The sequence below is a fragment of the Tripterygium wilfordii genome, chromosome 9, assembly GCF_013401445.1.
Source record: "Tripterygium wilfordii isolate XIE 37 chromosome 9, ASM1340144v1, whole genome shotgun sequence".
Classification (NCBI taxonomy): Eukaryota; Viridiplantae; Streptophyta; class Magnoliopsida; order Celastrales; family Celastraceae; genus Tripterygium; species Tripterygium wilfordii.
Genome location: NC_052240.1, coordinates 10,890,335 through 11,029,559, shown reverse-complemented (window position 1 = coordinate 11,029,559; position 139,225 = coordinate 10,890,335). Strand labels below are relative to the sequence as shown.

The window sequence follows — 139,225 nt, the reverse complement described above, 5'->3', positions numbered from 1 at the left end:
AATGACGGCCATAATGGCCTACACATGTGGACATTTCAACGTCATGACAAACATATCTTAGTCAACTTTGTGTGTCCCGATTATTCTCCTTGACATCCTGAATATCTGCTCTAACATCCTTGACATCTGTTTTAACAGTAACAAAGGATGATTTAACACTAAAAATCTCTTTATTGTTTCCATTGGAACTTGAGTAAGATTCCTATAATCTTGCGATTGAATTTTTGGTTAGGATTAGTGAAGATTGAATCTAAGGTTCATGACCTAATTTGGGGTTTTGTTAAATTGAAGCTAGACTTGATAAATTAAGTCATGATATGTTATTTTATCATTAGGTGGGCTTATTGGATAGTACTTGACGTTTATTGTTTAAGCTTGTGAAGTTTGTGTCTACAAGAGGTAGGGAAACTACCACCCTCTTTAATAATTCCTTGTATATCCTATATTTAATCCTTTTAGGAAAAATTCTATTCTCTTTGATAATTCTTTTATGCCTTGTATTGAATCATTGTAGGAACTTCCTAAATTCTTAAATTCCTTGTTCCTACAATTGTTTGATTGTTGTCCATGGATAATTGTTAACCTCATTATTCTTTGTCTTCCTCCATGGACATGTTGTTATGGCCTAAGCCATTGTTGTGGGCTTAGACGGTCTTGCATCCGTCATGTTTGATTATAATTTTTTGTAACAAAGATATTCCATAAATATTTTTATTCTTATCAAATACTTTTAATGCATTAAAGAGGAAAATTGTCAATTTATTTAGACCCGATATTTTACCTATTTTACACCCTTGTGAAGTTCAATGAATGAGGAGTTCGGGAGTGAAGCCGGGGCTTCGGCCTGGACATTGTGCGATTCCTAGGAGGATCCCGAGTTTATTGGACCGCAAGATGAGATTTTAGAAAATTGCATTGTAAACTGTTTTGGGTAAAACCTAGTTGTATTGTTAATGTTAAAGTAAATTCTTGTAATGATATAAAAATTATATCATTGATAAATGTTTTGAACTATATTGTAATGTGGCATATATTGAGCTAAGTTTTGTGGACAATTGTTGGTTGTGTTGTTCTTGTATCACATTGTTTGGTGTGGGGTGTACAACCCACTACCGGTTTAGGTGTCCGGATATCCTTGTTGTTTGGGAGTACACTTTCCTTAAATGGATCCTCCCTTGTGTGTGATATGTGACCTTACGTGTACTTGTATACACTTGGTCAACGAGTGCTTCGGCATTCGGTGTGCCTCAATTGTTCCACTTGTTATTTTAAATATATATAATATTTTAAAAGTATATATATGTTGTAAATTGCATTCATTGATGCATATTGAATATTGTACCTTGTAACCATTTATCCATATTCTTGTTGTTATGTGCCATGTTTATTTTCTATGGCACTTTGAGCGTTGTGAATCTTTATAGGGGCCCGAATCTAGTATGGTTCCTTCTGGTCCTCGTTGTTTATTGTTCGATTTTTATTTCCCTACTGGGCCTTTCGCTCATGCCTTCTTTTCTTTCTTTTCCTTTCCCCTCTCAAGTCAGGAAAATGTTCAGGATTGGCTGACGGAGGCGTGACAGTGTGGTGTAGCCCTTGTTTACTAGATGTCTGTTTCTTTACCTTTAGTTAGGATTGTTAAACGTTTCAAATTGTTGAACTTTATGTATGACTCAATCACCTTTGACTTGAGCTATTGTTTTGTTTCCGCTGTGATATTGACCACTGAGGTCTAACATTCTGATTAAGTGAGTTGTTTTATTGCATCTGCTTGATGTGGACCATTGAGGTCTCAATTACTATAGTAGTATTGGATTATGCTTCTGGAGGCTTAATACCATTGGAGTCTTCTTTAGGACAATTGTCGATTTCTATGCAGGATGACGATCATTGTATTACAATGTTGCTTCATGTTTGTCAAATGTTGTATGTGTGTTTTTCCTCTCACGACCCAACCAGAAACTGGGCGTCACAATTCCAATCTCCCAATCTCAAAAAACGCAAGAAATCATTTTCACATAAAATTAAAACCAACAGACCAAGACAAAGGTCAAGACTAAAATGACCAAAACCAAAACCCACTTGCCATTTTATCTTCTCAGTCTCCATTTACAACTGCATCACTCTCCTTGTCTCTACCCTCCACAATCCTGCCTGGTCAATTTTTCATTCAATCCAAAATTTCTGCTTTATTTCCTTCTTATCCAGACAAGGTCACCCAATAGGTCACCTGTCTTACTCACCTCTCTTTTGAGTACCTCCTCTCCCTCTCCCATCAAACTTTTCTTCAAAGTCCACAGTCTCTATCATTCTCTCCCAAACCCTCTCTCTCTCGGAACAATGAATGTCTTGTTGGAATAATTTCAACCATAAAGTGGATTTATTTTATCTGTGATTTTGATTTTGTAAAATAGACCAACGGGTATGGCTATTGAGACAGAGTGGTTTACCCAATTTTGTGTGATTCCTAAAGTTATGGGCTATAAACACATCTCATTGGTCTTATGCACTTAAGTATGAGTTTGGACAAAATTAAGTGCCCCTTTTTTTTTTGGTAAGTCATAATATTTTCCACAAAAACCAAAAGAGAAACAAGATGGCATCTAAGGAGATAGCCAAAAGCAGTATCAATACAAAAACAATACTAGGACATACCCTAGGAAAAAAGAAAAACAAATAAACCATCCACTTGTCATATGGACCTCTGATGTAGTTGTGCCCCTTGATGGGGATCCATATAAAATTTATTAAAGGATTAGTTCCCCTCACCACTCAAGTACTTCCATCGAACCCATTATACCCAAGGTCTAAAGAAGGTGAGGAAGACCACAAAAGTAGTAATAAAATTTTAAAAAAACTAATATTTTAATGATGTAAAGATTTAAAATGAAAATATTAATACAGTTATTGTTGAATAGAGATACTAATGCACTTGTTCTCACTTAATTTTTTAAACTTAAAATACAGATTCTAATACAGTTTTTTTTTTGAAACTTCGAATCATTTTTACATTATTTATCCAATACTCTATACACACTTGATAGCATTTCTCATAGATATATATAACATAATCTCCAAACACCTTCACCAACACATTCAAACACACACAAATTCAGAAGAAATTTACAATTAAACCACGACCCATTAATTCCACTCTCTTTAGGTACACAGGTAACGTCTCATACATCTCATGCTGGTCACCTCTCACATCTTTCTCACCTGCAAGATTAAAACAAGAAGAAGAGAAGTAACGTAATCTGTCATGTTTGGCAACGTAACGTATCTAACAAGAAAAATTAAAGCCAATCTTCTTCCAACCCCATGCAGTCATGTCGAGTTAGGTTTCGATCATATTCATACAATTTATTTTCTCGTACTATCAATCAATCTTAACAATATCCTTAACCCCGCAATAGTATTTTCTGTATTATTGACAAATAACAAAAGAAGAAGGAGGAGGAGGAGGAGGTTGTACGTACATGTTACATGATTGAGCAGGCATAGGGGTTTTCTTCACAGATACAATTATCACGTCTGTTGACGTAATAACGTGATGTTGCACAATTGCCGCCACAAAAACACGGCGGTGGATATCCATGTGGACCATAACACTCCCTACAACACACCCCAGTTGGGAAAGCCGCTACCGGTATTGGGAAAGCCACTATTAGTGGTGGGCAACACGGAGCTGGTGGTTTGGGATCCGGTGGTGGTGGTGGTTTGGGCTTTTGAATTTGAATGTCTATGACACATTCACCTCCTTTGCAGCATATCTTCTGCTTGATCTTCTCAGGATTGCAACCTGCCACCTTGATTGTCACAGTGTTCTTCTTCTCATCGTATACCTGGTCTCGAATTTCTCTTGTTCGCAAAAATCAATCCACACACACACATAGATAACTCAGACATTTTCAATACAGAAAATTAGTTGAAGTCTTATATATATATTAGTTAGAATTTAGAACAGAGAGACTCACGAGGGAATTTGCAGAGCACTTTCTTGATTTTCTTGTAGCATTTTTCACATTGAAGATCCACCTTTATCACCATCGTTGTAACCTGAAAAAAAAAGTGACGGTCATTTGCAGGCAAGAAAAAGAAAAAAAAGGCCATATAATTGTGACATTTAGAGCAATAAGAATCACAATTAGAATTGAAGTGATAGCTAGATAGATAGTAAGCTAGCACAGACGTTTGGCTCAGCCATGGCTGCTGTGGACCTGAAGCACCAACTAGATCGGAAGAAGAGCACTGATTGTAGCCGCCAGGTATAAAATTGAGTAAAAATTAAAAAGAGTCTCATATATATATATATAAAAATGGAGAGCACAAATTTTTTGTGATATCCATCGTATTTATGGTTGAAAAGTAAGTTCATAAAATTAGTTTATACTAGTTAACCGAATTTGACATAAGAGAGCCACCTGATGATGACACGTGTGGATGTAAGTTGAAATTCATGTCATCACCACATTTTGTGTAAATGTAGCAAATGGATGACGGATGCATGGAGGTGATTGCTGACTTCATCGATAATCTTGGACTTTTTATATGCATGTGCTGCTTTTAATTGATTCATCTCACCTACCCCTAGAAAGACTTGTTCAAATTAATCATAATAGAGTTGATTAAATAACATAGATGTCTCCTTTCTTTTGATAAAATTATTTAATTATATACATGACTCATCAATAATCTTTGGACTTTTTATATGCATGTAACATGAGCACCTCTCTTTCCCACATTTTCTTCACACGTATGACATTATTAGTTTAAACTTTTTTTTAAAAAAATGAAATTTCAAAACGATTTATCACTCAAAATACATGACGGAATTTTAAAAAAATTACATATTCTCAATCAGCGTGAAAAACTCTTTCTAACAATATCGCTTATCGATATAATTTGAAAAAAATATCGCATGTAAATTTCATTTATCTACACATTGCATATAAATTTATTTGCACTGCATGTTTATTTATCTGCATTACATATTATTTATCTGCGCTGCATATTATTTATTTGCATTGTATGTTTAAAATTTCACAAATCATAAACCATAAAAATCGTCTCAATCAGAGCTCAATCGAGTGAGTTATGACTGTCCGAATACATTGACGTCAAACACACTGATGTTAGAAATACAACTCTCATTTGTAAACTTTGAACCTATATTTTGACCCCTAAAATGTTCACATATCCAAATGAATATTAGACACAAATATATGAATCTTTGAGTCTCCTTTAGAATGTCACAAAAGTCTTCTCAATCAATATTCAAACGAGTGTGTTATGACTATCTGACCTCATTGATGTCGAATACACTAATGTCGAAAACACAATTTCGATGCACAAACTTTGAGTCTCGATTTGACCTTTAAAATATTCGAATCTAGAAAAATATACTAGACACAATTATGTGGATATTCAAATCTTCTTTCCATAGCCAAAAAAATATGATCAATCAGAGTTCAAACGAGTGAGTTATGACTTTTCAAACATCTAAACATCAGAGAAATATTTGATTGTTGAAATTTAGAAGTAAAATAATAGTTGAGGGTTGTATGATCAATAAAAAAGAAGTTTGAAATATTTTGTCTTTAATGGAATAAATCTTATTCACACATACTAATATGTATAGGCAAATTCTTTGAACCTTATTTTTATATGATGGTGTACACTTTTACTTTTATCAATATGAGTGATTATTGATAAACGTTTTGTACTCATAACATTTATTTTAGATTGCATAGTTTAATTGCATTGCTTAAGAGACAGTGTAATTAAACAATGCTTCATATTCATTAAATTAAGTTGTTGTTTAATATATTTCCTGATAATTGTCACTGTTCTTATAATTAGATGTAGTGAAAATATGGAGGGCATCTATGAAGTTGATAGCAAAATCATCGTAGATCAAATGGACAACATAGATGACAATATCGAGATTTTTGCATCAAATGTGTAGGTTGATGGGACGCTATTTGATTAAGTTGATGACACGTTCAATTTTTACAAGGATTATGGACAAGTTAATGGGTTTTCTGTTAAGAGGAGATCAATAACAAAGAAGAGTAATGGGATGCACAAATATATTTTTTTATATGTGGAAGGTTTAATAAATTTATTACACAGGCGAAGACTCTCGTCAGTCATCGTGGTTATAGTAAGAATGAATGCAAGGCTAAGCTTGTAGGTTGTCTTTCTATGGATCGAAAGTGCGAGATATATAACTTTGTTTGACGATGTGCACAACCATGATTTGTGTTTAAGTCAATCTAGATTCTTCATATGTAATAGGTAAATAAACCCCAACATCAAAAGGTAACTAGAGATTAATAATATTGTTAGAATTATACCTAACTAGAGTCTCAACGCGTTTGTGATTGGAATCGAAGATCATGACAACCTTACTTTTTTTGGTAAAGAGACACTAGTAACTTTATTGCGAGAACAATGCGTATGCGACCTAGTGGAAAGTGATGATGATGCGGTTCATAATTATTTTCTTAAAATGTATGCTATAATTACATGTGTGAGATTGGAGATTAGACAACATAATAATTTTAGAGAATTTGGGGCATGGGATGGGATGTGTAGAAATAAAAAAATAAAAATAAAAATAAGAGCTTTAAAGTTTAAAACAATAAAAAGGAGAAAAGAGAAGTGTGACGTAGTACAATGACAGCAACAAATCTACATCTTCCGTACAAATTTAGACCAATTAGGAGCCGAGAACGCCATGTGACCATGTCCCTCTCTCTCTCCTCTGCTTCACATCAACCCTTAAATTCAAAATAGACAAATAATTAGATAAATGTGAACCAGGTCCACGAGAAGGAAAACTATTATATGAATACATACCGCACATGCAAAAGCAATTTCTCTTTCAATATGGACATATATATATATATATATGCATATTTATGTATATATAGCATGGGTCCCGGCACTGAAGGATAGTCTTAGTCTTGGTCTTGGGTGCAATATTTTGAACTATGCAAGGACAACTGCACCGGCAACAGTACTGCTGTAATTTCAACGAAATTTTTGCTCCCAATTATGGTGTAGAGCTACCCACTTTCGGCATGGGTTGTCAATCCAAGTATCTCGAGCCATCACTAGCTTTCTCTCTAGCTCGCTCTTGTTAAAGATAATTCAACTTTATCTCTTCTGAGAATTAAATAGATCTCATACGTACAGGGGTTGGTGTAGGCATTATTGGGTTTCACAAAGGTCCCTTCTTCTGGAGTGTTTTGTTTAGTGATGACAAGAAGAACTCTTCATTTGTTCTGGACATAGGATTTCTGCATCTCTTACCAACATGATTTTCATTTGTTTTCTTGATATTTATCTGTTCAATCAACTGTTCCACCGTACCATTGATCCTAGCTCTACCTTGTTTAGTTATGCTTCCGGCGCGGTGGTGCAAGATTTTGTTACAAGTGTTCCTTTTCACTGTCACACTCTCATCTTGTTAGAATTCAAACTTGATTTTTAAGAGAACTAATATTATTTACCTAATATTAGTTCTCTCTATTACTAGCATGAAGAATTGCGGGTCAAATCTGGTTTTGTCCATTACAAAGAAAAGAGGTATAGTACACAACTATAGTAACAAAAGGAACAAAAACGCTATCAATTTGACATTTTTAGGCTCTTTCTTATCGTGTAGATGAGGAAGTGTGATTTATCCACCGTTGGAAAACAGGTGTAAGGTCATCCATAGCATGCATGATGAAGACAAAGAAAGACGCTGATTCCAGAACATGCAGTACCAAATTGAATGAACCTTCTAGCCTATTTCTTTCTTGATCAAGAGAAGGACATCTTACCAAAGCAAAAGAGACCAGACCACAAACATATCATCACCCAAACAAATTGCTTTGTCAAGTATCCTGTGGTGGGACCCATGCTATATCTACATAAATATGTAGTATATGTGTAGTTGCAAAACAATTACAAACAAAGTCGGCATTTAAAGCCGCTGCTCGGTAACTGCTTCGTTAAAAAACATAGAAAGCAGCTACTGTGGTAGGACCCATGCTATATCTACATAAATATATATATAAAAATACTGTCGGGCTCGGGCTCGGGCTCTGACCGGACCAAAATTGATTCGAAGTGTCGGGTTTCGAGCCCGACCCGGCTCCAAAAATGGAGCTCAGACCTGCCTAAGGGGTCGGGCCGGGCTGGACTGCCCAGGCCCGATCTACTTTCGAGCAGGCCGGGCCTAGACCCGTTGACCAAATGGTGAGCCCTATAAAAGGTTTCATCCCCAACCAACTCATCACCCTTCATGAATGATTCCTTGCATAAATTATTGTAGTCAGCCAAGTAAATTGGTGCATGGAGTTTGGTCAATAGCAAATAATAGGCCACGCAAGTATGCAACCCCATATGATATCGTGCACGTGGATCAAGAACTAATGCCCCACCATTTTCAATTACCTTTTATTTAAGCATATATATATGTACGTGGCAAACCAACTAAGTATTTCATATATATATTTTTAAAAAAGAAAAAAGAAAACATGAGTGGTACGCAATCTAGGGTTCTGGGTCTGATACTGGTTACAATTGTTCCTTTTTTTTTTTCTTTTAGATAAATCTAAGATTTTATTACTGAAATACGAAAGAAGAGAAAAAAGAACCGAAGGATAAGACCCAACCTACCAGAAGGTCCAATCTCTTGACCAACATTAAACTAAAGAGAATGAAGCAGAGAGCCCTTGAAAATTAGCTTGAAAATCAATCAAAGACAACCCGCCATAAGAACCAAAGAGAGTAATCTAAATTGAAGCTATGCCAAGAACTTCCACAAAGGCCTTTAAGATCGAAGAACATCAACTTATCACCCCTTGAAAAGATAAAGTACAATAGAGGAAATTTTGTGGGAAGGAAAGAAGAGAACAAAGTAGTCCACCTAGCTTAAACCCCAAGGTGATGAATATTAAGGTGATTTGAGAATGGAATGCAGCTACAGAGATAAAGGAAAACCTATTGCCCTTCCTTCAAACAGACACATGAAGCCCAAAAGAGCTCTCCAGAAGAAAAACCACACGAGAAGGGCCCAAGAACAATAGGAAGGCCCCAAAAACAGCTTGAAAAGTACTCCAAAACAGCAGCAAGGACCACCATAATCCTAATTAGGAGGAAATTGAACTGAATATCATCTGAAAATACTACCTGCAAGAGCAAAAAATAAAGTTAGGAGAGCTAGTGTGTGGCACGAGGCCAAGCACCAGCACCAAGAAGAAACCCAGTCAATAGACCCCCATCGCTCCACCAACCTCCCACAAAGAAACACAAGACTCCAAAAGACCCGCAAAGCACACACCACCAAAGCCTCCAAAATCTCCAAAACAAAGTAGACGGAGCAACAAAACCAACCCGTACAACAAAGCAATCAAACCAAGCTCCAAACTACACCAAACAAGTAGCCACAAGAGCAACCAACACAACAAAGATTGAAAACTGCAAAGCCTCCAAAACCTCCAAACACAGAAACACCAAGCAGGGAGAACAACTCACACCCTAACCTCCCACAAATTCCAAGAAACCAAACCAAACAAGTGCACAACCCCGTAACTCCAGAGAAGCATCTACTAAGGGACAACAATGAGAACATGCCACAACAGAGGAACCTTAAAACCCAAGCAGCACCAACACCACAAACCCTGAAGAATACACCAACATGCACAAGGCAGAATATACATCAATCAGAATTAGGGAACTAAGCCACCATCATCTCTATTCTGTCAACTCCTTGCTTTGCCAGAGAGTCAGCCACACTATTAGCTTCCCTCCATGTGTGATTAAACGTAACTGAGGGGAGAACTTGTAGATAATTGTTAATCGCATTGAAATCCTGGTCTAATTTCAAAGGATTACAAGACGCCTTTCTAAGCCAAGTGATAGAATTTAAAGAGTCTGATTCAATAATCAAATTACCCATTTCAGAAACTTCATACTCCACAGATAATTCCAAGGCTCTCCTAATGGCTTTCACTTTAGCTGCAGTGGCATCAACAGAATCTGCAAGGCCCGAAAAAATGCAAATAAATCTTCCATGACTATCTCTTAACACACCACCTACACCGGCTTTATTCTTTTGAAAAGACCCATCAGTATTCCATTTAAGGAATCCCTGAGAAGGTGGAATCCAGAAGACATTAGACCTAACTGTCTTACTGAGGTTTGATTTGAATTTTAGCCCATCACTAGATGTCATGTAATCTGGACCGCTATAAGGAAGGGGTAATTTAAGCGCTTTGAGCCATAAGCCAAATCTGATGAAAATCAAATACAGAACATTCCCCCATTCTAACTAACTATCCTCGAAAACCACCTTATTTCTTTCTGTCCATAGAGTCCAAGTGACCGCTGCGAATAAGATAGACCAAACCTTCTTCTGATCTTTCCCAGAGGCAAAGAAAAGCCACTCTTCAAAAAGATTGGTGACCAATTTTGGGGCACACCAGGCCATACCCCACCAATTCATTATTCTATACCAAATGAGATTTGCTCCATTGCAATGTAGAAGGAGATGGTCAATTGTTTCTGGATGAGAGCAACAAATTGGACACAAGTTGGAATCCACAATATATATTCTGTGAAGCCTTGCTCTTGTATTAATCCTGCCACTAAGAACTAACCAATTGAAGAACTCTACCTTTGGAGGAGCCCATCCCTTCCACACCTTAGACAGAGAAGACTCCAAGACAGAAGGAGAGTAGGAGTCAGCCGTATTGGTCAAAGATTTCACAGTGAAGTACCCATCTGCTGCAAACCTCCATATAATTCTGTCCTTTTTGAAAGGAAAAATTACTATATGCCCAATGGCATTCACAAGATCTCTAACTTGCTCCTCTTCCCATTGAAACAGATTTCTTCTCCAAATTAAATTCCAATTCCAACACTGTCCATCCCAAATACCAAAGTGCTCCACCGATTGATCATGAGCTCCTGATAATCTATGAAGCCTGTGAAAACAATCCTTGAGAGGAGAATTGCCCACCCAAAGGTCTTCCCAAAATTTAACCACTTCCCCATTGCCCACACTAAAAGCAAGACATTCTTTAATTGCTCTTTCAATACCCCCATCAGCAGCCTTCAATAAATTCTGGATGTTCTTCCAGTTGAGTGACAATAATTGAGAATTTGATGGCTCCAAAATCAAATCAGGCAGATCATATTTATCTTTCAGCAAACTCCTCCACCCCAGATTTTCACTTTCAGAAGAAACATTATATCTCCAGATCTATTTCAAAAGAAAAGCTTTGTTTTTTTCTAAAATAGCTCCTATACCAGCACCTCCCTTATGCGCTGGCCTTGTGACATGATCCCAGCTTATATTATGTAACTTCTTTCTTGAGTCAGAGTCTCCCCAAAGGAATCTTCTTTGTAACCTTTCAATCTTCTTAGCTACTCTTTTAGGTATCTTGAAGATGAACATGAAATAAGTTGGTAAGCTACATAGCACAGATTTAATTAGAGTCAACCTTCCTCCTGTTGAAAGCTGCCTTGACTTCCACATTGCAAGCCTGGATTCCACTTTTTTGACAACAGGTTCCCACATACTGGATTTCCTCATATTACCATCCAAAGGCATTCCAAGATAGTTCGTGGGAAGAGTTTCAGCTTTGCACTTTAACATCATAGCCATATTTTTAACTGAGACCTCATCAATCCCAACCCCAACCAGAGAAGACTTATGAAAGTTCACCTTCAACCCAGATACAAGCTCAAAGCAACGCAACAGCCTTTTTAGATTCATCAAAGAATTTTCGTTATTGGGATTGAAAAAGACCGTGTCATCAGCATACTAAAGATGGGAATAAACTGCCCTTCCAGCCTTCACAGGAATCCCCTCTATCAAATCCAAGCTGATAGCCTTTCTAAGCATTTGATGGAGGCCCTCAGCTGCAAGAATAAACAGGAAAGGGGATAAAGGATCTCCTTGCCTAACTCCTCTTTTTAACTTCACTTCATTTGTAGGTGAGCCATTCACCAAAACTGCCCTTTTTGCAGTTTGAACACATTCCGTAATCCATCCCACCCACCTATCACCAAAGCCCATCTTGAGAAGGACACTTTCCAGAAACTCCCACTGAATAGAGTCAAAAGCCTTTTCAAAATCTATCGTCAGGATGTAGCCTTGCTTACCTCTCTTCTTTAAGTAATCCACAACTTCATTCGCCATTAAAACTGAGTCCATGATTTGCCTACCTTTAATAAACCCTGTTTGTACTTCACTGATCACTGACCGTAGGGTCTTCTTTAGCCTATTAGCAAGAGTTTTGGAGATGATCTTATATAGACTACTGATCAGGCTAATTGGTCTAAATTCCTTTAGACTGTCAGCACCTGGAATCTTAGGAACAAGGGCTATAAAAGAAGAGTTGACACCCAAGGAAAGGTGACCAAATTGATAAAATCTATCCATCATGCTCATGATATCCCCTGAGACCACTTCCCACATGTTTTTGTAGAATCCCATATTAAAGCCATCAGGCCCTGGAGCTTTATCACTACCACAACTCCAAACAGCTTCTCTAACTTCTTCAAGCGTAAAAGGGAGCTCAAGAGATATTTTCAAATCACCGCTGATGGATTTAAACACCAGACTAGGCATGGATATCATTCTCCTGAAATTAGCTGAATAAAGGCTTTGAAAATGGAGAAACACCTCTTCTCTAATTCTAATAGGATCTGAGATTATTCCTGAGGCAATGGCTAGATTAATAATCATTTTATTTTTCCCTCTAATATTGGCAACTATATGAAAGTATTTAGTGTTTCTATCTCCCTCCTTGATCCACTTAGCTCGAGATTTTTGTCTCCACAGAGATTCCTGATGTCTATTTAAAGACCATAAAGATGATTGTAATCTTTTATATGAAGCCTCCTCACTGCTGTTAAGGACCCTACATTCTTTTAATTTCTCCAGCTTATCAATTTCTTCCTCCACTGTCTTGAGATTGTCATTGATGTTTCCAAAAACGCTTATATTCCATTCCTTCGGTGACTATTTCAGCAATTTCAACTTTAAAACAATGCTAAACTGGCCTGTAACGAGATCAGACAACCCTTTCCAAGTAGAGCAGAGAAACTGACTAAATTGTGGGTGCTCCCACCAGCAATTTAAGAATCTGAAAGGCCTGGGACCCCAGTTAATTTCAATCAAAGAGAGATGAAGAGGACTATGATCAGATAGCCCCCTACTAAGACCTTGAAGACAAAGGCTGGGAAATTTATTGAACCAATCTGAATCCAAGAAAACCCTGTCAATACGGCTCATACTTCTAGAATTGCACCAAGTGAATCTCTTTCCATTAAGGAGAACCTCAATCAGATTATAACAATTTACAAAATCTCCGAGCCAGTCCATCCCTCTAGTGCCTGAAGAGCCTTCTAATCTTTCTTCAGGAAGAAGCACTTTATTAAAATCTCCCCAAACCATCCACGGAAGAGAACTGACAGATTTAATTTTGATAATGTTTTCCCATTGCTCCAATCTCATAGAATCTGTATTGTGACCATAAACAGAAGCTATAACACATTTGAAGTTATGGCAGGGAAAGATTCCTTCTAAGATGATAAATCTGTCTCCCACTGTAACAGAGTGCATAGAGAAAGTATTAGGGTTCCAAATACATAAGATTCCCCCTGAGAGACCCACATCATCACAAGATATCCAATCAAAGGTATCAGAACCCTAGATGGATCTAACAAGAGAAGAATCCGCAGCAGAAAGCTTAGTCTCTACAAGACAAACAAAATCAACATTTTTGGCCTTAATCCACTTCCTGGCAGCTCTTTTCTTCAAAGAACTACCAACACCTCTAATATTCCAGGAAAGTAAACTGACCATAATGAAGGAATGACCTAACCCAACGAGAAGAAGCTGAACGGACCCTATCAGGTGCCCTTTTGATGAATATTCTCCCATTCCTGATTTTCACTGCTGATTATGATTTGCATCTCACTTTCAATTTCAGAATCCTCTTCCGTTCTGCTCAGACCCACCGCATTCCCTAATCCCCATGTTTTCTTAGCTTCATCCTTCGGCCTGCTTTGCAACATATTGGAGCTTAGACTATCTGTAGTTGTATGTTCCTCTAGAGTCCTTCTCTCCGATATGCAAATGATTCCATTCCTGTTGATTATCCCTTCATCAGAACCAGAATTACCTGTCGCCTCCGTAGATTGCTTGCTACTTAGGGCTCTGTCCTCATACAAACTCCTATCTACCAAATATAAGATCTTATTTCTGTTGATAATTCCTTCATCAGAGACAAAAATATCCGCCACTTTGTCAGACTCAGTAGAGCTGTTCGCCATCTTCACAGACTCATTTTCCGATTGAATTATGCGACTTAGTCTTTTAATCTTTCTCTTCGTGGGTTTCTGGAGCTGAGCCAACATCATACTGTATTTCATAGCGCCTTGAGTACATCCAGATTTCTTTCGAATTAATTTTCGCTTGGAATTTCTCTTCGTATTTCTATCTTCTTCTTCAGGCTTTGAAAATTTTGCCCATTTTGACTGCGTGATATCACCACTATCATTGGAACAGGACGAACTCTTTTCGTCATTAGAAAGATTTCTACCAGCTTTTTTCTTCTTTCTTTTTTTGATCTTATCATTATTAGTCGAACCGACTCTAGCGATTGCCTGACCCTGCCTTCCAATTTCACATTCTTCTTTGCAAACCTCTCCTTTGCTTCTCTTGGCCCTGGGCTCCTGACTCACCCGTTCCTCAGGCCCATGACTACTGCAGCCCAACACCTGATCAGATCCTATGACAACCAAAGCCTCCTTATCAAGACTACTTTGGGCTCTCCCCTTATCCACCGAATCTAGCCCATTCTTCTGATCCACCATAACACTAGGCCCACTTTTTGATGTGGGACAGACTCTCAATATAGAAAGTCATGGCTATTTAATGAAATTCCAGCATTCACGACAACCATTGACAAAGAGGATCAGCTCAATTCCACGATCTAAGGAGATTTAATATGTTTGACATTTTCCATTGATTTTTGTCTCTATTAGTCTTTACTGATTTCACATTCAACTTTCCTTTTAATTGCCTAGCATTGAGGCTTGATAGCCATAGTATTGAACTTTGTAACTCGCCTTTATGTAGGCCAAGTATGAGAAATAAAAAGGCAACTTGAAACGAAGAACTACGCTGAGTTGTCAGTACTGATTTCTCACTAAAATTATCTCATTGTTTCTATTCTCGTGGAGAACGTACAAACTAGAACGTTATCTAGTTAGCCGCTGCGTTAATTGGTATCGGAGCTGTCTCCGGAATCAGGCGGAGCTTTCCTTGGCCACCCTACTCAATACACAATACCATCTACCTTTGATCATGTCTGGAGGAGGATCCAACCAACAGATCCCTGCTGCTGAACAATTTGCAACCAAGGAAGCAGTGGAGGCATTCGATGGCAGGTTGTAAAATTTAGAAGCTATGCTCACAGAATTGACTAGGCTTTTTCGAGTACAGAACAACAACGTGCAGCCACCAAGGTATGCCAGGTTTGATCCTCGTGATGACATCGACAATCATAGGCAACAACTGGTTCCTGATGATGATTCATGTGAGGATGAAGAAGCACCTGCTGTACCACCACAAAATCAAGGGCCTCGACAAAACACTTATCGCATGAAGATTGAGATTCCTCAGTTTGATGGGTTATTCGTTATAGAGGAATTTCTAGATTGGTTGTCTGACGTGGAGAAATTCTTTGACTACTGGAGTACTGAAGAACATATGAAGGTGAAGCTAGTGACCTATCGACTCAAAGGAGGTGCGACAGCGTGGTGGGATCAAACACAAGCAGCAAGGATTCGCCAGGGTAAGGGGCGAGTTCGTACTTGGCGACGGATGAGGCAACTAATGGTTGAGCACTTCCTTCCCCCCGATTATGAACAAACACTCTTCAGTCGTTACCAGCATTGTCGGCAGACGCACCAGACTGTGCAGGAGTATGTTACAGAATTCCACAAACTCGGTGCTCATGTAAATATTCGTGAATCTAGTGCGATTCAACTCGCTCTAAAGATTGAGTCGCAGCTCAATAGGAGGGGAAATCGTAACCCAGGATTTTATCAATCTTCAACAATTCCCCCGAAGGGAGAATGGACTAAGGAGAAAGCTTCACCAAGGCCACGAGATGAGGTGGCAAGACCAAGTCCATCCCAACGGCAACCGATTCCACAACCAACCAAGGAGGCCGTGGGTAGATCCAATTCCAGCAACCCGTATGCAGTTCCAAGAGGAAACAAGTGTTTTCGTTGCGGTCAAGCAGGCCATTATTCCAACCAATGCCGTCAGAATAAGATGGTCCATCTGACTACACATGAGGAAGATTTTGAGGAGGAAGGAGCCCATGTGGAAGATGATAATGACTACGAGGACGAAGGAGTCTTTTTGGTAGTTCAACATCTGATGTATTCCCCAAAGACTACAGACGAGACTCAGCGTCGTACTATTTTCAAGACCAGGTGTACTGTTGATCAGCGTGTCTGTGATCTTATAATCGACAGTGGAAGCAGTGAAAATATCATCTCCAGGGTTATGGTGGAAAAGTTACAGTTATCTACCAAACCACATCCTTCTCCATATCGCATCGGCTGGATTAAAGAAGTGACGGAAACAAAAGTGACCGAGCAGTGCCTAGTTTTTTTTTCCATTGGCAAGTATAAAGACCAGGTGGTGTGTGATGTTGTTGACATGGACGCCAGTCATATGTTATTAGGGCGACCATGGCAGTAAATGTGAAGTTCATCCTTGCCCCAATGAAGCAACCACACGGTAAGGTAAATGTGAATACCAGAACTAATCTTCTATTGATACCCAAGGAAGGAGGTGGGACACTACCAATACCGGATCTTGTTCAACCATTATTAGCAGAGTTCAGTGATATCGGCCCAGATGAGTTACCTACTGGATTACCTCCACTACGTGAAATACAACATCATATTGATCTTATTCCCGGGTCTAGCCTACCCAACTTACCTCATTATCGCATGAGTCCCAAGGAGTACGAGATTTTACAAGGGCAAGTGGAAGATCTTCTCAAGAAAGGGATGGTCCGAGAAAGTATGAGTCCCGTGGCTGTACCTGCTCTCTTAACACCAAAGAATGACGGTAGTTGGCGAATGTGTGTTGATAGCCGGGCTATCAATAAAATTACTATACGATACCGGTTCCCAATTCCCCAGCTAGATGACATGCTTGACAGATTGGCAGGGTCACAAATATTCTCTAAGATCGATTTGAGGAGCGGGCACCATCAAATTCGCATCCGCCCCGGTGACGAATGGAAGACTGCATTCAAGACGCATGAAAGGCTATATGAATGGTTGGTCATGCCTTTTGGCTTATCCAACGCTCCGAGCACTTTTATGAGGGTGATGACCCAGGTATTTCAACCTTTCATTGGAAAATTCGTAGTCATTTACTTTGATGATATTCTAATCTACAACCATGATGAGGAAGAACACCTCCAACACTTGAGGAAGATTTTTGAAGTACTGCGAAGCCACAAATTGTATGTTAATATGAAGAAGTGTAGCTTCTTGGTGAATAGCTTAATTTTTTTGGGCTTTGTGGTGAGTGCGGATGGTATCAAAGTGGATCAAGAGAAGGTGAGGGCCATCCGTGAGTGGCCGACGCTGAAGACGGTTACGTAGGTTCAGAGTTTTCATGGCTTGACCACCTTTTATAGGCAGTTTGTGAAAGACTTCAGTACTATTGTAGCCCCGCTTACTAATTGTTTGAAGATGAAACAACTCACATGGAGTCAAGAAGCGGAGCAAAGCTTTGCTACCTTGAAAGAGAAGATAACAAGTGCACCAGTTCTCGCCCTCCCTGACTTTGATAGAATTTTCAAAGTGGATTGCGATGCCTCTGGAGTGGGAGTTGGGGCAGTCCTAACTCAGGACAGGAGACCAATAGCTTTTTTCGGCGAAAAGCTCAGCGAAGCCAGGCGTAAATGGTCCACTTATGAACAAGAATTGTATGCAATTGTCCGCACCTTGCAACAATGGGAGTCATATCTCATACAAAAAGAATTTGTTCTCAACACAAATCACCAAGCTCTCAAGTACTTAAACAATTCTTCTAAGGTAAATCGAATGCATGCTCGTTGGATTTCATATATACATAAGTTCACTTTTTCTCTTAGGCACAAATCTGGCGAACTCAACAAAGTTGTCGACGCTCTGAGCCGTAGAATAATGCTATTAACTGCTGTTCAAAGCCAAATCATTGGATTTGATTACTTGAAAGACTTGTACGCTAGTGATGAGGATTTTGAGCAAGGTTGGCGGGATTGTTCAACTGGAAATGTTGACAAGTATCAAATACATGATGGGTTTTTATTCTTTGATAACCGTCTCTGTATTCCGAAGGGCTCACTCCGCGAGCATATTTTGCAGGAATTACATAGTGGAGGGCTAAGTGGACATATGGGGAGAGACAAGACTATCTCACTTGTCGAAGCTCGATATTTTTGGCCCCACCTAAAGCGTGATGTTGAGAAGTTCATCAAGAGATGTTATATTTGTCAAACAGCAAAGGGTCAAATGCAAAATACCGGGCTCTATTCTCCACTTCCTGTACCAAGTGGCCCGTGGGTAGACCTATCAATGGATTTTATACTGGGTTTGCCGCGAACACAAAGAGGAGCAGATTCAATCTTTGTGGTGGTTGATAGATTTTCAAAAATGGCCCATTTCATCCCTTGCAAGAAAACATCTGATGCTTCACATATTGCTCAATTATTTTTCAGGGAGGTGGTTCGATTGCATGGGTTGCCAAAAACTATAGTTTCAGATCGTGACAGTAAATATCTTAGTCATTTTTGGCGCACTTTGTGGAAGAGACTTGATACTACTCTGCAATACAGTAGTACTTGTCATCCTCAAACGGATGGACAAACGGAGGTCACCAATCGCACCTTAGGGAATATCCTACGTTGTTTAGTTAAGGAGCACCCGAAACAGTGGGATAACACTCTACCACAAGCTGAGTTTGCATACAATAATGTACCAAATCGGTCCAGCGGAAAATCCCCTTTCGCAGTTGTCTATATTCAGCCTCCATTACATACTCTAGAACTGGTGCCTCTACCAAGACTCCCAGGTATGATCATAATTGCTGATCATATGATTGATAACGTTATTGATGTTCATGGGGAAGTTAAGAAGAAGCTAGAAGAGTCTGCTGCCAGGTACAAGATTGCAGGTGACAAGCACCGGCGGCGCAAAACATTCAATGAAGGAGATCTAGTAATGGTTCATTTGCGAAAGGAACGACTACCAGCCAGAGAATATAACAAGCTCGTACAGAAAAAGATAGGTCCATTCCCAGTTCTCCATAAGATCAGTGATAATGCTTATGTCATTGACCTTCCAGACAGCTATACAATATCAAAGACTTTCAATGTTCAGGACATGTACAAGTATCATGGTGCACCTTCATTACCTTAACCAACCTCGAGGACGAGTTTTCTCTTAGAGGGGGAGAATTGATGTAGGACAGACTCTCAATATAGAAAGTCATGGCTATTTAATGAAATTCCAGCATTCACGGCAACCATTGACAAGAGGATCAGCTCAATTCCACGATCTAAGGAGATTTAATATGTTTGACATTTTCCTTTGATTTTTGTCTCTATTAGTCTTTACTGATTTCACATTCAACTTTCCTTTTAATTGCCTAGCATTGAGGCTTGATAGCCGTAGTTATAGGCCAAGTATGAGAAATAAAAAGGCAGCTTGAAACGAAGAACTACACTGAGTTGTCAGTACTGATTTCATAGCCGGCTCCAAGGGGAGGCCAGACAGGCAGTCGCCTAGGGCCTCTCATGGGGGAGAGGCCTCACTTTTTATTAAATTGTATAGCATTTTAGGTGTATATAGACAATACAGTGTACTTGTCAATTGATATAAGAAAAAAATGGATTAGGGGGCTTCGCAATTAGTTTCAAATTGTAGAGTCTACAATTGGAATCCAAATGGCTTGAGAGATGTGTCACATCACATTATATTTTTGTTTTTTCATTTTTAAAATTTGTATGTCTTTTTCTTCACCATTGAATATAAATTGTAGACTCTAAGGAATTGCGAAACCCCCAAATTCGAAAAAAAATATCCTAATATATTGCTATTTAAGAAAACAAGCCCATTAACCAAAACACAAAATGACACGCCATCACATACATAAAAATTAAAAAGTGCAATTCATTGACCTATAACTTTGATTGTGGTAACAAATCAAATCCGAACCGTACAAGTGAGGCCCCTCCCCCATGAGTTATTTGTTTTAGCGTTATTTAGTTTCATTTGATGTAATAAATTTATGAGTTTGAGTCGCTTAATTTATTGGATATTGGTGATAATTTATTTGTATTCAAGAACTAATTATATTGCATTTTGAATTTATTAGATATGTTGGATTTCATATTTATAAAAAAAAAATTATTTTAGGGAATGAGGGCCTCAGTTTCTTAACTTGTCTATGGCCTCCAAAATACTAGAGACGACCCTGACTGATTTCTCACTAAAATTATCTCATTGTTTCTATTCTCGTGGAGAACGTACAAACTAGAACGTTATCTAGTTAGCCGCTGCGTCACTTTTTCTTCCCACTCTCTTTTCTACTAGCATTGACCTCTTTTGAAACTGACCTCCTTTTACCTTTTCCACCAGCACTCCTTGAAATTTGAAATTGAGTGGCAGAGACTCGTTCTGTATCTTCCTCGAACAGAGTTGCTTTTCCTGCCATGCTCCTATTCTTTTCCAGACTTTCTAACCTATCAACATCAGCCAAAGTGTCACGAGAGTCAAGATTTTTTGAGTTTGAATTAGTAATCTCCATTCTATCCGTAGAGACTGACTGTCTCCTACTTTCACCGGAGTTGAAAGGACATACAAGTTATTAGATCGAATTAAGTATGCGCATATTGTAATTACATTGTCGTCAGTCAATGTAATTAGAGAATGGGAGATAGCCTGGTTGATTAGTTTGTCTGCCCAAGATCTTGAGGTTTAGGGTTCCATTCTCACCAGAGGGTTTGGGATTTGAGTAGTTTTCCATCCGCTGTGGTGGCCTTTATGCTCCTCAGACATGGCTTAGCGTGTGTGTGGTCTGTGAGTCTTTCAAAAAAAAAAAATCAATGTAATTAGTTTGTAATTAGATAAGTGCTTACAAGGCAAAAAAACACTATTGGTTCAATCTTCCATTGACACTGATTTCCTTAATGGCATAGGTTAGTTTAAGTATTGATATACCTTTATTACGTTGTATTTAGCGTGCATATTAACAATGGCTCTGTTTGCCAGAGCGGAAATCTTGATTTTCAATGTTAGCAGAAATGCTGTGAAAAATATGCTGAGCTTTAAGCTGTGAAATATGTTGTGAGGTGTTTGGTGAACTAAAAACTGACGCTAGCGAAAAAACTGTTGAAATAAAGTATTATAATATTAATTTTTATTTTTTTATTAAAATATACTTATATTTAAATCATTAAATAATAATATTTTATATAAAAGTGTGGGACCCACACTTTAAAAAATTAAAAAAAACAAAAAGTTGCAGCAGAGAGGAAATGCAAAAGAAGCTCCGCCAGCAGATCCGCTGGCTCCGCTATGCTGTTTGGCACAACGGAAGGCGGAAGCGGATTCGCTTCCACTTATGCTGTGCCAAACAGGCAGAACGTAATTACACATACTAATGCATATAGGCAAATGCTTTCAACCTTATTTTTATATGATGGTGTACACTTTTACTTTTATCAATATGAGTGATTATTGATAAACGCTTTGTACTCATAACATTTACTTTACATTGCATTGATTAAGAGAGAGTGTAATTAAACATTGTTTCATATTCATTAAATTAAGTTGTTGATTAATATATTTCCTGATAATTGTCGTTGTTCTTATAATTAGATGCAGTGAAAATATGGAGGGCATCTATGAAATTGACAGCAAAATCATTGTAGATCAAATGGACAACATAGATGACAATATCGAGACTGTTGCATCGAATGTGCAGGTTAATGGGATGCTATTTGATTTTGTTGATGACACGTTCAATTTTTACAAGGATTATGGACAAGTTAATGGGTTTTCTGTTGAGACAAAGGATAGTAATGTGATGCACAAATATCTTCTTTTTATATGTGGGAGGTTTGATAAAAAATGTACACAGGCAAAGACTCCCGTCATAACTTTGTTTGACGATGTGCACAACCATGATTTGAGTCCTAGTGAATCTAGATTCTTCAGATGCAATAGGGAAATAAACTCTTACGTCAAAAGCCAACTAAAGATTAATGATATTATTATGATTAGACCTAAAAAGAATCACAACACGTTTTGTGATTGGATCTGGAGATCATGACAATCTCACTTTTTTGGAGAGATTGTCATGACCTCCATTGGAGCTTCATTCACTTTACATTTTAATTTATCATGTTTGGCAACGTAAGGGTATCAAAGACCCACCAAACAAAAAATCCGACATCATCTCCTCATAACTAGGAGGTTTCTCAAAACCTGAGACAATATAAACCAACATTAATAGGGTCTTGTTAACAAGTGTCGCAATGGTTAATAATTCACCACAACATATAATGTCATGTAAAATGAACATTCTCTCACTTAATTTTTTAAACTTAAAATACATATTCCAATACAATTTTTTTTGAGACTTCAAAACACTTTTATGTCATTTACCCACTGTTCTAAGAACACTGGATACCAATTTTCATATTAATATATAACATAATCTTCAAAACACCTCCACCAATAGATTCAAACACACACACATAAATTTCATAAGAAATTTAAAACTAAACCACGACCATTAATTCCACTCTCTTTAGGTAGACAGGTAACTTCTCATACATCCCATGCTGGTCCCCTCTCACATCTTTCTCACCTGCAAGATTAAAAAAAAAAAAAAAAATCTTAATCTGTCATGTTTGGCAACGTAAGATATCTAACAAGAAAAATTAAAGTCAATCTTCTTCCAACCATATGCAGTCATGCATGTCGAGTAAGGTTTCGGTCATATTCATACAACCTTATTTTCTCGTACTATCAATCAATCTTAACAATATCTCCTTATCCCCCGCAATAATATTTTGTGTATTATTGACAAATAACAAAAGAAGAAGAAGAAGAAGAGGGGTTGTACATGTTTACATGATTGAGCAGGCAGAGGGGTTTTCTTCACAGAAACAATTATCACGGCTGTCGAAGCAATAACCACCTCTGTATCCACCTCCACCCGAGCTTTCACAAACTGGTGGTCCACAATAGCCACCATAAAACCGCGGCGGTGGATATCCATGTGGACCATGCCCGTGGTAGCACGGCCCACCCTCTCGTCCTTCATTACACTCCCTACAACACACCCCAATTGGGAAAGCCGCTACCGGTATTGGGAAAGCCGCTACCAGTGGTGGGTAACACGGAGCTCGTTGTGGTATCCTCGGTGGAGTCGCCGGTGGTGGCACCGGCGGCGGTTTGGAATCCGGTGGTGGTGGTGGTTTGGAATCCCGTGAGGATGGTGGTATGGAATCCGCTGGTGGTGGTGGTTTGGAATCCGGTGAGGGTGGTATGGAATCCGGTGGTGGTGGCGGTTTGGTATCCGGTGGTGGTGGTGGTTTGGAATCCGGTGATGGTGGTGGTTTGAGCTTTTGAGGGACTTTAATTTGAATGTCTTTGACAGATTCACCTCCTTTGCAGCGTATCTTCTGCATGACCTTCTCAGGATTACAACCTACCACCTTGATTGTCACAGTGTTCTGCTTCTCATCGAATACCTGGTCTCGAATTTCTCTTGTTCGCAAAAATCAATCCACACACACACATAGATAACTCAGACATTTTCAATACAGAAAATTAGTTGAAGTTATATATATTAGTTAGAATTTAGAACAGAGAGACTGACGACGGAATTTGCAGAGCACTTTCTTGATTTTCTTGTAGCATTTTTCACATTGAAGATCCACCTTTATCACCATCATTGTAACCTGTAAAAAAAAAAGTGATGGTCATTTGCAGACAAGAAAAAGAAAAAGAAAAAACCATATAATTGTGACATTTAGAGCAATAAGAATCACAATTAGAATTGAAGTGATAGCTAGATAGATAGGGAGCACAGACGTTTGGCTCAGCCATGGCTGCTGTGGACCTGCAGCACTAACTAGGTCGGATGGAGAGCACTGATTGTAGCCGCCAGGTATAAAATTATATATATAGACACCGTGAAACCATTCATGAGCAAAGCCTGTATTCGTTGTTAAAAAAAGGTGAGATGGATCAATCAAAGAAAGCACAGGCATATAAAAAGTGAAAGATTGTTGTTGAAGTCAGCAATCACCCCCATGCACCCGTCATCCATATATATGCATATATAGCGACATACATTATCCAAAACATGGTCATGACATGAAATTCAACTTCCATTCACAGTCTCACGCTGTCTAAATATCTGATGAGTTCTAGGATATGGATGTGGGAAAGTTGCCCATTTTATTCCAAATTCCATTATTGATAATGTTCATAATAGAAAATGCTTTCTCCACTTTAAGAGGTGCGATCTACTTTAAGAGGTGCTATCAACGGTAAAATCAATGTCAAAGAACTCAAAAAGTCTGTGTATAGGCCATGTCTTCTAGTGGCAACAAACTTTTGAGGAAGATGACTGATCATTTTCTTCAATTCTAAGAAATCAATTGCAGAACACACATCAATAAGAAAATTATTAAGTTGATCTAAAAGTGTAAAAAACTCTATATCAAAGAAGTCTCTTCTATAAAAATGAAGTGTTGATTATACTTTACAACACCCAAAGCTACGAGTTGTTACACTTTTAGCATCCAAAGACTTTTTGTTATAATATAATCACCAATTGTTTCAAAATGAAACTTTTAAGGGACTCTGTTAGATTTCAGATTATTCCGGTCTGGGTCCCAACAGATGTGTCATTGCCACAACCACCCCAATTAAAGTTATCCCATCTTGCATCCACCACTGCCAACAGCCACCCCAATTAAAGGGAGGTACATAAAACCAATAAGTCATTAATAGAGTCGGGTTCCATGTAATTTTTTCAAGATTTAAATCTGATAACCCGGTTGAAAAACATAATAAAATAAAAGAGTGAGTTGTCAACGTGATTATTCTGTGTGTTTTTAAAAGCATTTTTCCCTGTGTTTTTCTTTTCCCATTTTTACGATGTAGGATATTTTTTTTTTGATACTAGGGAGGGAGAATACCCACAAACAAACCAAAGGATTAAACCTCTACTTGCAATACTCGCCTAGGCCAAGCAACTCCAATAAAATCCTCCCAAAGCAGACCCTGAATGCCAACAATAGGATGCTGAAGAATCGTTAGCCCATTGCCATGGTTGAGAGACTCAGATGCAAGGAAATCAGCAACCCGGTTCCTTTCTCTATACACGTGAATTGCTTTCACCTCCCAAGCTTGATGAACAAACTTCCGGCACACACTAATCAAATTGGAAAGAGAGAGCTTTGGAACACTCTGCTTATTTAGTCAATCCGCAACCATATAGGAATCTGTCTCCAAAATAACTTGGCGAAAACCCTCTTCCCAAGCTAGACAAAGCCCATGAATCGCTGCCCAGAGTTCGGCCTCTATCGATCCACAACTGCCAATATTAGCAAAAAAACATTTTAACCATACACCGCGATAGTCTCTTAGCAAACCTCCAGCACCAGCTGCACCATGCTCACCTTTACTACACCCATCAGTATTGAGGGTCACCCATCCTTGAGGAGGAGGAGACCACCCAATCATTTGCAAACCATACATGCCTTTATGTACAAGAACAGATGCATGAAGACTAAAGGCTTGCTTGATTTCAGCCAAATACCTCTTGATCCACATGAGCTTAGAATCCACCAAGTAGTCCTTATCATTAAAAACCATATCATTAAAAACGATGTAGGATATTGAAACCCACCTCAAATATGTTATGAATTCAATTGTATTCGTCACCTTTTAGGTTCTTACATCAAAGAAGACGGTGGAAAAGTTTTTTTAAAAAAAACAAAAAACGTAAGAGCTTTAAAGTTTCAAGCAATTAAAAAAAAAGAAAGAGTAGTGCGACATACATCTTCCGTACAACTTTATACAAAAGCAAAGGCAGACCAATTAGGAGCCGAAAACGCACCAGCGCAATGACAATACCATTTTCCCTCCTCCCTCCTCTCTCCATGTCATGCTTCACATCAACTTTAACGTTTTGTTTGGTCAGTCGTGAGGATGAAAACGGAAATGAGAATGAGAATGAGAATGAGAAATAGGACCTGGACTTGGAACAGGAATAGGAATAGGAACATGAATGAGAATTCCAATGATTTCGATATTTGGTTGGTGAAGTAATTGTCACAAGAAGACATCAAGCTTTCGGAGCTCTCAAACATGGTCGCTGCCTCTTCCATTACCTTCTCTTCACCTTCTCCAAAAAATATAATTCTTTGACTTAGTAAGGCGTGTTTTAAAATCGTGAGCCCTAAAAGGCTCTGGAAGCCCTGTGATGAGTTGGGCTTGGACTTAGGCTTGGAAATGCGAACAATATCTCTTACAAGGATAGTCAAGTTTGGACAAGGGAATCCATTGTTGTTTCCTAACAAGTAGTATCACGGCGAGGTTATTTAGCTTGAATGTTGGTTGTACATATGTGACTCCAGATTCCACTTTGTGGGCTTGAGCCCGGCCCAAAAGTGGGGAGGAGATTGTTGAGAAAAGTCCCACAATGCTAAAAATATAATGGACAATATATAAATCCATAGTTTCCTTGACTTAGTAAGATGCTTTTAAAGTCGTGAGTCATGGAAGGTCTTGAAAGCCTTCGAAGCCCTATGATGAATTTGGCTTGGAAAAGCAGACGGTATCTTACAAGGATAGATGTGTTTTAAAGTCGTGAGTCATGGAAGGTCTTGAAAGCTCTGGAAGCCCTGTGATGAATTAGGATTGGAAAAGCAGACAATATCTTACAAGGATAGTCAAGTTTGGGCAAAAGAGTGTATTATTGTTTCCTAAACAATTTCCTTCTTGTCCAAACAAGGTCAAGGTACCCACTCAAGCCACCTCTCTTTAACTACCTCCTCTCCTTCTCCCATCAATGACCAAACTTTCCTTCAATCAGTCCACAATCTCTACCATCTCTCTCCCAAACCCTCTCTCTTGGTACAACGAATGTCTCAACATTGACAACAATGACTCCATGTCTGTTTTGCCTGTCTTTTGTTTTGACCCAAGAGATTATGGCAAATCCTCGTATCCTCGTGCTCAATCCTTGGGTAAGTCGGTCACTAAGATATGTGGATGTGGGCGGAGAAAGATGTTAGTCAAGGATATACAATATTATCTGATAAATATGTATAAAAGGATAATTTTACAAAAATTTGATGCGGTGTATTAAGAAAATTGGGTTGTATAAAAGTCGGTGTGTCCAAAATAGCGGACACTCAATTACTAAATAGAATATAGAAGTCGGTATTCTTGAACTGACAACTTTAAAGTCCACTAATCTCTGAACCTGATTCCTCCACTACAGGCATCTTCTCTGACCCATCTTTAACTTTGATTTGTTGCATTATTGTCCATCCACACTTCGTCTTGTAGTTGTAGATGGCGGGAAGGATAATTGGTCTCCATTGCTTCATTATCTAAGATTCTGAATGGCTTGCAGAGTGGCCCCCCTATGCTTGGGCCCGTTAACTGGGCCGAAGGTTGACTGAGGCCATTTTTCTCCAATATTCAATTGCAGGCCATGTCAAGCCCATTTATCTAGCTCTTTTCTGTTTTACCTTGCCTTTAGTTTTCTTTGTTTTTGTTTCTTTCCGCTATGCCTTTTGTACTTTTATTTCAGGCCATCCTTATTGATGCCCTGCTGTGTCTTGTTTTGCTTTGCTATATATGCCTCGTTTCATTGAAAAAACTTTAAAGACCTCTCGAAAGCCTATAGTATAAGATCTAGAAAGATGGAAACAATTTCGAAAGTTCTGGGCTTTATAATGATTATGGGCTTTGCTCATAGATTAGATTTGAACTCATTATTGGGCTTTGTAAAAAAATGGAGACAGGCTTGGAATAACTGGTTCTTAGCCTGACTCTCAAGCTGAAGCCCATTAACCACATAAGCTAATTAGGTAGGGTAAGAGCAATTGCAATAGGGCATTTTAGGGGATGAATTATTTTTATTGTCCTATTTGTTGGCTCATAGAAAAAAAAAAAAAAAAAAAAAAAGGGGTTCCAATTGAGCGAATTTGCTGGCTCCATTTTGCTAGGACCAACATGGGGGAATGATAAAGCTCATGCCCCTGTGTTTGCTCTCTACTTGGGTTCCACCTCTAACACACTCACATTTACACAAAAATTAATATCGGGCATCACTTCTATTATGTAAAAAATAAAGTCAACAAATTTACACAATTGTACCAATATATTTTGTTTGCACAACCACATCAATAAAAACACGTCTTTCAACACATTTTGTTGTTCCCAACAAAAAATTACCATTGCAAATACTATTCGTGTGTATATATATATATATATATATATATATATATATATATATCATATATCATATATGTGTCCATCTACAAAAAAACCAAACCAAATTGGACAATTTTTCTTTTAGTGAAATTTGCTCCAGAAGAGTAATTGGACCACAATTGCATTGACATAATAGAGAGATTGTCTTATGGCTTTGTCATGACTTCTGCATAGCAAGATTCTAACAAGATGACATTTCAGAACAACCCTTTTTATCCTTCTCCTCTCTCTCTCTCGCAGATTCCTACCACACAAATATTTTCATGATAATTTGTTTTGTTTTCCTCCATATACATGTTTCTCTCCGCTCTTAAAATTTCATATAACCCATATCTAAATTGTACAAAATGTGTGCCACTGCTACTACCCATAAAAATCCTACCTTCACGTGTGTGTATATATATATACACACACAAGTTATGTAAATATAAAAGACAATTTTTTTTTTTTTTGTGGTAGGAATTATTATTTGTAGTTTTTGTTTTTGGACTAAATTGCTAAACCATCTTGATATTCTTAATTTGGGGCAAGTCTACTTCAACCTGTTAACGTAAAGACATGAAAATCCAATCAACTTTTCCTCTTTTTCTTGGCTGCCTGTCTTTCTTTCTTTCTCTTTTTTTCTACGATGATGATGATCATCATCATCCACCCACTTTCATTTCAGCTTTCACTCATTGACGACGATATCGCTTATCATCACTACCTCTGCAAACCAATGAGTGGCTCGAATTACTCTAAGGGGTCCGACAAGAGTTTCCGAATTAATTGATGTTGTGCATATATATATATATAAAGTATTTTTGATATATATATATATATATGTCAGATCGCTTGGGGCTTGGAATTTTAATGCGGGGGGCTCCATGCCCTTGTAATGGTCATTCAAGACCATCAAATATCGATCATAATCCTATTCTTATTTTTAGCGAAAATTGAATTCACATTGATGGTTTTTATCCCATTCAGATACTAATTTGGCACATCACAAAGATAGAAGGTTTCGTGGGCGTCACTTGTTTTGATTGGCTACAAATTCTTATCTTACCTCATGGATACATATATATTTAAGAAGACATAGATATAGGTTTATGTATATGCCTTTATGTGAGATCAACTATGCGAACTCAAAATTCAATAATTATAATAAAACACAACAAAAATATGCTCATAGATCAAGGTTGTTTTACCATAATATGTATTCAAATGGGGAAGAATTAATGGATCTGTTTGATAAAGTGGGTCCGCTTCACCAAACCCTAGGGTACCATTCGGCAGTACCCCTTTTAACTTGGGTCTCATGCCTTTTTGAATGGATCCCATGTCAAAATGTATCGTTTTTTCTTTTAAAAAAATTTTTGCTATGGGTCCCATGTCTTTTTGCATGGGACCCATGCCAAAACATGATACATATAATTTTTTTTGTAGGTTTAGGACTATTTATTAAATATATTTAAATATTGTATATTGTATATTTATATTATTAATATTATTATTAAATATATTTATATTTATATTAAATAGATTAATTTAATAAAATGAAATAAATATAATAATTAATATTTATATTGAAATGAAATAAATAAAATTTAAAAAATATCAATTAGTTTTTCTTTCTTTCTCCTTTGGTTTATTTTTCCTTGCTAGTTTTTTATGGAATCTTTGAATATGATGGATTGTATCAAGTTTAGCATGAACTAAACCTTTTTGCTAAGGCTACGATGTAGCCTAACCATGATGATTCGGATTATTGATTTATGTTATTGAATTTATTATCAATCTTGTTGAGTATGTATCATTGTGCTTAATGTTTTTGAATGCTTAATCACCATTCAACTGATTTGTTGTGCATGTTGAATCGAGAGAGGATGCATGTTACGTGCTCTTGTGATATATGCCATGAAGTGAATGAAAGACAGAGATGTGCCAACGTGATTCGTGCGAGTTTTCTACGAAATACCATAGAACTTAATGTGCTCGCATGCTTTTAAATTCACATAGAGATATCGTGGGTTATTATGTTTAGGGTATTTCACCGTCAATAAGGATTGATAATGATTTGATAGCGTGGTCTTGATATTCGAATTGGATTGGTTAGGTGAATCGTATGCCTTAATGTTTCATAATCTGATTGAATACTTGCTGTCGTATTCTTCTTAGTATAGTTTAGTTTAAGTTAATTAAGTTCTCCAAATAATTTAGAATTAGAACAATTTCGATACTCAATAGATAAATAGTCCTCGTAGGATCGACATCTTGTTGAGTATATATCATTGTGCTTAATGTTTTTGAATGCTTGATCACCATTCAACTGATTTGTTGTGCATACTGAATCGAGAGAGGATGCATGTTACATGCTCTTGTGATATATGCCATGAATTGAATGAAAGACAGAGATGTGCCAACGTGATTCGTGCGAGTTTTCTACGAAATACCATAGAACTTAATGTGCTTGCATGATTTTAAATTCACATAGAGATATCGTGGGTTATTATGTTTAGGGTATTTCATTGTCAATAAGGATTGATAATGATTTGATAGTGTGGTCTTGATATTCGAATTGGATTGATTAGGTGAATCGTATGCCTTAATGTTTCATAATCTGATTGAATCTTTGTTGTCGTGTTCTTGTTAGTATAGTTTAGTTTAAGTTAATTAAGTTCACAAAACAATCACTTTTGACTTCTCCAAATAATTTAGAATTAGAACAATTTCGATACTCAATAGATAAATAGTCCTCGTAGAATTGACATCTTATTTTTCACTATATTACTTGAACGATTCGTGCACTTTTGAATTTGCAAAACACCACACAATCGCACTACTTTTAACTCTTTCGATGATGATGCAAAAAAAAAAGGAACTCTATTTTTTTTTCTTTCCTAAGGATTCAAAACTCTAAAGAGAACCTTATCAACATCTTTTTGGACTTCTTGCCAACCCCTGCAAGTTCATGCATGCCAATAATAATAATAATAAAATACTTTAGTTTATTATTATTTACCCAATCTTATCTTTTTAACGATATCTTTGAATAAATCCCAAACAATGAAAAGAAAAAAACAATGATGACCTCACTAGTACATGACAGTGGCAGTGCATGGTGGAGAGGGGCCGGGGATTTAAGTTTTGCATGGAAAAGAAGGCCATAATTACCATTTTGTCCCATGCGTCTTTATTATGGATTTGTAGTGTATACAGTACACAGCTCACATTAGAAGAAATCAAGGGGCAGTTTATGGGAAGGCTGAGTCAGCACAAGTACATATGTCTTTTCCACCTTACATATGTTAGTTAATTTGCATACTCATCATCACCTCCTCACATAGGAATTCAGACTCAGAGAGAGAGAGGACCGAGAGAGAGTTAGAGAGAGAGAGAGAGAGAGAGAGAGAGAACATGGGTGAAGTATAAGTCATGGCTTTATGGGTTTTATTTTCTCATTTTTTGAATTAATATTTGTATATATATGTTGGATTAATACTGAATTTATTTTCATGTATTGTTATGTGATGGTGGAAACAAAAGGAGAAGAAGGAGGAGGAGAAGAAAGAAGAAGCCAAAGAAGAGAAGAAGGAAGGAGATGAACAAGCAAAGAAAGAAGAAGAGGCTCCGGCAGAGATTGTGTTTAAGGTTGACATGCATTGTGAAGCCTGTGCTAGGAAAGTTGCCAGAGCCTTGAAAGGATTCCAAGGTCTTCCCTTCTTCTTCTTCTTTGTTATTGTAAGGATAAAGATTAGAGTGAAATTATTGAATTATATATGTATATGAATGACAGGTGTGGAGGAGGTGACGACAGACAGTAAGGCTAGCAAGGTGGTGGTGAAAGGGAAAACAGCAGACCCTGTAAAAGTTCGTGAAAGGCTCCAAAAGAAGAGTGGAAGGAAAGTGGAGCTCATTTCACCTTTGCCTAAACCACCCGCTGAGTCTGAGGATAAAAAACCAGAAGAAATCAAAGAGCAGGAACCCCCCAAGGCTGACAAGAAGGAAGAGGTATCCATCGTACACCCTTCAATAACTTTTATTAGTAATTCATTTATCACATTATATCTGAATTTCAGACACTCTTCTTAGGTTTTTTTTTTCTTTTGACTAAGCATGTAATAAAGTTGATTTAGGAGATAGATTAAAAAGCCATGAATTGAGGCACAATATCTTGAGCCGGCCCCCTTGGCTACAGTGAATCCTGTGAGTGCCTGTTTTTTTTCCTTTACTGACATGAAAGAAACCATTCAAACCCAACAATGTTATGTATATATATACATATATACATATATATATATATATGGGCACGTTTTACAAGGGAACATGACACTGAGTTTACCCCACCTCCTTCACAATTTCACACACAACTAGCTGCTCATCCACAAGTTGGTGTACTGTGTGTTGTGCAGGTCACGGGTCAATTTTTGACCAGCAAAATCGTTACATATATATATTGTTTTTGGCGAAGAGTTCTCTAACAGTTACTGTGTTGTATTGTGTAAATATTGGCAGCCTCCTACACCAATAACAGTCGTGTTGAATGTTAGGATGCATTGTGAAGCATGTGCTCAAGCATTACGAAAGCGAATTCGGAAAATCAAAGGCATGTCAAGTCAATTAATTTCACTGTTATTTTCGTTTCAGTTTCTAGGCCAGCCCATACATAAATAGAATAGTTGGGCCAAGTGGGCTCGGGCCTTAGATGAAGGCTTGTATTTTATGCATGATATATATGTAGGTGTGGAGTCGGTGGAGACGGACTTGGCTAATGCGAAGGTTACGGTGAAAGGGATTGTGGACCCAACAAAGCTGGTTGATGATGTGTACAAGAAAACAAGGAAACAAGTATCCATAGTACTGCCTGAAGAGAAGAAGGAACAGGACAAGAAAGAAGATGAGGAGAAGAAGAAAGAAGAAGAGAATCAGGAGAAGAAGAAAGAAGAGAAGGAGGATGATGATGATGATGAAAGTAAGAAGAATGGTGATATGATGAAGAGAAATGACTACTGGCCATCCAAGTACTACATGGAGTATGCTAATTCTGGTTATCCCCCTCAATTTTTCAGTGATGAGAACCCAAATGCTTGCTCCATCATGTAAATTGATCATCAAAGCACTCTTTTTTGAATGTAATAATTAAGTTGAGGTTCATGCACGTACGCCATCCTCATTAGTGTTTGTTTGTAATTAACTAGGATGATGATCATCTTGCTTTCTATCAAAATTACATGCGTTGTTGTAATTCTCAGTCTAAACACATTGAAGATATTGTCCATTTCTAAGCCACATGTCCGCACGGATTTATTCTTTATGAGCCGTCGTCATTGATTCTTAAACCCAGAAAATATGTATTAAATATGAGAAGAGTTTGGCTTTGTTTATAAACCATTTGATTGGGTTATGCCAGACCGTTGTAAGATTTTCAGTCTTGAAATACACATCAATTAAAATCAATTGTTAGGTTGCTAGACATATCTCTTTGTGTTTTTAAAGTGATTTTGATTTGATTAATTAAATAATATATACAAACAAATAACAATGAATAAGAAATGTTACATTGTAAGAAGTTTTGCGGATTAAACAAATTAAGCACGCAAAACACAGGCACATATATATAAAAGGAGTTAGGCGAACTTTGAAGACTTGAAATTAAGATTAGTCCCGCGTGTGTGTGTGTGTATATATATGCATTAATAATTACTCTAAATTTAAGTATTTAACCGCAATTGGTTTTGATTAATTACTCGAGAACAAATACCTCATTTTCAAGCTAGAGAGGTGTATCTGAAATACCTAGCTACTTGGGGGAGGTGAAGACTGAAGAAGGGTTCGTTAGGTCGTGTTCATGAGAGCTATTTTAAACTTTGAAGACTTGGAAATAAGACTATATTTATGTATGCATTATCATTACCCTAATTTATCTGCAATTGGTCTGATCACTCGACAACAAATACCTCATTTTCATGGTAGAGATGTGTATCTGAAATACCTAATCTCCACACTATTTGGTGATCTCAACTCAATCCACTCCACTAATCAATATCCACACTATTTACTCTAAAGTTAACGAGAAAAACCTCGTTACCAAGTGTAAGAAAAATTACCTCGGGTCTATGAGCGATCAACATATCTCAAATTCACTATAGAGAATCAAGTACGCAAGGGAACATGTTAGATCACAAACCTACACAAGAAAATCCATCTATAAGCCCAAATCAACTCCTCGATTGAGTTGACTTCACTAGGTTAAGAAAACCACGTCAATCTTGAGCTCATGAAGATTGTTTGGATCTACATGCACCTTGGGCTCACAAAGACTCCACAAGGATTCCATATCTTTTTAGTGTGATTTGTTAAATGAATGTGTGAGACGTCAAGCTATCTTCAAATTCTTAGTTCCAAAGGAGGCCCTCTTAAGAAATTGCAAATGAAAACTCCCAAAATTGGTGCTTGAAATGAAACGGTTATTTATATCATATCAACTGAACACTTTTGTTATTGGTGCGTGATGTAATAATTCTCGCAAATGCATAAGAGTCTACGAATAGTACAGTGTATGCAAGTACGAGGTCGATCCCACGGAGACTAGTTAATCTAATTGATGTACCTAACGTGATGAATGATTGAGATTTAGGGAAAAAGGAAGAATGATTGATGTAAATAAATTAAAATAAAAAAACAAAGAAATAAAATTCAGATTTTGTATCCAATAAGAGAAGAACACTAGGGCAATGATTTCACCTAGTAATCCTATCACAAGCATCCAATTAACAAACACACAATTATGGTTCCGATTCAAGGGTTGATTCTTTCTTAAATATGTTGGTTCGTTCGTTCGCGGTGCCAACAAATATTATTAACAATGGATTAATCCTGTTCAGTTCACAGTTTTTAACCCAAGGCTAACAACTCATTACGATCTAAAGAACTATAACAACCAATCAATCCCCTAAACCTTGTTCATGACAGTCGACAATTGATTTCCTTAATTTCAGTTCCACTAAGACACGTGAATTCAGTTCGTTCCTTAGTCCTAGCTAGATGAATCTAATTGAGCATTCAATTGGTGACCAATCAACCAAACAAGCAATAGATTATAAGCATAGAAATTAAAGACAAGAATCATGAACCAAAATTATGCATTCAATTAATTGAAGTACTTGTAATAATCATACTAGGCTACATCAAGCCCTAGCAAAGAGGTTTAGCTACTCATGTTATAAGAACACAAGGAAACTAAATATGAGAACGTCATGAATCAAGAACAAGAACAAGAACAAAGAGGAAAGCTAGAGAGAAGAACAAGAACAAAAGCTAGAGAATGTGGCTCTCCAAATTCGTGTCCCTTCTACTGCCGTGTCTCCCCCTTATATAATAACAAAAGTTTCCCTCACGTCTGGCGTTCCTCTTTCTAATTGAAGTCGTTGTTTCCTTTATCGGGCGTCACACGAAGCTTAGAAATCCTAGTTAGACTTGAACACCACACGGCAACTTCCTTAATTTGTAAAACAAGTCTCTTCTTTTTATACTGCATAGTTGGTCCCACTTGTTTGACTCGTCTTTCATTCCTTTTCCTTCTCTCATTCTTGTATCTCTTCTCATTTCTTCAATTCTTCTTTCCTTTTGCTTTGACTTTTCTGGTTTCCCTTATTTCCTTCTTTTAGTCTTCTTTTGTTTCCCTTACTTTGTTTTTGCTTCTGTTTTGGATGGCAAGTAGCTTCCTTTGCATTTTCCATCTCAGGTGCAAGCTAAGCCTCGTCTCCAATTTTAACCCAATTGAAAGAGTTCAATTCCAGTAGATTCCAATAATTAAATTAAGCCTTTTATACCATATTTGTACAAAGTAACCTACAAATCAAACCAAAGATAAATTGCATAATATCCATCCTTATTTCAATAAAAGATACAAAAATAAGTTTAAACTGAGATGTAAAAAAAGATAAATTATCATATGATCAGTGCGCGCTCCAATATTGATTGCTCGGATTTAAAAGCAATAATGATCTTGCTCAAGAAAATATTGATACTATAAGGCATATAGCATATACACATTGATTTATAGACTTTTGAGTTTTCATTGATTCTACGAGTCGTAACTACTAAAGTAGAGAGAGGAGGGAGAGAGAGATATTCCAAATGTGATAATCATGAAACGATTTTCAAAATATGAAAATTTGTCGACTATATTGATAAATCGAATTTCAATTATTATTTATTGTCATTTTATAATTTTTTTATTTTTAATATTGTTTTTCATGCTTTTGAAGGTATAACTAATAAATAACTAAAAAAAAAACTTGGGGTGTGCCCTGGTACCCCCACATAGCTCTGCCCTACTTACACATAAAATACTACGTTGTCCCTGAATATATGTATACGTATCTTCAATTATAGACCTATAGACTTATAATTGAAGAGAGAGATAAGAGGAGAGAGATTTGAATTATGATACGTTTTGGCAATAATAATTGAAATTACTTAATCCTGTGATGTTATCCAATCCAATTGATATGTCATGTGTTTAACCAATTATATGTGATCTGTTGCCGTGACAACACTCTTGCCTCCCCACCCTTTCTTTGTCATGTTCTTCCTGCCTTGACAATCTGAGTTTACTTGTCCCCCAGAACAACCTCTCATACATTCTAATTAACTAAGGCCTTGTTTGGTATCACTACCACTACAACAAACCCGTCTTTTTGTGACGGTCGCAATCGTCTCAAAAAGCCATAAAATCGTCCCAAAAGTGTTTTTGGGACGAGATTTTATCGTCCCAAAGTCGTCATCTTTGCCCCATCCTTAAAAGTAAGTTGCGACGAAACAAATTTCGTCCCAAAAAAAAACCTTTTTGAGACATAATGTCATTCGTCCCAACATGTTGTTGGACCAAGACTTAGTGTCTAGTCAACATTGTGTTTTTGATGATTGTGTATGATTGTATACTAAAATGTGTGTGAGCATGCTTGACTTGAACATATCCTAAAATGCTAGAAAACATGCTTAAATGGTTATTTGGTTAATTGTTTAATATCTTAATTGTGCATATACAAATGAAGGCTTATGCATATCTCTATGTGAATTTGGTATCTATATATTTTTGAGAAAGTGCTGGAAATTAAGTTTTGAAAATAAATATACATGGACTAAGTTAGGGTATTAATCTTCTAATGATCATAATTTATCTTACTTAGGTCCAAATTACTTGAAACTTGAACCACATGCACATGAAGGTTTAATATATGTTCTAGGACTATAATCATGAGAAATTAAGTGCATCACATATATATTTGGTCATATGCTTAAATTCCGCCAAAACTAGGTTTTACCTAATTTTGTGCATATGTGTTCTTTGTGAACGTAGTGAACCAAATGAACTCCGATTTAAATGAAATTTCGTGTGCATCTTAGTTTCATCACTATGAACATATTTGACTTAGTAAAGTTCAAGAGAAAATGTCATTTACACTGAGTTTGCAAAATAACATTGAATTTACACTTAGAATTTATCGGTTTCACTATTAGTGACTTATTTGCTTGGTTGAGTGACCAAACGATTTCCGATTGTTATGAAATTTTATGTGGACATTCTAATATATATAAAATGATTTATCATGCAGTAATACGAATTTTCTGGGTTGTTTTTCTAATGTAATTAACCTATGCGCTCTATATGAAGCTCTTTGAGCTTACATGCAATTGGGGAGTTCTACCTCCTATTTCCTTGTAGGTTAATCATCATTGTGGTCTCATATGACTCAGAATTCAGTATGCTCAAGTGAACTGAAGTCCGGTTTTCGAGTATGAGCTTGGATCTCTAGAAAACCAAGAAAAACCTATGTTCATCAACCTTCCACTAAGGCATTTTGATTGATGATTGGAATTAGCCTTAGGGCTGTATAATATGGATATATTGGTGCTGCCAAATTCAGAGTTTGAAGTCAAGATTGGAGGGACATGTTTGGTCATGTGAAGGATCTCTTATCTTCATCAAACAAGATCTTGCACATGCTTCCTTTATTGAGGTCAATGACAAGATTTTTGTGAGAAGAAAATTGATGAAGCTAAAGGACAAATGCAATGGTTGAAATTTGTAAGAGATGAGAAAGTATATTTTACAACTAGACAAGACTTAGATTATGAAGATATTCTTGAAGACTACAAGCTCCAACGGTACACTAATCTATGGCTGAGATTGAATTGTTTTGAATTATGAATGGATCAGATTACAACAAGACTTGAAGGGTTAAGATGACCATTTAAAAGGTGAATCCAATGGTTGTGCATAAGACCATATTCTTGCTTGAAACTTTTGACTTAAAAGAAGATCTTACTTGATTTTTGGAGTCAAAGATGGCTGCAAGTTGCTACACATTTTGTAGGAAATCGTTGGAGATACCAAGGCCAAGATTTGGTGTAAATTTGATCAAATGATCAAAGATGACAAAATTGTTGAAGATACCAAGGTCAAGATTTGGTGCAAGTTTGATCAAATTGTCAAAGATGGCTGCAAGTGCACATGACAACTCAAATCTTGGAAAGCTAGACTTAGAAAATCATGCAAGTGCAACGGCTACATATTGCAAGGTTGAGATTTAATGATCTATTCATTCAATGGCCAAGATTTGCACATGTAATTGAAGGTCGAGATTTGAAGATAGAAAAAGATCCAATGGTGGAAATCACAAGAGCTTGGTAAATTATAAAGAGGGGTTCTTCCTCATTCCAACTTGGAGAAGCCAAAATTACATTGAAGAAATTCTTGCTTTCAAAACTTTCAAGCTAGTTTGTGCCATTGAATCCAAGCTTCTACCCAAGCCACTCTAAAGGCTTCCTCACTATTTTGCTTTTGCAAAGAGGGAGTGCTTCTCATTTGGCTTCTTATTTTCAGATTCGAAAATCCTCATTATTCTTCATTTTCTATCCAACCCGTGAGGTGATATTGTGATTCTTGAGTGTTCCTCAACCCTATTTGCTTAGTGCAAACCTTGAGTGAACCATTTATACCGAACACTTGTAAAAGTCCCTTCATTGGGCAAAAACCTTGTTGAGGTTGAGTTTAAGGGAGTGCTTGAAACCCTTGGTTGTAAAGTTTGAAGATTATCTTGAAATCTTCAGTTTTAAGGGTGACCTAAAAACCCTTGTGAGTTTTGTGGAGCTCTTGAGAAAACCACATCCTTAGTGGAGGTTGAAAAATCCTAGGTTGGTGAACCTAGGTAGTAGATGTAGGAGAAGAGTCTCCGAACTACTATAAATTGCTGTGTGGACTTTCTTGATTGCATTGCTTGCTTGTTGATTGATTAAGTGTTTTGATTGCAGAATTTTCTGAACCATGGTTGTAAAGTTTGAAGATTATCTTGAAATCTTCAGTTTTAAGGGTGACCTAAAAACCCTTGTGAGTTTTGTGGAGCTCTTGAGAAAACCACATCCTTAGTGGAGGTTGAAAAATCCTAGGTTGGTGAACCTAGGTAGTAGATGTAGGAGAAGAGTCTCCGAACTACTATAAATTGCTGTGTGGACTTTCTTGATTGCATTGCTTGCTTGTTGATTGATTAAGTGTTTTGATTGCAGAATTTTCTGAACCACTAGTCTGTCCGTGCACTGTTCACATAGCTAAACTTTGAATTTTAATCTGAATTTTTGATATAGTATTCATTAGGGTGTTGTGATACTGCATACCAAATTTCATTGAATTCTGACTTGATTTGCTAGGTGAAATTTGAGTTGTAAAATCTGTGCACAGTGTGTTGTTTAAAAAATCTGTTTTTACAATTCCTTGATTATTTGATAATTGATCATTCACCATATTGTATCACATCTTGCATTCAAATGAATATTGATTAGGATAATCATTAAAGTTCAAATTTGTGTTCTAATTGTTAATTGACATTGATTTCATCTTAAATTATAAAAAGAGATTCCTATCGGAATTTGGGGACACAATTCACCCCCCCCTCTTGTGTTAAGTACGATCCATCACATGTGTTATTTTTTGGGACAAATTTTTGTTCGTGCCAAATTTTTAATTGTCTCAAATGGTTATTGTGACATCAATTGTCGTACTAAAAACATGGCTTTTGCAACAATTATAATCATCACAAAAGTCTTTTATATTGTCACAAAATTGTATTTGAGACGACAACAAACGTTGTCCTTAATACTACGTCCTTAAAGGTTATTTTTTTGGGATAAAAAAATATATTTGTCACAAAAGCGCAACTATTTGGGACAAAGTTATTTGGGACAATTTGTTTGTGTCACAAGTTTTGGTTTTCAAAAAAAAGAAAATAAAAAAAAATTGTTTGTTTGTATTTTTTATTTTTGTTTTTATGAAAACTTAAAACAGGTTTTCAAAATTTTTAAAAACGTAAAAAAAAAAAAAAAAAGTTTTCAAAAGTTTTCAAGACACCACACACATGACAACCTCCTTTCTCTCTCAAACGACATGCGTATCGGCCCTTCTCTCATTTTCTCATTTTCAGGTTGGGTTTGACCCGAGCTTCAGATGTGGGTCTATCTCGGGCTGAATTTCGGGCATGTGTCGGTCTCGAGTCAGGCTTCATGCCCGGGCTGGGCTACGGGTCGGGTCGGGTTTCGAGCTCAAGTCGATCCCTGACTGAGCTATAGGCCCAGGTCAGGCTTAAGGCCAAGTTGGTCCTTGACCGGGATTCCAAGCCAGGTCGGGCTACTGGCCTGGGAGGGTCTTCGAGGTCGGGACGGTCATCAGGGTCGGGTCCATCTCGGGATGATCGTCATCGTCAGGGTCGGGTCAATCCCGAGACGGTCTTAGGGGTAGGGTCGGGCTATGGGCTTGGGATGATCATCGGGGTTAGTTCGGTCCCGGGGTGGGCTTTGAGGACAAGTCATTCCTGGGACAGTCTTTGGGGCTGGGTCAGTCTCGGGATGTTCTTTGGGGTCGGGACGGTCTATGGGGTTGGGTTTGTCCCTGGACGGTCATGGGGGTCGGGTCGGGCTACGGGCCCAGGACGGTCGTCGTGGTCGATCGATCTTGGTACTAACTTCGGGGTTGGGTCGATCTTGGGACAGCCGTCGGGGTCTAGTCAATCCCGGATAGTCTTGGGGCAGAGTCGGACTACGGGCCAAGGACGGTCATAGGGGTTGGGTCATTCTCGGGGCGGGCTGTGCGGGTAGAGTCGATCCCAGGCTAGGATTCGATGTCTGTTCGGGCGTGGGCCGAAATTCGAACATTGACTTTTTCTTTGAATCAGGAGCAAAGTTTCACGACATCTCACTTGACGATATTATCTTGAATCATGTTTATGTTTTCATTTTCTGTTTTAAATACACAACCAAACCGGTAGTCAAATTTAATGTTTTCATTTTCAGTTTTTTATTTTTTATTTTTGTTTTTATAATTTTTGGAAGTGATACCAAACCGTACCTAAGTATTTGTAAGTTTTTGTTTGTCAAATACACATTACATATCTCTCACACAAATAAATATTATCTCTTTCAAGACAAAAATAATCAGTGTCCATTCCAAGGACCACCACCAGCGGGAATATTTTTGTCCCCTTTCCTTTACATTTTTTTTTTGTCCTCTCCACCTTGTATCGTTTGTAAATATTTTCTTTCCATTCATTATTTATACATAATGTCTCGGTCAAACCTATAATTATTCGTTATTAGAAAAATCTAATAATATAAAAAACAGCAAAGAGATAGATATCGATGATCACCAAAAAATTTGATGGGTATTATATATACATGCACATCTACCAAATTGTATTTAATAGTGGATTATTGTGTGAAACTAAGAACGGTTGATGTAGATTGCATTAATACTAGTTTAAATAAATAGAGAGAGAGAGAAAGTAAAGTCTCACATTCACATTGTAAAGGAATGACGGAATATTATCTTGTTTTGTTGAGTTTTAGAGGGTGGAATCCCAAACTCATTCCACCTCCTATTCTTCACAAGGGAGAATGAGTTTTGATGTGTAAAAGACTATTTTACTCTTATTATAAAATATTGTTTTATTTTCTAAAAAGAAAAAAGGAATAATATGAAAATTGTACTATTAATATTCTTTCACTCTTTATTTTATACCAAACTTGACCATGCTCGCTTCATACTCATCCACAATCAACTCACATTCATCTCCTCCACGTCTCATGCCCACCTCACACAATTATGAACCAAATACTCCGTAAGAATTTAAAGTTCTTTATAAGAAATTGAATCTACCATGTACTTGAATACATATTGGAGGGAGAGAATGGAGGGAAGGTCAAAATATATATTTATATTTAAAACTTGGCACTTTGCACCTGCATATAATTAAGATCAGTTTTTTTTGTTGTAATTTTTAGATTTTATTTTTTATATATATTTTTTGAATAAAACTCCATACAAACCAACAATTATTATTCAAACAAATAATTGCTAGCAGTTTTGGAACAAATAGACATGTTTTCAAAGATTATAATTGTTGCAACATTGATAAGAGGGTTTTTAGGAAAACTGTAAGTATTGTTGAATGCAAGTTTTCAAGCTTTGTTGTATAACTGTATGAGGGTAATTTGCTGATAACCCAACAACAGACTAATATAGTGGGGGCAAATATCACCTAAAAAAGTGATATTTCATGCCTTAAAACTATCTATTTTCTCTTTATTCTCAACAAGTAGGGGTGGTAAAAATTCAGCTCCTAATCGGTTCTAAGTCAGACAACAACACGTATTTACGAAATATTTACATGTCCGAACCCTAATCCGTATTGGATTTCGGACATACTTAATTAACCAAACCCGGATTGGTTTAAATCCGGAAAATAACCTAATTCGGATTAGGGGACGGACAAGTAAATCATACAAGATTTCTGTGCTTGGACTCATACCCAATTTTAAACTGGTCAGTCAAAATTTTTGTGTTTGAACACGAATTTCGGACAAATTCGATCATCCGAAGTGGACAGAGTTTTGCCATCCCTACCAACAAGAACCACACCCTAACACTTGTATCCCATGATCATCATGAATACAGTAACTTGTGAATATTGCGTACAAATTCGTCCAAATTTCTCCACAACATAATCATCAATGCCCTATAGTTGACATAACCGAAAACATTTGCACCGCTTTGTGCGCATATAAATACACACACACACATAAACACGAAGCCATGTACTTGCCTCTCCACATTGCATGGTCTAAGTTGCTCACATCTTGATTCTCCCCTAAATGGAGATGCAATCTGTGCAGCATATGTTCATGATTATGAGTTATGACTACTATTCTACAATGATCTACTTCAGAACCTTTTGAAGCTTTCATGTGTGAAATCATGTTCGATCTTAGTGTCTCTCTCTCTCTCTCTCTGTGTGTATATATATATGTATATATGTACACGTAAACATATTCCCTAGCTCGTTCGTCAATGCTTGACAATGAAGTGCTCACCAATGTAAATCAATATTGACCATAAACATGTATGGATGGATAGGTGGTCCCTTTCTCCACTAAAAAAAAGGGTCGGTTTCTAGTCCGCTGCCTGTTGCATCAACCCTTCACGTCTAGCTATCTTTGTTATGTATACAGTATACACAACCCCACCATTTAGAAAGTTTGTAACTAGCTTGAACTACACATTTTCCTTCATTCCTCAAGAAAATTAGGACCACCCTCTTTGCGTCACGTTTGGTTGGTCTAATATTACTCTATAGTTCAAATGGAATGCTCCACCATTTTCTACGGTCATATTTTGTTTTCGTTTAGAAATTAATGGAATTAATTTTTATCGTAATTTATATGCAATACTTAAAAACCGAAACGTTTATTTGCATTCACAATATTTGATCTCTTTCATATATTTCATTTTCAACTTGAAAAACTGAACTCATATTTGCATTCCACATGAATGGAATACCTTTATTTTTTTTAATTTATTGTAAATTAATTTATAAACATTTGATATATATGTTAAATTAAGGAAAAAAATCGCTTAAATATGAAAACTCACGAACTCAAATAAAATCAATTAAAATAATTTTATATTATTAATTGCAGACGCAATATTTGATTCGGTATATTTTTGCTTACTTTTGAAACTTCATGAAACAAAAATATATATATATATATTCAACTAAAATATTTTTTTGTTAATTTTTATACCGTAGTTATTGGATAAGTCAGTATCGAAGACGAGTAAAGGATGGGGAAGTTTACAGTCCGCATTGGGTGGCAGTTTGTTGGATTGTATGGTCTATCTGAAGGATGTTTTGCTGGATGTTGCTATGAACTTCTTCCTTATGGCTGTTTGGGAAGTCTGGAATTTCCGCAATAGAGTTGTTCATGGTGTAAAAGGTTGAATGAGAGAAGGGCTCTTGGACTGGATCCCAGAATTTCTAGACGAGTTCGCACATTGCCGTCAAGAAAGTACACTTCCCGCCCCCTCAAGAGTTGATGTTCATTGGACACCGCCTAGCCCAGGGAAATTTTTGATGAATGTTGACGCTGCTAGAGAGAAAGATGGTCTCAGATCTGCAGTTGGTTGCGTGGCTAGAAATTCTAATGGCAAGTTGATTATAGCATCTACAGTACCAGTTGGGCTCCTTTCCTTTGTTGAAAGTGCAGAATTATATGCTATTAGGGCGGGTATCAAGCGTGCAATTGAGGCTGGCTTGGAGCATGCTACGATTGCCAGCTACTCTAAGGGAGCTGTGGCCAAGATCAATGCACAGGATTCTGGGTTAAATGAAGATATATGGCAGCATTATTGGTGAAATTCGGATGCTACGGGAGGAGTTGCAATACTGTAAGGTATCTTACTATTGGAGGAATTGCAACAATGTAGCTCATACTATTGCTAAGTTCTCTCTCACTTGTTCAGTTCCACACTTTTGGAACGATTCGAGTTGCTTAATAATATACAGACTTTCCTTTCCAAAAAAAAAACTACATTTTATTATTTTCAGTGTAATATTTGTTTTGTGTAAAAAATATTTGTTCTGTTACAATCAAAATTCAAGTATCTCTAAAAGGTCATATGTCATCGATTAGCATTACGATTTAGTCTAGCAGAGGCATCAATGCACCAAACTAATACAATAACTTTATCACAATCAATACACCAAACTAATACAATAACTGTATTACAATCAGTCATGGTGATTTTTCATTTTTTTGAAACTTAGAATGCCCTATGAGAATGACTATTATATAATATTTCAAGAAATAAAATTGGGGGGCACTTTGCGTTTCGTCCTCTACTTTTTCTTTCTTTATCAGGACTGTAATATATAAATTTTTTTACAAAAAAAGTTGAGGGGGCACATACCCACCCTGGTCCTTCATTAGCTACGCCACTGCCGGTTAGAGTCTCTCGAAGGGGATTGTTAATTAAAATAATAATTTTGTATTTTTTGTTGCCACTTTCCACTTACTACAAAGGCGTCCGACTAGTTAATTAAAAATGGTATTTTTACATATTACAATTAATCAGAAACAATATTAACTATACTCTTGTACTAATTTCATGTCTCTAATAATCATGGGGAGGATTAGATCTTTGTGTAATCAAATTAAAGTGATTATCACCTTAAATTCTACTTTCACACTGAATTGCTATTTAGGACTCTAGTTTGGCTTGGATTTAGTGAAAATATAATAAGAACATTGTCTCCAACGATAGTGCTTCGTGACACCAATCCTACGAAAAAAGGTCGACGAGATCTTGTAAGAGCAACTCCAATGGACCATCTTTCAAGTTCTTGAAAATGTATTTTATGGAGGTTTTGGAGTATTATAGCTCTTCAATGGGTGAAAATATGCTTTTGAAAACACATGATAACTAGGGGTCATGCCCGCGCTTCGCACGGCATGTAATTTTATTTTTTAATTATATTACAGCATAAATGTGTAAGGAAATTAAAAACCTATCAAATATTTGTGGTTGTTTAGCCGTTTGATTATCTCATTTTGATTTTGAAAAAGAAACTTATAGTGCTCAATGGGAGCACCATCATACCTCGATAGCTCTTTGAAGGAATAAATGGGTAAAAAATTAATTGATACGTCTCCCGGTACAAATTTGTATGCATTATCACTACCAACGACCTTAAAATTTTTAATCACGTAGATATGCCACTTTTTGATTTTATTGCGAAACATTTCGACCTGACGCTTACGAATTTTTCCATGGATTTGTGTTCCTTGCATAGCTGAAGTTGTAAATTAATGTATCAAAAAAAATACAAACAACAATATGTTAGACAATACATCCAATAAGTGTTTTAGGTTTAATAAAATAAACAATAGCAATACATTGACTTCAAAAGATGTGGTATGAATTTAGCGAAAAAATAGAATAGTCTAACATGCCAGATACAAGCTACCCTTCAAGTCATCGGGGAGCAAGATACACGAAGTGAAAAGATAGACACCATTAAGAATATAAAAAGCTCAATTCAGACCCATCAGAGTAAGGAAAACCAGGAGCAATCATTTAATAAACAGTTTATGAAAAACTAATTTCATAAAGTGAAACAAGACCTACTGGACCTTTTTGTTGACACAAGTGGAGCAAATGTGTTGGGTTATGTGATATGAAAAAAATACTAATTATATCAATGTTAATTACATAATATTAATTGAAAATATACCTACTACAAAATTAATTGATTTAAACCATGTAAACAATAAGAAACATGAGAACCAAATAGTTAAAAAATAGAATAGTCTAACATCACCTCTGCATCCAAAAGAAGCATATCCACACTCAGGAAGTCATTGTTATTTTGGACATTCTTAGAATCTCATAACTGGCTGATCCGGGCAATCACCTCCCAATTCATCCTTGAACCATCAATTTTTTTCAGTGTATCAGCCATAATGATATGTTGTATGAGAAAGAATAAGTTCAAGTGTTTTGAAAGTTGAAAAGAACACAAAGATTTACTAATTTATATAGGTTAAACAATCATCACAATTAATAAATATTTTGTATTAAACATCATAAATTGAAACAAATAGAAATAATCAACCTCTGAGAATTTAATGGGAGACCTTCTCTTGCATTTCTTCCTAGCTGCACTACTTTTGAGAATTAACAGTTACAAATGGGGTTGGTCTATCAAACATGGAATACATGAATTAAATAGCCGAAGACATCAAATAAAACGTTTTTTATGTTTTGATAAACGTTTATGAAAACATGGAAGACATGAGTGAGAATGTGTATGAAATAATGACCCAATTAATGGATTTAATTATATGGTAGCCATTTAGCAATTAAGTGTGAAAGAAAAATAAAATCAACATTAATGAAATGAGTGAGGTTGTGTATGGAATAATGGCCCAATTAATGGATTAAATTATATGGTAGCCATTTAGCAATTAAGTGTGAAAGGAAAACAAAATCAACTTTAATGACAAAAATCAATTGATAAATTGAAATAGGAAAGAAATTGTTAAATTGGAATCATTCTCTAATGGTTAATTATGCATGATACTTTAATGACACAAATTAATTGATAAATTGAAATAGGAAAGAAATCGTTAAATTGGAATCAATCTGTAATGATTATGCATGATTTAATTTGTTCTAATTAAATCAATAATTAATACATGTTATTTGTGTGTTTGTGTATAACTTGAATAAATAAAAATTAATCTTTTCCATTAATCAACATGGCAATCATAGAGTTTCCTAAAAGTTGATGTTGTTGCACCAAAATCATTCTTCTATTCATTAATCATACTATGTATATGATATGATTTTATAAACAGTTGAGATTTGAAGCGTCTTGGAAATTGTAAATAGTTCATTTGTTGGATCCACATAAACTAATAAAATCTCGTCACGTGTATTTAAGAGAGACAAAAAGGAGGGAAAATAATTGATAATTTGTGTTATGGATTGTTTCAAAATGTATATATACATTTAATATTAGTTTTTGACACTATTATCAATACATATCAAGTATTATATTCTCATCATTAGTTGCTCTAAATGTTCAGGTAGGCTAGAGTGCCACGTGGATCCCACTTTCCATAAGGATTACACGAGCCTTTTGGTCCTACGCGTCCTATAATAAACGGAGCTGTTAGGTAAGATATCTTATCAGTTAGGATGGATCAATGACGGTGTTGACTACTCCGTCAGCGCAAGACCACGTGGGCAGGCCGTTTGTAGGCCCCACAGAGGGAATAACAAGGAAGTGCCACGGTGGCATCTGCTGAGACTGAGACAAAAGTGTGTCAGGCTCGCGTGGCACGTTATGTTCACACGCGTGGAAAAACACACTTGAAAAGGTCGCAGCCCTGCATAACACACACACATTCAGTGATTTATATTGATCCACTACCTGCTTCTGTCTCTTTATTCGGTTAATCTTCTTTAAAAGCACATTAATATGAATTGACCAAATTACACTCCTCTAATGCCTTAAATATTAACTATTAAGAGATAATAAAATTGCCACTAATATCAATGAGAATAAAATATATATATATATATATATATATATAAACATTAAATTATCAATCATATTGATTGTACTATTTCAGTTTTAACTATAAACCAAAACCGTTGGCATCCATACAAAAGCAAAGTTCAAATAAGTACTTCAGTCTAAGCATGTAACTTTGCACTAATCATATGGATTCGAGGGAGGTCTTAAATTCGATCCTCATTAAGAACAATACACTTTTCATGCAGGACTTGGTAGGCATTACCCACCAAACTCGATAGAATTTTGGGTTACCCCTTAACAACGGAGCAATAGCCTGATTGATTACCTCTCTACACTAAGGATTAAAAGTGCCCGAGATCTAAAGTTCGAGACAAATTGGGATAATTCTCAAAGTTTCCTTCGTTTCGTGGGCCTTACAGTCCACTTCTTGAGGGGACTTCAACCCACTTACCCTCACGAGGTTTGATTCGATTTAAACTATCTGTCATCATGATGTAGGTTGTGACAGTCAATTCGGGGTTTAAACCTACAAAATTTTGAAGTATAGGGTGTCCTCTACCTGAATCTTCTTCTCAAACCAAAAAACTTTAATTCATTTACAAAATTTTACCAAACAAGGGCACTAAAAGTCCTCCCAGCAGTCAAGGATGAAGTCAGCCGTCATGATCAGTGTGCATTGTGCAAGAAAGTTAGGCTAACTCTTTTTTTTCACTCAAAGTCCAAGGCATTGCCCATACCGTAATATAATAACAAAGTCGAGAACATTTTTGTCATCGCCAAAAGTGTCCAAACACTGTCTTATATAACCACCGCCTCCTCGTCAAATACCTTTCAAGCCACGTACCGAATTCCAAGACCGATAGACAGAAAAGAACAGAGAGACACAGAGAGAGAGAAAGCTCGCCACAGTAACAATGGCGACCAAAAACCAGACCCATCAAGGTATGGACACAGACAAGCCTAATGTAGATTCATCGACGGAGGACGAGAGGTGCCCTGTGGAGGAGGTGGCTCTGGTGGTGCCGGAGACCGACGACCCAACACTCCCAGTGATGACATTTCGTGCATGGTTTCTTGGGCTGACCTCATGCGTGATCCTCATCTTCCTCAACACCTTCTTCACGTACCGTACTCAGCCGCTCACTATCTCGGCCATTCTTATGCAAATTGCGGTCTTGCCCATTGGGAAATTCATGGCCAAGATCCTGCCTACCAGAGAATACAGTGTGTTTGGGTACGGGTTCAGTCTGAATTCAGGGCCATTTAACATCAAGGAGCATGTAATTATCACTATCTTTGCTAACTGTGGCGTCTCTATTGGTGGGGGTGATGCTTACTCCATTGGTGCGATTACTGTTATGAAGGCCTATTATAAGCAGAGCTTGAGCTTCCTATGTGGACTCCTCATAGTCTTGAGTACTCAGGTAATAATAAAAACTTGTGAAGATAGAGGTACTGAAAGAGTTATGGTGAAAATTTAAGAAATTTTCTATCTGTTCTCCTCTGAATTGTTTTTTTTAAGCAAATATATTTTTTGCTCACATATTATCTTGGTTTGTTTGATTGCTCGCTATGTACTCATGATTTGTTTGGATTTTGATGCTCGTATGCAGATATTGGGGTATGGATGGGCAGGAATTCTAAGGAGGTATCTGGTTGATCCAGTTGAGATGTGGTGGCCTTCAAACCTTGCTCAGGTCTCTCTTTTTAGGTATGTTTCTTTCATTGGTTATGAGAAAATTAGCGAAAAATTGAAAGAGCTTGAACTGTATACATATATGCATGCTCCTCAATTGTTCATTAATTGGTTACTTCAGTTAATTAGCTGAAAAAAGATATAGAGATGATAATGTTTCTTTTCCCCACTGGATAGAATATAGAGATGTACAGCACTATCTCGGAGATGCAGGACACTAGGAATCAGAATTAGAAGTTTGATTGATGTAAAAAAAAGCTCGCAGTTTGGATCGTTGAACATGCGTCTTAATTGTATGCTTAAATGCTTTCTGAATTTGTTTGTGGTTGTTATGAAGAATTTATGGATAAAACTATTCCAAAAGATGATGGATAAAGATAAAAGGTGTTTCATGATAGAAGAATCCTAAAAAAGCATAAAGTGCTGATTAGAAATTGTAGTCTGATTGCTCTCTCCTTGATTCTGTTTTGCTGACCTAATTTTAATGATCATGCGAATAAACTTTGCTCAGAGCACTACACGAGAAGGAGCCTAAGGGTAAAGGTCTCACCAGGATGCAATTCTTCCTTGCTCTTATGGCAGCAAGCTTTGCCTATTATGCACTTCCCGGTTATTTATTCCCAATCTTGACATTCTTCTCATGGGTCTGTTGGGTGTGGCCTCATAACATCACTGCTCAGCAAGTCGGCTCAGGTTACCATGGACTTGGGGTCGGTGCCTTCACCCTTGATTGGGCCGGAATTTCAGCTTACCATGGCAGCCCATTGGTTACGCCGTGGTCTTCCATTCTCAACGTTGGAGTTGGGTTTATCATGTTTATCTACATTATTGTGCCTTTGTGTTACTGGAAGTATAATACTTTCGATGCTCGGAAATTCCCTATTTTTTCTAATCAGCTGTTCGCTAGTAGTGGGCACAAATACGATACAACCAAGATCTTGACACCTCAGTTTGATCTTAACATTGCTGCTTACAACAGTTACGGGAAGCTATACCTTAGTCCTCTGTTTGCCCTGTCCATTGGGTCAGGATTTGCAAGGTTTACTGCAACCCTGACTCATGTGGCACTTTTTCATGGCAGGTAGGCCGCCTTAATTTGAGTTGCTCATAATTTCACAGTGCGATCACTGAGTGTGAATGTTTTGGGTGAGTTCTTATTAATGAAGCTGGGAAAAATTTACGTTAATGTAGGGATATTTGGAATCAGAGTAGATCAGCAATGAAAAATGCGAAATTGGACATACATGCAAAGCTGATGAAAAGTTACAAACAAGTTCCTGAGTGGTGGTTCCTTATCTTATTACTTGGGAGCATTGCCGCATCTTTATTAATGTCGTTTGTCTGGAAAGATGATGTGCAGCTGCCATGGTGGGGGATGCTTTTTGCGTTTGGATTGGCTTGGGTTGTTACTCTTCCTATTGGGGTCATTCAAGCAACTACTAACCAGGTACAAAATCTTACATTCTGTTTCTTTCCTCTTTTCTTTATTTTTACGTGACGAATATGTAGGTTAACATTTTAGTGTTCCTGTGCCTGCTCGACAGCAACCTGGATATGACATAATAGCACAGTTCATAATTGGATATATCCTACCTGGAAAGCCTATTGCAAATTTGCTTTTCAAGATTTATGGGAGAATCAGCACGATTCATGCCCTTTCTTTCCTCTCTGACCTTAAACTTGGGCACTACATGAAAATTCCACCGCGGTGCATGTACACAGCTCAGGTTTCTCTAGCTCTAAATTTTATATTATAAAAGGGTAATAAATTTTGTTTTCCCAATTATCAAAACCTAACGTTTCTGTTTTTCCTCAGTTGGTGGGAACCTTGGTTGCCGGAACAGTCAACCTTGCAGTTGCGTGGTGGATGTTGGAAAGCATCGAAAACATATGTGATGTCGAAGCACTCCATCCCGAGAGCCCATGGACTTGCCCCAAGTATAGAGTCACCTTTGATGCATCTGTTATATGGGGCTTGATTGGACCAAAGAGGCTGTTTGGACCTGGAGGACTGTACCGCAACTTGGTATGGTTGTTCCTCGTGGGAGCATTCTTGCCAGTTCCAATTTGGGTGCTGAGCAAGATGTTCCCTGAAAAGAAATGGATTCCCCTGATAAACATACCGGTTATATCATACGGGTTTGCAGGAATGCCACCTGCAACTCCCACTAATATAGCAAGCTGGCTCATCACCGGAACCATCTTCAACTACTTTGTGTTTCGATACCACAAACGCTGGTGGCAGAAATATAACTATGTTCTATCAGCAGCATTGGATGCTGGAACAGCTTTCATGGGTGTTCTACTGTTCTTTGCTCTGCAAAATGAGGGAAAAAATTTAAAGTGGTGGGGAACAGACATTGATCACTGTCCTTTGGCATCATGCCCAACTGCCCCAGGTATCACGGTAGCAGGATGTCCGGTTTTTAAGTAGCAGAAGTAAGTCTTGTAAGAAAGGCAAGTTCTTACAATTGTTAGATGTGTTTCTGTTGATTTGAGTGTTGAGAATAAGTAGCAAGTTGAGTTGCATATGTACATTTAGATATACATGTTTTTTTACTCCAATGAAAGCTTAGGATCACGTTGTTGCTCTTTATGCTTGATAAGAAATTTGATTTCCACACTCTCCCACACAGCCAAACTGACTTCAACTCACTTTCGATGTGGTACCTACCAATACCATTAAGAAAGCAGACAACTGTTTCAGACATCACTAGAATGAGAAAATTTACTAGTTTGCATCACAACCCTGCTTGAAACTCCAAAACCCCATATCCATCACAAAAACATGCATGGTTATTTGTTCAGGTTAGCAAGGTTCTTCATTCTCATTTTTCGTTTCCTGTCTTAAGATTCTTTTAAATGGATTCACGTTGACACATTACTTTTGGCCAAAAAAAAAAAATCTTCAAATTGGTTGGAGATTGACCCAAGAGAAATTGAGTGTCTTGATGAATGTTCCACCAAGAAATATAGAAATCACTACACAATTTGGCAATCAAATTTCAACGAGGAAAAAATGGGTATTATTAGAAGTTAGAACCCCAAAGATGGAGTTTCTGGCCAAACCCAAGAGAAAAAGACAGTTTAGATCATAAAATCTTTTCTATTTCCTTCTCTTGAAAATTTTCAGAAGAAGACCTTTGGCCTACTCTGATGCAGAATAAGATGATTAGACCAACGCATTAGAGCATGCGAGCTTTGTCATATAAAATGATACCAAAGCATGGAGGAACTCTTCAGCACTAAAACTACACTGCAATTAGCTATCTATGTATGAGCTTCAATCCTGATCTTCTTCCTTCACTTTTCTTATGAATTCTTCTATCTTCCAGAAAATGTAGGTAACCTTAGAATCAATGTCAAGCATTTGCAATAACCGGAACATAATCTCTCTGAGTTTTTTAGGTGCCTTCCTAAAGCATACAAGAGCCATGGGCATAGGCGTGGCATTTACCTCTTTTAACAACTAACTACACGAAAAAAAGAAAAAGAAAAAGAGGATCATCTTCTCCATAAACGGTAAATTATCAACTGTTCAAGGACTTGTAGAGGACCACTGTCACATACTTGGCTCGAAATCGATGTGTTGAACCGAGTGCCACCACAGAGGGGCTATTCTTCCCCTTTTGCATGTACAGATGATTAAGCACTACATGTTGGGGTCGTGGCAATGGAGATGGGATTTCCATGCAGGAAGCTGGCACATTGAGCAGTGTCGTCTGTAAGTGTGGAGGAACCAGTGGTGGCTCCTTTGCGAAATCCTCAGATCCAAGTTGCAGACTGTTATAGCTAGCTTCTGGAGACTGAGGAGGTTCAAAACTAGATATGCTTCCCAGGTCTTCTGGTACATAGTCCTGCACAACAAATCAGTCAACAAAATTGGTTAGCATCACAAACCCCCGTCATGAAGCAGCCATCCCCATTCTCCAGTATACTTCTGCCCACGAAATAACGGGTAAACCCAGGTTTTGGTACCTTTTGTAGCCAAAGAAACAACGAGGGGGGAGAGAGAATCAAGCAGAAGTACATGCATGCATGAGTACATGTACTTGATCATTTGAACTTTGCTACTTTCATAACTAGTTCAGCAGTCTAAAAAGATTTAAGGATCCTGAGCCTGCTTAGATTAAAAAGTTTATCTTGAAATGGGGATGGAGTGGAAACTGTACGCATAGTTAACTTGATATTTGGGGTAAAACAAAACAAAGGAGCACCAAAAATTAAAACTTCGTATCATGCGGAATTTGAACTGATGCAAATGATTTCAAATTCTACTAGAACAATGTCGCCAGCATGTGATGGTTAATATGACAAAGCAGTGAAATGTTGCAGAATCACTCCAAGGGTTAATGGAAGTTTTCCAGAGTCGATTATTGATTTTAGCAGAGGTATAAATCCTTTTTTTAATTATTTTTTCACGGTTGTTTTCATGATGCGATGTCATTAATGTTGCGAGATGTTCAAATGTATATGCTCATGCATGTGCAAGTTCATCAGAAGCATTTTGATCACCATCTATCAAAGATAGTCAGCAGACAAAGGAACGAGACTTCAAGAAGGAAAATGCCCAGAGAATATACACAATAAGTTCTCTATAACTGGCAAAACAAGAGATTTTCTGAGGTGAATAATAAATGGTCTTTGCAATGAAAGTAAATACATATCACAAAGTACTTAAATTTGTGGACAAACAAAAGCACTCTTAACAGGTTAGGCAGGTATAAGCATAACAGCACAGCAACCTTCCAAGTTGATAGACATGTTAAATATAGCCGTATTGTATAAGTTTGGCGCAGGTTCAATGGAAGTTTCTTAAGGACAATAAACGCATGTCAATTGTCAAAGACACAAAGGAGGACTGAATAATGTGCAAAAATCATAATCAGGGAGACTTTTCAGCTAAAACGTACTATAAGTATATAACATTAAGAACAAGTTTGGAAGAGAAAGCAAGGAGTTCCCTGGAAAGGGAATTTAGCGGCCAGAAGGACCACCAGAATTAACCTTTTTATTGTGGAAAGCTACATTGCAAATAATCTTACAGTAAGCAGTCTTCAAAATGGGGGCATATTTTAACCTATGGATCCTCTCGATACAAGAGGAACATTAATGGACTCCTGTCAATCATATTCTGCTTCATTACAAGTGGTCAACGAACATTTGGGGGTGGCCAGAAGCATTGAGGAGGAGCTAAAGGCTTGGAAGTTTAAGCAAAGATCCAAAGACCAAAGAATGATAGAAGACTCAATATTTGCATGTTGGTTAATTTGGAAAGAAAAAAACAAGAAATAATCTGTGAGTGCTACGAATCAACTACAGGAGTTATCCAGGATAGGTGGTTAAGATAAGTGCTCTTTGTTTTTGGATCAATGAAGATTTTGTTGTAAATAATCTTATGATACTAAATGTCGTAGATATTGTGTTCCAAATTTCCAATCTATTGTAAATTAGTGTCGCCCCATGGTCGCCTTTCTAAATGATACTTTACTCCATAATTTTTGAAGAAACAAAAGGTAAAAACAAAAAAGATTTTGATCATGGCTCATTGAATCCAGAGGGAAGTAAAATAGCAGAGGATTCATATTTCAGGCCTCCGTTCTTTACTCCAAACCTTGCTGATTCCAACTTCCTTTTTTTAGAGTAAAATACAACCCATAGAGCAGAGGATTCATATTTCAGGCCTCCGTTCTTTACTCCAAACCTTGCTGATTCCAACTTCCTTCTTTAGAGTAAAATACAACCCATAGAGCTGCGAATCTCAGTCTACTCTAGAGCAACTTCAACAGGACTTTCAAGTAATTAAGCAAATGTTTCATATGCTTGAACAAAAACAAGGCAATCTTCCAGTTTAAAGAAAAACATAAAGAAGCTATAATTTCACAGACACTAAAAAAACATATCCCCGATTCCAAGGTCTCTTGGTCTTTCATTATAATTTGTTCATTTCTTATTCATGTTTCCCTGGTTTGTATCCCCTTCCACCACTGTATCAGTGGAAAAGAATCAAACTAGTACATTTGAATCTCACTCCAACCCTACACACAAATGACTACGTAACAATGACACACAACGCCGTACAGATTCACAAAGATATATTGTACACCATAACAGGAATATCAGAATACTAGTTCAGAAGATCCAGATTTAAGAGATATATTCTAATCAATTTGCAAGAAACATCTCTAAGATTTAAAACGGAATAAGCGACATGTTAATAAATTAAACAATTTTCAAGCAAAAAAGGGAAAAACTAATCTCTAAATATGCAATATTCATCATGTTCAGAAGAATAACATCATCAAACCATCTAATCCAAATTACCGCATCCACTAGTATCTAGAGGCAGTGTAGCACCAACTTAAACAAGATGGACATCATCAGCTAGAATAGTATGGCTAGATGAAAGGGGAGAAGTAGCACCAACTGAAGAGAAATCAAAGTTAAAGTAGCTAAAATGCTGTGGCCATAAGCAAAGAAGACAAGTAATGGCAGATAATATCCAATGCATGATAGAAGAAATAATTCTGGTAAAATTAAAGGGAATAAAGAAGGCGCATCGAGGCAGTTAAATGAGATGGCAGATAATATTCAATGCCCGAGATAGAGTCCAATCAACAAAAAAGCTTCATACCTTGGTCCACACACACATTGCACAAGTGTACCACAAAGAGAGCACAAAAAATCACCTTCAAATCCAATAGATTGTATGCATTGCCAACATCATCCTGCGCCCATGGCAAGTCAGGTGCGTACCTCCACTGTCCATCAACAATAAACCTGTATTGGTAAACACCTGATGGCAGTACCTTCATAATAGTGTAGTCCTTCCCCGACCTCTGCAAGGGCACTCTGATCAACGAGGTAAAAGGTCAAAAGAAATTGCATCCCAAAATAATTTAAATCAAACAACTGAGTTTAAAAAATGTATAAAAGACAAACATGAAGAACTAAATTGTTAGTACCTTATCTTCCAATTGTCCCAAGATCCCTCTACAGCCACTTCTTTGCCACCATAGCTCCAAGTGATCATAGTTGGAATTGCTTGCTCATTGCACATGTCTTCATACCCTCCAGCAGTATGCATCCATGAATTGTTAGGACTGTACATCTCACCAGGCCTTTGTAAAGGTACCACAGGGACCTAAAAAACCAAAAAATAAAATAAGGTGAAAAATAAGATGAAAGATCCCTTTTTTCGCACTTATACATAGTTGGGAGGCATATCACGCATAGATAACATAGCTAAAATAAATCCACCAAGAACTTAACGGCTCAATGTTGTTCAAGAGCATACTTTCATATTAGAGGGTCAAACAATAAACTACAGCAAACCACTAGCAAAACAACTTGGTTGAGCAATGAAAGAGTCATACCCTGATGAAATTCACACTACATAATTAACAAGTTCTTTCAAAACAGAAAAATAAATCAAAATTAAGCACTTGCAGCAATAAAGGCATCATGGAGACGTGGACTGTGTAACACTTAAAATTTGTGAACATGTTTCACGTGTTCACCATTTCGATGATTGAGAACACTAGCTCAGCAAAGTGATTATACAGCCGATCTGACATACGAGCACATTCAAAGATAAGCGACTTAAGTAAATTCCTTTCCAATTGTCCAAAAAAAATAGCACGCATCTAAGAAAACCAAACTACGGGGAAAATAATGTCAATTTAAAGTATTACGGAAGATCCACTAAGCATATAAAGGGATTACAACTTAGGATTCAAACCAATTTGCAGCCCCCGAAACCATCCCAACACCAAATGATAGAAGGATTTACCCTCTACTACAATAGCCAAAAAAATTCAATTCAATTGAGATGAGGGCAAGATAGACAAAAAATAAAGCCCTTTGGGGCTGCTTACATGTCTATGCCCTGATTAGATAAATCACACATGTCAAAAGGCAAAGACTACAAATTGCCACAACCAACAAAAGATAAAAGATAAATTTGACGAGATAAGTACCTGAGGAGTGAACATCAAAGGAGAGTGGGTAGCCCTGGGGCTATGAGGAGGAGACTGACCCATCAATTCAGGAGGCGCATGGATGGCATCCATGCCGCCTTCCTCCTCCTCCTGCACGCCGTTGCTGATGCTTCCTTCTTCTTCATCAACCGCGCCAGGAGATGCATCATCTCTCCCATTCACATTTCCCATTTCTCCACTCAAATTTATACACCAATCGCAATTATTAATTATAATTCCAAAAGGCTAAAAAAAAGCCAACAAAAAAAAACCTCCACTTCCGTAGAATCTCACATACGATCCCCAAATTTTTATTATACCCACCACAATAAATCCAAAAACAACAACGACCCCGCAAAGCAAAGCCCTCCAAGATTCCGAAATCGGACAACTTTTATAAGCAAATACAAAAAAAAAAAAAAAAAAAAGAGAAAATTTATGGCGTAAGAAGGCACTTAGGAAGGAGCAGAATGGCGAGAGCGAGGTGGGTTTTTCTCTTGGGTCCTTTTCTCTTTTCTTTTTATGTTTAATTCCAAAAGAATAAAATTTTAAAAGAGAGAGAAATAAGAAGAATCCCTCCGATGAGGTTGGACGATGAAATCGAATGGTGGCCCGGTGATTCTGCATACGGATGTGATGCTTTTGTTGGGTGATGTTGCGTCGTTTATTCTCTCTCTTTTTAATGAATTATGATTTCATTTTCCAAATAATAATGCTTAACACCCCAAAATATCACCTTCATTTTATCTCTAAGAAAAGAAATGGGGAGTGTTGTGGTTTTTTTTTTAATACCACCAAAAATTACGTTTGCGATTATCAAACCTTGGACACACATATGTCTAATCCAACCAATTATCAACCAAGCCAACTCTAGTTGGTTGAATGTGGAGTGTTGTGAGTTGGATGTTAAATGAGTCATATATGTGTAATGGTTATTTCGTTGTGTGGATAAAATAAGGTGATATTTTGGGGATATATAGCATATGTTGGAGACGAAATTTTTATTAGGTTACAATTGTTTTCTTTACTTTATTTTTTTACATGAATTTAACTAATCAATCAGTTAATTGTCGATACTTATTTCAATTATTTTGATTGGTTATCGATCAATTCTAAAGAAATTTTGTTAAAAAAATAACTCACCCATTGATCGATTTGACGGTGAATTCAATTTCTATGGATTTTTTAACATCCCTCTAATTTTTTCTGTGCTTATGAAGTACAAAATAAATAGAAATCATTACACCCATGAAAATTGCCTCTTTGAGTCATACCTAGCCTTGAAGTAGGAGACTAGGCCCAAGACTTACTTTTTTTTATCATTATTTGATTGTGGAAATGAAATCCATTTCACATACCAAATTTTTTTTTTTTTTATAGAAACCAAAATTTATTTTTAGGATATAAAGGATTTGTGTTAGGAATGATATCTTTTTATAATTCTTTTTTTTACAATACTCATTTATAATAAGTTAATTTTGATTCCAATATAACATAGGGAGATGATAGAACTAATTAGATCATACAACATGACAAGAATAGAAAACAGAAATAAGCCCATAGAGAAAGAAATTCAACTTCTCAACTTGTGATAATAAAAGTACAGAAATTAGAATCAATGATACAAGAGATATCAGTTTAAATACAACAAATCAAATATCACTTTCCAGAGTAAGAGCTTCAAAGGTCACCAAACTTCCTGTTGACGTCCCGTCCCGGCTATTCATATACAAGTAGACAGTAATACTTCTATCTCTAAGAAGCTTGAAGTTGTAGGCACCGGAGAAAACCCAGAGTAACCCTTTTCTTTCATTGCTAAGCATGCATCATATAAGTATTTTAACACAGTCATCTTGTTGCACAAATGGTTGGGCTGCATATTCCTCACATGGCATCCACAGCAGGTAACACAAGCCAAGATGAAGCATCACATGTTAAAAGTCTCCCAAAATATGGAGTTAACGTTTCTTCTCTTCTTCAGTCGAAAGTAAGGAATTGTTTCTATCTCATTGTCCGTTTTGCATCAAAAATTACCTCAGCTGCCTCTATCTAAAATTCCTATGCCTGAATGAGAAAGAGAGGGGTCTCAGATCTGTTCTCTTTGTGCATATTGCGACCCCTCTTGTTTGACATCCAGGCACAGGAATCTGAGATTGACCTGTGGCTTTGTCTGTAAGTCATTTGCAGAAAGAGAAGATATTAATTTCGACACACCAATATGGTATGAAACCATTCAAAAACAAAAAAGAAATTGATATGATAAATGCAGAAAGAATGTTATCTCAGCGTACCCTTAGCATATGTTCATATAGATTCCATATCTACAATAATATGGGGGGCATAAAGCATAAATGTCTCACAAATTTTTTATCAACCAAATCTGTAGCAAAGGAAGGGCAAATCATTTCTCTGGTGCCAAATAAATGGGTAGCACAGATGAGAGTTGCACACATGTAATACCATATGGAAAGCAGACAACCGCTCCACAGGTTGATGCATCTTACTATGGGGGCCCCAAGGAAGTAGCCAAGCATGTCATAGCATGCAGTAATGAAGACAATTGCAACAAACTTTGGTCTTAATTCATGTTGAAGTATTTTACTTTTTTTTCACAAAAATTTGTACCTGAAAGATAGCACTTCTATAAACTCCGTCTCAGTCTGCTAAACCCATACTAATATGCACATCTCATCACAACTCCAGTAGGAAACTTCCAAATGCCTTTTCCACAGAGCAAGCCACTCTTTTCTTGGACCACTAGCACCTAAAGTGTAAGCTGGAAACAAAAGTTTTGAGATATGGCCAAAGAGCCACTTAGAATAAGAGTGATACAGAATCCAGCATCGAACATATGACACAGTACTCGATATCACTTGTTTAAAAGAAAACATTAGATTCTTTCAGATAAAAGGCTATAAGCCTATAAGTACCATCAAGGAAAGGAATAGTGGAGAACGCACATTCAGAATGAGAGAGGGAGGTGGGAGGGGGGATTTGAAGTTCGTGAAATGATTAAAAGAATAGCCTGTCCAAAAAAACTGAGTTTTGGTTTTATACAAAAAGCTTCAATGGATTAAAGAAATAGGATGCCTTCTCTTGTGCAAAGTCATATGTCATTTGAAAGATCTACCCCGAAAATGGAGCAAATGGCCCAATACAAATGGTTTCAGGGAAGGAAAAATGGAATAAACGAACACAAAATGACATCTATCTAACCCTAGATAAATTTAGTCTAGTAAAATGAGAAGGTAAGGTTTACGGCAAGAAAGTGAAGCAAAAGATGCTGGAAGAGGAACCAAGAATGATGATGACATAACAGAAGGCAGACTAGAAGGAAACATTAGAATGGCATGTTTGAAACTTTACACTGAGAGCCATTTGTCGTCTTAATCATACCCACTTGTATTTGCCTGGTAATGAGAAAGTTTTGGTGTTGGCAGCAAAACAATTACAAGAATCCCAGTCACTGCCTTCCTTGAGGTCTTAAGGGCTTGAGCAGTACAATATTAACTGATGAGAACTTTTTGTTTAGTAGTCATACCTCTCTTTTATCATTCATAACAAATGCACCAATGCTTAATGCTCACTTGGTATGAGGCATTCGCAGGAAGAGTACTAATGCCTTCAGGAATCCGACAAACTAGCACCAAGTATTTTGGCTCTGCATGGTGGTACCAGAATCCTTCCTGCACAAGACAATACAGAAATAGAAATGAAACAAAGATATGACAATATGAAATTAGTCATAATCAACATTCTGTACAACATGAGCAACTTTGGAGCCAACATGTCTAATTATTATTAGAGAGCTAATCTTAACATGAGTAACTTTGGAGCCAACACGTCTAATTCTTATTAGAGAGCTAACCTTAACAGCAGGTTCAACCAAATTTACCAGCTCGATATGCGATTGGATACAAACTTCCTTCTTCGCTTACACAACATGTTCAAACATTATTACCATGGAAATATTTAAATTTCGTATTCCATGGCAGCAGATTATAAATCGTTCTAGTCGCAACCTAAAATGTAAAATGCTCGTACAAATCTGTTAAGAAATTGAAGATAACGAGTGCTCATCTGGAAACATTCTAACATTTTCAAGGCCATAATACCAAATGAAACATGAGAAACTAAATAAAGGGATAATAGTTCATCAAGCTGAGTCTGATAATTGATAAAAACTAGCTGAACTGTGTAATCAACAACAGGGCAAGCGAATCAAGAACCTGTAGGTTTCTCAAAGAAGATTCTGAAAATAGATAAATAAACTTTCACTATACGTAGAATTCCAAAATCATGCAAATTACATATCTTTGAGTAAAGTAGTTCCTTGGTCAATTCGAGTCCACAGTTTCCTATCTAGTAACAGCAAAAGATTAAAGTTCACAAAGCTCACTGAAGAAAGTACCTGCTGCCTACAGTGAGCAATCGATGCTCTAAGTACCGAAGCAAATGCCTTAGAATCAATGGGTTAATTCATATCGATGATGACACATTCCTGATCATCAGTGATTGCAGTAAGCAGTTTAACTTCCTGAACCTCATTTTCAGCAGCCAATTGAGAGGACGATTGACAAACTCATCTAAGCTGACATAACTCTGATTCTAAAAGCGACTGCAGACCTGACCAAACTGCCTGAATAAACGGAAAAAAATGAACCCGTCAAACTCTACCCTAAACCCAACAAAATAAATCTTAAAAAAAAAAAAAAAACCTCTGCTTTCACCTGAAAATTCAGAAAAGGGAGGGAACAATGTTGAACAGAAATAAAAGACTTTACCTTTACTGGGTTTTGTAAGCAACTTGGGAGCTAAAGATACGAGGGAACGGCTGCTTATGCTTCCAAGAAGAGACGATTCTGGTTTCCGTTTGGGATTGGGAATATGGAGGATTTGCCCATTTTTATAGGCATCATCAAAAGTCAAAACAAATTGGGATGATGAAAAAATTGGACGAATCTTATTTACACCCCATTTTTATGAAGTACACCTCAAAAATCATAAAAACTCATCATCAATTCACACCCCTCCTGACCTAACCATTTCCCTTTACTCTCTTTTTTTTGGTGCAAATAAGGTTATCAAAAATTGCCTTGTTTGAAACGTTGGATGATCGTGATCGTGATCGTGGTCGTGGGTTTAGGGGTGGGTTGGACTTTGGAGGGCTTTGAATTGAATGTGCAGTCAAACACTCAAACCAAAGGAAAGCCGAAAACAGAGAAGGACCTTGGGCTTGGGTAGAAAAGTTGGGAGCAGGCTAGCTAGCCAGTCGAGTAAATTTATGAACCCCATTTTACCCTTTTACTCTTCTGTTTACTAGCCGAAGTTTCACCTTCTCTCAAAACCCTTCTACAGCCGCTAAATTTTTACCGTCCAAATGAAACTCCTTTCCGGCGACCGGAAGTTTCAAGGCCTAGCCTACTTCCCTCAACACGAAGTCCCCTCTCTTGATTCTGAGAGCGTACGTCACCCATTTGCTTCGCCTCTGATTCAGCCTCCAGAGAATCCCGAGATCATAGCTCACAAGTTGAACATCACGCCGCAAAAGCTCCGTCCGATCCGGTGTGGAGGGAGGTATCCTGCAAGCTCTCTCGGTGACGAGTGTTTCTCGCTGACCCAGCCCCAGGTGGGGTCCATGGAGGAGAAGCTGGGGTTCTTTGAAGGTGACATGCGTTCTGGTGACTGTTTTGTGCCCCCTGTGAAAGTGGAAGAACCGAACGTGGGAGAGACTGGTACTTTTTGTGGTGGTGAGTTTGGCCGCCAATGCTTGGTAGCGGATATTCCGGTCCAAGACGGGTCGGGTATGGGCGTATTGAATTATTCTGCCGCAAACTCTGAGGAAGGTTTATTGGAGGACGAGTCCAGGTAAGGTTGCTACTTTACGAATTGTTATTCTTCATTGCTTCTTTATTTATATGGGTTCTCTGTTTACTTCCTTTTTGCTGCTGCAGTATCTGTTATATATATACATATACTCTCCATGTGTTGCACATTTTAACTGTACTTTGCGTTCCAGGGATAATCTCAGATGTTGAATTGGCCAAAGGGGGATACATATATTTTGAGCTGAAAATGATTTTTTGATTTATGGTTGAGCCCTTAGATTGGAATAGTGGGAGTCCAAATGCGGTTGCATTGAGTTCTTTATATGGAAAATTGGGATTGCTCCATGCCCTTTTGTGACGCATGACTGGTTTTCCTGTTGTCTGAATACACTTGCAGCAAGCTACTGTTGAGCAATGGCATTGGCAGTAATGTCCTTTGCATCATGTGGTTGATTATATTTCTTGTTCATTGCCATGAATATTTCACTGTAGAATGTGGAATAGCATAAATATTTTCAGGTGGCTGCAAAATCTCTGTGTTGTATAGTACAATACTGTCATATAATTTTTGATTAGATGTGTGCTTGCATGCGCGTTTAATTTTTCGTTGTAATAGCATAAAATTTTGAGGTGGCTACGACCTGTGCTTAATGTTGCTTAGGTTTGCTTGCATTCACATGTTGGTACGACCTTAAAAGAGAACAGAGGTGTGTGTATTGTGGTAGCTGGTTTATGATTCAAAGGCTTATGTAATTAAGTCTAGAAAACCCCTCTTTGTCTTCAGCTCATCCACAGACAATGATGATTCTCCTGCAAGCATCGCAGAATCCATGAGCCGTAAGAGGAAGAGAAAAACAAGGGAAAAGATTGAGAATTTCTTGGAAAACCTGGTGATGCAAGTGTTGGAGAAGCAAGAGCAGATGCATAAGGAGTTGATAGAAATGATTGAGAGGAGGGAAAGGGAAAGAATCATGAGAGAAGAAGCTTGGAGGCAGCAGGAGCTGGAAAGGATGAAAAGAGATGAAGAGGCACAATCCCAGGAGACTTCTCGCAACCTCGCTCTCATTTCCTTCATTCAAACCATCATAGGCCAGGAAATTGGAACTCCCCAGCCATCAACAATCCCATGCATGGAAGGAAATGGTGTTAAACCTAGTCAAGAGGATATCAAAATTGATTCGAATAGCAACAGAAGATGGCCGGAAGCTGAAGTCCAAGCACTCATTAAGCTCCGAGCGGATTTGGAGCAGAAGTTCCGGGCTCTTGGTTCGAGAGGGTGTTACATATGGGATGAGATCTCTGTGGGGATGTTTAACGTGGGATATAATAGAACCGCGAAGAAGTGCAAGGAGAAATGGGAGAATATGAACAAGTATTGCAAGAAATCAAGTGGGAAGAAGCGGCTAGAGAATGGCAAGACATGCCCATACTTGAATGAATTGGAAATGCTATATAAAACTGGACTTGTCAATCCAGGAAAAGCAGCACCCAACCACATGGACAATGACGATCAGATGAAGGATTAAACAAGAGAGGATTAGTCGGTAGGTTTATTGGGATAATTTAATAAAATTGAATGTTTATTTGTTCTTGTATTTTCTTTCTACCAAGATCATCAAATCAAATAGTTTATGAATTCTTTTTTGGTCATTGGTTTCGGTGCATGATTTCTTACACATAGGGTTCGTTTGGCACACATTATGGAGTAGCATATATACTACTTAGTACTTAGTAGAATATATGAGCCTATCTAATATTATAGTAGTAGCATTTGGGAACTTCATATTGAAATCACATACAAACAACAATATCTCCTCAGTCGTCTTATAAGAATGGTTGAATGGGTGATAACATGAGAATTGTGAGTAGTTTAGATGTCGCTCATGTGTGTAGTATCTCATAGAGGACTCGCACCTCTCATCCCTTCCTCGGTATTAAAAAAAAAGGGTGATAACATAAGAAATAAAGCATGCTCAGGATATCTTTGAATTCAAAGAAGTAGAAATTAAAATATAATACTTGTAACAACAGATGGGTAGGAATTATAATCGAAATGTGTTTAAATCATTATTCAAATACAAAAATGCATGGTTAAAATCTTAATAAACAAATGTAGGCATGGCAGAAACCAAAGAGAGTCTGCTCCTCGTATTATTATTGTCGGATGATGGTGGAGGTCCAGGAGGATAACTACTTGGAGGCATTGGAGAGGAAGATGAACACGGCGACTAGGACCACAGGAAATAAGAGGAGCAGCCATGCCGGAGGAGGTGTTAAAGTTCCAATCACCAATGGAGCCAATAAGACGATTGCTGCCACCACCAGCATTGTAAAAACTGATCCGGCGCCCCCTCCATTGCCATGTCCGTCCATATTGATCTTCAGAAAATTTTCTTGCAATTGAGAAAGATAGATGATATGATTGATGGATTGATTGATTGATTGATTCATGCTTATATAAAAGGTTGTATAAACAGACACAATGGTTCAGCAAATAATGCAGTGCAGAGGGAGGGAGGGAGGGAGGGACGGAAGGACATGTCTGATCGGATGGATGGATGTATCTTCTCTCTGTTCCATCCAATCCAAACTGCTTATACTAACTGCATTCTAATCGTCGTATCATTTCATCTCTACCAAGTTTTATATGTATATATATATATTGAATATATTTGTGTGTGTTTGAGTTGGTTCAAACAATCACACATGAATCGGTAATTATCTCTAATTAAAAAAAAAAACACACTGTTAACCACAGACTCGATAAAATTAAATTTTTTGTTTTATATTTGGTTGAAAAAGGGCATTTTGAAATAATAATTAATTAATATAATCTAAAGGGGATCATTGTTTACATCGCCTGAATGCCACGTGGATCCAGTCTCTAGCACTATGAATATATAAATGCATGACACTTGCCCGCTACGTATATATGCAATTTCACTTTTTTTCCAAACCAAACCAAGATTCATGTGAGTAGTTGGTTTAACGACAATCACATTGTATGTAAGAGATCACCTATCCATTAAGACATATGTTCGAATCCTATCCCTCCCTAAACCGGGTTTGTTTAAAAAAAAAAAACCAAACCAAGATATCTCTATATATATATAGAACAGTCCACAAAGAGAGTGTGTGTGTGTGTATGCGTGGGAGAGGGACAGAGATGGAACGTGAAGTAGCAGCAGGTGGTTTCCATAGCTACCGCAAACTCCCTACCTCCAACACCAACACAATCTCTGCCTCTGCTGCTGGTAATTAAACATCCTCTTACATTGCCATATCATATCATAATCAACCTAGCTACCCTCTTTATTTCTTCTTTATTCTTCTTCTGAAACATGTCTACAGCCTGAGCAACTTGTATTTGTTCTTGTTTTTCTCGATCTGTTGGATGTTGTTGCATACAAAGTGTTCAACTTCAGTCCTCACCCTTGTATTGCATGCTCATTTTCAGATCTATCAACATTTCCTTCTACAAATTTTTTTTTAAAAAAAAGGTGCCAAAACAGTTCCTCCATAAACATTACAAGCAACATATACATATATATATAGAGAGAGAGAGCACATTTGCATGTCAACTCCCTGCTCTCTTTGAGTGATTTTGGTTTGTTAGAATTTAGAAATGAATTGCTTGACACACTCTGAAAAGGAGATTTGAGGGTTTGGGTGTACAAGTGGCATGCATGCAATCTCACCCTATACAAGTGGCACACTCTTCTTGACCCAGACCCCCCAACTATTTTCATTTTCTAGATCAAACGTCCAACGATCCTCTGCCGTTTTGATCTTATGCTGCCTTCAAGGATCTACTATAAAATAGACTAGGCATGCAATTGAATTAATTACTACATTACTTATTAATGAGCCTATAATTACTGTTTTCTGTTGTTTTATTGGTTTGTCCTTTTCTACTAAATTCTCAGTCACAATTAATTCCAACCTTCACATCCCTTGCTATGTTTATCACGTGATGAACTACCCACAACACACGTCTAATACGAGCATCCCAGTTACCCAAATGTTTAGATAAACGCACATGATCCATATGAAACCGTGCATGTCTATATCAGTATTTGGAATAGTTGAGATAAAAAAATACTGTGGTTCGTAAGATTGCAAGAACTAATGATGCAGGGCACAACACATTTTCTTTCGTAGTATAGAATTTTTGTTTAATGAATTTTGCTCACAGTCCCGGAGATGAACATGGGAGTGGGACTACATCAAATGAGTAACAACAACAACAATCATTCCAGTACTACCTCGGATGACAATGAGTGCACAGTGCGTGAACAAGACCGCTTCATGCCAATTGCCAATGTGATTAGGATCATGAGGAAGATCCTACCCCCACACGCCAAAATCTCAGACGATGCCAAGGAAACTATCCAAGAATGTGTCTCCGAGTACATCAGCTTCATCACTGGGGAGGCCAATGACCGCTGCCAGCGCGAGCAGCGCAAGACAATCACCGCCGAGGATGTGCTTTGGGCAATGAGTAAACTTGGCTTTGATGACTACATTGAGCCACTCACTATCTATCTCCACCGCTACAGGGAATTGGAGGGTGAGCGTGCCTCCATTAGAGGGGAGCCATTTCTCAAGAGGACTGGTAGCACTGCTACTGTTGATTTCAGTGCCTTTGGTATTGCCCCTTTTGCTCCTGCAACTGCAACTGCATTTCATCATCATCATGGTTTCTTTGGAGCTCCAACTGTCACTGGCTACTTGAAGGATGCATCCGACGATAATAATAACAGTCCTGCAGGTTCCTCACACGCTGCCATGGCTAATGGGGATGCATTTCCTCACCATAAATAAGATTTATGCGTGTAACGTTGCCATCTTCAAGATTTATGCGTGAATTGCAATTTTCAGCTGCTTTAATTTTCCCTGTTTAACAAGGGGCCTTTGTCTGGTTGTCTCTCTTTATTTCAAGCACAAAGCAAAGAACGTTACTCAAGCTCAAGGAATCATTTGATTAAACTTGCACCAAATGGAATACATAGTGAGCACTGAAAATATGACGCTCCTTGTAAGAACGAATCCCTGTTATCTACTAAGTTTTCCAGATACACTGAGACAGTAAGAGTCTACCAAGGCCATTAAAAAGCTTGGAAGGTTCAAAATGGGGCAAAAGTTTCAGTTAGTTGGTAAGACTCTTCTAGTCAGACAAAGGTGCTTCAGTGCACTGCTTTTTTATCTCACCTCGATCTTCGTTGATCTCACAACCTCCCTCATTGGCTCCTTGATTTTCTTCTGCGTCAGATTCGCATCTTTTCCGCTGAGGAATCACCTGAAAGAATGAAGCCTTCCAATCTCTTGTTTCCAAAAATGTAAGGAGTATCTCAATCACTTGGTTTACAGTGAGGACCTGTATTGAAATGAATATCAGAGTTTTTAAGATTAAGATTGAATTAACTACTAAATTTCCCAAATATAATGAGTTGGCAAGAAAAATCCCCATACATAAAATGTGTGTAAGTGTGAACTAGATACTAAAACTCTCAGTAACCGAATAAGGAAACCTTTTCCCATCTTTGACCAGAAAAGAAAAAGGGCATTAGGGAGAAACCATAAGAGTATTTTTCAAAAGAATTCAAGTATGCACATAGAAAAGTAATTTTACATGTGCGAGGCATTGAATACTGGATACAGGACGTGCTATGATAAAGTAGAATAATTTTGTTTCAGCACATTTAAGTTAAGGAGATACAAAACCACGTTAATCTAGAGTATAGATACACAAAAACAAGTAATGTCATGCACAAAAACAAGTAATGTCATGCATCTTCACTCTAAGATACAGAAATATTGTTTGATGGCGCTTATGAGACGCTGATACAAGTAATCAAATATAAAAAAGTAAAAGGATGTGCGCCATCCTTGATACAAGTTGTCAATTGAAAAATATTGGCTTACTCCATGTACACTTCAAAACTAGATAAACAAGTTCCTGGCTATTCCTTGACTAGAAAATAAAAATAAGATTTATAACAACACATATTTTTATGTGTAGTGCCATTATGAGGAACACTACTACTTCCATAATTCCTACTTCCATAATTCCTGTACCATAGTCATCCACCATTCAGATGTTGCAGCAGATAAAATGCAATTGTATCCTACCGTCCTTCACAGGATACAATACAACAGTTTTTGCAGTTTAGATGTCCCTAGTTTGGATTATGCATTTTCCATTAGCAATTCATCATACATAAAAAAGCATCAAATAATTCAAGCAATAGCATGTCTTAGTATCATGCATACTCCCACGGGGAAGACAAAAAGAAGGAAACAACAAAAAAGCATAGTAGCATACATCATTTGAAAGAAAAAACCTTGGTACTGAAGACAAAATATACCTGAGAACTCGACATCTTCAAGAAATCTCCTATGGGGAGTTTCGCTGTCTGGATTCCCTGTTCTTCAGCTTTCTTCATGGTTATCCCTTTCCACCGATTCCGATCCACTAAACCACCAATGATATATATCTTTTCTGAAGCAAGTTCATCTAGCACATTTACAGAATCTGCAGTCAGATATACAAGATTTTGCTTCTGATCTTGCAATGCTTCAATATATGATTGACTTTCCTTCTCAATTATCCATTTCTCAAACCCTGGGATCTTTTGAAGTTGCTGCTCCATTTCCCCCCTGCATCCAGTCAACCAAAGATGACCAGGAGAAGTACATCGTCCATTTACTGCATAACAATACATAATCTGCAGTTTACAATAATAAATGGCAAATCAAACATACTAACATCATTACATGTAGAGTGAAGCAACAGAAGATAAAATAGAACAGCATGGCCCCAAATGCACATGAACTTGCAGTAAAGAAAATTATAAAAAGGGCCTACAACAATCAAATGGTATACATTTCAAAAAAACAAAAAGGTGAGAAATGCATCCTTATGGACTTACTTGAAGCACGAGTGAATCAAAACTGACACTAAAGATGCAAAATTATGGCTAGACAAAGCAAGCAAAAAATGGGAACTTCCAACCTTAACAAGCTAAAATCATAATTCATAAATAACCATTAAGATAAACTATATCTCAGAGATTAAGGAAGCAACTAGCAACTCTAAGCAAAATTTGTCATCCAAGCAAGTAAGAGTTTCGTATCATTACGAGTCTAAAACATAATCAACATAAAACAACAGTAATTCTTCCAGCTATACCTGCTGCATTAGGCTGTGGATCTCGGTGGCGCTCATGAGATGCGAGAACTCGAGATCGATCACAATCTTCTGTCCAATTTCTTTGGCTTTCATGAGCCTCTCGATCTTCCGCTCTCGTTCCTCTGACCTCTTCTCCATCCGCTCCTTCTTGACCTCCCTCCGCGACTCGATCAGCCTCTGCCTTTCCTCCTCGCTCGCTGCAACCAGCGTGTCGTCCCACTCCTTTCGCCTCCTCTCCGCATCCTTTCGCTTCTGTTCCTTTATTTGAGCCTTCTTTTCCGCTTTCTTTGCTTCGAACCTCTGTTGCTTCAGGAGCTTCTTCTGGGCGTTCTTCGAGAGAGGTTGGGGAAGGGCTTCGATCTTGTTCTGGTCATTTTGGTCCTTTTCGGCCTCCTCCATTGTTGCTCTAGAGAGCTTCCTTTGGTCGCGTTTCTTTGGATTTGGCGTTCGAGGGTTCAAGGGTTTGGGAGTTGTGGCCTGTGGGAGAGGAAATGCGAACGGTGTCGTTGAGCATGTAACGTACGACATGTAAACTAAATCTTTTGCCAATAAAAGCATTAGATTTTGCTTCCAAATATACTTTAAAATTTTAATTGTATTATTGTTGGATTCAAATATTTATATTTATAATAATAAAAGCTCCATGTGTGTAATTAATGGAAATTTACCAATCAACAAAGGTAAAATATTTATTTATATCCTTCAACTATCACAACTTTCTAAAATATTTATTTTATCCTTCAACTATCACAACTTTCTCGATTCTACCCTCAAATTTTAGAAATTTCATTTTTATCCTTGGAGTTTCTTTAAGTGCTCATTTCTGTCTTGAGCCAACTTCTAACTAGAAATTAGACAGAATTTGCCGATGTGGTATCTCTTCTCCCTGCGACATGTACACATAACATGATGATGTGGCAAAATAAAGTTTATTTTTAATTAATTTTTACACCTGTGAAATAAAATAAAAAAGAAAATTTGAATCAACTATAAAACCGGGATCAAAGAAATTTCCCTCGGATGTACTGATTTTAGTTATAAAATTGTAGGGTTTGCAAAGCAAACGTTACTAACAATAAAATTCTAGGATTTTATCAAAAAAATTTACGTACTCTGATCTGGAAACATTTTTATAATCATGATTATTTACTATAATTTAAAAAATAATTTTTTTCATTAATCTATAATAGACAACAGTCATTCAATTCAGTTGGCGGTGCATGAATGGATGTTAATTTTGTTGGCTAATTGATGCATAAATTATTACTCTTTTTTTAATCACAAAGAGGAAAAACTTTATTCAGTAACCATTATGGGGTAAGAAACCCATACAATGTCAGCCATAATAAGATCATTACACGAGGAAGAAGGAGGTGAAATAAGAAAATGAACACCCATAGGTAAATTATAAGCATAAGACGCAAGATAGTCTACACATTGGTTCGCTTCGCAAAAGACATACTTGACTATTACTTGTCAATTTGATTTGTTCATGAAGGTCTGGACACGGTCCACTAAGTGCATCAAAGTATTCATAGGGATGGTAGAGCTAGTAATAAAATCATTTGCCAGCTTGGAGTCCATCTCTATGATGACCCTCCTATACCCCAACTCCCAAGCATAATTCAACCCAATAAGAACTCCCCATAACTCAGCACAAGGGACAGAACAACTACCTATGTTCATGGCAAATCCTGCCATTCAATTCCCAAGATTATCACGCACTATACCCCCAGCAATAGCTCAGTTCAACGCAGTCTGAATAGCACCATCCGTATTGACCTTAATCCAACCATTCTCTGGAGGAATCCATCTAACCAACTTCTCGATCTTCAAGCTTCTTTTCCCAACCAATCTACCCACAACCTCATTTGAGTAGATGAAACTTTTGACTTTAAGCAAAATAACCTGCATCGAGTTATTTTGCTTAACCAAATGAGGTCGTTTTGTCTCTCCATGAGATCCCCATATAAAACAGTGACAACACTTCTCCAACTCTTCACAAGTAGTCACTGGAAGTTTAACTGTTTGCATAGTATAAATTGGCAAGGCAGAAAGAACACTTTGAGTGAGGGTAATCCTGCCCGCTAGAGATATAATATAAGCTTTCCGATTGCTAAGATGAGAGTTAACTTTATCAAGCAAATATTGGAAGGAGTGAATTCCACTTTTTTCATAAAACAAAGGCACTCCAAGATATCTCTCTAAATTATTACTTTTTTTGACATAATGTAATTTGATCTCAAACTCTAACTAACTGTGCACAACACTCATCTACAACAAAAAAATGTCAATATAAATAGAAAAGGAAATCAAATTTGATTGGCGTATTACTTTCACTGACAAGGAAGGTTGTGTATTAATGCAAAACTAAAAGATGTATCAATAAAATAGAGATCCAAGAAGCTTGGGCACGGTGTTAAATTTATGGGCATGAGAGCAAAAATTGAAGAATATAGGGGCATTTCAGGGAAAAATAGATATAGTCAGAGAGTTCAAGATTTACAAACGTTGTTGTTAAATATCATGAAGTCAGCCTGTTCGCGTGATTTCAATTACATTTAGAGTTCATTTCGGTTCCTTGTTCAAAAGAGACCAAGAGAAATCCCACCCTCTTCTTCTTTTTCGCTTGATTTTCCGTTTCTTTGAAGCCAGTGGATGGGATAGCTCATTCCGGTTTTAGCTCTTCGAAGGGGATAGAAGACAACGGTGCCGTTTTTTCGTTCGACTGACAAGTATGGCGCAGAAGCTCCAGCAGCAGCTGAAGGAGGTGGGATCGAAGCTCGAGACGCCTCCGTCCTCCAAGGACGCTCTCATTAAGCTCTTAAAGGTAAGCATTTATCAATTTCACAACTTAATTATCTAATTCTTCGAGTTAATTTGTAATTTTATAGCAATTGCTTTGGAATTCTTTTGATTGAAGTACATGGTTCTTTCGGGGTAGTTACTTCCTGTTAAGTGTCTGGGGTGCAAAAGAGGAGTGGGGTGAGTAAATTACGAGAGGAATGATAATTTTGGGGCTTTGTCGTTTCTTTTGTGGGTGGGTTACTTAGAGCCTAATTGCGTTGCACTCTCAAGACTGGACTTTTGATTTCTCGGACATTCCAATTGTCTTCGTTTGAGGGATAAACGGTGGCCTTTGGTGATTTTGGCGTTTTTAGGAGGTGGAATTCATTAAATTTCTGCTACTAGATGGAAGTTTCGTTAAATTAGGGCTAATTCATGCAGAGTTTGTTGCAGTTTCAAAGATCCTCTCTTCTTTTTTAGTGAAGCTTTCTGGAAGTTAATAATTTGTTATAGATAATCAGATTATGGTTTGGTAAAATTAGAAATTTCTTTTGGTTTAAATTTTGGGAGAAGTGAAAAGAAAAAGACTCGAAATTCATGGTTGTTTGAATTCAATGGAGTATCTTCTCAGTTTTTTGAAGGTTGGTTTGCTTTCAGAGTTAGGCTGCTTGGCCAATTACTTTTACTGGGATGCAAAATTTTATGTTTAAATGTGCTAGTTCAGATATTTCTTCTATCTCAGCACAGCAATTATTTGCAAGCCTTCATGGCTAAATTGGCAGGGGTGCAACTTAGAGGTCACATGTTCAATTCCTGGAAATAGTCTCTCTACATATTATGTGGAGGTAAGGTAGGCATACATCTTGCCTGTCCCTGACCCCGCCCAATGCGAGAGCCTTGTGCATGGTTGTTGTTTACCTTTTAAAAGGCGAGCCTAGTGGTAGAATTGCATGGGTGCAACCTAGAGGTTATAAGTTCAATTCCTGGAAGCAACCTCTCCACATGTTGTGCGGGGTAAGACCTGCGTACAACTTGCATGTCCCTGACCCGCCCATCGTGAGAGCCTTGTGCATAAGAGTTGTTTACCTACCTTCATGGCTATTTGTGTATCTTAAGTAGTTCCATGCATTTGTGGAAAAAAATCCTTATATAATGAATCATTGAGGAGTTTATTGCTGATGACATTATTGTTACAGATGTTGGTTAGTTAGCAGGATTATTTGAGGATTGTAGCAGGTCCTCAATGGGGGGTTAACGGCCCTTGAATTGGCTCAAAAAACATGATTTCACAGTCCACTTTATGCTAAGAGGGTTTCTGGTTTTCTAATAATATAAATGAAGAATTTTTTTCAGTATGAGATTTTGACTTTTAGATAATGATGCTTCACTTTTGCACTTCCACGTAATTGGGATGTGCTCTTTTCATTCACTCATGATGTTCCTCTAGGAAATGGAAAACTCGGTGTTAACAAAAAGGCAAAATGCTCATGTGCCAATGCCATGAGGCACTGGTGTGTGTGAATTATTCTGCTTTCTGTTTGAAGTTAGGTTTTCTGTTTGATTGGTTGTACTTACATTCAAAACCCCCAGAAAAAGTTGCATTCAAAAGAGTAAGTCTTGAAACGAATTTTTCCCCTTTCTGCAGCAAGCTGCAGCAAGCCTTTTGGAGATAGAACAATCACGATCTGCTTCAGAGTTGGAGCCAATGCAGCTTTTTCTTAATTCAATTGTCAAGCCTGAATTGTTGAAGCATCATGATAAGGATGTAAAGCTTCTTGTTGCAACCTGTATTTGCGAAATAACCCGGATAACTGCACCTAATGCTCCATATAACGATGATGTCCTAAAGGTATATTTCTTCCGTGAAGATCTACTCTTTCCATTAGCTTACATGCTCTTGTTTTGCCTATTATTTTTGAAATTGTAGTTAACGTGATTCATCATCATCATCATCATCATCATCATCTGAGCCTTTATGGGGTTGGCTACATGAGTCTATGTGAAAATCAACGGGAAGCCACTACGTGTAGTTAACGTGACTGATTTGGGATATATTTGCAGGATATTTTTCACTTGATTGTGGGCACTTTTAGTGGGTTAAGCGACGCTGGTGGTCCCTCTTTTGGAAGAAGAGTTGTCATTTTGGAAACTCTTGCGAAATATAGGTCGTGTGTTGTTATGTTGGATCTTGAATGCGATGATCTGGTGAATAAAATGTTCACTACATTTTTTACAGTTGCCAGGTGTGTTTTATTTCATAATGTGCTTCTGTTGATATTGATCCTAGCATGCTTCGATTGTCATTTTCCCCTAATATTTGAAATTCATTTATTTTAGTTTATCATTTCTTCTTTCTCATTGGTAAATAATAAACACTTTTTCATTAATGGGATTTCCTCATACTCTGTGTGTGTCTCTAAGTGCTTATACGTGGACAAATTACATACTTAATGGTTACCTCTTTCATACACTCTTATCTTGATGAAAAGAAGGGTGTAATGATGCTACTTTGCCTGTAGCTTTTTTCTTGTTCTTGTTAGCATTTGGTGGGAATTCATCCTCAAGATATCGTATTAACTTTCCTCCTAAATGTTGGTGGGTATATGTTTATATATAAAAAAGTTGCATTGTGCTTTTCATTGCATTTTCTTTGAACTGTTACTGTGTTATACTGAAGTAAATGATTTCATAATCACCACTCTTGGGTTTTGTATCATGCAGGGATGATCATCAAGAAAGTGTTTTATCATCAATGCAAACAATTATGATTCTTCTCCTGGAGGAGAGTGAGGAAATCCGAGAGGATCTTTTGTTGGTTATATTATCTGTATTAGGCCGTAATAAACATGTACGTTTTTCTTCTCGTCTGTAAATGCAAATGATTTTTTGTAGTCTATGCACTGGTTGTCATCCTGGTTTGTGATGCCTAATATCACAACTTTTTCATTAATTATTTATGAAGTCATTTGATTTTTTTTTTGAAATTGTAATGCTAGGATATGTCCGCGGCAGCAAGGAGGCTTGCGATGAATATCATAGAGAATTGCGCTGGAAAACTTGAAGTTGACATAAAACAGTACCTCATATCATCAATGTCTGGAGATAGGCCGGCGAATAGTCAAATTGACTACCATGAAGTCATCTATGACATTTATCGTTGCGCTCCTCAGATCCTATTTGGAGTTGTACCATACCTCACTGGAGAGCTTTTGGTAATGAGAAATATGTTACTCAAGATTTCTGTATTTCTCAACGCATGTGGCTTTTAATTTCCTTGGTTTCATTCGAATTTTAAATTTTCCTGCCAAAATGTCTTCCTGATCATGCCATTCATGTTCATGGTCCTCACATTCCACATATCAAATTGTAATGCTTTTTGAAGGTCACATCTAGCCCTGCTTTGACTTAATATTTTGTCATGAAAATGAGCCATTTTGCCAGTATTCTTTCATCTATGGTAGTTACAGTAATGCGAATTCATTAGAGGTTCTTTGTAAACTTAGTATTACTCCCATTCCCAAAGTTTCAACCTCTCTTTTAATTGAATAGATTCTAAGCATAAGATTCCTATCACTGCAGACTGATCAGCTAGACACTCGTCTAAAAGGTGTGAGGTTAGTTGGAGATCTCTTTGCGTTACCCGGTTCCAGTGTCTCTGAAGCATTTCGTCCAATCTTTTTAGAATTTTTAAAAAGATTGAGTGATAGAGTTGTTGTAGTACGGATGACTGTCCTTGAACGTGTCAGGAGCTGTCTATTGACGAGTCCTTCGAGAGCTGAGACTCCTGAAATAATCTGTAAGTACATTGAGTTAGTCTATGTATTTTTATGTTCATGCATACAAGCATATATCATATATGCATTTATTTAAGTATGGGCATACTGATTTTAAATGTTTTCAGCTGCCCTTTGCGATCGATTGTTGGACTATGATGAGAATGTGCGAAAGGAAGTAGTTTCTGTGATTAGTGATATGGCATGTCATGCCCTGGATTCCACTCCAGTTGAAACTGTAAAACTAGTTGCAGAGCGACTTCGAGATAAATCTGTATGCATGCCTTTTCTGTGATACTCTTGGTGGTTATGTTTATCAAACTATGCAGCAAACCCTAATTATAGAATGATTTGGTTTTCCTTCCCAAAAATCCAGCTACTTGTTAAAAAATATGCCATGGAGAGATTGGCTGAGATATTTCGAACTTATTGCATGAGGTGCTCTGATTGCTCGACTGATCCTGGTGGATACGATTGGATTCCTGGGAAGATTTTGAGATGTTTTTATGACAAAGATTTCAGGTAAGACTTCCAAGGTTGCATTTTGCGCATGATGGTTTTTTTTTGCTTTGTTATTTGTAACTCAGTTTCTTCTAGCCAAGTTCAATGACAGTTGACACCTCTAAATGATACAAACTGTTTGGGCTAAAGTATTGACCAGTTGATAATTTAAATGCCACATGGGCCTTAGGCTTTGAAGCAGCTTGAGTTGTGAATTTAGTTCTCTAGGTTCTTGGGTGTTTTGTGCTTTACAGGCTTTAAATGGTGAGTCATTATGTTGGCGCAAGAAAGATTTCCCTATGTAAGTGCTAGCAAGATTTAGTTATCTGCTAGGAAGCACTGACTCGGCAAAATGGTTGCCGAGTCCGCGTCCCCTGCGCACTCAGTTCGCCCACGCCTTCGACTCGCCGAAATGCGGCTGAGACACGCGTTGACCGCGTCTCAACAGTTGGACTTGCAGAGACACACCTCCGACGCGGGTAAGATGCGGGACTGACTCGGTATTTCACTTAATTCACACGACAGAAGCTTAAAACTCAAGAATCGACCCTCTCCTTCTTCGTCGTGACTTCTCCGCGTGAGTCGTTACTCACTGCTACGACTGCTTTCGCCTTCTCTGGATCAGCTTCTCTGGGTCGACTACTGTGTAAGAAAGTGGAGAAGAAATCCATCTCTGGATCAGCTTCTCTGGGTCGACTACCGTGTAAGAAAGTGGAGAAGAAATCCATCTCTGCCTCTCTGGATCAGCTTCTCTAGTTCAGACTACCGTGTAAGAAAGTGGAGAAGAAAAAGTGAAGAGGAAACAGTTGTATGACACTATCAATTACATTATAAAATTTAATATATTATATATAACATATAATATATTTGATGGGATGGGACTTGGGAGTATGGGAGAGAAAAGGTTTGATAATATATTTTTTATATATTATATATAATATACTTAATGGACAGAAAGAGTTTGAATGTTTGACTTGTATATAATATACTATAAATAAATATGTGTATATTATATATTTGGATGTAATAAATGTATATATTATTGGATGTGTGTAAATATATATGTATAAAATATACGTAAATATTTTTTATTTGTCGAGTCCTCCCGCACTCAAATACAGGATTCTTTGAGGTTTTGCGAATCCCCGCGTTCCCGCACCCGCATTCCGTGTCCCCGCATCCGAGTCGGTGCTTCCTAGGTTATCTGTCAATGGGAGGACTTCTTAGTTCTCAATAAGGGTAGGTTGCTAGTAATATATTCAGAGATGCGAAGTGTAAGAATTATTCTGGTGATTTGAACTTCATGTATCCATAAAAAGGCTGCGCTGATGTCCATTTTCCTAATGTTTCATACTCTTGACTCTTTCTGGCCATAATTATGAAAAAGTTACAAAATTTCTTGGGTATGGATGCTTGACTTCGTCCCCTTTTCACTTCTTTTCCAAAATTATTTTTTTGGTGGTGAGCTTATTATTTACACTGTTCTAGAAAATAGTATATTATTTACACAAGTGGCCTAGTGGGAACCAGTTCCATTAGATTGTACCTGTGACGGTAACAGTCATCACTCCTAAAGCTAATTATCGTGATTCTAGTTATTATTCAGAAGATCAGGTCGTGGTGCATGGTAAAAGCTTTGCGAAAATTTTCTCCTTTTGCTTAGTTTGTGTTTATACCCTGTGTTTTAAACTCGCTAATGTGTTTTGCAGATCAGATGTGATTGAGTCTGTTCTATGTGGGTGTCTTTTCCCTACGGAGTTCTCAATCAAAGATATAGTAAAATGTTGGGTGAGAGTGTTCTCTAGATTTGACAGAGTTGAGGTGAAGGCGCTTGAGAAAATAATGGAGCAGAAGCAAAGGTATGTTATGGTGCTTGAACTGGCCTTTCCATATGGCCTACTGTATGTATGATAAATTATGTGTTTGATAAATCCTGGGGATCTTGGATTGCAGGTTACAGCAAGAAATGCAGAGGTATCTGTCTCTACGGCAGATGTACCAGGTTTGCAAAATTTAGACATAAGGACTGTTTGGTAAAGCATATATAAGCTAGCGTAAACTTCTTTATCGAACACACATATACACTAGTGTAAACGTTCAAAAATATAAGATTCACCAACGACCTTATTTCAAAAATACGCTAGTGTATGGTAAAATTGTCAAATATGAGCTAGCGTCAACTTTAAAAATATTATGACATCTTATAAGCTAGCTTATTTTTCCCAAATATAAGCTCTACCAAACGGACCCTAAAAGTTGCTAATCTTAAGTATAAAATGCTGGACTGCTGGTACTGATATCGAAACTAAGGAAATTTATTTCATTCACATGCAGGATGGGGATGCCTCTGAGATCCAGAAAAAAGTAATGTTCTGCTTTCGCATCATGTCTCGCTCATTTTCTGAGCCTTCAAAGGCAGAGGAGAATTTTAATATTCTTGATCAATTGAAGGATGCTAATATCTGGAAGATTCTGACGAATCTTCTTGATCCAAATACTAGCTTCCAGCAAGCTTCTACCAGTCGGGTAAGCAACTAGGTGGAGGTGGCTAGCAGCATATTTGGATCCACAATGTGTGCCATTAAAGTGTTTTGATTGGATCTGAGTCACAAACAGGATTGAAAAACTGGATATTCCTTTTAAGACGGGCACTCTGTGTGCTATTAGCTAATTGGACTGCCAAGAACTTGTGAGGATTAGAATGTAGACTTGTACTCTGGTCATTTGTGCAACTTCCAACTTTTTGGTGTTAAGTCCTCCTGACATCACATCCTCAACTAAATCCTTCCCCCTTACCACCGCTTCTCATAGCATCACAATTTCTGTATGGCCTTAGTGATGCTCATCAAGGTCACTTCCTTTCATATTGTAGTATGAGCCCTGTCTCTGTCAACTTACCGTCATTCCTGCTGTCATGACGTATGCCCTAGAAGCTTCCCACTATCAATTTCAGCCATCTGACTCTTTGTTGGAACTAAGTTTGCCCACTTGTAATCTCTTATTGTTGTCATTTCTCTTTCTGTTATAGATGTCAATCCAGTCATCATCTTCAACAATTATGTATTGATGGTTAGAAGTTTGTATTGATAGCTCATATTTTAGCATCACAAGTGGTAGGCATTATCTTCTAGCTTCGGCACCTTACTGACACTCCACACTACTCTTTACAACTGCCTCCATGTTATTTTTTCATTTGTTGACATCCCATCCCACCATACCCAACACCTGTAACTGTTGCAAATACAGTCCAATGGTGGAGGACCAGTTTACTTGTCTCAACTGATTACACTGTGCTTTTTTTTTAATATGTAGCTCAATTTATTTTTTCTGTGGATTGGCTTATTCATATCTTATTTTGAAATTCTCAGGATGATTTGCTGAAAATACTTGGTGAGAAACACCGACTTTATGATTTTCTGAGCAATCTCTCCATGAAGTGTTCATATTTGCTTTTCAACAAGGAGCATGTGAAAGAAATTCTTCTGGAGGCTGCTATGCATAAAACTGGTGGCCATACACAAGATACTCAATCTTGCATGGATCTGCTGGTGGTAAATACCTGTCATTCCTACATCTTGAGTATGGCAAATAGATTCCCCCCCCCCCCCCCTCCCCCAACCATCAAACAGAAGTCTTGCTGCACTCTTTGCAAAAATTCTGTCTTTAGCCATGGTTCTGTGGCTTAAATAGATCAGTTATGTTCCCTTTGTGTTTAACTTTTGTCGGCATGTAAATATGTAATTTACAATTCTTATGTTGTCTTTTATCTTTTGCCCTCTTTAAAATTCATTTTAAAGAATCGAGATGTTTAATTGACCAAATTGTTTGTGAATTTGTATATTAACATATTTGAGTACATTTCCCCTGACGGATTTTCAGATTCTTGCACGCTTCGGCCCATTTTTACTCAGTGGAGTTGAGGAACAGCTGGTAACTCTTTTGAAAGATGACAATGAAATAACGAAAGAAGGCATTTTGCATGTTTTGGCGAGGGCTGGTGGTACCATAAGAGAACAATTAGCGGCTTCATCGAGGTGCAGCTGTGGGAAAGTATCACTTGTTAAACCCAGTTCCTGACATACATGCTTATGATCTTCCTGTTACTTTTATGCAGTTCAATAGATCTTATATTAGAGAGGCTATGTTTAGAAGGTACTCGACGACAGGCCAAGTATGCTGTACATGCCCTAGCTGCAATAACAAAGGATGATGGACTAAAGTCCCTTTCTATTTTATACAAGGTTTTATTTTACTATTCAATGTAGTGGTATTCTAATTATCTTAATATCCATTTTTGTTGCCCCATCAACTACTTGTACCCAGATCATGGGAATGTCCATCTTAATGATAAATGTTGGAATATGCAGAGGTTAGTTGACTTGCTGGAGGAAAAGACCCATTTACCTGCTGTCTTACAATCTCTGGGATGTATAGCGCAGACTGCCATGCCAGTATTTGAAACACGAGAAAGTGAAATTCAAGAATTTATAAGAAGCAAAATTCTCGGATGCCATAGTGTATATATTCATGTCCTTCCATATGTTTCAGTTACCTCCTCCCTATATCTATCATGCAATTTTGTCATGCTTAAGTATGTGTCATTGTTTCAGAAAGAAGAGGATGACATGCAAGCAAGTTGGGATGACAGAAGTGAAAACTGTTTGTTGAAGGTTTGTTATTTTTTTTTATGAATATGGAGACTGAGTTCTTATGAATATCTACTTGATAATGTCTCACATAGATTTACACTGAGATTTTTTTGTCACACAGATATATGGGATTAAGACGTTGGTCAAGAGCTACTTGCCTGTCAAAGATGCGCAACTTCGGCCTAATATCGATGACCTTATTGGAACTCTTAGGAGTATATTATCGTTCGGAGAAATATCAAAAGAGACAGAATCAAGGTATACTTGCTGATGTTTCTTGGATGTCTTGCTTGGTAAGTATTGCTGTTTTGGTAGTCAATTGGGATTTCACTCACAATTGTGTGTTTTGTTAAGCAGTCCTATTGATAAGGCCCATTTGAGGCTAGCCGCTGCAAAGGCGGTTCTACGTCTGTCAAGGCACTGGGATTCTAAGATACCTGTTGATGTCTTCCACTTAACCTTGAGGACCCCTGAGGTGAACAGTCCTATCGATAAGGCCCATTTAACTCTTTATATTTCTTGGACTATTACAGTATAAGTTATTGCTTTCATGTTAACAGTTCTTTCCCCCCCTACTTTTGGTTCCTGTAGATTCCTTTTCCTCAAGCAAGGAAACTATTTCTGAACAAAGTTCATAATTACATAAAGGATAGACTATTGGATGTAAAGTATGCTTGTGCCTTCTTATTCAACAAGACTGGATCCAAGCCCCTTGAATGTGAAGAGGTATATCTACTGGACATGTTTAATTCAATCTTATTCTGAACACCTAAGTCATTGCCTATTATTACCGTCAATATGGCATGCATCATAAAATTTTATCGGTTGGATCTTAATATTTATTTGAATAGCAGGAGAAGCAGAACCTAGTTGACATTATTCAAATGCAGCGACAAGCAAAAGCACGGCATCTCTCTTTGCAAAATGATGCAAATTCATTGACATCTTATCCTGAATACATTCTTCCATTTTTGGTTCATGTTCTTGCGCACCATTCGTGTCCTAATGTCGACGAATGCAAGGATGTCAAAGCATTTGAACTACTTTACCAGTTAAGTTGAATTCCACCTGAAACTAAAGAGACAGTAGTCGTCAATTTATTCTCACATACTTTTTCTTCTCCTCCTCTTTCTTTAACATTTAACGATTACAACCCTAACACTGTCTACTATACTGTTAACATATGTGCAATGACTGAACTACCCTTACATATTCTAACACTCCCCCTCAAGTTGGAGCATAGATGTCAATCATGCCCAACTTGTTACAAATATTAGTTATCCGACTCCCTGGTAGAGGTTTAGTAAATACATCAGCTATTTGATCTCCAGTCCTAACATGTTTAAGACAAACCATTCCTTGTTGGAGTTTCTCTCGAATGAAATGACAGTCAACCTCGATATGTTTTGTACGTTCATGAAACACTGAATTAGAAGCAATGTGAATAGCTGCTTGATTATCACACCACAATTGCATAGGAGCTGAGTCCTTCATACCAATCTCCTCAAGTAAGTGACGAACCCACATAAGTTCACAAATAGACTGAGCCATGGCTCTATACTCAGACTCTGCACTTGATTTTGCAACCACACTTTGCTTCTTACTTTTCCATGATATCAAATTCCCGCCAACAAAGACACAATAACCTGTAGTAGACCGTCTGTCTATAGGACAACCCGCCCAATCAGCATCCGAGAATCCTTCCACTCCAATGTTATTGTGATCTTTATAAACAACCCCACGACCTGTTCCTTCAACTCTAATGTGACCATGATCCTGATAAACAATCCCACGGCCTGGAGCACCCTTAAGGTACCTTAAAATGTGAATTACTGCATCCCAGTGAGATGTCCGAGGAGATGACATAAACTGACTAACCACGCTTACTGGAAAAGCAATGTCTGGCCGTGTCACTGTAAGATAATTAAGTTTTCCAACTAATCGCCTAAACTGTTCTGGATCAGCAAGTAGAACACCATCTTCAGCAGCCAATTTCACATTAGGCACCATAGGTGCCTCACAGGGTTTAGTATCAATCAACCCTGTCTCATTGAGTATATCAAGTACATATTTTCTCTGAGATAGAAAAACACCTTGCTTACTACGTGACACTTCAATACCCAAGAAATACCTGAGAGGTCCAAGATCCTTTGTTTGAAATTTGGTGTGAAGAAAGGACTTGAGAGCAGTAATACCCATACTATCACTCCCAGTAATCACAATATCATCAACATAGACCACCAAAAGTATACAACCTAGCTCAGATTGTCTGTAGAAAACCGAATGATCAAGAGCACTCCGGCACAATCCAAACTCAATAACCACTTCACTAAATCTACCAAACCAAGCGCGAGGAGATTGTTTCAACCCATATAATGATTTCCGAAGAAAACATACCTTCCCAGACTCCCCCTGAGCAACAAACCCGGGTGGTTGCTCCATGTAGACCTCTTCAACCAAATCACCATGTAAAAAGGCATTCTTAACATCTAACTGATGTAAAGGCCAATGGTAGGTAGCAGCCAGAGAAATAAACAATCGAATAGAAGCAATCTTGGCAACAGGAGAAAATGTTTCTAAATAATCAACACCATATGTCTGAGCATAGCCCTTTGCCACTAACCGAGCCTTCAAGCGAGCCACAGAACCATCGGGGTTCACTTTAACAGTGAAGACCCACTTACAACCAATAGCATGTTTTCCATCTGGGAGGGAAACAAGATTCCAAGTACCATTCTCCTTAAGAGCAAACATCTCATCTTCCATTGCCTGCCTCCACCCAGAATGAGAAAGAGCCTCTGAAATAGACTTAGGAACAGTAACAGAATCAAGAGAAGAAATAGTAGACCGAGAAACAAGAGATAGACCTTTATAAGAGACAAATGAAGAGATAGGATAGGTACAAGATCGTTTACCTTTACGGAGAGCAATAGGTAAATCAGGACTAGCATCAGAAGCTAGAGAACTCGGATCTGGGGAGGAAGAGACAGGTAGAGGCTGAGTGTCTTGGTCTGTCCTAGGTGCCACAGAAGAATCCACTCGAGGTGTCGAAGGATGGTGCCAGCTATAACGAGAATATGTTTGAGTGATGGGAGGACGAGAAGACTCAAGAGAAGGATTAGGTTCAGATATACGGTAGACAAGAAACTCATCCTCGGGAACAAAAGAAGATGTAGAAGAACCACTACCATAAGGAGTAGACTCAAAAAATGTAACATCAGCTGAGATTAAATATCGACCTAGATCAGGAGAAAAACAACGATACCCTTTTTTATGACGAGAATATCCCAAGAAGACACATTTCAGAGACCGCGGGTCAAGTTTAGTGATTTTAGGTCGGACATCTTGCACAAAACACACACATCCAAATATACGTGGAGGAAGACAGAAGAGAGGTTGAGAAGGAAACATAAGCGAATAAGGAATACTACCATCAAGAATCGAAGAAGGCATACGATTGATTAAGTAACATGCGGTATGAACAGCATCAGCCCAAAATACCTTAGAAACCTTCATATGAAATAATAGAGCCCTGGCAACTTCCATCAAATGACGATTCTTTCTTTCAGCCACCCCATTTTGTTGTGGGGTGACAACACAAGATGACTGATGAACAATGCCATGTTGAACAAGATAAGAAGAAAGAGAGTTAGAGAAATACTCTTTGGCATTATCACTACGTAAAATCCGAATAGAAGCATTATTCTGAGTTTGAACTTCAGCATGAAAAGCACAAAATATAGAATACAACTCCGAACGATTTTTCATTAAATATAACCAAGTTACCCGAGTAAAATCATCAACGAAAGTGACAAAATAACGAAATCCAGACTGAGATATAACAGGACAAGGACCCCAAATGTCTGAATGAATCAACTCAAAGGGGGACGCAGCCCGTTTATGAACTCGAGGAATGTAAGACGCTCGATGGTGTTTGGCAAATTGACATGCCTCACACTCTAATTGAGACACTGAACCTAAAGACGGACAAAGACGCTTTAAAACTTGTAACGAGGGATGACCAAATTGACAATGCAGCTGATAGAATGAGGTAGTACTAGTGGAAGCAACTGGCCGTGGCACTGGTGAAGCTTCAGCAGCAAGAACGTATAGACCATTAGACAAACGACCTCTACCAATAACCTTCTTCGTCACCAGATCCTGAAACATACAATGATCAGGAAAGAAGTTAACAGAGCAGTGCAATGCTTGGGTGATTCGACTGACAGATAATAGATTAAAAGGGAAATGAGGTAAACACAAAACAGAGGAGAGAGATAAAGTGGAAGTGGGCGAGGCCGTACCACTACCAAGCACAGGAACATTTGAGCCATCGGCTAGAATGACATTTGGTAGAGTGGGGGAGGACTGAAATGAAGAAAGGATACCTGTATTGCTAGTCATGTGGTCGGTGGCTCCGGAGTCAATGACCCAATCACCGAAGGACGAAGAAAGACAAGCAGTTGGATTACCTGACTGAACAAGGGTGGCAGCAGACTGGGTAGCTTGAAATTGAGTAAACTGAGCATATTCATCAGCCGATATCAGAATATGGCCATCAGGTTTGGATGCTATGGAAGAAGACACAACTCCGGTAGGAGTAGGCAAAATACCCTCCTGAGTAACGGCATTAGCAAACCGTGAAGAAATGGATGGTTTACCATTCAATTTCCAACAATTCTTTTTCAAATGACCTTGCTCACCACAATAATAACATATCCTTAGACCTCCACGTCCTCCATTATCACGGCCACCACCACGAACTCCTCGACCACCACTACGACCACCCCTATTACCACCAGCTGGTGGTGTCCAACCCAATAAAGCAGAGGTATCACCAGAAACAGCAGATACTCCCGAGATGTCATTACCAGAATCCTTACAAACTTTGCGCAAGCGAGAGAATGCTTCAGCTAGGGAAGGTAACTCTGGATCAGTAAGTAATTGAGTACGAGCAATCTCATACTGCGACTCCAACCCAGCAAGGAAACACTGAACAGCGACCTCTTCCTGTTGGGTCTGCATTTTCTTCACATCAGCTGTAATAGGATACAAAGTCCTCATCTCTTCAAATTTGGTTTTGAAGTCAGTGTAATATTCAAGTAAAGATCGTCCCTTCTGATCTGCACGATATACCCCAGCTAGTAGCTCATGAACATGAAACAGATTTTGCTTACTAGAATACAATGTTTCTAAATATGTCCACATCTCCTTGACACTATCACAATGCCCAATCATATCATCTACAGAATTTTCCATAGTATTTTGAATTAAAGTGAAAAGTTTATCATCTTCCTTCTGCCATTGTGCCTTGGCCTTCAGCTCAGTCGGTGCATCCTCGGTCAAGTGTTTCTCCATATCAATACCCGAGAGATATCTTCTAATAACTCGTTTCCAGTGACCATAGTTTGTACCATTTAATTTCCTGTCTGTGATACGATACGAGGTTGGGATGATTTCTGCAACAGCTTTCTTTTCACTAGTCTCAGCCATGATTCACACAGAATCAAGCAAACCCTTGAACAACGCACAATAACCTCCACCACAATCTGTCCAAAACAGAGACAACAGCAAACCTCCACCACAATCTGTCTAAAACAGAGACACACCAACAAACCTTCACCACAATCTGTCTAAAATAGAGACAGCAGCAACCAGCAACCAGAAATTTAACACACGCACAATACCAGCAACCAGCAACCAGAAATTTCACACACGCACAATACCTCTACCACAATCTGTCTAAAACAGAGACAGCAGCAACCAGCAACCAGAAAAGGAGAAGCACACACCAGGAGAGAAGAAATACTAGCAACACTCGCGCTAGAAACCCAGATCGCGATAGAAGTGCGCAGCAGAAACTCGCGATGTAGGTACCCAGATTTGCACTGATAAACTGCAGCCGATGATCACCATGTGCAACCAGCGAGCCAACCCGGCTCCGATACCATGAAACTAAAGAGACAGTAGTCGTCAATTTATTCTCACATACTTTTTCTTCTCCTCCTCTTTCTTTAACATTTAACGATTACAACCCTAACACTGTCTACTATACTGTTAACATATGTGCAATGACTGAACTACCCTTACATATTCTAACAACCTAATACTTTGTTCCTAGTATTCCTACTTGAACTTCTATTTAATAGATGCTGGCTGAGAGAGGGGATACTATTGGTATAATGCATGCCTCACTCGATAAATTTTTTTACTATGTCCTTGTTTTGAGATTGATGCAGTACAAGGTTATTAGTAGTTTATTTAGTAGCAGAGTAGATGGGTCAGTGCGGGTGTATTCTTTCAGTTAGTTATTAGCACTTCTATGTCATTCGTGCGTATGTGGTCTTCACGGTCAAGGGTTTCATGCAGTTGAAAGATATTTTACTCGTATTTCTTGCTCTTTATGTGTGTTAGTGACAGACTTTATCTATTTTGTTATTCTATTCAGTTGGCATTATTGATTTCCTTAAGTGTGTGGTGGTGGGATATTTAAAATCATGTAAGTTGGGTTCATTTTCCAGCTTGCAAATACACTCATGTTTATTGGGATCAGTTTTGACAAATGCTCTTGCACAGAGTCCCGTGTGACCCTCTAGATGGAGCACCTTCACCATGGGGGAGTTGCACTGTTTTGTCCTTTTAAACGTTGTATGAAGGACCTTGTGCCATCACCGGCTTAAACACTTTATAGCAACTGGGCCTATTTAACCACTTCAATACTCAACCTCTTGGGAGCTGTAATTTGTAGTTGGCCAAGCGGGAGCTTTCAGTTTCACTTTAAAATAAAGCATATAGAAGAAGCTGCTGACAGAAACAACAATAAAAACTAAAAATAGAAAGTTGCTTGAACCCGTAAGGCGAGCTCTGCTGTGTGGATGTAGGTTCATTAAACTAATTATGTCTTTTACAGGCAACTGCACGTAATTCTATCTATGCTTCTGCAAAAGGATGAAGATGTTATGTCAGAAGCTAGTACCAACAAGGAGAAGGAGAGTATCTGTGCAGTTATCTCTATCTTCCAAAGCATCAAGTGCTCAGAAGATATAGTCGACGTGGCAATTTCCAAGGTTGGGAAAAAAGTATATTTGACTTTTATCATGTTTTCTGCTGTTTAGTTTATGGTCCTGCAACCATTATTCAGTGCCCTTAGGAGCAACTGGCATTTGACATTTGTCTCAACAGAACAACGTCGTGTTTTTTGCAGAATTCACATGCTATTTGTGACCTCGGGCTGTCAATTACCAAACGTTTTTTTCAAAAGGATGATGATTTACAGAAATTAACCGCAACAGTATCCTTGCCTGCAATGCTGTACAAACCAATTGAAAAGACAGAGGGGGATGAATCTCTGGTAAGTCACCTTCCTCTTTAATGTCACCAGACAAGGTATTAGCTTCATTCGAATAGGAGGGAATCACGGGTTCTTTGCATTTTTTTCTTCTTCTTTTTTTTTTTAAAAGTGGCACCGTACCGCATAATTTTCTTGTTTTAACATATATAGTTTCGTATTGTTTTCTTTGAATCTAAAGGTCCGTTTGGAGGAGAGGATAAGGCTCCATATAGTATAAATTATAAAAGTTGTTCCCTCTGGGGGAACATGTGGCATCTAAATTTCTGTGGCTCTTTTAATGCAATCTGGTCAAGATAGTAGATTCCTGATTTCTATTTTTCAATATCTTTTAAATGTGGTGCTTGAAGGTGGATATTACCTGTGGAGGTAACCTAGCATATCGATTATCTCCCTCCTTCCCTGCCTTTCTGTAAGATCAAGTAATGACACAACCCAGATAGAATATACGTGCCCTATTAAGTCAGGAAAAAGGAAAAAGATGGAAATTTAATTTGCCAGCAGATTATACTTTTTAATTGTGTTTGTATAGTAGTCATTTTCCCCCCACAATTTGCTATTATTTTGACAGATTTTGATTTGATAACATGCGTTTTAATTCCATTTTGTATACTGGATAGGCGAGTGGGGGCCAGACATGGTTGGCTGATGAGAATGTTTTATCTCACTTTGAATCACTAAAGTTAGAAACTGAGGAAGGGGTAAGCTCTAATTCTTTAAAAGTTTTTATAGAAAATGATATTAGTGCTGGGTGTGTACTTTCAATCTTTCATTAACTTCTGAAACCTTTTATCCAGTTACATCAGATTAATACTGAAACTGCCGAGGATGAAATTCTGAAGGACAGTGAAATCGAAGGGAGTGAAGTGCCTCTGGGAAAAATCATAAAACGTTTAAAATCTCAGGGAGCCAAGGCAGGAAAGGCCAAGATGAACAAGTCCTCACCAACAGAAGAGAATAATGATGATGTTGATATCTTGAAGATGGTGAGGGAAATAAATTTTGATAATCTAGACTCATCTAGTAAGTTTGAATCAAGCAATGGTCACAAGCATATTCCCAAGCCGAAGATCAAATCAGATCCGGACCATAAAAAAGTTGGAAAAAGAAAAGCTAGTGGCCCAACATCTATTCCAGTCCCTAAACGCCGCAGATCATCTGGATATTTCAGATCACCAAATAGTACGTCAAAGGATTCTTTACAAGCTTCAGCGGGTGCTTTGCCTCAGGCAAGAGTTTCTCCATCTGAAGTGGCTGTCAACTTTCAATCTGATTCGGGGGACAAAAACTCTATGCCAACAAACTTGGTTGAAAGCACTGAGTCAGATTTGTTGGTGTCATGCATCCGAAAGAATCGTAGCGTTTCATCAAAGCATAAAAGTAAAGTTTCTGATTTCGCCTTCACTGATAAGGCAAATGAAGATGGAGAAACTGATGATAGTGATATGATGGTGAAATATTTATTGTTTAATTACTTCTTGATTTACCCTTCCTAATCCTTTTTGGAAGCACTTGTAAATGCCTATTTCTTTTCTGCTTCTTGCAGAAGCCTACGATGGAGTCTGATCAGGCCAACACAACTAATGATGTTAAGTCTCCCAGTGGATCCACCAAAAAGAGGAAAAGAAGAAGCGTTGCAGGATTGGCAAAGGTGAACACTTTTTTGTTTATTCTGACTATTATTAAATTCTTTCTCGTTAAAGCTCAATTGGTTTTGCACTTTTGCATTTACAAGCCAGTTGGGTTTGCATTTATAATAGCTTTGCTATTTTGCTTCACAATGCTGTGCTAATATAGAGCCTTTATTGAGTAGCGTAAAGTATATGATAATTGTCATTCTTGCCATTGTCTTTTGGTAGCTTAAATCTTTTATTGCTTTTCTTTTTTTTTTCTTTTCTACTTCTTTATGCTCCCTCACAAATTTTTTGTTTTCTATATTTCAATTGCTGATAGGTGTGAAATTCAAATTAAAAATAATTTTGACCTTGTCAATTATTAGAGTCAGTAAAGTCGCAGCGACAACTGCAAGAGTGTCCTTTCAATTATTCTTGTAACAAGATAGTGGTGATTTAATAGTTTGATTAGAATCTTTTAGTGATTTAATAGTTTGATTAGAATCTTGTACTGTTTCCCCATCTATTGACGGAATTGATTTTATAATTGATCTTAAAGGGGCTGTTTCTTTTCCACGCTATCTTCAATATCCATCCTTTTAAATATACTCTGTCCACTTCAGCATGCTCTTGATAAAATGATTTGAGTAAGCTGAAATTAAATTTGGTTTTAATTCTCTGGTCCAATTTCATTATGTAAAACATAATCATGCTGTTATATATATTCACGTACGTGTGTCTTGTTATGCTAAGCAATTTTCTTACCAGCTTCTTTATTTATTTTTACTATCTATTCTTCTGGCTTATCTCTCTTACACCAACTATAAAACCACCGATACCTTCTAACATAATATTTAACGCTTCATTTTTTATTTTCTCAGTGCACAACAAAGAAAGCTGGTATTGACATTGAGAACTTGATTGGCTGTAGCATCAAAGTTTGGTGGCCCATGGATAAGCAGTGAGTATCTTTTTGATTATGATGCAGAACACGAAATTAAGAAAATCTCATGTTTGCTATTCAATTAATATGGAAGGAGAAATAAATATACATGATCTGGATTTAGAGATAAGGTTTCCGAGATATATTGGTCATGTTGTGATATCTAAGGGATTTGATTTTAGAAACCTTCTGTATCCCATTTATATGAGTGCTACTGCATTAGGTTCCCTTGAACTTTTTCCCATTAAATTCATATGAATTGGTATATCATATATGCATGAATTCCTGCAGTAATCATTTGATCGTACGTTACTGGGTATCGGATTTAGCTGCATGATAGTTCCTTTCTCTATGCCATCCCGTTTTATTGTTCTGTCAAGGCCAATGTTTTTTTGTAGAGTTTCTTTCATCTGACATGGAGCTTAGTAAAAAGTTATCCATCCAAGTTGCTTTGCATATCATCCTTACCTTAAGGTTTGGGCCTTCAGTTGAGTTACCATTGAACCATTTTAGACAGCTCTATAAACAAGACTATTATGAGAGATGCTACTTCCCCTGCACTCAATTGTTCTGGTTTTGTTCTGCCTTTCAACATGTTGACTATGCTTACTTCTTGTCATTGTTGTATCCCGTAAGCAGATGAACATTTCTGTATAATATGGACTTGAATACTTTGGCGATGATTTTCCTCACTGCTCAAAATGGCAGGTTTTATGAAGGCATTGTCAAGTCTTACGACCCCATAAAAAGGAAGCATGTGGTAAGCTTCACCTTTGCTGATCTCATTATGAGAGATCTTACCTGTAGTCATCCATGACTTTCTTGATATTACATATTTTTGAAATCGTTAGGTAAAATATGAGGATGGAGATGTCGAAGTCCTCCGTTTAGAGAGAGAGCGGTGGAACCTTGTTGACAATGACCGCAAGTCTACAAAGGTCAAATCTTCTTTCCTGTTATTATTTCATTGAAGTTTGAAAGTTATCGCATGGTTTATGGTAAATCAACAGCTATTGATTAATTAGTTATTTTTCCATATTATGTGCAGAAACCAAGTTCATCGAAGCGTCCCGTTTCTACAGGAGTGTAAGTCTTTAGACTAATAATTTTCTCAAATTGACAAATTTTCATTTCCATTATCTAGTGAAAATTGATGTCTGCATAAGTCTATTTGCAATATTCCCGTGCTTTCTTTTGTCTGATGGTGTGGTTTGTGGCGGTGGTGATATTTAGTATCATTTGATATTTTGTTCTTTCTTGCATCTCATTTACACCGGTGGTGCTATATATAGTACCATGTGATGCTTAGGTTAGGGATGTATCTTTTGCTCTTCTTGCATCTCATTTTTGTCGGAGGTGCTATAGATCATGTGATGCTGAGTTTGGGGATGTATCTTCTGTTCTTTCTTGCATCTCATTTACACCGGTAGTGCTATATATAGTACCATGTGATGCTTAGGTTAGGGATGTATCTTTTGCTCTTCTTGCATCTCATTTATGTCGGAGGTGCTATAGATCATGTGATGCTGAGTTTGGGGATGTATCTTCTGTTCTTTCTTGCATCTCATTTATTGTCATACAGGGCGTCTGTACGTACACAAAAAACTTCAGGTGGTTCTCGTCAGGATAAGAAGTCAATAAAGCTGTGAGTCATACTTTTTTCATCCCAATTGCAATTAATGCTTATTTAAGTTTCTAATCTGGATTATGAATAAGTGTATTTTCTTATGTAGAGTTAAAGGAAAACGAACTCCAAAGAAAAACTTGAAGCATGGGCAAAAAAGCGCATCAAAAAGTAATTTCTCTGAGGCCAAGGACAAAGGGGATTCTGATTTATCTAATCCTGAACCCTCCCCATCATCTAAAAGTGATTATGTAAAATCAGGTGAAATGTCTCTTTTTATTTCTCATTATTATGTCATGAAAATGACCAAGATTTCCTATTATCTTCCTTTTTCTTCCCAATCTCGTGACTGATCATAATTGTTGAGGTCTATTAATTTTGATTTGTTGCAGTTTTCTAAAATGGTTGTTTCTGCGGTGAACAAGGATTTGCATGTGATCACGAAAAACATGTGTGTGTGTGTGTATGTGTGTGTGTATATATCTGAAGCTCGAATTGTTCGAGTATGGAAAATTGAGGGGTGGAGTGAGCAGACTAAATTTCTGAATATTGCGTTGATGTTTTGACAATTCAGGATAGGCTGAACAAGATAGAAATATTGCGTTGACCAAAGGACAATGCAGGGTTTGAGGAATTCTAACACTTATGTTTCAGAAGCTTTAAGAATTTTCTCTTTTTCTGGAAATTACTTAGAAATTTACTTATTATATACACTGATTATCAATGAAGAAGTACCTTGAATTCTGGGAATTGTATTTCTTAGATCTCACAGCAGGTCTTTTTGTGGATCTTTGAATCAGCCACAAATACATATGTACTAAGACAAGATTTATGCTATAGATCTGTGTGAATTTGTGTGTTATTTAAATAGTGACCTTCTTATGTATATAGAAGTTGCTTTTTGCATCACATACTCACAAAATTTGGCACATCCTTACCAGAGAAGACGTGCTGGTCTTTTTTGTAATGTCACATTGTTCTCTTGCAGGTGATATGCGTGGGGAGCACACAGAAAGTGTGGATGACAACCCAAGAGACGTGGAAGAATCCGATAAGGAAGTGACATCAACTTCTGGGGAAGCATTGGAAGTCAGAGGTATGGTTCCTAGCCAAATAGAAGAATCAGATGGAGAGGAAAAATCAGAATCCACAGGAAAAGTTGATGAGCCTATAAAGGGCAGCCCACAAGATGCTAAAGATCATGATGCTCAAGAGGAATTTTTGTCGGAAGGGAAAGAGGCTGATGAATCAAATGGAGCCTCTACTGAATCAGATGAAGACGAACCCGATTTTGTAGAAAAGGAATATATGAATCCAAGGAAATCCGACATGGAATTGTCTAGTCTTCCAGATGTTGAAGATGCTGAGATCTCTGACTCTGATGATGAGCCTCTTGTAATCATCCTCAGACTCTCTGCTTTTGGTCTCTAAATTACTAGTATGCAAAGCCAGCACCCATTTAATCTTAATGCAACTTCTTTTGTTTCTATGGAATGCAGAGTAAGTGGAAGAACAAGGTCGGGAAATCAAGACCAAAGCAATAAGCATTGGCCTCTAAATCATTCAGCATGAAGAAACTGTGGAAATGCAGTTGAACTTGAATGTCAGAGTCAAGTGACTCCTGATTTGTTGGTGGAAGACAGCTGACGATAAATGAAGATGGATGCCCATTGTGTGAAGATAATAATAATAGATGTATGAAGCAGATGCTCATAGCATGTAAAATTAACAGTGGAGATCCTGAGGATTAGATACAAATAATGTTATTAGCTGCATATGACAGAATTTGGATGGTGAAGGGTTTAGCAAGCAGTGCATTTCTGTGGTAGTTGGTAGTGGTAGATGTTGAATATTGAATTGAATTGTCTTGGGATTTTGTTGCATCTGTCTAATTGACCAAGTAGAAGATAGGTGACGTACAGTTATACCTCTTTTGGTAATTTTACCTTTTGGTTATTTTTTTCTTTTTGTGCCATATTATGCAATTTGGTAGTAGGAAGGAATGCCATGCAATTTGGTAAATGGTAGTAGGAATGCCATGCAATCATTCAGCATGAACAAACTGTGGAAATGCAATGTGGTGGAGAAACTTTGTGCACTCAAACCTTGCATACTTCTTATTGAACAGAATAGATATTGTAGACTAAATCTACAAACCACTAAACGAGTCAAAAAAATTAAAGAAAGTGTATATAATATATGAACAAAACAGTCACAGTATTTTTTAAACTGTCAACATTTAATGGAGTATTTTAAATTTACGTAATTGGAGTGACTCTTTCTTAATCTTGTCAAATACTTTCAATCGATACTTTTTATGGCATGCATACAAAAAATATGGAAAGCTTCAAATATTGGAATTCTGAGCTAGCTAGGGTTTTGAAATGAATAAATCATGACCTTTTAAATACGCACTGACGCACACAAGGGTAAGACTCGGACCAGGTATGGTCTTGCTTTGACATGAGAAGGAAGACCTGGTCTATACTAGGTTTTGTATCAAGACAGATATATAATTCCCCTTTACGGACAGGTGGCCGTGAAGCTCATTATTAAACTAATCCCATTTTTGTGTCTTCTACCTGTAATTGCCGGTGCATCATCCACCTCTGCTTGCGCGTCTGATCCTTTATATATCCACCAGTTTATCCTGCTTGTTAATCTAAACAGAGGGTAGAGTTGGTTCCTAAAAATGGAGTTTTCAGTTTGATAGTTTTTCTTCTCCTTTCTGGGTTTGTTTCGCTCTCATTCGTTTGTTACTGTGTCTGGTAAAGGTTTTTTTTTTTTTTTTTCCCTAGTTGGATTTAAACTGACTTGTGTCACTCGCTTTTAGGGCTTCCTGTTGAGTTTTTTATTTAAGCAATTGCGAAATGGGTTCTCTCTAGTTTCGAGCTCTTTCTTGTCCTGCATCTCTTGCCTTCTTCCTCATACAGGTATTCAGTTTCTCTCTCCCTCTTCATTTGTGTGTGTGTGTGTGTATATATATATATATATTTGGTTATTTTTATTCATCTTTCTGGTGTCTCTGACGAAAATCTGAGATTTTTCAATGTAGCCACATCAAGTTTAGTGTTTTAAGGAATTGATTATACTGCATTTGATCTTCATGTTAAAATCCTTAGCCGAGATGAGGGAATAGACTTTGTATAGATCCCGAGAGTTCTGTATCGCAAACTGACTAAATGTATTTTTTTTTTTTAAACTTGAAATTTCATTTTGATTATCAAGCTCTATTGAAGTTTTATAAAAATTTGATCTTTATTTTTGGGTTTTGCTGAGAAGTGAAGATTGACTTTGGGTAGATCCAAAAGTTTTATCATGTAATATTCAACTGACTAACTGTTTTTTTTTTTGTCTTCTTTTCTTTTTGTCAATGGATGGATTTCTCCTTGTGTGTTCATTGAGTTCTAGTTTTTCTTCTAGCTTTGGTACAGACAGAGTATTTCCTTCCAAGTTCTTCATTTCAATTGAGAAGATTAACTCTGCTCTTGGAATTCATGTTTTGACAGTGAGATTGTTTGGATCTGTTTTCATCATATCCGTAGAACTAAAACCATGGGTGAGGACTTAGGGGTGCTAAAAGTAGTGGTTGTGCAAGGGAAAAAGCTCGTTATCCGGGATTTCAAGAGCAGTGATCCTTATGTTGTCGTGAAGCTAGGTGATCAGGTAACTCTACTTTTCTTATTTCTCCAAGTACCCAAATCAGTGTTGCTTTTAACTGATGATATTATGTGAGGCGTGTTGGATTGTCTACAACTTAAATGCAGTGGCAAGATGCTCTTTCTGTTTATGTAGGATGACTGACATCCCACATTTGCTGTACTATAAATTGCGCAAATAACATCAAAAGAAAAGGGAACTATATTATTTGATCGGTGTTTGCTCCTGTTTTACGTGTAATAGGTTAAGGGTCTTCTTATTTTGGCATCAGTGTCTTGAACTTGGTTGCGAATGGTAGAACATGTATACATGGTCTTGTTCTAAGTAACTTGCTTGTTTCTCTTTCACCAGACGGCAAAGACAAAGGTTATCAACAGTTGCCTTAATCCAGTCTGGAATGAAGAGTTAACTTTCTCCCTCAAAGAACCTGTTGGAGTTTTAAGTTTGGTAGATCTCAAATTCTCTCTTTTTCTTTGTGTCATTGAATTCAGGCTCCAATTTATTTTCCATTTCCGAATTCTGAAGGAGTATTTTGAAGCCCAAATAGGGACTTTGTGTTGCATTCTTGTAACGAATGATCCAACTGCTCTTTACGCAGGAAGTGTTTGATAAAGATCGTTTCAAAGCAGATGACAAGATGGGGCATGCTCGCCTTAGCCTTCAACCAGTTGTCTCTGCCTCTAGACTTAAGCAGATTCTACGAGTATCCTCTGGTGAGACAACGTTAAGGAAGGTTGTCCCAGACACTGAGAACTGTCTTGCGAGGGAAAGCACTATTAGTTGTGTAAATGGTGAGGTGGTGCAGAATGTTTGGTTAAGGCTCTGCTCAGTAGAATCTGGGGAGATAGAACTGAAGATAATGCTAATCAATCCTCCTGGAAAAGCTTGAAGATAGTGCAGAATCTGACGATTGGGGATTGAAGGGTTAATTTGTGTTGTAATCTAGTCTTCCCTTTGATGTATCCCCTCCTTAGATGTTCCAAGTAGATTTGTATTGTAGTTTTGTTTGTAACGGCAAGCTTTTAAGCAATGTAGCTTGCTGTCTCAAGATGAATGAAGAAAACGTTGTTTCCTCTCAGCTTCTGTAAATTATTTCTTCCAATGTTTTGAATTTTGAGTGGATATGGATGGAATGGCTCTTTTTTTCTTCCTTTCCCAAGGGGAGATGGAATGACTCACAAATATGGAATCCATACAGGGGTAAATATGGAATTGTGGGATCTCGGAATATGCCCTGTGGGCCTGAATTTTGTACAAGATGGAATGGGCCGGGCTCTCTCCTTTGTTTTGGGCGCGGTTGCTCCTCTTTTGTTTTTTTTGTTAAGCGGTTGCTCCTTTTTTTATTTATGGGAAAATTAAAGATAAGTCATTCCTTGCAAAGCTTTGTTCCAATAAGACACGCCTAAAATTCTTATTCCATAAAGTACATGTAATTTGAATTAATATTTTAAAAATGATAAAAAGTCATAATATATGATTTTATTGTCTAAAATACCAATCATCTTTATCCTCAAACACGGCACATACCTCCTGCACGTGATGTCACATGCCTCCTGTATATGATTCATCTCTGACCTCCACTGGAAGTTTCTTCTCCACCCCTAATGGCTTATTCGAGAGTTTTATGGCATTTTTTAGTGATTTTTCATCTAGATTTTTGTTGTATTCAAACTAAATATACTCATACTCACCACGAGACTTGTAGATCTTGTTGTTTTCCTTCAATCTGTCATCACATCATTATTTTCAACAGTTTCTGTAGTGATTTTCGTGATTTTTTTATTATGATTTGGGATATGCAGATTGCAGGTGATTTGTTATGTGTTTTGATTAATTTGATAAATGCTATAATGTTATCTGTCTTGCTAAATGTTATTTGTCTTTAGTGAAATGCTATCTGTTTGAAGTTCCAAAACAGATAACATGTCAGAACAAATCCAAAACACATAATATCTGTAGATTTAGATCCGATTTAAAATAAAAAAAAAGTTTGAAAAAACAATAAAATCTCAAAGGTGATGGCCTTGGTCCATGGAGTTGATTTGGGGTGTTGATGGTCACCAACGTTGGCCGTAATTGGCCTGATCTAACTATTTTTCAAACAATGGTTGTGATTTTCACCAAGCTTTTCTGGGAACTCAAGTGATTTTTCTATTGTCGTTGATCATTGGTCTTTGATTGGACTGATCTAGAGCTTCATTTAATTCGTTCGTTAGAAAATTGGTCGAACGATCAACTTCTGATATGGTGACGCAAGGAAGAAGAAGGAGGAAGAAGAAAAGAAAAAGAAGAAGGGAGGGTATTTTGATAAGTTGGGCTCCCTTCTTCCTCCTCCTCTCGAGTTTTAATATGGTGGTGCAAGGAGGAAGAAGAATAAGAGAGTATATTTTTGTAAGTTTATAGATTTATCTTTTTTTTTTAATGTTTTTTTAGATTTTTTTGTAATAAAACTTTTAATTTTTGTCATTATTAAGTAAAAACGCTTATTTTATTTTATTTTTTCTGATTCCGATCTTAGCCGTATTTACAGTTCCCAAGGACGTAGCAGATGAACAAACTCAGAGGTGAACATACTCAGAAAGACACTTCTCCGGTCACTTCCATAAGAAGTCGAGCTCTTTTATTCTCTTTCTTTCTTTCTTGCTCTCAATTGGCTTGACATGGCTCCCTCATATTCTTCGCTGAATCCTCGAGGTACTTTCTTTGATTTGCTTCTACTTTCTGTTCTCTCAACTTGAAGAAACCTGCTTTTGTGGGTTTAATGGTTTGAATTTTATGAATTTTCTAAGCCACCCATGTTATTGCTACCTGGAATTCGATCGTTTGGGGATCAAAGTTTGTTCCTTTTATTAATTTGCTTTGGCACAGATGTTTGCATAGTCGGTGTTGCACGTACACCGATGGGCAGCTTCCTTGGCTCCCTTTCATCTCTTTCTGCAACAAAACTCGGGTCCATAGCCATTGAAGGTAAGCCATGACGGTCCTGAGATTGCTAAGCAACTTTTTCTTTTTAAGTACTTACGGTTTCGGATGCTCTCTTTTTTTGAATTCATAGCTGCTCTTAGAAGGGCAAACGTTGATCCTTCACTGGTGCAAGAGGTCTTCTTTGGGAATGTTCTCAGTGCAAGTTTAGGACAAGCTCCTGCTAGACAGGCCGCTTTAGGTGCTGGTATACCCAATTCTGTAATATGTACCACCATTAACAAAGTATGTGCATCAGGGATGAAAGGTATACTATAACCTATGAAATCAATGTTTGTGATTTTTTGTAGCCTGTAGGTGATGGTTAACGAGAAACCGACATACTCGTTATTACTGTTTTTTAATTTCAGCAACTATGCTTGCGGCGCTGACAATCCAATTGGGGATTAATGATGTTGTTGTGACTGGTGGCATGGAAAGCATGTCTAATGTTCCCAAGTATCTATCAAGGTTTGAAATTGTGTTTGCCGGATAAAAACTTCATAGTTTTGTTTGTGGTGTTCTGCATTTTCTTATTCACAGTTGAGGGAATGTGAATTAGAGAAAAACGCATGATAACGATGGAAGGAAATGTATTCTATTGGTCAGCTTGCAATTAGAGGGTAGTACTTACCTTAGCATGGGATGGAGAGGCAGTCAGTGGTAATGTTCATAATTGCTTCGAATGTGACCCTAGTTATCATTCTTTGTTTTCCTTATCTAGCCATATTCTTTTGTAGTATTTTTTGTATGGCTATTGCTTACATACAACTAGTGAACTGAAAACTGTAGCTGCAATATATTCTCACTCTATCCTGTGAACAGAAAGGGACCCCTGGCAGGACATGATACCATTGTTGATGGCATGATCAAAGATGGACTATGGGATGTGTATAATGACTTTGGAATGGGGATGTGTGGAGAAATTTGTGCCAAACAATATGCCATAACAAGAGAAGAGCAGGTACTTTCTTTCATTACTTCTACATATTTCTGTTCCAATGTCATTTACCCTTTTAGTATTCATTTGCATATTTCGGTTTCAATAGTAATTTTCTGCAAAGAATAAGTTCAGAAATTTATCTTGAAGCTGCACATCATTATTTCAAATAACAAATTTCACACTACTCATAAATGTATTTCCTGTATTATATTAACCGGTCACCCGCCTTTATCACTCCTCACTCTTATCATTCATTGCACTGAAGCTAATTGAATTTGGGTTTTTGTCATGTTCTTACTTTCTCTTCTCATTCTTTGTCGCAGGATTCTTACGCTGTTCGAAGCTTTGAGCGTGGAATTACTGCACAAGATGGCGATCTGTTTTCCTGGGAGATAGTTCCGGTGTGATTCTCAAGTTTGCTAATTTTACAACTTCATGGTTCATGGTGAAATGGCAGTATTAATTCGTGATTTTAACATGCAGGTTGAAGTGTCTAGGGGAAGAGGCAAACCATCCACAATTGTTGATAAGGATGAAGGTTTGGGAAAGGTAAACATAATGGCTGGGCCCTTAGTATAGCTTTTGCAGTACTAATTACTTCAAATCTGTTTCTTGGCTCTAATATGATACAATAACCCAATATGTTTTCGAAAGTTTCCTGTTTATTTTCTAGTCCTCTCTGTGAAATAGTCTTTGATGAAGAGGTTATATATACATACAAATGCCTCAAATAGCTGCTCAGTGAAAATTCACATCTGTAGATCATGTTAGATCCAGGCCAATTTAGTGAAAATTGCATGTGGTACTTTGTATTCCATTGTGTTGAATCAAGTGAATTTGACCCCTTAACAGTTGTAAACCTTTGTGTAATAAGTTATAACATTAAAATTATATTCTTGAGATCAACCAAACTTTTGGACAAAGAAAGTTTTAAGTTTCGGTTTTTTGATGCCATTTGCTTGCTCTATGTGTCCTGTTCCTTTTAAGCTATAATTTTTGACGTAGTTCTTTTTGTTTATATATATATTGTGCTAGTTTGATGCTGCAAAACTTAGGAAGCTTAAACCAAGTTTCAAGGAAAATGGGGGTTCTATTACTGCCGGCAATGCTTCTAGCATAAGGTCTTTCTCTGTCTCTGTCTCTCTCTCTCTCTCTGTTTACATGCGTGTCTTTGGGTAAGTTTATACATATATGCGTGTCTGTTTGTCTATGTTTATCTACTGAATGCCAATCATATGATCATACATTCATACTTGAGGAATATACACGCATCAAATCTTTCTCTTGGAATGGAGTTGTTAGACGTACTGTTTTTTGAAATGAATTGAATGAAATTCATTATGTTCACTTTATATGAAAAATTGTTTGGTTGCTAAACTCTGACTTCTAATTGAGTTAAGTTCTTGTAGTTCTCTTAAGATAATTGAGAATTAAATTCCTTGTAGTTAGTAAAGTCTATAACGATAGAATCTCCAATGAATTATGTTTTTAAGTTTCTCACATCCAATCGAATAGATATGATAGCTTGTCTGTTGTACAAAATGCTATCTTTGCTGCCAAAGCACGTATCTTCTTGGCTGATGCCACTGGTATGTACAGCGATGGTGCAGCAGCTTTAGTGCTTGTCAGTGGAGAGAAGGCACTTAAGCTTGGGTTACGAGTAATTGCTAAGATCAAAGGATACGCAGATGGTGCTCAGGTAGTGTAAAGTAATATTGCTTTTACATGTCATGATGTTGGTGGGACAGAACATCAATATTTACCAGTGCTGGAAAAAAATATATATCACAACAGGCACCGGAATTATTCCCGACTGCTCCAGCCCTGGCAATACCAAAAGCTATTTCAAATGCTGGTCTGGAGGCTTCTCAAATTGATTACTATGAGATAAATGAAGCCTTTTCTGTATGTACTTAAGCTTTTGTTTCTACCTTTTCTGTCAAGTATTTTCCCCTGCTTTGATAGCTCTATGTTTTGTTCTCTTCTCCGCAGGTCGTGGCTCTTGCCAATGAGAAATTGCTTGGTCTTAATCCTGTGAGTCATCAGCTCTTGTTTTATTTAGTTTGCGTTTCGTCTTTGCTCAATTCTATGAGCTAAGATGCATTGTTCACTCCTCTCCATTGTCGAGTCAATGCAGGAAAAATTAAATGTGCATGGTGGAGCTGTGGCTCTTGGACATCCTCTAGGATGCAGCGGAGCTCGTATTTTGATCACATTGTTGGGGGTAAGTTTGAGGGCTCATTTATTTTCACTCTGTATGTATGTATGTTTAATGTGTCTCTTGATCCGATCAAATGTTGTTGTTGATTGGTCTTTTAGTTTTAATAATGGTTTATCCTATGGCGTTGTTAGGTATTGAGACATAAAAATGGGAAGTATGGTGTTGGTGGCATCTGCAATGGGGGAGGTGAAGCATCTGCCCTTGTTCTTGAGCTAATGTAAGGCTTCTACACTTGGTATTAAAACTAAATAACAGGATTTAGTTTCTAATTATTTCTTCCTGCATATGTCATGAATACTGTAGAATAGAGCTGAAAGTAGGCTAAACTTGTAAACTTGATTTACTGTGCTCGACTGTCTTCTAGCATTTATTTCTACAATCTATTGTTGTTATAGGATCCAGAATTGTTTCAGGTGACTCGAAATCCCAGTCGTTTTTCTCAATTTGCTAAAATGCACTCGATCATTTGGCTTGTCATTGCTAATTCAGTGTCTTGACCATGGATCAGAAAATTTTCCCTCATTTTGCAGGTCGTTTGAGAGGGTGGGACCTTCAAAGTTATGAAATTTATTTTTCGTCTCAAGTCGTCGTCAGCCTCTGCAGTTTTTTTTGTTCTCTTCTATATGTTTTACTTTTGAATAAGTGATCACAAAGATAAATCCACATAGATGTTTTTTTTTCACCTTACTAATAATTCAAATAATTCATTTTCTGGTGACTCCTCATTCCCTTTCTGTAAATCATAAATTGGTATATGAGTAGTCAATGCTTGCATTACAAAACCAGTTGTTTGAAGGAAGGTAAGAAGCCAGAGAAGTCGATTCATACCAGACCAAGTCCCACTGATGAAATCCCTTGTGCTGTTTTCTTATATTTTGTGAGATTCTGCCTTGCATTGTGGCACTTTCAATCTTCTTTCTCTCTTCATATGATTCCTACAATATCAGAGTCACTGGACAAGTTCTGTTTAAATGATTACCTTGATGAAAAACCATTCCTTGGCCTCAAGTTGTTCATCATCTATAGGTTGAGATGCTGTACGGAAGTAAGCCTCAGGCGATCTTGATTCGACCTTGACCTTTTTACAGAATGGCAGCCAATGTTTTGAAGCCCCTAATAGAGCATAGAATGTTTGTTCTGATCTACCATCATATTATAAGTAGACACTAATCTTCTCTGGTGGGTAATTGTACGCCATAACTGATAAGACCGTGTTGATCACCAAAAGCAGAGGCTCCTCGTCAGGGTCTGCAGTGCGCGCGCACACATATGTCACCATTGGCATGTCCTCCTCATACCTGTCATTGAAGAAAATTAAGTTAGCTAGGAAAGAAGGAATTGGTGGAAAATTAAGAGCTAGAGAGACCTTTGAGAGGGTCTGTCTTTGAAGTGTAACGATGGGTGGGTTGCATATGATGATTTGGGTGGGTGAACCAGAAAAAGATCCAATCCAAACCCATCTGTGGAGTTGGTCATTCCGCGGGAATGTGGAGTCATATGAAACTTCTGTATATGCGGGTCTGACGGCTTAAATTTAGGTTCATATGAATGTCCAAAGGAAAATTTTGTATGGAATGAATGAATATGAATAATAACCTTTTTCTTTCTAAATCCTTCACTTGAATTATCCAAGTGTCTATGACTAAGCTCTTGAATTCATAATAATCTGGGTTTCTGCTAATCACGTCAGAAATATCACTAGCTAATCCTACAAGCTAAGAATTACAGAGCCATTGACAGTAATATTAGGTGTAATATGCAGATGGAGTGAAGCCAGCCTGCAAATAATGAAGGCTGAGCTGCAGCCAAGTGGGTTGGCTGGGTCAATTTGAGGAATCTATTATAGTTAAGGGTCAGTTTTGTCTCATCACGTCAAATACTATTCCTGTAATGTTTCCCTCTTACCATTAAATACCCGCGAAAAAATCGTTACCTTCTCCCCTCCAAAAATAGCACAACAAACTCTTCTCTTCCTTTTGCGAACAAGACCCAGAGCTTCACAACCGACAAGCCAGAATACCCAAGAACCTTCCAGGCCTGCTCTCCCTTCTTTGGCTTCTTCTTTAGCTTCTTCTCTTTCTCTGGCTCTTGGTTTCACCGAATCTGATCAAGGAGGACTCTTTTAAGGTAACTGATTACGTTTGTAGATTCCACATTTTCTGTAACAAAAGGGAACACAAGCTCATAAACACAGACAAACATACCATATCTTGTTCATGTTCAAGTGAGAGACCCTTTTGATTATGGTGTATATGTCCTGAGTCTGAATGCTGTTCATGGTACAATTTTTGCAGGCAATATATCTTGTAAAAAAGAGGGGGGAACATGGTGAGTGTACGAATAAAAGAGCTACAAAAGCCTCAAGGATCACCAAGGACGGAAATCGGAGAGATCGACACCAGGGCACCTTTTCAATCTGTCAAAGCTGCTGTTAGTTTATTTGCAGAAGTTGCTTTGAATAGGAGGAAGCCTAATGTCAGGAGGTCAAGATCTTTGGAGGTAAACAAACACCCATTTTTCAGGCTGATTATCAGAGAAATTTATGTTTTCTTTGCTCGAGTTTCGACTAAAATCAGATGTCTCATTTGCAGAATGTGATAGATAAGGAGGCACAACTTCTCTTGGCCCAAAAACAACTCACCAAGATCAAGCAAAAGCTTGAGACTGCTGAAACTACCAAAGCTCGAGCACTTACTGAACTTGAAAGGGTAAAAAGAATCATGGAAGATTTGACTAACAAGCTCAAAACTGTAAGCGAGTCCAAGATATCCGCAGTTGAGGCCACAGAGGCTGTGAAGAGAAAGGGAAAACTACTGCAAGAGCAAAAATCTCAGAAACACTTCGGAAACGTTACTCGGAAACATGAGTTGCAGCAAGCAAGAGAGCAGTACTTGGCCGCTGCTGCTGAGCTTGATGCAGCAAAGCAAGATCTCAATAAAATTCGGCAGGACTTTAATGCTGCTTTGGAAGCGAAATCCGCTGCATTTCAACAAGCAGCAAAAGCACAGCATTCAGTTAATATGAATGCAGAAAAGGTCAGTGAAGTTTCGAAGGAAATCTCTGCGATGAATGAATCGATTCAACAATTAAAGCTTGCCTCTCAACAAGCTGAACAAGAGCAAGCAAAGATTGCTGCTGAAAAAGAAACTCGCATACAAACTTGTAAAACCTGCAAGGATGAAGCAGAAAAGCAGCTGCTAACTTTGAAGAATGAATATGATCCTGAACTGACCAGAACCATTGAAGCAAAGCTCGCAGAAACAAACGCTGATATTGGAGTTCTACAGGAAGAGATGAAAAATGTTCACGCCTCCAAAATGAATCATGTGAGAGTGGTAACCACAGAGCTCGATGATGCCACAAGGAGATTGCAAGAAGTTGCAGAAGAAGAAAGGTCTCTTCAAAGCTTTGTGAGTACTCTTAAGCTGGAATTGGAAAATGTGAAGAAGGAGCATGTCGAATTTCAGGAGAAGCAAGCAGCTGCAGAACAAAAAGAAACAGATCAGTTACTATTTGCAGCAGAAAATGCACATCGGGAAGCTGAAGAGCTGCAAAGAACTACTGAAGAGCTAAAGCACGAAGCTGAAACTGCCCAAAGGAGAGCAGCGGAAGCCGAATCAAAGCTGCAACTTGCACTAAAAGAGGCTGAAGGGGCAAGAGAGGCAGAGAAGAGAGTCCACGATGAGATTAAGGTCTTGATTGGAACACAACAAACGCCACAGCCAGATTCTCCTGCCAAGATCAAGATTTCAAAGGAGGAGTTCGAATCTCTGAAGGGAAAGCAGGAGGAATGCAACAATTTAGCGGAAATGAAAGTTGCTGCTGTGATGGTACAATTAGAGATAATCAATGCAAACAAAGACGAAGCAGAAGAGAAATTAGAGGCAGGTTTGAAAGCAATAGAGGAAATAAAGGAAGCAACAGACCTTTCTTTGAAGGCGGCTGAGAATGCCTCAGCTGCACAATGTATGGTTGAGGGTGAACTCCAAAAATGGCGTCAAGAAGAGGAAACAGTAGCTTAACCTGCTTCCTGCAATCTGCAAAATAGAGGGATGTCATCAAAATAATTTCTTTTGCACATTGATAGGATATAAATGCACATTCGGAGAAGTTTGATATGAACTCTTTCTGGTTCTGCCAGAAACTTTGTGCAACAGCAACTGAAGGCTAAATGAAATAACAAAACCTGCTTTGCAATTATGGAACTCCTGGAGTTTGCTTGAACTAATAACCAATAGGTATGTAGCTCATATTCAATTGTTTTAGAAGAGAAATTAGAGGCAGGTTTGAGGCCATCTAGAGATCCTGAGAGCCCATTCCCATTCCCATTCTCAAACTTATGTAGCTCAGATGCAATGGTTATAGCAATCTCTGTCCCTTTTGCTGCTTGCTCAGGCAGATCCACATGAAAAGATCCCCGTTGGATTGGTTCAGCAGGTTCACGGATCAAGGATTACTCCTTGATGTAATTATAGAGTTCTTGATGAAAGGGATGATCCAAGAAAGAAAAGCAACTTTCAGTTACATTAATTCCTTGAACCTCTAGATGATCCAGAGCCTTCTCTTCTACAGATATGCCGGGGAGATACAGCATCCATTATCTACATGATTACATGAAAACAAACACAAACAACAAAATAAGAGTACTCATCTGGATGGAAATGGCACAGATTATATCGATCTCTCTGTAGTAGGCTGTCAAGCGGAAATTACGAATCTGCAAAAATACTTCTACTTCCAGGCAACAAGTCCTGCCATTACTAAATCCTTTATTCATGCCCCATATTTGTGTCTTTTTGCTTTATAAATATACCCATCTCAATATTTCCTAGATTCCAAACTGATATAGGGGGTGCTGACGCGAGAAAAAAGGTTGGCAATTTGATACAACATAAGAAAGATGGGAGACGGTGACGGAATTGTTAGAGTCGATGTTCCTTTTGGAAGAACGGAAATGGAAGTATAGGGTCGAGCAAGTAGGCATAACTGTTGAGTTCTATGACGGTGATATACATGAGATACAAATATGTAGGGATACAACTGCAAATAATTTGTAATCATTGAGATATATTAGTTCAAGGAACATATGTTTGGTTTTGTAATCAGACTACCAACAAATTTTAGATGATATTCAAATTTCTTGTTTTTGTTAAGGAATCTCATTACCAACTAATTTGATTACATTACATTTATACGTTAAATGGATATCAAACATTGTAATATATAATGTGAATACAATTACCATTAGGTAACCAATCAGGCCCTTAATAATTTCGGCTTGTCCATTACTCAATTAGCTAGATGTCATAGGTCTAATTTCTCGTATGATAACAGTCCAGCCCAATATGTTAATGGGCTTTAGCGTTCATTTGATTTAAGCAATAATGGTGTTGTTTGGTAGTGTTGTCAACTGCTGTGAAGTGTTGTGCGGTGTTGTAACTTATAAAACTGTAGTGCGGTGCTGTGAGGTACGTTTAACGTATCTAAATTACGATTATATTAGATGACTAATAATATTAATATAAAATCACTTAACGTTTATATTGTACATTGATCTAAAATAAAATAATTGACCTAATTTGATTACATGGGATAATTCAACATATATTGTAAGCGTTTGAGAGTGCTGTGAGGTGAGGTGTTGTGAGGTAAAAAGTTATGGTGTTGTGAGGTGAGTTCTGTTGTAAAAGCGTTTGGCGTGTCACAAAAAACCGTGGTACTGTGAAGTGAGGTGCAACTGAACGCAATGCAAACGCACTGCCAAACATATACAATGAAAGTCAAATGACTAAACCAGCAGCGTTCCTTGTTGCTGCGTAGGACCACGTCCACGAGTACAACAGAGGGTCAAAAAATTGATAATGAAAGCCCACTGATCCGCAACATGCTATCATCGAATTAGACGCTCCCTATTCGTCCATGTTTGAATCTAATGAGTTCTCGCATTACCCACACATGAATTGATTGTAACCAACAAGCTCAATAGGTTATTATCTAAAAAATTTGTTGCCTGATTTTTTATCAATAGATCACATCCAAGCGATGTGGGATATTCATATCAATGACGGATCATGCATTTGCTTAATTTTCTTAATCTGTTCATCCCTTCAATAAAAGGAATAAATGAATGGCTGTGATGATTCCCTCACTTTGCTCCAATAGTCAACACAAAAGTAAAGTAGAATTACGCGTCCTGCATACCGGACAGAGACAGGCAACGTCATGCCGTGGTTGCGATCTTGCGGAGAAACTCAGACGTTAATTATCAATCAGGACTCAGTCATGTCGTGTAGGAGTTTTTCTTTTCTTTTCTTTTCTTTTCAACTTTGAACAACACCACAAAAGTGTTAAAAGAGTTTTTTAGCCATAAAATATTACTCTCTCGAATTGAGAATTGAACTCAATTACCTTACTTTTGGATTCATAAGATTTGACATGAAAGATATTCACCACTACACTTATCTGCCGAGCGGCCAGAGAAATGCGTCATGTGTATAAAAAAATAAAAATAAAAATTGTTTATTGCATTGCATTTGCATAGCAAAAGTGATTTGTCACCTTTTGCTTATAAAGGACAAACCGAGGCCTAGAAAAGTCAGCCTACAAGCAAGGAAACTAAACAAGAGCCAAGGGAGAATTAAATATAGGTGGGAAAAAAAAGAAGCAAAAACAGTTGGGCCGTTCACCATAAACAAAGGGCAAGGACTTGGACAATTAAAAGGGGTATGTGTGTACATACAAACAAAGCCAGAACCAGCTTTCAATGGAAAAGTCCTTGTTTTGAGCGCTCTGTTTTTTCCCAACATTTCCGACCACCGAGATGTCGGTGACATTAACGGAGTACTATAACTACAACTACAACCCCAACAATGATGGCGGTGGCGGTGTGAGCGAGATCATTGAAGAAGAAAACTTGTCAAGCGACCTCTTTGAGATTAACCATGTTCCTGCTGCTGCAATTTGTACCAAAGAAGAGAGGGAGATCGAGGGAAGCAGCTTGTTTTCTTTCGATGTTGGTAATGATAAAGGAAGCGACTGCGTTTATGTTTGTGTAGGGAAGAGCGAGTCGAGCATGGATGCACTTTCATGGACCTTGAACCATGCTCTTCCTACTCACTCCACTATTGTCTATCTCATCCATGTCTTCCCTGAGATTCACTTCATTCCTTCCCCACGTAATTACTCTGTTTTCTTATGTGTTTTTTTTCCTGTTTCGATGATGATCGAGTTGTGGTCAAGATCAGTGACTTCGTTTCGTTAATTTTAATTGAATTGTCTATTTGACTATTTCTTTCCTCTGTGTTGCAGTGGGGAAGCTTCCCAAGGGTCAGGTGAGTCCAGATCAGGTGGAGAGCTACATGGCCCAGGAAAGAGGCAAGAGGAGACAATTCCTTCAGAAGTATCTGGATAGGTGTTCTGCTTCCAAGGTATCATCTACAAAAACCTCTTCCTCTTTTCTTTTTTATAACCGATGAACCATCCACACAACAACATGTCATTCGGATAGCTGAGTGAACATAATCCTCGGACTGGCAAGCTCGCATGCCCGAAAGTTTTCTACCTGTCAACAGGGTAAGTCCTGGATACTCGAGGCCCAAAACACTAAGACCCGCTAGCAGACCGAAAGCCACTAGCAAACCCCACGCGCAAGTGGCCACCAAGAAATTATTAACAGCTGGATTCCAACCCTGAGTGCACACTCAACTAGAGCGCCTGACCAAGCTGAAGACCAACTGAACCACCTCCCCTCTGCACTAACTTATCTAAATCAATGGAAGTTGATACTGAATGGGAGATAATGAAACAGGTCAATGCAGACACTATGCTTATTGAGAGTGATGATGTTGCCAAGGCTATTCTGGACCTCATCTCCATCCTCAACATTAGAAGGCTAGTAATTGGTACCAACAAATCCAGTCTAAGGTCCAATTTTTCAACTCCCTAGTCTTACATCTATCTATCTATCTACTTTAATTTCTGGTCCAAACTGTCTACTTCTAAGATCAACTTTTTTGTTTAGGGTCAAAAAAAGTAACCCCACTTCACTGTTTTCAACACTTTGTGGTTTGTAGGAAATTGAGGTCCAAGAGAGGCACTGGAATAGCTGATCAGATACTTCAAAATACAGCGCAAGCTTGTGAGATCAACGTTATATGTGAAGGAAAGGAAGTGAGTGACCAGATTATTGGATCATCAACACCGTCTCCGCGTGGCCGTGAGGACCATCTCAAGTCTCTGCAGCCTCAAGATCAATCAACTGATTCATTTTCCTGCAACTGTTTCAAACCACGCAAAGTCTTGTAAATCGATTACCCAGAAACAGAGTGGAAGACTAAGTTGAGAGGAACAGAGACCGAAGACCTGCCATTATGTTATATAGGATGTAATCCACTGTGTTCTTGCAGATAATGCAATCTCAGCATGATGTTCTATTATGAAACAATCAATATCCCTGTAATTTTGCCACATATTCATTTGAAGTTGCTGAAGATTCCTGCTCCATTTCTAATTACAAATGGTAGCTAAAAGGTTTCAAAATCCCAAAAAAAAGGGAGAAAATGAGCCAAGGCAATATTTTTGCAACACAGATTAGAAGCTCTTAAAAGTTAGTAACAACATGCATTTCTTCATCTACTGAGGTAAACAAAAACTTTGACCACATCTCCAGCAACTCTCATAATGTTTAGAACAATTCTTCTTCCCCTAAAAAGAAACAATTTGCGAATTGCAATCCATACAACTATCTAAAAGAAATCAAATTCCAGATAATTATCAGAACATTTTTGATCTGCAGCTGTTCTAATGGCAGCAGCTTTTTCACTACTTGATGCCGTTGGACTTGGACCAGGTATGCGTTCAATCTCAACTGGCTTTGGGATCTCGGGTGGGGTAGCGCAACGAATCAGTGCCCAATTCACACCTTGGAAGAAGGTGTGTTGCTTAATTTCAGTGGCACCTCGTTTATATGCTAATCTATGCTGTGGTTCTTTCACAAGCAAGCCCCTTATGAGATCCCTTGCAGCAAAACTGACAATGGGTGATTCTGGAAAACGAAGAGGCTGAACCACAACATTGAATAATGTCGCTCGATTACCAGATCCTTTGAAAGGAGTCTTACCAAACAAGAGTTCATATAGGAATATCCCAAAGGTCCACCAATCAACAGCACTTCCATGACCTTCGCCCTTGATGATCTCCGGGGCCAAGTATTCGTAAGTCCCAACAAAGGACATTGACCGAGCATCAGTTGGCTCTGCTATAAGCTCAGGTAGAAGGTTAACTTGATTCCCAATCTCAGTTTTGGGTTTAGGGTCCTTCTTGGATTTGCTGGAGAAAAAACGGGGACCAAAGCATGTTGTGGGAGCAACACATGACGGCTGAATGCAGGAAGGCTGAATGCAAGCTGGCTGGACACAGTATGCAGGGTTTTTTCTTAATGGCTCAGATTCTAAGGATGCAGTTTTGACAAGCGTTGGGTTAACAGCACAACGTAGGGAGAGATCAAAGTCTGAGAGCATTATATGTCCATCTTCTCTCACAAGGACATTTTCTGGCTTAAGATCACGGTAAATAATCCCAAGCATGTGGAGGTATTCCAGAGCTAGTAGCACCTCTGCTACATAAAATCTGCAAGTAAAATTGAGAATTACATACTGTTATATTGATGGAATCCTGAGAAAGCTCCAAACTTGTCTAAAATTGATGGGTCATAACTACCTAAAATTTTGAGGAAAATCAATGAATACAGACAACTTCCAAATGATCAAACAAGTAAATTCTACAAAATTTTGGAATAGTTAGCATTAAGCTAGAGGAAATGACAGAGGCTGCAAACTCTGCCTTACGTACTTAATTCAATGCTGCAAACTCTACTTTACATACTTAATTCACTGCATTTAAGGTTTCACATTATTATTTTACAGATAAAAACTCAAAAATTAATAAAGAACTTACATTGAATTTGGAAAGTACTACATTTGATTTATTTAGAGTATGGCTCGATAGTCCACGACTAAGCCAACTAGAGTGATTTGTGCCACAAATCTTCTGAAATGGAACAATTTATGTCTCAGGTAACATCTGCATGTGCTTGGGTAAACAACATCCGCACACAATGCTCCCTTAGTGGGCAAGGTTGGGAAGAGGCAAATGTACGTAGACCTTACCCCCACATAATATGTGGAAATAGGTTGCACCCCTGCAACTCTACCACTGGGCCACATAATCTGCACATGCTTATATTGCAAAAAACTATCTCATCTATGCACTTTCAAACATTTGCGTATAGAAAAAGAGCCCAAGTCATAAGGAAGATCATAAGAGATACAATGCTTATCCCATATCTCTGTCAACTATAACCAGAGTACTATATTATGATATTGCTACCCTCAGATGCCTTGATAATGAATCCCATCCCAGTCATGTGAAGAGTAAAGGTTAGGTACAAAAAGAGAAGAGAAATTAGAAGAAACTACAATCTTCTAAAATAACACCAGATGGAGAAATGAGTTGGGGAAATGCAAGGGAATCTCAAAAGCTTTTAATCTATGTTAAAAAGACATATCTTCTTGAAGTAACTTGTATTATCCAACAGTCTTGTTAAGTAATACACATGACAGCTCCTGCCACGGAAGAGTAGTTAAATCACATAGCAAATGCTCGTTCTATTCTTTTCATTCCTCTGCCATAAGGACAATTTTAAAGATTTTTACACAGCATAATATTTACTTTTCCATTTTTTCAAGCATAAGGTTTCCTAGATCCACTTTAGAGCAGTTCCATCACATCCCTTCTACAATATTAGCACAAACTATGTTGCAGCAGTGGACCAAAGGAAGATGACCCCAGGCATTTCCTACATTTCATTTTGGTTGGAAGTCTACGCTCAACTGACTGAACAAAGAAATTCCCTAATGATTGATCATGTAAAGTGCTATTTCAGCTAGTTAATGGCAGTAATGATGAGGACAAGAAAATGCATGACACTGAAAATAAGAGAAACAGAACTTGTGCTGGAGTTTGAGTAATCATACTTTACTGCCTGCTCAGGAAAATGTTTTCCAGGCTGCCGCTGCCTCAGAGTGTGCAAGTCTCCTCCAGGGCAGAATTCCATTACCAAACACGAGAACTTATCAGTCTCAAAGTGGGCGTATAGTGTTGGAAGGAATGGGTGATCCAGAGATTGCAATATTTCTCTTTCCGTCTGAGCCCGAAGCAACTTTTTACGACTTGCCAGAGAAGCTTTGTCCATAACCTTCATCGCAAAACAACATTTAGTCCCACACAACTCTGATAAATAGACGCTTCCAATATCCCCACAACCTAACCTCTTTAGCAGTCTAAATTGGCTTACACCCAAAACCCCATCTTTTCTCCTGACGGCTTGGATGGCTTCCCATCTCAAGTCATTTGCTTTGTGAGGCTTGCTGATGCTACTAAAGCTGCTACACGTGCTTTCATCACTGACATCACTGCTTGTGCTTCCCCTACACATGCTGCTCTTGCCACTGTCAACAAAATCAACTCGGTCACTAATCTTGGCACTTCCACTAGTTTTGGCAATACTGTTGGTCCCATCACTAACTTTAGCAGATACTGAACTGTTTTTCACATTTCCATATTCTGATGTTTTCTTCTCTTGATCAATGGAAACATCCTGTGAACCTCTAGTCTCATTGATACTAGACTCTACTTCTGCTGATACTTCTTCCTGAACAGACGGTGATGAACTTGATTCGACTTTTTTAATCAAAGATTCAACGGGTACCTTTTGATTAGAGTTCAACAAATATTTATTCTCTGGTTCCACTGCAACCAGCTTTGACTCCTTTTCAACTGATCTATGCAACTCTTCGGAAGTAACCAGATCAGCCTTGCTTGTCTTCGACGCTTTGACTGACTTAAGATCGTCTAGCTCCACTCTTTGAACACCTGTTGTTTCTGGAGAAGCTCTAGAACCAGGTTTTGAGGCCATCAGAAGCAGCAAAGATGTTCAGTATTACACTAAATTGAACAATCCCAAAGCTCCAAGTCCATTGCCAAGAGCACTATACCTGCTATCAGCAGCTGATCATAGCAAGTCACTAAACCTGCCAATAAAACCGACGAATTGATTGAAGGCAAGACAAAAAGACAACCATGACATGAATGAGCGCTTACAAGCGAAAAAAAAAATGTCAATATACGGCGAGACTGATCCAGTTGGCTATTTGAAACCTAGATAACATGGAAAATCGAATTGATGATTGAGAACCAGGTGCATAGTTTAGCAAATTGAAGCTTCAAACGAAGCAAACAAGTCCTTACAATCAGATCGTAAAGCCCCATCAACCTGTAAGAGTTGAACAAAATCTCAAACATAGAAAGATCTCCAGCCATTAGAGGAGTTGCAATTTCTCTAGAACTTCGGAACGATCCAAACTTTTACTTGCAAACAATGATAAAACGCAAAACCCATCTACAAATACATATAAATTAGTCTTCAAGTAAAAGAAAGGGAATCAGTCGCCGTCTATCTGAAAGTTTTCCCCAGTAAAAAAAAAGAGTAGAACCAGCAAGTAAATCTTAAAGAACAAAATTTCAAGGATCGCCAACGAGAGCAAGAATCGAATGGATTAATTCAGATAGCCATATAATGCAGTTTCAACACAGCTTAAATCATAATAAATTAACATGATCAAAGCATCCAATTGACATATCGCTGAGCCACTGCTTCACATAGCAGAAGGAAAAAAAAAATGGATCTACCACAACAAGAAGACGCGGAAGAAGACTCATCATGCAGCCCAAAAAAGAAGGTAAGAAATGAGAGAATAGAACAACAAGTACCTGGATGAAGACGAGGACCAGAAGAGCGGAGAGAGGTTCTTTGCTTGCCTTGGCAGTGGAAAAAAGGAGGGGCCACAGTAAAAAGGAAGCGTAATTAACTGCTGCGATGGTCACCGAAAGAGGGAGAAAAGCAATGGAGATCCTTGAAATGGACTGGGCTTTAAACTGGTAATCTGGTGAACTATAAGGTATGGAGAGACAGAGGTCAAAGGGAAGCAAAGCTACTTGTATAATAATCTATAGATTCTATACCGCAAATACCTTTTTTCTTTTTCTTTTTGAAATGGGTTCAATAATTTTGATTGGTTTCTTTGTTGTCCCCGAACTGAAGGGGTCGGAATCGCCATTTACATGCCAGAGGGGTCTCACCTGTCTCTCATGAGAGCCCTCCTTTTGCCATTAATTTAGTGTTTCTCCCTCTCTACAACTTCTCCCTTTCCTTATTAAAAAAAACGTAAATAGTATGAAAATGACCCAAATGCCAATTAGAGTTGGCCATAACTCAAAAAAGGGTTAGAGAAATCAATGATGTTATTATAAAAATGATGATGAAATTGATATCACTTTTAAGGCATTGAAATAGAAACACACTGTATTAAACTTGTTTATCAAGTGCATATATTGGCACACTAGAGTCATTAATTGGAATAATAAAAAGGTATATATTATCCTGGTGATCAGAGTTTGAATCTCCCTCCCCATTAAAAAAAAAAAAGAGTAGGCACATTGTTTGATCAAATAAACATGGTTGGCTAAGAGGTTGCAAATACACATGCCTTGGGCAATAATAGTTTGCAATAGCATCATTTATGCTTGACATTATATGACATTCCTTTTTTTTCTTTTGTTTGTTTTTCCTGTGGAAGAATGTTGTTCTTCGTATTGGGTGGGTGGTTCAATTCCCCCACGTGTAAGTTGTTAATTTCTGGCTTACAGTTTATTGAAGGGTTATTCATGGATGCTTCTTCCCTGGTTTTCGAAAATAAGGACCGTTGGTGTTCCTTTTCCACAATATAAAGAAATAAAAAAAAAACCAAATAAAGGAAATTAATTATATATATATATATAAATTTTCTCTTATGTGAGATGTGCTCAACGGTTGCAAATCAAAATTAATTTTTCACCCGACATTCCCAGATCGAGTACAACCCAAACGCTCATTCCTTCGAGTTTTAATCTCAAACATTAATAAGATTCAACGACTTAAAACAAAAATGATATTATTAAATTGTGTGTGTGATTTCTATCTGCATATAATCGTAAATGTATTTTTTGATATCTGTAAGAACTTTACAGAAGTGATTCCTAGTCTCCTTTCCTGGCAACTCCACAACAAACCCATGTTGGCTTCTTTTATATACTATGTGACAACAAAGATCTGCAAAAACAACCAACAGATCTGAATTAGGAATATCTGGTTTTGCCAAGTGATCCATTTAATTAAATATAGGTATATATTAATTAATTTGGAATCAATGAAACAATTTTATTTTGACTGGTAATTAATGGAATTCTTTGAAAATTAAACCTAGCTAGATTATGAACAATATATATTAAAAGAATCCTAAAAATTTAGTTTGAGAATATATATATATATATATGTAGGCCACATGGTTTGGGTTTGTCTTACGTTATTCATTGAACATTAATACTCGGATATACATGTAGGTTCATTAAGACCAATAATCGAAGTACAACTAGTAAGGAAAGGAAGAGAGACCTCCTCCTCCATACACCTTTTAAATTTTGCTGATTTGTTATTGGTTCATATATGTAGTCTACAATCTTTATTCTATTCAATAAAGAATACGCAAGACTTCTTCATCACACGGTCTCCTATGGAGATGAAATATGGTTCTTCTCATTCAACTGTCGTAGATTCTTTACAACATCAGTTCTGCTGGTGTGTTCCAGTGACATATATTTGGTGTACAATGATAGGGCTTCTAGATCTGGTGGAGATGGTTTTTTCTTGATGAAAGGGAAGCCATAAATCTTGATCCATATGTTTTGTTTTGTTTTTTGATTTTGTTTAGTTTGTCTAGATTTAGCCTAGGACACTATTATTTGGGTACATCTCGAAATTGTCTTGTATTAACCTGGTGTTTCCCGAGGTTAGCTCAATGTTTGTTGTTGGGTTTTGTAATTCGTCTGCTAGTGTTTGTAAATTCCTAAACCACTAACGTGACGTTAGGTATAACGTTTACTATTATGAAATGAAATATCGGGGTTTAAACCCCTTAAAAAAAAAAACCGACATCTCATAGAAGTCTCGAATTTAAACCTCCTACATCATCTTCTCGTGTATTAAAAAAAGTATAATTAATTAGTTAATAAATCCACAAAACCCCATGGCATATATGCATAGATGTGCGAGCTATGCCCACATGATGAATCATATCATATGCATCTCCCATGCATTTCGTTTTTCGTAAAATAATTCTCATGCATTGCAGATGCAGTGGTCCTCAAATCTCTCATTATCATCATCATATCATATCATATCGATCATCAAAATCTACAGATAAGTCAGCATGCCCCGAGATCATTACAGTGACATGCATGTGAGGCTCTGCCCTCACATATTCCCACATCATCATCATTATTATTATTTTGGATTTAACAACCACCCGGGAGTGGCCGAGTTAGCTGGGATACCAAGTTCAACTCTCCACAACAACCACCCACAAATTTATTAGGTGTTTTAAAGAGATTGTGATAATCGGGGTGACAAAAAAAAATCAATTTCAGATCGGATAACATCTTGTGTTTAGATCAGGATTTGGTTTGGATACGGATTTTGAACATATGACTTATGTCCAAACTTGGTTGAAGTGGATCGAACAAATTCGTTTATCTGGACCAGACACTGACAGAGTAGTTTTGGCTCGTGTATGTGATAAACCAAGTATCCGATACTTACAAGGTCCATGATTCCTCTTCGTTAAAAAAAATAAATTATTGAGTTTAACGAAGGAATATATTCTCTAGAGTAGTCTAATTAATTAGGCATAACTCACAATACTCGAGGCTTGTCTTATTTGTAGAAAAATAGAAAAAAATTTCCTTAATAATTCATAGGATTGCAGTTATAAAATATAATTTTGTTTTGGAGATATGCAAACTTGAGTTTCGTTTTTTTTAAATACCATTGAGAAATCGAATATTGGACACACGTATGCATAGCTGAGTTACTATCAACACATATGCGCATATATATATGTCTCTTGGTAATCCCAATAATTATATGTACACATCTATAGTTACACCCCCAAACTAAAAAGTTACGTGAAGCTGTCTGAAACCACCACTGCCATTTACTCATGAAAGCAAATCTGAAAATAAGTTTTTGTGGTCATGATATATTATGCATTTTCACCTTAAATTTTGCAGTTTCTGGGCCCTCAATTTCTTTTAGGTTCTTTTTTTTTTGATAAGCCAAAAATATGCCCCTTTTCCAGATAAAAATACATATTACAAAAAAAAAAGATTTAAATGAATGAATAATTGAAGTATCTAAAAATATTTTGAATCCAAATATTATCCTCCATTTTAACCCCCAAGTCACTACAAATAACTGGTTCAATAACGGCGCTTTTTGAAAAGCACCGACCCCTTGTTTATTATTAAGGCGCTTTTTTAAAAGAGCACCGTAAATATACCAAACAATTACGACGGTTAAACAAAGCATCATTAAAACGTATTTATTACGGCGCTTTATACAAAAGCACCGTCAAAGGAAAAATAAATCACGCCAAACAATTGGTGCAAATAAAATCGCGACGCTTTGTAGAGAAGCATCTTTTTTTACCGGCACTTTATGTGGAAACGCATTCGTAGATCAACGACATGAGATATTCATTGATTATGAACATAAATATACGCCACTAAACATTCAACATGTTATGTCACATTATTGTTGACTGTTGAGGTAAAAAATTGAAGTAGGAAGCATTTTTCCCAATATTTTTGAGGGGAAGAGAAGGCTTCACATCTCGCAATCCAGAAATCAATTAAATTAAAGATAAGAGTATAAGACCAGAGGGTGACTCTATTGTTGGGCCCATTTGTCCAAATCTGGTGGGCCCTTTGGTTCATTGAGATCCCGACAAACATATTCAAAGACATGGCGAATAATAACATGAGCTAATTAAGGCCATCATTAAATCTAAAATTGCCATAAATTTAATCATTGACCCCCCCCAATTCCATTTTGTTCAAAATATTTAAATATTTTGTGCACCACTTTTCCCACATTATTATAAGTTTATGCTAAAATTTTATAAGTTTAAACCCAAAATTCAATGAATAGATCAAAATACCTTTTACTTGTAAAATATTAGATAGGAAGTTGTTAAATTTACACACATAAACTGCTAAACAAAACCCACAACCCTTAGTCCCTTACCGATTCAAACATATTCATTGGGCCCGTATGGCGTTTTTTTTCTCTCTCTCTATAACCCAATAATATACAGCCTGAGAAATCATTGGGGATGCCTCCATAAACTCATGAATATCTATTTGACAAAGATGAAACTTCAAACACAATATGTAAAGAACAATATAAGAAGCGAAGAAACTAATCAAATAGGCTTATAGATCATGGAGAAAGATGAAACCAAGGAAACGAGGCGCTCGTCGACATCTCTAGAAATGTTAGACATAAGCGCATTCAAAATGAAGATATTAATATAAATCACCATTACCATTTGAAAAATTCATCAAGAAGTAAGATTTGTAACAAGCTCAGAATAGTATCGCATGAATATTATTTGAAACATTCAAGACGGATGCCAATACATCGTACCGACATAAGTTATAGTTTTCGCTATCTGCAGCGTTGTCGAACAGGCATCAAAGAATGACTAAATGACCAGCAATCAATCAGGTCATGGTCCAAGTAATTTAAGGATGTCTGACACCTGGTTGCTGTAATAATCTGGTTGGATGGTATTTGAGGTATCTAGGAGGTTGGATTCCGACGTCACACCTACAATTCAAGCGGTTCATGGATTAGGAAAGGGTAAGGTGTCTTGGAATTACAGACTAGTTAGGCAAACCTAACAAAGAAAGGTACCTGAGAGAACAAGGAGAGTTTTGCAGCCTGCATTCTGTCCAAATAAAATATCAGTGTCCAATCTATCGCCCACCATGCACATTCTGGAGCTGCTGATGCTGAGTCTGCCAAAAAAAAGCGACAAAGTGAGTGCTATGTTGCCTAGCATTATCTCGTAATACTATGCTTTATAATGATATGATATTGTGAAGCTAATTCCTTCCAAATGTAATATAAACCTCACAAGTTTTTTTATCCAGCATGAGAAAATAGAAATAATGGGGGTGCAACCTAGAAGTCACAAGTTTAATCCCTGAAAAACAGTTTCTCCACATATCTTGTGGGTAAGGTCTACATACAACTCGCTTGTCCCCAACCTCGTCCCCTGCGGGAGCCTTGTGTAAGGATGTTGTTTACCATGGGAAAATGGAAGGAGAAGCTGACAGATTTGACTTACTTCTGCAGTAAGAAATCCATCATGAAGGTTGATGGTTTCCCAACTTCAACAGGTTCTCTTTCAGTTGATCCACAAATGGCAGCAACCATACAACCGGCACCTGAACTCCAAAAGAAAAACTATAACGAAGCTTTTCGTAGTCATACTTTATATTTTATTAAATAATATTGCTTAATGAGGCTGATATATATTTTGCATGACCCTACCAGGCCACTCCTGTAAATCTGTCATATGCCCCACTGCATCGCGATTGGTGGCAATGAAAAGGCACCCTGGGTTTTGACGTATGCAAAGAGTTCCATACCTGCCCGTTGAAAAGTTTTCACTATTTTTGGTAGTCTAACAAAGAAAATAGATTCTAGCAAATACATATCATATTTTTATGCAAATTCAGAGGTTCTAGCAAAGTCAAGAGCTATACCAATTGCAACATGAGCATTCCAAATTAAGCCAAGGCACTAAAGCAGAAGATTCTTACATGCCACTAATTCTGCCCAAATATAGTCCAATTACTAACAAAGTAACAAGAAATCTACATTTTACACAGGATGCTCCAGGCACTCATCAAAGGTAGCAAAGTACCCATGTGTAAGTGCAGATGCATGCACCAAACTAAGTTCATGTTACTGAAGACTTTTAGGCACACTCACTTTTTGTGGAGCCAGATTAACAAAGAATTTTACAATTCTGCTTTAATTATATAATAAGTTTTCAAGGTTATGACTGATCCAGTGTATATCCTAACCTAACAATACGTGAGGCAAGGCATCTTTTATATGATGACAATGAACCTTAAGCAACACAGATTGTCTGACAATATAATGTATGTGCTACTCATTGCCACCGTATCTGTATTTGGACTACAAGGGGGGAAGTATTTCAACATTCTAACCCTGATGAGGATTCCAGTGATGCTAAAAGAGAACATAGAAGCGTCAGGACGAGATTTTTTGATATAAATCAACAATAAAGTACTTGAATATTACTTCACTCCATACAACACTAGCAACTAGCTGGTATCATGAATCCATGCCCGACAGAAAATCAGTTTATGTAGGAATTTATAGACTGTGGCAGGAATGCTATGCACAGAATGTTTGAACGAAAAAAAAAAAGTAAAAAAAAATAAAATAAAGGTGCCAAAACTGTTAAAGCATGAGGAAAAAGTTAAGGATGCCAAGTGATTGATTTGAAATAAATAATTACATTGGCAACAACATGAGATTGTTTGGCATATGCTAACAAGTGACTTATACTTAAAAAAAACGTATGTACTAACAACTACATATACTATATCATGTTCTAGAGGATTCTAATTCTACAAACGAGCATGATCAAAACCACTCATCAAAGTCAACAGGTAATTGATTTTGTGATTGGAGTGAATAAAGTATATTTAGATTTACTTACTGAAGCTTATAATAATTGATATGTGGGTCTAAACCAACCACAACTGCTCCAACCTGGGGATGGAAGTCAAGGCACTGTAAATCTCCACTAGAAACAAAATATTATTAAGAACTTTTTATGAAATAGCAGCAAAGATGTTACATTACACTTGTATCATATTCAAAGAGGTTATTCGACTTCAGCTCTACCCTTTTGTCGCCATCTTCCTGAAATAAGTTGTCCCTATTAGTGTTAAATAAATCAGAAACAGCTCCCTTTGAGCTGGGGAAATAACAACGATGAAGAACCAAAACTGCGTTGATAAGGGACACTGTGCATATGCCCTGTGCTTCTAACATGGAAAGGCACTCCTTCAACTAGTCACATGCTATGAAGATGCGAAAATCAACACAAAACAGGGTGTATTTGTATCCCTCATTAATCAACTAGTCAAAGCCAATCATTAATCATCTTTGTCAAATCCTGTCATCAAAATTCTTGTCAAAATTACCAAGCTGACAAAATACTTCAGGTTTAATAAGTCCATAATGGCCGCTTTAAGAAAAGGGACATGAAATGTAAACACGGAGACAATTATACCCATCAATTTTCATAAGGACTCAATGAGGGGAGCTCCTTAACTTATAAATCCCTAAAGAGAGAGCATAAGCAATTAAGCAGTAACAATTCATTTTAACAAGTGATAAACGGCACGCACCTCAGGAAAATATATTTCAAAAAACCCAAAAAAGTATCATTGCAACAGTGTCTTGCGACACTGCTAATAATTATGATTCAAAGAACAATATTGAAAACTTGAAGAGCTTACCGGACCGCCAATACCTGTGAAGCCAGCAAGCTGTAGTTCTTCTAGTATGCCTTCACCACCTATCACATAAACCTGCAAAATGAATGAAGTCGAAACTACACTCATAATCTGTATAAAGTAATTAGCATTTGCGCACTAACAAGGTTAAAAAACACACTTGGAGCAGCAATTTCAAACAGAGCTGATTTGGAGACATTTAATGCAAATTAATACGAATAGTATTACAAATAAGAAGAGGGTTTCATTCGAAGTGAATGAACAAATGAAACAAAACCTTCTTTTCTGGTGGGAAATTCTTGGCTCTCAAGTACATTGCCGCAGCAAAAGAAGAAGAGAATATCTCATCCTACAAAACAAGATACAAGTACTCGAGAAAAAGATAGATATTTAGCCAATGAAAGCTAAGAATATATGAAATTCGAAGAAAACGGAAACAGACCTCAGAAACTGTGATTCCCAAAGATCGGAACTTTTCAGCATATTGCCTTCGGGATCTGAATGAATTGTTGGTGACAAAAACGAGCTTTTTGCCCTGAAACAAACAACAAAGAATCCGTTGAATAACGACATACACGTGATGTGGGAAATGAAGGGAGAAGAAACCTTGAATCGAAGGAAATCGATAGTTTGAGTGACGCCGTCGATGAGCTTATCGCCCTTCCAGATCACACCTGACCATGGTGATGATCAAGGATGAGTTTTGAGATTAAAAGAAATAATTGATAAAACAAATTAAAGGGAAAGAGAGCAGACCATCACAGTCAAAGAGAAAAGCGTCGACGGAATCGAAGAGAGCTCTGACACTGTCGACAGTGAGAGGTTGAGCCGTAGCTTGAGCTGATTTTGTTGGAGTTTCCATCCGTCCAAACTCCAAACTCGACTCCCCCCTTTCTTCTTCTGCTGCCAAGTGCTAACTCATAATATGGTGTGCGGGCGTGCGCTTTTATATGTATGTCAGTATGTGAACTGTCAAAGGCATGAATGTCGTACTTGGAGACTGGAGTTGGAGGTGTCGGCTGCGTTTGATAAAACATTTTTTCAAGCATTTATGCTTATAACTAGCTTAAATACTTTGTCCAATCAAACGAGCATTTTCGAGCTGAAGTAATTTTATCAGTGTATTACGTTATTTTTAAAATGCTATCAATTTAAATAATTTTATTAGAATTTTCATTTCTATTCCTTTTATGTCCTTATTATTTCATTGTCATTCCCATTTTATCCCTAACCCCATTAATTAATTAATTATTTTTATTTAATTATCTTATTTTATAAATTAATTAATAATCTTTCTTTTAAAATTAATTAATAATATTTATTTTTAATAAAGTAATAGTCTTTATTTATAAATTAATTAATAATTTTTATTTATAAATTAATTTTTATTTATAAATACATTTATATGTCCTTGTTACAATTAAAATACATAATACCCTTACATGTAATTTGTTACAATATGCTACACAACATAAATGTTATCAGCAAAAGTTTAACCAAACACAACTAAACATTTTTGCAGCATATCTACTACTAAAAATTGTTCAGCATTTCTGCTATCACCATTTCTGCTAGCATATCTGCTACTTTACAAATGTTTTACCAAACTAGGCCGTCAAGTCAAGCAGTTCGAAGATGACCTACGAGATTCATGGGTGGGCCTGGCCTTTTTAAAACAAGTTCTAAGATTTTCTTAAAATGTTCGTTTTTAAGAAAGATAATTAGTGTTTTATTTCAAAAAATATATATTAATATAGAGACATACACTTAAAGATATCAAATTGATGATTTACCCTCAAGATTGAATCACTATGAGTCATGTACATGTATTTTTTGCTTAGTGTTTTGGTTTGGGCTTTGTGGTGTATCTGTCCTCTTTATTTTCAAATCCTCTGTTTCATGTGTTTTTGTCTAAACATGTCTTATTTGACGAGCTTACATTAAATATAAGGGAGTGTCAAGATCACTATTTGCATCTCGTTTTTAACTAAATACACTTCAATTTAAATAAATCTCAATTAAAAACATAACAATATCAAGTACACCTCATATTGTGTTTTGCCAAATACACCACAACCACTTCTACTCCACCACCAAGGTCTTAACCACCTCCTCCACCATCGCTACCAAATAGTCTAGTTTTTCCAAACCTAGACCATCCTTTCTTTGTAAAATGATGAAGAGGGTAATCATGAATTCCCAGAAGAGATGCAAAGATTACCTGCGCATGAAGCGAAGAACATAGACGGTGAGACCGAGAAGCTTTTGTCAATCAACAATAACTTGGTTAGATGGTTACTTTATGAAGGGTGTATATGGAGGACATCTATTGACAACAATGTCCCATGATGGGAATAGTAGAATATATCCTGGGCAGTATTTGGGAAGGAAGATGGTGAATCATGGACATGGTTTTTGCATAGATTGCTGAAGGACATTATACCTTTGGAAGAGAACAAGTGGTCATTAGTGTCTGACAGACAAAAGGGATTGGTGCCTACCTTACAAAGGTTAGGTTCTGAAATTGAACACAGATTTTGTATCAGACACACATATAGTAACGTCTCTAAGAGAATCAAGGGCTTGCAGTATAAGAGACAACTCTTCAAATATTCAAAAGCAACAACACATCAATAATTTGAAGTGGAGATAGAAAAGATGAAGAGTTTGAATGAAGAAGCTTGGCTTTGGTTACTTGAAATTCAACCAAACTTATGGTCTAGGGCATAATTTATGACGCATTGCAAGAATGATGCAATTCTGAGTAACATGTCAAAAAGTTACAGTGCCAAGATATTATAATATAGAGATAAGCCTATCATCACACTTTTGGAGGAATTGAGTTTGGAAGCAATGAATATGCATGTGAAACTGAGGAGGAAAATGAGTAGGCACCAAGGAAGGCTTGTTCCTAGGGTTGCTACCAAGTTTGAGCTGGAGAGGATAGGCATTGCAAATTGGACAGCACATTGGTCTGGGAACAATGACCACTCTGTGTTCGAAGTGACTGAACAATTTGTACACTAAAGAAACATATAGCCTAGGGTTGGAGGTGATCCAATTCTTCCACCCAAGTATACCAATGCACTTGATAGGCTAAAGAAAAGAAGCAGGGACTTTGATGAGCCAAGAATAGCAAGCAACTTTAGAAGAAGATATCTAGCAGTCAGGTGCCCCAATATGGAGTTGATGGGCATAATTGAAGGACTTGTAATGGACTAGACAAGAGGGATGTATCATTCAATGCGGAGTTGATGATCTTGTCTAAATTATGCAGCAAACCACTGCAAATGCACATACTCAATCCTCACAAGCACCAACTGACAGAGGAGCGTCTTCATCAACAAATCACATACATGTGGGTGAAAATAAGGCAAGGCCAAATACATCTGCACCTGTGATGAACAAAATAAGGGCGAGGAAGATAGTTTCACAACAGAGAACAGACAATGCAAATTGCCACATCAACTTGCAGATACTCATCAATTGTGACTGCAACTCAAGAAGGAAATACCAATGCTGACAATAATGCTTGGGGTTGGGCATGAACGTAGACTAAGGCTTTTTCTTTTGTGAATCAGAACATGAAGTAGGGCTTTTGTTTTTGGATGTTAGTATCAGAACCTAAACTAGAACTAATGTTTTCCTTTTGAGGAATGTATGTTTAATTCTTGATACTCTTGAGGAATGAAGTTTCATTCCTGGTGCTTTGCTATACACCAAATTGTGTTTAAACATATGTAAGTGACATATTACCATAGCTTTATTTTTGGATTATGTGACTTTTAATGACTTCTAGTCTTACATGATGGTACTTAAAAAATACATTGCTCTTTTTGTGTGTTGTTTTCTTTCAGTGACTATTTTGAAATAGATTTAACTAGATATGGGATAACAGGAGTTAAATAAACAACATTTTCATCCTATATGAAACTGAATGACATGTCAGGATATTTTTTTCACGTAAGTTGGAGTTGACCAATAATAGTTAACTGAATGTCACGTCAGTGACAATCCTGACCGACCTGTATGAAATATTTTCGAATCCTTGAATTGTCTCATTTTAGAATATTGGATGATGATATGGTAACAAAATTCCTTTAGTGATTAAAGTGTAACAAGTCCTATTTTCTGTAATTAACCCTTACATAAATATTTTGTGGAGAGCACTCTTGACTCAAGATTAACCAAGGAAACCATTAGGGGAAAAATAAAAGGGCGATACCGAATGACCAATTTCGCATAAATTGCCGTGCAAATTCTCTTTCATATTTTCTCGGCTTGATTGCTGCGTTTCTCTGTTTCCCTCTCTCCCTACCTCGAAGCTCTTTGCAAACTCTAAGGTGAGTCGGCTTTCCTGCATTGAACTTTTTTGTTCGTCTTTGATTTTGCTTCAAAGGGTTCGTTTGATTGATCGACATGACTTGGCATCCTACTTGATTTTATTGAGAACTATTCAGAAATTTGTGAGCTTTACAGTACAATATACTTTTCTCACTAGGTTTTCATCCCTATTTAGTTATAATTTAGAGATTGGAACCTAGGCAAGCTGTACCCACCTTACTTTTTCTTCTTTATTTTCTTGGCAACCAAACTGAGTACAAGCCATTATCCTATGTCTATTCGAATCCTTGGCTACTTTTAGTCTTTCCTTGTTTTGCTAGATTGGATGTTGGCGTATCTCAGATTCTCGAGTTAGGGTATTTTGATTAGAACATAGCTGTTTGAATTCAATATCTATGTTTTCTTCGGTGATTTGTTTAGAATCTTTAGATAGGTTGAAGTGCTCTAAACCCACTCTGGAACACAGGGTTTGGACGAGAGGCTATGCTACATGAGATTATGTTCATTTCTATATCCACTTGAAACGATGCATTGTTAAGTCAACCGCTGCTGTGGCATTTCTTGTTTTGATTGGTAAAGAACATAGGATGTACTGTAGTAGGGCAGGCCTCGATCAGTTTAAAGAGGCCATACGCCGGTCTGGTCTGTTTTTTTCAACCTTGCGTAGCACTCATTATGCAAAAAAATGAATATGAAAATGCTTAAATGATTTTGTTGCTAAATGTGACCTCATTATTCATTGATCACATTTCAGTTATTGGTTTCTTTAGAGCTTAAAATTAACATTTTTTAACATCATCTTCAATTTTATGCTATTTCGTTTACTTCCTCATCTGTTATGTGCTGGAATTTCTTCTCCTTGCCACACCGTGGATGAGTATATATAACCTTTTTGCATGAAAATGTCACTCATATTAAGATTGGTGATTTAAATGGTTATAGTAGTGGAGAAGGATCGATAACCGAAACATTAGGAATTTAGGATTCATGACACAGACCAGGTGCGCGAGTGACACTTTATCTCATACTGCCAATGATGGTGGTGTGCTATCATATGTGTTTTTACTTGGTAAAGACATGGGAGTGTATTTTGCTTATAGAATGTATGGTTTAGCCTAAAAAGGTCCTTTATGAACAAAACCTTGTTGACAAGCTTTTGTTACTTCTTCAGCAAATCTGTAATTGATTTGGGCTCAGCACATGGTATATTTGTTGCAAATGAGAGACTGACATAAGATAGCCCTGTTAAACTTGAAGTGGGTCAATCTTTGCGGTTTGTAGCATCAACAAGAACTTCTATCTTGAGAAAGAATGAAGCTGCAAATTTTCCCCTTCCTCGGACTCAGGGATGCTTCTGATGAAGAAGCTGTTGTGGCTTATAACACACTTCTAAACCGTTATGGTCTTAGCAAGTTGGACCTTTCAAAGTCCAATGATTCGGGTAGCTTGATAAGGAGAGGAGATGACAACCGGCTTTCAGAGAGAGGTGCACCGGCTTTCAGAGAGAGGTGCTGAGAGAATTAAGAAAACAAGAGTAGCCTTCAGAGATCAAGTTGGAGGAGAACTCGTTGAAGTTGTTGGGATTTTAGATAGTGCAGATGTAGAGACAGAGCCTGGTCCGATATGTGTGAAAGAAGGAACTCATGTTGGAAGATATGAATCCCTGGTAAACACTACTGTGATACCCAAAGGTCTGTGAAGGAAGACAATACTTCCCAAAAAGTGACGGAGAAGTTGCAACAAGTATTGACCAAGATCAAGGCTGCCTCAAAGGGTGGGATCTATGATGACCTTTATGGTGAACTAATTTTGGATAATAAAGTGGGTTCGTCTTGGGCCTATAGTTCAGGTGATAGATCAGCTTCGACAGCTAAAGATACCCAAGGGAAGGCCATGGTTGCTTCCAGCATAGAACCAGGAAATAACAACAACACTAGTTTCAACAATGATGACAATGATAATGAGTTGTTTGGTGACTGACTAAAATGGGCTGAACAACTCATGCAAAGCTCTTTATTATTTGTTACTGGATTTGAAAGCTGTGGTCATTTTCATTAAGAGCGTAAGTTTCCTTTGTAAATTGGAAAATTTTGCTGTAATTCATCAATTTTTTTTTCCTATTTTGGAGTGACCAACCTTTACCCAGTATAGTGGATGTCAATTTGTGTATACTGGAGAATTTGGAAAGGAATGGTTGTGGCAAGACTTTGATTTGAAGAGATATATATGTATAATTAGTTCTTTGATGTTTTTTTCTGCTACCCACTGTTGTTCTTGCATATTGGGAATATGAAAAGTGTTGGCTACAAAATTATCTGTTTTTGCAATTAATTGTTTACTCCACTTGCTAAGGTGATGCTCAGTTGTATTCAAATCTCCAATTCCTTGATTTCTGAGAATCATGAAGGATTATTATTCATCCTGTCTTTTTGGTCTGCCTTCAAAAGAAGGCCAAATGGAAATCATTCTCCCAAGTCCTTGAAGTAAATGAAGACCCTTCCCTAGTTCCGTCACTGTTTACACCCAACAAGAAACAAAATATCTTTTGGAAATAGCCTTTCTATATTTCATAATAGTTACTTTGCTATGGAGTCAAAGAAATCAGTCCACAGTTTCACCAAGAAGTGGACTTTGGCATCTATTATCATTGCCAAATCCCTTTGTTATTAAGAATTACTTTAAAAAGCTAAAGACGAGAATAACCAAGGACAAGGAGAATATTTCTGTGAGATAGAGACATGACCTGGTATCCATATTGACCCAACAAAGCAGAGATGCATAGGCTTAGCAGTATATGGTGCAAAGCAATGAAGTGGCATCAACTCATTCTGACTGCCCCCAACACTGTGGAATGGAAGGAGCAAGAGCCTACTTTTTTGGGCCATACCCAGGCCACATATGATGGATTAGAGATTGACTAGTGCCATTTTGAAGCTACTAGCTGTTTCCAAGTTTGAATTCCCTACCTAGCTGCTATCTACCCTCCTTTGAAAATTAGGTTGAGAGAGAGAGAGAGAGTTGTTCCCTCATATAGATGGCTTCCATGAAGTGGCGTGCTTTAAATTCTTGTTTGTGATGTATTCATGTTTCCTTATCGATGGACACAACTCAAGGACCTTGTTGAAGATGGCGTTCAGCTGTCTTCTCCATGTGAAAGCTCAAGTTTTGGTCCTTACTTTGATGTTGTTTTATGCCTTGGTTAAGACCTAGAAGTCAATAATTAATGTGATGAAAGAAAATAAGGTCTCTCAATTCATGACAAGAAGAAAAGGCTAAGGTTTATGTTATAAATTCATGAAATAATTGAGTTAATTAAGGCTAAGAAAACAAAAGGGTATGATCATAGGAAAAGAAACCACCTTTAGAGTACAGTTAATTATATATTATCTCCTTCACACTCACAGACTGAAGAGATTGAAAGAAAATTTGGGTGGTCCCTCGCGACTTTCTTTTTAAGGTAATCGGGAACTATGCCAGACGAACTTGCTGTATGGACGGTTGACATGAACCTAAATTCAGGTCGTCGGGTTCAAGCGCATAAAAGTTTCTCACCTGACGACATGGTAAATTGGCCAAAAACTCAACGCGTGATCACAAGGATATTGTTTCCAACGAAAATCAAACTCAATGATCCCTCATAACCTTAAAAGTTGTAAATTGTAATCAATCAACTATTAGCAAGAGAAGTGACACACGTGCTAATGCACACACACTCAATACACAGAAAGAAAGAAACCGACACGCATGAAATATTTGTTAGGGGAGGGAATACTTGTCTGTGTTTGGCCTCCAAAGCAACCAACAATGAACGGTAGACCAATCCCATCAGATTGATGGCAACCGACGGCAGTCGAAACGACACGTGGCCGACATGCAGATCAGGAGAAGGGCAAGAATATAACCAAGATAGTGGGGAGGAAATATGATGAGGAGGATCTTTCTATTATGGCCCCACATATACATACATACATACCAAAAGCTTAATTAGTATTACTACTGTCTAAGCACTAGTCTCTCCCACTCTCCCACTTGCACTTCATCCTTTTTGTGAATTCAATCATAGAGAGAGATAGAGCACCAGTTTCAAGCTAGCTTGAAGAGAAGGGGAAGAGTAAAGATAAACAGATTTTTTTTTTCCTTTTTTAATGACAGACAAAGCGGTTTATCATCATAATATGCATTTGGTATAAATATATCAAAATTTTGCACTAATCCCGACCAACCACTTTCTCTTTCTTTCTTTCTTTCTTTCCAGTACTCTTGGTGAGACATTGAAAGATTCAATCTTTTTTCCTGTTTCTCCCTTTGCTTGGTTAATAGGTCTCTCTAGTTGAGTTTCAAAGATACCCAAAAGCATTATTCCCCTTCTCTCTCTTCTATATCTTCTAGTCTCTCCCACTCTGCTAGTTTACATGCATAAAACAACTGATCAGCTATATTTATATATACCCAGTTGAGTTCATGCATATATATGTGCCAAACATGATTGTCATCTCTTATTTGTGAATTTGTCACTTGGACTTGGTAAAGGGGGAGATGCCTTGCTTTGACATGCATGGATCAGATGTTTATTTATATTTTCTGGTATCTTCTCTCTTTCTTTTTCATTAACTGTCTGAACTATCCATTCTTTGGCATTATTTTAAGAGCATGTATTTTGATTTTGTGATGTTATCTATGAGGGATTATACAATTGATGTAAAATATGGCTGACAATGTTGTCTCCCACCACTCAAAAGCTGAAGGTTCTGCCTTTTTTTTTTTTTTCTTTTCCATTCTGTTATGAAGATGTAGATTCTGCCTCACTTTGCTAAAAGATAAAATTATAAAAAAATTCCATACCACGTTTTTGATTTAAAAAACTTCAATAGAAAATTAGAAGGGCATTTGTTGAGGAGCTCTTTATCAATGTAAAAAGAGAATGTGATCTGAAGTGGCTAACTACCATACATGTCTGATTCAATTATCATAACATTTTTAAGTCCATTTGATGCTTTGTTGATGAAAAGCTGACATAGAAGCGATGCATTTTCTGGTTCTGGGTTATTGATGCTTTGCGCTTTTTCTAAAGGTTCTGTTTTTTTCTCCTGTTTGAAAGCAAATCCTCCCAGTATCTTGATACTGTGCTACAATGTCAATATTTTTCCTGTGAATTGTGAAAGCTTCTGGACCCATTTGGCTCTAGATATCTCAACATCATGGACCACTCAATCAGCATTTTTGGAAAATAATCCAAGCATCTCAGCTCAGATTTGGAGGATCCAAAACCCTTTCATTTCCACCAACCTTTAGTTGCTTGCCTTCCAGATATGTAAAAATGTATATATATACGTCATCATCCTTGTGGGAATTCTTGTTCCTTAATAGTTTTTGCTGCTCTAATTTTCCCTTCAATTGTCGCAGTTTTCATTCACATCTAATAAACGGCAAAAGATGTTTTCCTCTCCATTCATTTTCTCCTCAGATGGTCTCTGTTAAGGTGTGCATGTGTTTCCTCTGTCCTCCCAATGCCTGCTAAACTGTCTTACTGTGTGATCACAGTTAATTTCTTGGAGAAATAATGCTTAAATTATTAGATGGATTTGTTTTGGTTGATTTGTTTTTGTCAGATTCAATTTGGTAATCCTAATCATAAATTTAACGTTTGCTTTGGGAATGTAAAGGCGTTTCTACATGATTTTTATCTCATTCAGAGCATTCCATTGTCTGGCATCTTGTCTGACATCTGTCAAGATTTGGCACAGTAAGTACAAAACCTTGAACAACCATGAATTGATTGAACTTACCCTGCCAAATGCAAATTGGAGACAGACTCCCATGAATTGAAGAACATGGTGCCTGAAAACAAGAAAAAAAACTGCCACTCTCTTCTTTAATGTTTAAGACTCATCTTTGCTACTTCCCTGACAGAAGGAATTCTTTTTCTTTTTTTTTTCCAATTTTTTCCTTTTTGCAGTTGAAGTCTCTCCAATTCTAACATACTAGTCTAAAAGGGTTGTGTAGGGTTCTTGAGAGGAAATGGTGGAGATGGTAGGAACCCCCTTGTTTGACTAAAGGTGAGGTTAGCCAGCCCTACTAACCTCATCATGTACTTGGACAGTGAATGGGATTTTACATTTTTGAAGCTATAGTGTAGTTGTGATCAGCATGCATTCTTCTATTTGCATCCTCTAGATCTATAAATATCTCTCTTCAACTATTTGTACAAAAAAAACCTCTCTATTTGTGTGTTTTTGCTTCTGTTCATTGCTCTTTTTGCTCAATTATTCTTCATTTATGAGACTCTTTTAGCATTATTGTACATCCCTTTTACTCCACTAAATGTATATATGGTTTCTTCTGCATATGAAGAGAGAAATCTAAGTTGAATGGACTCCATTGCTCTATCTGCTGATATATGTGTGTGTGTGTGTGTGTGTCTATATGTATGCATATGCATATAAAAAAAGGCAGGAAAGGGTGTTCAAGCTCAGTTACTTAACATGAATTGTTCTCTCCCAAGCATCCATTAATTTCTGAATTTTTCAGTATTCTGTACATATCAGAGAAATTTTATTCAGAATCTGCAACATAGATAAATCACCAAAGAATTGTACTCTACTTGTTTTTCATTCATGCTTCAATGTCTCTCTTTCAGATAGGATTCTGGTACGGGCATGTCCAAGTTCAGTGAAGTTACCATTTGTCTCAAACTTTTGATCAAAAGAAGAAATATTAACAAAAATGAAGTTTATGAAAATTGGAACAAGGCCGGATACCTTCTACACAGAAGAGGCTACCAGGTCTGGTTATACTCATCAGAAACTTGTATATGGAAAGATCTTGGCATATATAATTTACATTCATTACAGTTAGTCTTTAATATGCAGGACTGTGATTTCTGATATTCCGAGCGATCTTATCATTAAAATTAAAAGGATTAGTTACTTTCTCCATAAGGTATGACTTTATGATCGAAATGATCAATTCCATTGCCTGTGTTCTATCCAAAGATCAAATATAGATACTTACTGAAAATGTCCAATTCTTAGCTGCAGTTTTCTCTTCTACCGAGATGTAGTCTCTTGCAAAGGCTTTGCGCTGATTCTACCGATTCAAGCATTGTTACGATAGAGCTTCATGATATTCCTGGTGGCGAGGAGGCTTTTGAACTCTGTGCTAAGTTCTGCTATGGAATAACAATCAATCTCAGTGCACATAACTTTGTGCCTGCCTTCTGTGCTGCTCAATTTCTCCAAATGACTGAGGCCGTTGAGAGGGGAAACTTTGTTCTAAAACTTGAGGCTTTCTTCAACTCGTGCATTCTTGAAGGTTGGAAAGACTCCATTGTCACCCTGCAAACCACAGCTAAGCTAATTGAATTGTCAGAAAACAATGGAATCATCAGAAGATGCATTGATTCGATTGTTGAGAAAGTTCTTACACCCCCATCAAAGGTTAACCAGTTCACATTCACCAGAATAATGCTACTTACTTCAGATTATCAATCTTTACTTACTTAAAAACGTGATGATTCTGTTCAGGTCTCTTGGTCCTACACTTACACTAGACCAGGTTTCAGCAAACATCAAAAATCTGTTCCGAGGGATTGGTGGACGGAGGACATATCTGATCTTGACATTCATCTGTTCCGGTATGTAATTACAGCAATCAGATCGACATTTATGGTTCTACCGCAGCTTATTGGGGAAGCTTTGCACGTCTATGCCTTGCGCTGGCTACCTGATACTACAAATATTAGATCTTCAGCTGAAAGTTCAGCATCTCAAACTGATGAAACAATTGAAAAACATAAACGAATTCTTGAAACTATAGTTAGCATGATTCCAGGAGATAAAGGATCAGTTTCTGTTAGTTTCTTGCTTAGGCTCCTTAGTATTGGAAATTCTCTGGGAGCATCTTCTCTGATAAAGACAGAACTCACAAGAAGAGCTTGTCTGCAGTTAGAGGAAGCAACCGTGAATGACCTGCTCCTTCCTTTGCACCCATCCTCTGATCAGCATTTCTATGACATAGAATTGGTCCTGGCAATGCTAGAAAGTTTCTTGGTGCAATGGAGACGAGAATCCCCTGCACCTACCTATAAAAATCGACCCACAAAGTCAATTAGAAAAGTTGCAGAACTGATTGATTCCTACCTTCAAGTTATTGCAAGGGATGCCAACATGCCAGTATCCAAACTTGTAAGTCTTGCAGAAGCTCTGCCGGTTGTCGCCCGGAGGAGTCATGATGACTTGTACAAGGCAATCAACATTTACCTCAAGGTAAGGCCACAAAATTCAAGTTCAATCATAGAACATGCAATACTGCACTACAAGCAATGAAAAAATTTGTAGCGACGTCTTCTTATTGCTGTTCAATGATTCTGTTTCTTGTGTTTTCCTTTAATATGACTCAATTAACAAGCAGGAGCATCCCAATATGAACAAAGCAGACAAGAAGGATTTATGCAGGATTCTGGACTGTCAAAAATTGTCACCAGAAGTACGTGCACATGCTGTAAAGAATGAGCGGCTACCATTGAGAACCGTTGTGCAAATCCTCTTCTTTGAGCAAGAGAAAGGCTCCAGGCCTCCTGAAAATAAAATGCCATTACAGGAACTTTTCAGCAGAAAACATGCAGCATCTCCTGAAGATGATTTGGCCAAACTAGAGTTGGGTCCAAATGAACAATCTAGAGAGGCTGAGGGAACTAGAAAAACAGCAGCACCTCAAAGCAGCATTGTAATAGATGAACAAAGAACGAAAAAACCAGATACAAAGGTAATGAAAGGAGAGATTGACAAAGTGGGATCCGAGAAGGGAAGAGAATTTAGAGAACAAGGGAATTCTGGAGCCAAGGTGGATACAGAGAAGATTATACCAAAGGGAAGTGCTAGAGATAGACAGCAATAATGAATAACCTCGTTTCTCTCCTTCCTTCTGAACCTACTGCTATTCTGTTCGAACCATTCGCGTTAGTATAGGTGACAAAAGTAGAGAACTTCTCATTTCTGTCCAGTTTGGGAGTATCCGACAATAAGTGATGCTGCAAAAGAGATCATGGTAGATTACAATATATATGTACTGCATTTTCAATTTCCATGGAATTTACCTGTATGTTATATTAGGCTGCAAGAGACCAATTTGTTGGAAAGTAGTAATCTTTTTTCTGCAGAAGGTGATATAATAGTGTAGCCTTTCGCCATTAAATGGAACTACTTTATATTGGTTGGTGAAATAAGTCCATTTGATGGACAATTTTTCTACTTTCAAGGACAAGAACAAGTGAACAACCAGAGAAGCCAAAATAAAAGCAGCAAGTTTTAAGATATTCTTGGTCTAGTGGTAGCCTGTTAGGAATTGAACCAGGATAACAATATACAAAGGGAAGAAGAAAAAAAAAACTGCGCAGTGCGGCTCCTTGTAATAGCATATTTAGATTACTGCATATAGGTGGTTTAGCTTGCATTTTACGACGTAAAACATCTTCACAATAATTAAATTGAGAATTGCTCTCTCTTAATTTTCTCTTTCGTTCCCTTGTTTTCTCGAGAACCAAACAGACATGGTTTTTGGAAC

The 139,225-nt window shown here is 37.5% G+C and overlaps 15 protein-coding genes, 2 long non-coding RNA genes and 1 pseudogene across 32 annotated transcripts; 11 read left to right on the top strand and 7 right to left on the bottom strand.

The window, feature by feature from the left end:
* Positions 1-2,912: 2,912 nt before the first annotated feature.
* LOC120005316 (heavy metal-associated isoprenylated plant protein 43) lies at positions 2,913-24,320 on the bottom strand. Of its 3 annotated transcripts, none has more exons than XM_038854891.1 (5): positions 24,199-24,320; positions 23,984-24,065; positions 23,655-23,869; positions 3,477-3,722; positions 2,913-3,216 (listed from the first exon to the last, which is right to left on the bottom strand). In XM_038854891.1, the coding sequence occupies exons 1-4, from the start codon at positions 24,211-24,213 to the stop codon at positions 3,480-3,482; spliced, it is 555 nt and encodes a 184-aa protein (XP_038710819.1). In that variant the 5' UTR covers positions 24,214-24,320; the 3' UTR covers positions 2,913-3,216; positions 3,477-3,479. The 3 variants fall into 3 exon arrangements, with proteins under 3 accessions (XP_038710819.1, XP_038710820.1, XP_038710821.1); XM_038854892.1 differs by having other exon boundaries at positions 23,679-23,869; positions 24,199-24,316; XM_038854893.1 differs by lacking the exons at positions 23,655-23,869; positions 23,984-24,065; positions 24,199-24,320 and adding exons at positions 3,975-4,056; positions 4,190-4,279 and having other exon boundaries at positions 3,477-3,856.
* Positions 24,321-31,893: 7,573 nt separating this feature from the next.
* LOC120005093 (heavy metal-associated isoprenylated plant protein 7-like) lies at positions 31,894-33,877 on the top strand. Of its 2 annotated transcripts, none has more exons than XM_038854547.1 (5): positions 31,894-32,034; positions 32,155-32,320; positions 32,405-32,619; positions 33,124-33,214; positions 33,350-33,877. In XM_038854547.1, the coding sequence occupies exons 1-5, from the start codon at positions 32,026-32,028 to the stop codon at positions 33,709-33,711; spliced, it is 843 nt and encodes a 280-aa protein (XP_038710475.1). In that variant the 5' UTR covers positions 31,894-32,025; the 3' UTR covers positions 33,712-33,877. The 2 variants fall into 2 exon arrangements, with proteins under 2 accessions (XP_038710475.1, XP_038710476.1); XM_038854548.1 differs by having other exon boundaries at positions 32,011-32,034; positions 32,158-32,320.
* A 15,954-nt stretch (positions 33,878-49,831) lies between these two features.
* On the top strand, positions 49,832-53,362 carry LOC120006313 (oligopeptide transporter 3). The gene is made up of 6 exons (XM_038856322.1): positions 49,832-50,467; positions 50,657-50,754; positions 51,251-51,820; positions 51,931-52,186; positions 52,284-52,466; positions 52,556-53,362. The coding sequence occupies exons 1-6, from the start codon at positions 49,958-49,960 to the stop codon at positions 53,171-53,173; spliced, it is 2,235 nt and encodes a 744-aa protein (XP_038712250.1). The 5' UTR covers positions 49,832-49,957; the 3' UTR covers positions 53,174-53,362.
* Positions 53,363-54,014: 652 nt separating this feature from the next.
* Positions 54,015-59,348, bottom strand: LOC120006338 (SNF1-related protein kinase regulatory subunit beta-2). The gene is made up of 4 exons (XM_038856351.1): positions 58,719-59,348; positions 57,705-57,883; positions 57,429-57,591; positions 54,015-54,596 (listed from the first exon to the last, which is right to left on the bottom strand). The coding sequence occupies exons 1-4, from the start codon at positions 58,908-58,910 to the stop codon at positions 54,270-54,272; spliced, it is 861 nt and encodes a 286-aa protein (XP_038712279.1). The 5' UTR covers positions 58,911-59,348; the 3' UTR covers positions 54,015-54,269.
* Positions 59,349-60,278: 930 nt separating this feature from the next.
* LOC120005127 lies at positions 60,279-63,751 on the bottom strand. Of its 2 annotated transcripts, XR_005469741.1 has the most exons (5): positions 63,503-63,749; positions 63,130-63,357; positions 62,260-62,404; positions 61,344-61,494; positions 60,279-60,888 (listed from the first exon to the last, which is right to left on the bottom strand). It is a non-coding gene; the product is annotated as an uncharacterized LOC120005127 (long non-coding RNA). The 2 variants fall into 2 exon arrangements; XR_005469740.1 differs by having other exon boundaries at positions 61,344-62,404; positions 63,503-63,751.
* Positions 63,752-64,001: 250 nt separating this feature from the next.
* On the top strand, positions 64,002-66,196 carry LOC120005164 (trihelix transcription factor GTL1-like). The gene is made up of 2 exons (XM_038854652.1): positions 64,002-64,586; positions 65,331-66,196. The coding sequence occupies exons 1-2, from the start codon at positions 64,099-64,101 to the stop codon at positions 66,070-66,072; spliced, it is 1,230 nt and encodes a 409-aa protein (XP_038710580.1). The 5' UTR covers positions 64,002-64,098; the 3' UTR covers positions 66,073-66,196.
* Positions 66,197-68,660: 2,464 nt separating this feature from the next.
* On the top strand, positions 68,661-69,743 carry LOC120006441 (nuclear transcription factor Y subunit B-1). The gene has a single exon (XM_038856480.1). It carries the CDS (start codon positions 68,750-68,752, stop codon positions 69,368-69,370), a length of 621 nt encoding a protein of 206 aa, XP_038712408.1. The 5' UTR covers positions 68,661-68,749; the 3' UTR covers positions 69,371-69,743.
* LOC120006440 (tRNA (guanine(9)-N1)-methyltransferase-like) lies at positions 69,509-72,276 on the bottom strand. The gene is made up of 3 exons (XM_038856478.1): positions 71,739-72,276; positions 70,915-71,274; positions 69,509-69,923 (listed from the first exon to the last, which is right to left on the bottom strand). The coding sequence occupies exons 1-3, from the start codon at positions 72,264-72,266 to the stop codon at positions 69,714-69,716; spliced, it is 1,098 nt and encodes a 365-aa protein (XP_038712406.1). The 5' UTR covers positions 72,267-72,276; the 3' UTR covers positions 69,509-69,713.
* A 2,003-nt stretch (positions 72,277-74,279) lies between these two features.
* Positions 74,280-96,951, top strand: LOC120004803 (sister chromatid cohesion protein PDS5 homolog A-like). Of its 2 annotated transcripts, none has more exons than XM_038854111.1 (33): positions 74,280-74,568; positions 76,171-76,374; positions 76,587-76,768; positions 77,247-77,373; positions 77,522-77,737; positions 78,105-78,321; positions 78,427-78,572; positions 78,675-78,820; positions 80,509-80,658; positions 80,753-80,801; positions 81,134-81,325; positions 82,168-82,350; positions 82,679-82,833; positions 82,914-83,040; positions 83,167-83,316; positions 83,410-83,469; positions 83,570-83,706; positions 83,806-83,923; positions 84,040-84,174; positions 84,300-84,499; positions 90,359-90,515; positions 90,653-90,799; positions 91,417-91,497; positions 91,594-92,247; positions 92,343-92,447; positions 93,291-93,370; positions 94,061-94,112; positions 94,204-94,290; positions 94,401-94,438; positions 94,935-94,997; positions 95,086-95,237; positions 95,965-96,371; positions 96,476-96,951. In XM_038854111.1, the coding sequence occupies exons 1-33, from the start codon at positions 74,476-74,478 to the stop codon at positions 96,518-96,520; spliced, it is 5,055 nt and encodes a 1,684-aa protein (XP_038710039.1). In that variant the 5' UTR covers positions 74,280-74,475; the 3' UTR covers positions 96,521-96,951. The 2 variants fall into 2 exon arrangements, with proteins under 2 accessions (XP_038710039.1, XP_038710040.1); XM_038854112.1 differs by having other exon boundaries at positions 74,281-74,568; positions 84,303-84,499.
* Positions 96,952-97,409: 458 nt separating this feature from the next.
* On the top strand, positions 97,410-99,739 carry LOC120005242 (protein C2-DOMAIN ABA-RELATED 11). Of its 4 annotated transcripts, none has more exons than XM_038854770.1 (5): positions 97,410-97,708; positions 97,810-97,909; positions 98,522-98,642; positions 98,988-99,083; positions 99,235-99,739. In XM_038854770.1, exons 3-5 carry the CDS (start codon positions 98,532-98,534, stop codon positions 99,523-99,525), a joined length of 498 nt encoding a protein of 165 aa, XP_038710698.1. In that variant the 5' UTR covers positions 97,410-97,708; positions 97,810-97,909; positions 98,522-98,531; the 3' UTR covers positions 99,526-99,739. The 4 variants fall into 4 exon arrangements, with proteins under 4 accessions (XP_038710698.1, XP_038710697.1, XP_038710695.1 ...); XM_038854769.1 differs by having other exon boundaries at positions 97,415-97,649; positions 98,486-98,642; XM_038854767.1 differs by having other exon boundaries at positions 97,415-97,708; positions 98,486-98,642.
* Positions 99,740-101,146: 1,407 nt separating this feature from the next.
* On the top strand, positions 101,147-105,473 carry LOC120006424 (acetyl-CoA acetyltransferase, cytosolic 1). Its single transcript, XM_038856455.1, has 14 exons — positions 101,147-101,330; positions 101,505-101,603; positions 101,692-101,865; positions 101,969-102,068; positions 102,423-102,561; positions 102,864-102,941; positions 103,024-103,089; positions 103,576-103,661; positions 104,140-104,239; positions 104,335-104,445; positions 104,533-104,574; positions 104,678-104,764; positions 104,893-104,978; positions 105,292-105,473. The coding sequence occupies exons 1-14, from the start codon at positions 101,297-101,299 to the stop codon at positions 105,323-105,325; spliced, it is 1,236 nt and encodes a 411-aa protein (XP_038712383.1). The 5' UTR covers positions 101,147-101,296; the 3' UTR covers positions 105,326-105,473.
* LOC120006425 lies at positions 105,403-109,088 on the bottom strand. 2 transcript variants are annotated; one of them, XR_005469984.1, is made up of 4 exons: positions 108,948-109,088; positions 108,688-108,798; positions 106,667-106,920; positions 105,403-106,059 (listed from the first exon to the last, which is right to left on the bottom strand). It is a non-coding gene; the product is annotated as an uncharacterized LOC120006425 (long non-coding RNA). The 2 variants fall into 2 exon arrangements; XR_005469983.1 differs by lacking the exons at positions 108,688-108,798; positions 108,948-109,088 and having other exon boundaries at positions 106,695-106,827.
* LOC120006423 (WEB family protein At1g12150-like) lies at positions 106,796-108,820 on the top strand. Its single transcript, XM_038856454.1, has 3 exons — positions 106,796-106,888; positions 107,056-107,260; positions 107,353-108,820. The coding sequence occupies exons 2-3, from the start codon at positions 107,087-107,089 to the stop codon at positions 108,781-108,783; spliced, it is 1,605 nt and encodes a 534-aa protein (XP_038712382.1). The 5' UTR covers positions 106,796-106,888; positions 107,056-107,086; the 3' UTR covers positions 108,784-108,820.
* Positions 109,089-111,461: 2,373 nt separating the features above from the next.
* Positions 111,462-113,250, top strand: LOC120005453 (U-box domain-containing protein 35). Its single transcript, XM_038855081.1, has 4 exons — positions 111,462-111,936; positions 112,070-112,188; positions 112,569-112,684; positions 112,834-113,250. The coding sequence occupies exons 1-4, from the start codon at positions 111,582-111,584 to the stop codon at positions 113,063-113,065; spliced, it is 822 nt and encodes a 273-aa protein (XP_038711009.1). The 5' UTR covers positions 111,462-111,581; the 3' UTR covers positions 113,066-113,250.
* Positions 113,251-113,360: 110 nt separating this feature from the next.
* Positions 113,361-117,834, bottom strand: LOC120005452 (serine/threonine-protein kinase D6PKL2). Of its 3 annotated transcripts, none has more exons than XM_038855078.1 (3): positions 117,590-117,834; positions 115,795-116,850; positions 113,361-114,388 (listed from the first exon to the last, which is right to left on the bottom strand). In XM_038855078.1, the coding sequence occupies exons 2-3, from the start codon at positions 116,733-116,735 to the stop codon at positions 113,506-113,508; spliced, it is 1,824 nt and encodes a 607-aa protein (XP_038711006.1). In that variant the 5' UTR covers positions 116,736-116,850; positions 117,590-117,834; the 3' UTR covers positions 113,361-113,505. The 3 variants fall into 3 exon arrangements, with proteins under 3 accessions (XP_038711006.1, XP_038711008.1, XP_038711007.1); XM_038855080.1 differs by lacking the exon at positions 117,590-117,834 and adding an exon at positions 117,068-117,227; XM_038855079.1 differs by lacking the exon at positions 117,590-117,834 and having other exon boundaries at positions 115,795-117,042.
* A 4,372-nt stretch (positions 117,835-122,206) lies between these two features.
* LOC120004910 (phosphoglycolate phosphatase 2) lies at positions 122,207-126,241 on the bottom strand. 2 transcript variants are annotated; one of them, XR_005469664.1, is made up of 12 exons: positions 126,077-126,241; positions 125,927-125,994; positions 125,763-125,855; positions 125,598-125,669; positions 125,324-125,395; positions 124,662-124,721; positions 124,516-124,568; positions 123,312-123,409; positions 123,106-123,205; positions 122,940-123,033; positions 122,670-122,773; positions 122,566-122,582 (listed from the first exon to the last, which is right to left on the bottom strand). XR_005469664.1 is itself a non-coding variant. In XM_038854254.1 (11 exons), the coding sequence occupies exons 1-11, from the start codon at positions 126,180-126,182 to the stop codon at positions 122,482-122,484; spliced, it is 927 nt and encodes a 308-aa protein (XP_038710182.1). In that variant the 5' UTR covers positions 126,183-126,239; the 3' UTR covers positions 122,207-122,481. The 2 variants fall into 2 exon arrangements, 1 of the variants encoding a protein (XP_038710182.1); XM_038854254.1 differs by lacking the exon at positions 122,940-123,033 and having other exon boundaries at positions 122,207-122,582; positions 126,077-126,239.
* Positions 126,242-130,651: 4,410 nt separating this feature from the next.
* On the top strand, positions 130,652-131,881 carry LOC120006026 (annotated as a pseudogene).
* A 1,818-nt stretch (positions 131,882-133,699) lies between these two features.
* On the top strand, positions 133,700-138,873 carry LOC120004972 (BTB/POZ domain-containing protein At5g47800). Of its 4 annotated transcripts, XM_038854371.1 has the most exons (7): positions 133,700-134,248; positions 135,658-135,720; positions 136,302-136,446; positions 136,534-136,603; positions 136,696-137,100; positions 137,188-137,928; positions 138,074-138,873. In XM_038854371.1, the coding sequence occupies exons 3-7, from the start codon at positions 136,388-136,390 to the stop codon at positions 138,557-138,559; spliced, it is 1,761 nt and encodes a 586-aa protein (XP_038710299.1). In that variant the 5' UTR covers positions 133,700-134,248; positions 135,658-135,720; positions 136,302-136,387; the 3' UTR covers positions 138,560-138,873. The 4 variants fall into 4 exon arrangements, with proteins under 4 accessions (XP_038710299.1, XP_038710301.1, XP_038710298.1 ...); XM_038854373.1 differs by lacking the exon at positions 135,658-135,720 and having other exon boundaries at positions 136,702-137,100; XM_038854370.1 differs by lacking the exon at positions 135,658-135,720.
* Positions 138,874-139,225: the final 352 nt, after the last annotated feature.

Coding starts and splice junctions, on each gene's coding strand:
- LOC120004972 (XM_038854370.1), top strand. CDS start 136,388: ATGAAGTTTATGAAAATTGGAACAAGGCCGGATACCTTCTACACAGAA. Junction 136,447..136,533: donor TACACAGAAGAGGCTACCAG/GTCTGGTTATAC, acceptor TTTAATATGCAG/GACTGTGATTTCTGATATTC. Junction 137,101..137,187: donor TTCTTACACCCCCATCAAAG/GTTAACCAGTTC, acceptor GATTCTGTTCAG/GTCTCTTGGTCCTACACTTA.
- LOC120005316 (XM_038854891.1), bottom strand. Junction 23,870..23,983: donor AGTGCTCTGCAAATTCCGTC/GTCAGTCTCTCT, acceptor TGCGAACAAGAG/AAATTCGAGACCAGGTATTC. Junction 3,723..23,654: donor AACCGCCACCACCACCGGAT/TCCATACCACCC, acceptor CAAATTCAAAAG/CCCAAACCACCACCACCACC.
- LOC120006424 (XM_038856455.1), top strand. CDS start 101,297: ATGGCTCCCTCATATTCTTCGCTGAATCCTCGAG. Junction 102,069..102,422: donor GTTCCCAAGTATCTATCAAG/GTTTGAAATTGT, acceptor TCCTGTGAACAG/AAAGGGACCCCTGGCAGGAC. Junction 104,446..104,532: donor AGATAAATGAAGCCTTTTCT/GTATGTACTTAA, acceptor TCTTCTCCGCAG/GTCGTGGCTCTTGCCAATGA.
- LOC120005164 (XM_038854652.1), top strand. CDS start 64,099: ATGAAACTCCTTTCCGGCGACCGGAAGTTTCAAGGCCTAGCCTACTTC. Junction 64,587..65,330: donor TTATTGGAGGACGAGTCCAG/GTAAGGTTGCTA, acceptor CTTTGTCTTCAG/CTCATCCACAGACAATGATG.
- LOC120005452 (XM_038855078.1), bottom strand. CDS start 116,735: ATGGCCTCAAAACCTGGTTCTAGAGCTTCTCCAGAAACAACAGGTGTT. Junction 114,389..115,794: donor TTTCCTGAGCAGGCAGTAAA/GTATGATTACTC, acceptor TTTTACTTGCAG/ATTTTATGTAGCAGAGGTGC.
- LOC120005093 (XM_038854547.1), top strand. Junction 32,321..32,404: donor AGCCTTGAAAGGATTCCAAG/GTCTTCCCTTCT, acceptor TATGAATGACAG/GTGTGGAGGAGGTGACGACA. Junction 32,620..33,123: donor AGGCTGACAAGAAGGAAGAG/GTATCCATCGTA, acceptor AAATATTGGCAG/CCTCCTACACCAATAACAGT.
- LOC120005242 (XM_038854770.1), top strand. CDS start 98,532: ATGGGTGAGGACTTAGGGGTGCTAAAAGTAGTGGTTGTGCAAGGGAAA. Junction 98,643..98,987: donor TCGTGAAGCTAGGTGATCAG/GTAACTCTACTT, acceptor CTCTTTCACCAG/ACGGCAAAGACAAAGGTTAT. Junction 99,084..99,234: donor CTGTTGGAGTTTTAAGTTTG/GTAGATCTCAAA, acceptor CTCTTTACGCAG/GAAGTGTTTGATAAAGATCG.
- LOC120004803 (XM_038854111.1), top strand. CDS start 74,476: ATGGCGCAGAAGCTCCAGCAGCAGCTGAAGGAGGTGGGATCGAAGCTC. Junction 92,448..93,290: donor GCGTTGCAGGATTGGCAAAG/GTGAACACTTTT, acceptor TTATTTTCTCAG/TGCACAACAAAGAAAGCTGG. Junction 94,439..94,934: donor CGTCCCGTTTCTACAGGAGT/GTAAGTCTTTAG, acceptor ATTGTCATACAG/GGCGTCTGTACGTACACAAA.
- LOC120006440 (XM_038856478.1), bottom strand. CDS start 72,266: ATGTCGTACGTTACATGCTCAACGACACCGTTCGCATTTCCTCTCCCA. Junction 71,275..71,738: donor TCCACAGCCTAATGCAGCAG/GTATAGCTGGAA, acceptor TGTAAACTGCAG/ATTATGTATTGTTATGCAGT. Junction 69,924..70,914: donor TGAAGATGTCGAGTTCTCAG/GTATATTTTGTC, acceptor ATTTCAATACAG/GTCCTCACTGTAAACCAAGT.
- LOC120006338 (XM_038856351.1), bottom strand. CDS start 58,910: ATGGGAAATGTGAATGGGAGAGATGATGCATCTCCTGGCGCGGTTGAT. Junction 57,884..58,718: donor CTTTGATGTTCACTCCTCAG/GTACTTATCTCG, acceptor TTGGTTTTTTAG/GTCCCTGTGGTACCTTTACA. Junction 57,592..57,704: donor TGGGACAATTGGAAGATAAG/GTACTAACAATT, acceptor CTCGTTGATCAG/AGTGCCCTTGCAGAGGTCGG.
- LOC120005453 (XM_038855081.1), top strand. CDS start 111,582: ATGTCGGTGACATTAACGGAGTACTATAACTACAACTACAACCCCAAC. Junction 111,937..112,069: donor TCACTTCATTCCTTCCCCAC/GTAATTACTCTG, acceptor TCTGTGTTGCAG/TGGGGAAGCTTCCCAAGGGT. Junction 112,189..112,568: donor ATAGGTGTTCTGCTTCCAAG/GTATCATCTACA, acceptor ATAATGAAACAG/GTCAATGCAGACACTATGCT.
- LOC120006423 (XM_038856454.1), top strand. CDS start 107,087: ATGGTGAGTGTACGAATAAAAGAGCTACAAAAGCCTCAAGGATCACCA. Junction 107,261..107,352: donor GGAGGTCAAGATCTTTGGAG/GTAAACAAACAC, acceptor TCTCATTTGCAG/AATGTGATAGATAAGGAGGC.
- LOC120006313 (XM_038856322.1), top strand. CDS start 49,958: ATGGCGACCAAAAACCAGACCCATCAAGGTATGGACACAGACAAGCCT. Junction 50,468..50,656: donor TCATAGTCTTGAGTACTCAG/GTAATAATAAAA, acceptor GCTCGTATGCAG/ATATTGGGGTATGGATGGGC. Junction 51,821..51,930: donor GTGGCACTTTTTCATGGCAG/GTAGGCCGCCTT, acceptor ACGTTAATGTAG/GGATATTTGGAATCAGAGTA.
- LOC120004910 (XM_038854254.1), bottom strand. CDS start 126,182: ATGGAAACTCCAACAAAATCAGCTCAAGCTACGGCTCAACCTCTCACT. Junction 125,670..125,762: donor TGGGAATCACAGTTTCTGAG/GTCTGTTTCCGT, acceptor CTTGTTTTGTAG/GATGAGATATTCTCTTCTTC. Junction 123,206..123,311: donor AGATTTACAGGAGTGGCCTG/GTAGGGTCATGC, acceptor TTTGGAGTTCAG/GTGCCGGTTGTATGGTTGCT.
- LOC120006441 (XM_038856480.1), top strand. CDS start 68,750: ATGAACATGGGAGTGGGACTACATCAAATGAGTAACAACAACAACAAT.